The 144,179-nt window shown below is 43.7% G+C and overlaps 1 protein-coding gene across 4 annotated transcripts; it reads left to right on the top strand.

The window, feature by feature from the left end:
• Positions 1 to 25,798: 25,798 nt before the first annotated feature.
• Positions 25,799 to 141,078, top strand: GNB1 (G protein subunit beta 1). 4 transcript variants are annotated; one of them, XM_077457637.1, is made up of 11 exons: positions 25,799 to 26,240; positions 77,779 to 77,879; positions 98,440 to 98,478; positions 98,584 to 98,690; positions 101,396 to 101,459; positions 115,711 to 115,873; positions 118,649 to 118,715; positions 125,058 to 125,259; positions 125,625 to 125,841; positions 135,688 to 135,799; positions 138,515 to 141,078. In XM_077457637.1, the coding sequence occupies exons 2-10, from the start codon at positions 77,823 to 77,825 to the stop codon at positions 135,792 to 135,794; spliced, it is 1,023 nt and encodes a 340-aa protein (XP_077313763.1). In that variant the 5' UTR covers positions 25,799 to 26,240; positions 77,779 to 77,822; the 3' UTR covers positions 135,795 to 135,799; positions 138,515 to 141,078. The 4 variants fall into 4 exon arrangements, with proteins under 4 accessions (XP_077313763.1, XP_077313765.1, XP_077313764.1 ...); XM_077457639.1 differs by lacking the exon at positions 25,799 to 26,240 and adding an exon at positions 76,450 to 76,487; XM_077457638.1 differs by lacking the exon at positions 25,799 to 26,240 and adding an exon at positions 77,304 to 77,443.
• The last annotated feature ends 3,101 nt before the right edge of the window (positions 141,079 to 144,179 follow it).

Raw genomic sequence — 144,179 nt, 5'->3', positions numbered from 1 at the left:
TGGAAGTAGCCATCAGAAGATGGGTACACTGTAGTCATAAAGGAATGGGCATGGTCAGCAACAATACTCAGGTAGGCTGTGGTATTTAAACAATGCTCAATTGGAACAAAGGGACCCAAAGTGTGCCAAGAAAATATTCCTCACACCATTACACCACCCTCACCAGCCTGAACTGTTGATACAAGGCAGGATGGATTCATACTTTCGGCCCCATTCACACCTGAGAGTAGCGTTTTCAAGCAGAAAATCAAGATTTTTCTGTGTTTTTTTGCGGCGTTTTTTACCGCGATCTCACTGCGTTTTTTACAGCGTTTTGCCACGATTTTGTGCAGGGCAAAAGGTCACCAATGTAAAAAGAAGAAAATGCCCAAATCTGCTCGATTCGAGCAACAAAAAAGGGTCCGGAACTTGTTTGAGCTTCAGGCGTTCGGTTTCAGGCGACTTGGAGTGGAGATGTGAACCATCTCCATTGAGAATAATAGATTTTTTCCCCTCTAGCGTTTTGTAGCTTCAGGCTTCAAGCTACAAAACGCTCAGGTGTGAATGGGGCGTTCATGTTGTTTACACCAAATTCTGACCCTACCATCTGAATGGTGCAGCTGAAATAGAGACTCATCAGACCAGGAAACATTTTTCCAGTCTTTGAATGTTCCATTTTGGTGAGTCTGTGCGAAATGTAGCCTCATTTTCATTTTCTTATCTGACAGGAGTGGCACCTGGTGTAGTCTTCTGCTGCTGTAGCCCATCTACTTCAAGGTTCGATGTGTTGTGCATTCAGAGATGATATTCTGCATACCTTGGTTGTAACAAGTGGTTATTTGTCTGCCCATTCTCCTCTGAAATCAACAAGACATTTTCATCCACAAACTGCCTCTCACTGGATATTTTCTCTTTTTCAGACCATTCTTTGTAAACCCTAGAGATGGTTGTGCATAAAAAAAATCCCATTAGACCAGCAGTTTTTGAAATACTCAGACCAGCATGTCTCTCACCAACGACCATGCAATGTTCAAAGTTACTTAAATCGCCTTTCTTTCCCATTCTCGGTTTCAGCAAGTCGTTTTCACCACATCTAGATGCCTAAATGCACTGGGTTACTGCCATGTGATTGGCTGATTAGAGATTTGTGTTACAAAGCAATTGAATAGGTGTACCTAATAAAGTGGCCGATGAGTGTATAGTGTAATATTTTTATGCCTTTAAAACCCAATCCTAGGCCACTGATTAAAACACAGATTGAGGGACAGTTATAAATGATATAGTCATACAAATCATAGCAGTACTGCCCACTGAACATGACAGCAGGATTCATTTTTGCCAAGTTGATTCGAAGAAGGGCTGGCACCGAATATGTACACCCCCTCCACTGCCTTGGCAGCTTAAGTGGGAGCAGTTGGCTGGGGTCAGTAAAATTGCAGCTCAACTGTGGTTTTACCACCCCCAACCAGGTATAGTATAGTATAGCTCTGCTGTGAATTTGCACGGGAGCCCTGTGCATCTTTTGGTCTGTTTCAGATTCGAATTCAGCCAAAAATTCGGGCTGAAATCGGACCTGAAACAGGGAATGGAGATGCCAGGGGAAGCATTTATGATAGAAGAGATTGATAGGGTATTTTCTGTCATAAAAGCCCTCCCTGTCAGCTATTTTACCAAGAAGTCTTATATATATAGAGTTTAATACCACTTTAACCACTTAAGGACCGCCGTGTTGCCATTGTACGTCATCACAATGGCACAGGCAGGCACAAGCACGTACATGTACGTGCCTGCCTTCCAGTGGGTGGGGGGTCCGATCGGACCCCCTCCCGCTGGATACGGCGGTCCGGTTCGCTCCAGGAGCGATCCGTGATGAGGGGATGGCCGTTGGTTTCTGGCCACCCCCTCTGGATCGCTCCTGGCCAATGACGAGCTTCCTCCCACTGTGTATTGTATACACAGGAAGGAGGAAGTGATGTCATTCTCCTCGGGGCGGTTTCTTGACCGGACTACGAGGAGAAGACAAAAAGTAAGTGCACCAAAACTTTACACTAACACATAGGTACACATAGGTACACAAACCCCCCCCCAGTCACAGTGTCTCTGATTGCATTGATCATTTCTTTACTGATCACTGCATTCAGTGTCATTTGTAACAGTTAAAACTGTCAGGGCAGTTAGTGTTAGGTCCAGGGTAGCCCCCTATCACCCCCCAATAAAGATTTAACCCCCTGATTGCCCCTAGAGTTAACCCTTTCACCCCCTTTTGCCAGTGTCACTAAGCGATCATTTTTCTGATCGCTGCATTAGTGTCGCTACTGTCGCTAGGTAGCTAGTTATTTTTTAAGGTTCACCGCCTGGTTTTTATAGCGCTAGGTACCCCGATATACTACCCAATAATGGTTTTAACCCCCTGATTGCCCCTAGTTAACCCTTTCACCCCCCTTTTGCCAGTGTCACTAAGCAATCATTTTTCTGATCGCTGCATTAGTGTCGCTACTGTCGCTAGGTAGCTAGTTATTTTTTTAGGTTCACCGCCTGGTTTTTATAGTGCTAGGTCCCCCAATATACTACCCAATAATGGTTTTAACCCCCTGATTGCCCCTAGTTAACCCTTTCACCCCCCTTTTGCCAGTGTCACTAAGCGATCATTTTTCTGATCGCTGCATTAGTGTCGCTACTGTCGCTAGGTAGCTAGTTATTTTTTTAGGTTCACCGCCTGGTTTTTATAGCGCTAGGTACCCCGATATACTACCCAATAATGGTTTTAACCCCCTGATTGCATCTAGTTAACCCTTTCACCCCCTTTTGCCAGTGTCACTAAGCAATCGTTTTTCTGATCGCTGCATTAGTTTCACTAGTGTCGTTAGGTAGCTAGTTATTTTTTTAGGTTCACCGCCAGGTTTTTATAGCGTTAGGTACCCCCATATACTACCCAATAATGGTTTTAACCCCCTGATTGCCCCTAGTTAACCCTTTCACCAGCGATCACAGTATAAGTGTCACTGGTGACGCTGGTTAGCCAGTTAGTTATTTAGGTTCCCCGTCAGGTTTTTATATAGCGCCAGGGACCCCCATATACTACCTAATAAAAATTTGAACCCCCTGATTGCCCCTAGTTAACCCTTTTACCACTGATCACCGTATAAGTGTTACGGGTGACTCTGGTTAGTTTGCTTTTTATAGCATCAGGGCACCCACCATTTATTACCCAATAAAGGTTTAACCCCCTGATCACCCGGCGGGTGATATCAATTAGGTTTTAGGGTCAGGGTCTGCGTCGTCCCAGGCAGCGCTAGGTTAGTGCCAGTACCGCTAACACCCACACGCAAAGCATAAACCTCCCGTAGTGGTATAGAATCTGAACAGATCAATATCTGATCTGATCAGATCTATACTAGCGTCCCCAGCAGTTCAGGGTTCCAAAAAAACGCATTGTTAGCGGGATCAGCCCAGATACCTGTTAGCACCTGCGTTTTGCCCCTCTGCCCAGCCCACCCAAGTGCAGTATCGATCGATCACTGTCACTTACAAAACACTAAACACATAACTGCAGCGATCGCAGAGTCAGGCCTGATCCCTGCGATCGCTAACAGTTTTTTTGGTAGCATTTTATATTTAAATCCGAAAGGCAGTGCTTGGTTTTCGGGGTCCCGTACGTGGCTAGGCTCCCAAAAAGTCCCCCACATGTGGTATCCCCGTACTCGGGAGAAGCAGCAGAATGTATTTTGGGGTGTAATTTGACTTATGCCCATAGCATGTGTGAGCAATATATCATTTAGTGACAACTTTGTGCAAAAAAAAAAAAGTTTGTAATATTCCCGCAACTTGTGGCAAAATATAAAATATTCCATGGACTCAAAATGCCTCTCAGTAAATAGCTTGGGGTGTCTACTTTCCAAAATGGGGTCATTTTGGGGGGTATTGTGCTATTTTGGCATTTTATGGCCTTCGAAACTGTGATAGGTAGTGAGGAGTGAAATCAAAAATTTGCACCCTTAGAAATCCTGAAGGTGATGATTGGTTTTCGGGGTGCCGTGCGCGACTAGACTCCCAAAAAGTCCCACACATGTGGTATCCCCATACTCGGGAGAAGTAGCGGAATATATTTTGGGGTGAAATTCCACATATAACCATGGCATGTGTGAGCAATATATCATTTAGTGACAACTTTTTGTAAAAAAAATGTTTTTTATTTTTTTTTGTCATTATTCAATCCCTTGGGACAAAAAAAAATATTCAATGGTCTCAACATGGCCCTCAGCAAATAGCTTGGGGTGTCTACTTTCCAAAATGGGGTCATTTGGGGGGGTTTTGTGCCATCTTGGCATTTTATGGCCTTCAAAACTGTGATAGGTAGTGATAGGTAGTGAGGAGTAAAATAAAAAATGTATGCCCTTAGAAATCCTGAAGGCGGTGCTTGGATTTCGGGGTCCCGTACGCGGCTAGGCTCCCAAAAAGTCCCACACATGTGGTATTCCTGTACTCAGGAGAAGCAGCAGAATGTATTTTGGGGTGTCATTTCACATATGCCCATAGCATCTGTGAGCAATATATCATTTAGTGACAACTTTGTGCAAAAAAAAAAAGTTTGTAATATTCCCGCAACTTGTGGCAAAATATAAAATATTCCATGGACTCAACATGCCTCTCAGTAAATAGCTTGGGGTGTCTACTTTCCAAAATGGGGTCATTTTGGGGGGTTTTGTGCTATTTTGACATTTTATGGCCTTCGAAACTGTGATAGGTAGTGAGGAGTGAAATCAAAAATTTGCACCCTTAGAAATCCTGAAGGTGGTGATTGGTTTTCGGGGTGCCGTGCGCGACTAGACTCCCAAAAAGTCCCACACATGTGGTATCCCCATACTCGGGAGAAGTAGCGGAATATATTTTGGGGTGCAATTCCACATATAACCATGGCATGTGTGAGCAATATATCATTTAGTGACAACTTTTTGTAAAATTTTTTTTTTTTGTCATTATTCAATCCCTTAGGACAAAAAAAATAAATATTCAATGGGCTCAACATACCCATCAGCAATTTCCTTGGGGTGTCTACTTTCCAAAATGGGGTCATTTGGGGGGGTTTGTACTGCCCTGCCATTTTAGCACCTCAAGAAATGAGATAGGCAGTCATAAATTAAAAGCTGTGTAAATTCCAGAAAATGTACTCTAGTTTGTAGACGCTATAACTTTTGCGCAAACCAAAAAATATACGCTTATTGACATTTTTTTTACTAAAGACATGTGGCTGAATAAATTTTGCCCTCAATGTATGATTAAAATTTAGTTTATTCGATTTTTCTTATAACAAAAAGAAGAAAATATCTTTTTTTTTCAAAATTTTCGCTCTTTTTCCATTTATATCGCAAAAAATAAAAATCGCAGAGGCAATCAAATACCATCAAAAGAAAGCTCTATTTGTGGGAAGAAAAGGACGCAAATTTCGTTTGGGTGCAATATTGCATGACTGCGCAATTACCAGTTAAAGCAGCGCAGTGCGAAATTGGAAAAAGACCTTTGGTCCTTAAGGTGTTTATTGGTCTGGGGCTGTAGTGGTTAAAGAGGAAGTAAACCCTGATGGGTTTACTTCCTCTTTCATTCCCTGCAAAGGCAAAGCATAATGGACTACTATGCATCGCATAGTAGCCCATTATGTGTCACTTACCTGACACAGGAGCCAGCGAAGTTGTCGCTGTCCCCTGTAGTCCGCCGCATTCCATCTTGCTGGTGGCGTCTCGCAGCTCCGCCGCTGTCATTCGGCGAAGCCGCGATGACGTCACTCCCGCGCATGCGCACGGGAGTCGACACGCGCGGCAGCTCCATTCTTGGAAATGCTGCGCTCAGTGCGCCTGCGCGCCGCTGTCTACGGCGCGCGCGCCGCTGTCTACGGCGCATGCGCCGTAGACAGCGGTGCCCGTTTTCGGACAAATATCTCCTAAACCATATAGGTTTAGGAGATATTGCTTGGACCTACAGGTAAGCCTTAATCTAGGCTTACCTGTAGGTCAAAGTGGTTTGTAAGGGTTTACAACCACTTTAATGCATGCAGGTGGGAAGGTGTGCTTCTCTAAGAAAGCCGGGCCTCCCCTCCTCCACTTGAAAAATAGAAAATGCCCTATGAAGTCTCTGGGATGTATGACATCATTTTGGCCTAGGCCAGAAACCAGGAAGTAACTGAAGAAATGTAAAAAAAAAAAGATTAAAACAAGAAAATATAATATACCTTCCTATCTATGTACTAATGATAGCAGCATAAGGATTAACAATAATTAATTCTGAACGAATGAGTTTAGTTCCACTTTAATAAATATGTTAGAGATGACATTGTACTTTACGGTAACTCTAGTTTAGGGATTTTGATACAATTTCACCATAGTTTTAGCCCTTGTACACACGGTCGGACATTCCGACAACCAAATCCGTCGGATAAATTCCGACGGATTTAGTCCGGAAGTGGTCCGGAAGTGGTGTTGCATACACACGGTCGGACTAAGTTGTTGGAATTTCCGGTTGCCAAGAATGCGGTGACGTAAGCCGCGTACGACGGGACTAGAAAGGGGAAGTTCAGCACCACGTCCAGCACCCTTTGGGCTCCTTCTGCTGATCTCGTGTTTATCTCGTGATAGTAGATGTTTGGTTAGAGACGATTCGCGCTTTTCAGATTTGTGACCAGTTCTCACACATGCCTTTGCTTTCGTGAGATCCGGGAGAAAAATTCTGATGATTTCAGGAATTATCTCCAGATGACGGACCCCGTTTTTCACCGTCTGCTGGCTTTGCTGTCCCCTTATATCGGCAGGCAGGATACCTGCATGCGACAAGCCTTCACTCCGGAGCAGAGGCTCATCGCCACGTTGCGCTACTTGGCGACAGGCAGAAGACTTCAGGACCTAAAGTTCTCAACAGGCATCTCCCCTCAGGCTCTGGGAATCATTATTTCAGAGACCTGTTCTGCCATCATTCAGGTCCTGCAGAAGGACTATATGAAGGTGTTTTCTCCTTTAACATCACATTCTATGTATTTAATGTTTGCTAATGTCTTGTATTTCTTTCCTCATTCCCTAATTACCATGATTGCAATATGCTCTAATTGATATGCTGTGCCCCTTTGTCCTCATGCATGCTGGAAGCTTTTCAAGTTTCTTTTTTGTCCTTCATGCATATTTGCCTTCACTAACTTCCCCAGCATGCTCTTCTGGGGCCATAAACCTATAGTCTAGTCACTTAGCAATGTCTTTTGTCAGCTCCATAGTATTGCTTTCCCATAAACACCCCCTAAAATATGTACAAATGTTATGTGTGTGCTTAAATTCATGCAGAGTGCCTGAATTTTTTTTTGGTTGGGCCAAACTCATTAGGAACCCCCCTCCCCCCAACTGCTAGGTCAGCTGATAGCAATCCTCTATCTGCTGACTTTGCCAAACCCAATACACACTATACCTACCTTTTTTCTGGTCAGATTTGTGGATAAATTCACCAAAGCATGCAGTGCAAGGGCCTGCCTCAATACTTTCAAATGCTACAGTTTACATTTTTTTTCTCCTATTATTATCTTGATAGGTAATAGCAGAATGTCAAAATGTGCTTCCATTTGTTCCTTTTTTTTTGTATTATGACACTTCTTACCTGTCTGGTGGGCTGCCAATAGTGTAAGTAAGGAGGGGCTGGCCAAAGTATCACACATTATTTATGCATTCAGCTCTCAATGAAGTGGAGAGGGTTACCTGTCAGAAACATCTCCCCCCTAATTTTTTGCAATGGCCCATCAGATGGGGGGTGGGGGGTGATGAATCTGATAAGGGGACCTTATACTTTAGGCTTTAAATACTCATTTGCCAAAATGTTAAACTGATATTGTCCAAAAATGTTTGTGTCTAATCTGCGTGCAATGTTGATGTGCAAAATTACTCATTTTCTTTCTTGTTTGACTCCACAGTTTTCTTCAACGCCACAGGAATGGCAGACTGTGGCCTCCCACTTTGCCAGCCATTGGGACTTTCCCAATTGTGGAGTTGCAATTGATGGGAAACACGTCCGCATTGTCCCACCCCCAACTCAGGGTCCTACTATTATAATTACAAGGGGTTTAATAGTATCGTGATGTTGGCGGTGACCTATGACTTCCTGTATGTGGACGTGGGGCAAAATGGCCGGATGTCGGATGGTGGAGTGTTCGCACGGACGACTTTCTACTGGCGTCTTCAGAGTGGCAGTCTGGGCTTGCCGCCTCCAGAGGAGAATGTAGAAGAACTCCCATTCGTTTTTGGATGAGGCGTTTTCTGGCAAACCACCTGATGCGGCCTTTTCCGATGAGGACCCTCACCCCGGATCAGAGGATCTTTAATGTGCGGCTGGCCAGAGCCAGAAGAGTCGTGGAGAACACTTTCGGAATAATGGCCAGCTGGTTCCGCCTATTTTTGACGCCAATACACATGGTGGAATATAAACTAAATCACATTGTGCTTGCCTGCTGCGTTCTGCACAATTTAAAAAAAAAACATTCATCAAACTATGTGGCCCTGATGCAGACTTGCCAGAAAATGTGAACCTCACGGCCCTTGAAGCTGCTCGTCCTGGCTTGCCCTCCCAAAGCGCCTGTGAGGTCAGAAACCAATACATGGAGTACTTTGTGGGTAGGGGGACCATTGATATGCCAGACAATGTCTGAGAGGCATTTTTTTAATACATTTTTCTTTGAAACTCCAATAATCTTTGTTTTCATTTACTGCTTGGCTGTGTTTTAGGTGTCTCCTAGGTATTTTTGTTAGTTTTTTTTTTTTTGTCCTTTTTCTACAACAGTGCAAACCCAAGTTCAGAGCGAGATGAGGTGACAGTCTCTTCTTCAGATAATATTATTATGTTGTGAGTCTGCTACACACACACCACGTTTTTGTTGATAATGTATGTAGTGCATTACTGACAAAAATATTGCTAATTTTCAGCACCATAGCAGAAATATGTGGGGTCATGAAAATGGCGTGATTGGGGAAATTTAAACATCACTGTGGGTGTTATTTATTAATGGTAAATCCACTATGCACTACAAGTGCACTGCAAAAGTGCACCTGAAACTGCACTTGGAGTGCAAAGTGGAGTTGCCTTTAGTAAATAACATCCATTGCCACAGAAAAAAAAAAACTTTACTACGAATACTGCTTTTGGACATTGAAAAAGGAAGCCACGCATTGTTGATAATTTAACTTTTTACTCAAAGCACATTCACATGTGCGTTTAGAAAAGGGTTTTACAACAAACCAGCATATTTGGTGTAACATTTTTATAACTTGGCGTTTTTGTGTAAACAGGCATGTATCAAAGCATAACATACAGAACACAGGAACTTACAAAGTTCAACTTTGAAAAGTGAAGACAATATCAGACATAAGTATGTACAAACTGTGCTGATATTGCCTTCATCAGATGGGGTGTCACCCCTGGAAAAGCCAAATTTGGAAGATGCACACAAATTCAGAATAAAAAAGTGTTCCGTTTCCTCCTGATCCCATGCCTAATGTCAACATGTGCTATCTCCCATCATGGGGTATCAATGTACATGTTTTGGGGGTGCAACCCCTTCATCTTAGCCACTTTAGTAGCAAGGAAGGGGTTGCACCCACAAAACACGTACATTGATCCCCCATGATGGGAGATAGTACATGTTAACACACTGTGTGCATCTTCCAAATTTGGCTTTTTTTAAATATAAAAGTGTTTTTGAAAATTTTAAAACTATGCTTTGGGGTGTTTCAGGCTCTCCCCAAAACATCAATGACGTTCTTCATTTTTTGTTGGACATCATTGATGTTTTTCTGTATATTCTCTAAATCGTGATTGCACCCCATTATCTCCCCAATGAGGATCTGGGCACTTTCCCTGGTAAAATGTGATTCTTCTTCCACATCACCTAAAAAAAAAAAACACCATGTATTATAAATATGCAGACATACATTGATTAGCTTACCAGAAGCTGTGGTCTCCGACACTCACATATTGTGGTGACAATTTCGCCAACTTCAACAATCTCTCCTTCCTCCTCCTCCTCTGGTTCTGGTGTTGATATTTCCCCTTCTTTGGGAGGAGTGGGGTCCCTGGTGTCCTCAGACGTCCTGAGTCTTCTCTCCCCTATGAGAATGTAAAAAAGGAATACTTAGCATATAGAGGGCAGAAATGGGAATATGAAACATTGCTTGGAAGTGTCGTACAATTGTTTTTTTTGGCAGAGTTCAAAGGTGAGAACATTATTTTTGACACTTTCTAAAGCTGGAATACTTACCTGTAGTGTGAACAAATGTAGTCAAGTGCAAGTTGGCAAAGCATCGTTTTTGGAGTGGGCTAACGAACAATGTTTATTACGAACGATTGAACCCATGAACTTGAAAGTGGCCATTTTAAACTGTACAACATTAAAGTGGTTGTAAACCCTTACAACACACTTTGACCTAAGGTAAGCCTAGATTAAGGCTTACCTGTAGGTCCAAGAAATGTCTCCTAAACCTATACGGTTTAGAAGATATTTGCCCGAAGACAGGCACCGCTGTCTACGGCGCATGCACCATAGACAGAGGCGTGCAGGCGCACTGAGCGCGGCATCGTCAACGACGAAGATGGCTCCCGTGCGCATGCGCGAGAGTGACGTCATCGCGGCTTCGCCGAATGACAGCGGCGGAGCTGCGAGACCTCACCGAGAAGATGGATGCGCCGGACTACAGGGAACAACGGTGACTTCGCTGGCTCCTGTGTCAGGTAAGTGACACATAATGGACTACTATGCGATGCATAGTAGTCCATTATGCTTTGCCTTTGCTAAATTAAAGCACATGGAGCAGTATGCAAGCAATAATAATAACATGAACACACGACAACTACTTACTTTTTTGAAGAACTCGCTTGATCCTTCTGTACTGATCGTTCTCCCTCAGTTGATCCTTGGAACGTCATACCCCAAAATTCTTCTGAAGACTCTTCACAACTTTAGTCATGATCTTGGTCTTGATATTTGGGTTTGGGTAAGGTCCATACTTCCCATCATAGTCGTTCCTCTTCAATATGTCCACCATCTCCAACATCTCTCCAAAAGACATATTTGAGGCCTTAAATCTTCTCCTCCAGGATCGGGACATTTCAGGCGCCGGGCTTTCCTCGCCCTCCTCCTCATTAGTGGAACTATTAGTGCGCACCTGCTTTGTCTCCACCATGTGCTCTCCCCACTGTGCCAAAAGAGAAGGGGCGGGGAATAGTCTAGAAAGAACGTCAGGGGCGGGTGGAGTTTCATGCATGCGCACTGTATATAAAACGCAACACGCGTGTGTCGTACGTGGGATCTGTGAGCAGAGTGAGGAGCTGACGCGCCGATTGTGCAAACAAAGGTACGATTTTTAACTTGGTACATCACTAGCCTATACTGCTTCTATATAGGCCTATGTTGGGACAAGATTAGGTGAGTTTAGCATGCCATTATTATTAGGGTTTGTCTTGTGTTGTGTCTTGCAGACAAGATGGATCCCTTCAAGGAATCACATTTTATGGGGTTATTCATTGATCTGCTCAAGGAGGTACCCTGCCTGTGGCAGAAGAACAACCCCTTTTATAAGGACCTAAGAAAGAAAAAGGCAGCGCTGGAGAAACTGCTTGCTTTGGTGAAGATCATGGTCCCCATGGCAGACATGACCTATGTGAAGGGCAAAATTGGTGCCCTGAGGAGTATAATATCTCAGGGAGCGAATGAAGTACAAGAAATCCCTGAGATCAGGAGATCCAGATGACATTTATGTCCCCAGGAAGTTGTACTATGAGAGGCTGCATTTTCTGGCAGACCAGGGGGAACCCAGGCCACCACTCTACATTCTTCCTTCAAGGCTTCCTGCACCCCCAGCTGAGGCTTCCGATGTACAACCTGGGCCTTCCAGGCAGCAACATGTGGAGGGGCCCAGCTTGAGACAGGTATAGCATTGTTACAGCGTACTGCTGGGGGTGGCCTCTTACACGGTTCTGGTCTCAACACCCCTGGAAGTGGGGACAGGGAGTGTTGAGGCAGCAAAAGGGTGCAGGTTCCTGCGGATTTGAAGATGAAGGCTTGAAGACACTGGATCCTCACAGAGGAAGAGGCGTAGACCGGTCACCAGAGGGATTCAGCGGAAGCCAAGCAGGTAAACACTGCATGTCAGGAACAAGCAAGGTTGGCAACTGGCTGGCAACGAGGTACAGGAACGAAAGGCAGGTACATAGTCAAGGACGAGCAGGGGTCTGGTAACGTGCTGGCGGTGAGGTACAAAATCAGGAAGCAAGCCGAAGTAGGAAGTCCAAGCCGAGGTCAGTAATAATCCAGGAAATAGTAAGCAGGGATGATCCAAAAGAATAGTCGAGCAAGCCGGATAATCAGAAACAAGGTCACAGGTACAAACAACGATCAGGTATCTCAGGGACGGGCTGAAGATGATCCAGCACTGGTATCAGGTCAGGATCCTGTTTATATAGTGTCAGAGGTGCCAGGATTGGTGGACGTGGCCGTGCGTGCGTGAGTACACACATACGTTCGGTTGGCGTGAGTGCGTCCACGTGTTCGTATTGGCGTGCGTCCGTTTGTTCCGGAACTCGTACGCCTCTGACGGGGACACCGCGCATGGCCTTTAGAACGAAAGTAAACCGCTGCTACACGGGGAGGGACATTCACATGGTGAGTTCCCTGACACGTACATTTAATGATGTTAACTAGGTGTTATTATTGATCAGTAAGTTGTGATTTAACAAAGAGGTTTACATCTCAATAGACAGTAGTGACCAAAAATGATTGGGACAAGAATGAAAAATGCTGGGCTCAGAATGATAGTCTATTCTATTTGGTAACACTCAATTTGCAACAGTCATGAGCACAAAATTGTGTGATTGACCAAAAAACTAAAACTATGTCCCATTTTCATACACAGGAAGACCTCAGCCAGGAAGAGGCTGTGGTAAGTGGCAGCCGGGAGGTCAACCATCGCCCTCCTCCTGTAATAACTACAGGAGCCGAGCCACAGCCTGGAAGGAAGCCTGGAGGGAAGTGCCCAAGGAAGACCAGAGAGTGATGGCCTGGGTTCAGTCTGGTCTGACAGAAGATGCAGCCTCTTGTAGGACCACAGCCTGGTGACATAGATGGCATCTGCTCTTCCTGATCTCTTGGACTTCTGGACCAGACTGTTCTCCCTGAGATATGTACTCCTCAGGCCACCAATTTTGCATTTTCAAATTAGTTCATGTCTGCCCTGGGGGCCAAAGGCTTCGCCAAATTGACCAGTTTCTCCAGCGTTGCCTTCCTGTTTATTTGTTACTGACACCTAAATAAAGGTTTTTTTTTGGTTGAAGAAATACTTGCCTATGTGTTTTACTTCAAAAAGGACGGTTTATTTGTGAGTAGGCAGATACATTTCAAAAATACAAAGTCAAATGAATAACAAGGGGCACCAACACCAAACACCCTCCTGTAGATTAAAAAAGAAAACATTTAAAAAGATAATAATGGTGCTGTGGTAAGTTGACACACAAAACACACCAAAGAAAATGCAAAGATGAGCAAACTGACAAAAAAGGAGATTGTTGATTAAAAAAACCAACCACAAAATTATTTAAAAAAAAAAAAAGATTGGGGAGATGTGACGAATTAAAATATTGTATTGATGAAATGAGTAAAAACAATAAAGAAATAAGTTTGGGAGAAGTGTGTGTGAATATGAGCAGCAAAACAACTTCATTCTTGTAGCATTGTAAAGAAAAAAAGAATGCGTTGTATTAAAGAATTTTTAACATTGCAGCGTGACGAATGTGCTATATCGATTACGAGCGGTAGTTTTACCCGACCAAGCGCTTATGTCTCAGAAATTGTGAGCACGCGTGGCACCTTGTCCGTCGGACTAGGCTACACACGATCGGTACTGATGCGATCAGATCATGTTGTCGGAAAGTTTTATAGCCAAGCTCTCAAACTTGGTCCATTGGATATTCAGACGGAAACAGTCCGATGGAGCCCACACACTGTGGAATTATCCGACAACACGGTCCGATCGGACATTTTCCATCAGAATATCCAACCTTGTGTACAAGGGCTTAAAATGGAACTATGGGCTGACCCAAAAAAAATAAATGCAATCACTCACCCCTAGACATGCAGAAAATAATGCTAGTTTCATCCAGGTGGGATATAATACAGAAGTTTACTTAAAGGAGAAGTATAGCCAAAGCTTTTTTGGCTGTACTTCTCGTATGGCTCATAGGAGTGCAGTTCCATGTCGGATGACATCACAGAGCCGGGCCAGGCTCCAAAGGATCCCAACTGCATGGTCGGGATTCACTCAGATGCCTGGACCGGCAGCTGGCTCAGTCCCTCAGTGCACCACTAAGAGCCTGAGCCAGATGCTCCCACCCCCTCCACAGCCTAGTGCTCCAGAGTGCGCTGAAGGAGCAGAGAAGAGAGGCGGTGACTGACAGTCACCAGCTCTCTGTAGGCTGAAGAACAAGAGCTGAGTGATCAGTAGTGTTTGATCGGTCTTCTCAGTCTAATGCCGTGTACACATGAGCGGACTTTCTGTCAGAATAAACTCTGACGGTCTTTCCGACTGAGTTTACGACAGAGTTCCGACCGAAGGGACTTACCTACACACAACCACACCAAAGTTGGTCCGTCGGACTAGCATACAGATGAACGGTTTTCCCGATAGGAATTGATTACGTCAGAAAGATTTAAAACATGTTCTATTTCTAGATCCATCAGAATTTTTGAAAAAAAAAATCAACTGAAGCCCACACAGGATCGCAATATCCGATGAAATGATTCCATCCGACCTTTTCTGCCGGAAAGTCCGTCCCTGTGTATGCGGCATTAGAGTCGGTGGGGGACTAATGTAGCATCGGACCAATGCTGCATCCACCTAAGTGAGCACACACACACACATTATATATATGTATATGTGTATATATATATATATATATATATATATATATCCTGGCCTGAGGTGTGTGCTGCCTTAATTAATGTCTCAGGGCAGGCTGGCCTGAGGCTCCGCAACTGAAGGGTAGGCCCAGATGCTCTGAGGCCTCCTGATCCAGAGATGATCCTGTGCTATCTTGCCTGCGGGGAGAAGCCAAACAACTGGAGGATCCAGGGGAGGACTTTTCTGAGGAGGACCGAGCAATAAGGCTGGTGCCTCATGGAGAAGCCTAGAGACTCAGTTGGAGGATGCATCCTGAGTTGCTTACTGTACAGTATCGTCGGGCCGGCTGAAAGATTCAGGTACTGTGGGGAAACACTTTAATCTTTGCAACCAGCAGCTTATCGTGCCTTCCTATAGCAGAGTATTGCATGACAAGATCACTAAACTTATCAAGTCTGTGGCAGAGGATTGCATGAAAAGATCGATAAACTTATCAAGTCTGTGGCAGAGACTTTGTACGAGCATCTCGCCGGCGGCTAGGTCAGTGAGAGAGGCCTGTCCGGTGATTGCTAGATCCAGCCTGTGGAAATTGTTGTTCTCTGGATCAAGGAAATACCTATAACCCGCAAAACTATGAAGATACCTAAATCCCTCTTACCCTCTACCCCTCTATTGCAAAAGTGTGTGCTGTTGTTAAACAAACACCCAACAAAAAAAAGACTAAGTGTTGGAGCCATATTCTTTAATCCACTCTACAACGGGACCCCTAAGGCCGCGTACACACGCGGGGACTGTTCGAACAACTTTGTCTGTCAAACAGTTTCGGCAAACAGTCCGCTCAAAATTAGCATGGACGGACATGGCCACACACGACGGACGAACAGTTTGCTGAAACCGTGCGCGATGACGTGAACGGCACGTACGACGGGACGAAAAATACGACGTCCTATACACTGCATTATAACTTTCGGCGTGAAAATCCTTTCTGAGCATGCGCGCAACTTTGTTTGACGAACAAGCCTACACACGCGGGGACTGTCCGCTGAAACAAGGTTTCAGCGGACAGTTTTTCGGAATTTCTTGTTCAGCGGACTGTTCGCTGAAACTGTCCGCTGAAAGCCCACACACGAGCGGACTGTCCGCTGAAACTTGGTTTCAGCGGACAGTTTCAGCGAACAGTCCCCGCGTGTGTACGCGGCCTAAGCCCTTGTACACGTGGTCGGATATTCCGGTGGAAAATGTCCGATCGGACCGTGTTGTCGGATAATCCGACCGTGTGTGGGCTCCATCGGACTGTTTCCATTGGAATATCCGACCGACAAAGTTTTAGAGCTGGGCTATAAAATTTTCCGACATCATGATCCGATCGGACTTCGTCCGATCGTTTGTAGAGAATTCTGATCGGACAAAGTGCCACGCATGCTCAGATCAAATTACGACACCAAAGCTATTGGCTACTAGCCGCAACGTAGTCCCGTCGCAATGCACGAACGTCATCATGTTCCGAACGATCGGATTTTCCGACAACTTTGTCCGACCGTGTGTATGCAACACCACTTTCGGACAAAATCCGTCGGAACAAATCCGACGTATTTTGTTGTCCAAATTTCCGACCGTGTGTACAAGGCCTAAGACGGACACAGTGAGCATGCGAGGTAACGGCAAGCCCAATAAAAAAAACAGCAGCTCCTTCAGGGTAAGTGCTACATATATATATATATATATATATATATATATATATATATATATATATATACAGCATCTCACAAAAGTGAGCACACCCCTCACATTTTTGGAAATATTTTATTATATCTTTTCATGTGACAACACTGAAGAAATGACACTTTGCTACAATGTAAAATAGTGAGTGTACAGCTTCTATAAAAGTGTAAATTTGCTGCCCCCTTAAAATAACTCAACACACAGCCATTAATGTTTGAACCACTGGTGACAAAAGTGAGTACACCCCTAAGTGAAAATGTCCAAATTGGGCCCAATTAGTCATGTTCCCTCCCCGGTGTCATGTGACTCGTTAGTGCTACAGGGTCTCCGATGTGAATGGGGAGATAGTGGGGATTATTTACGAAAGGAAAATCCACTTTGCAGTGAAAGTGCACTTGGAAGTAAAGTCACTGTAGATCCAAGGGGGACATACAAGGAAAATAAAAAGCAGAATTTTATCTTGCACATGATTGGATGTTAAATTCATTAGAGCTTCCCCTCATTTCAGATCTTCCCCTCAGATCTTAAGCAACTGCACTTCCAAGTGCACTTGCAGTGCAAACTGGATTTGCCTTTCGTAAATAACCCCCAGTATATATATATATATATATATATATATATATATATATATATGTATATATGTTATGAATCCCATGCTTCTCTTTTAATCCACAGCCGTATTGTCTTCCTCCCCACCAGTTCCAGTAGTGATGATTGATCCCTTGGAGCCGCTCTCCTTTTGTGGTTGTGTTGTCACCACTCATGCCAATGTGGTCATGTACAATGCAGGACCAGAGGTCAATGCTGGTCTTGCATTTTACGTGATGTAAATGGAGAATCTGCCTACATTCCAGAATAAAAAAGACCGGGGCAATGGCTTAAAGGTACTGCTTTAAGTTAAGTATTAAAGCGGAGGTCCACCCTAAAGTGGACCTTCCGCTCATTGGTACAGGTATCTGCACCCACTTCCGGGATAGCTATCTGCGGAAAGGGGCGTAGATTACGCCCCTTTCCGAAAGTCACCCGCTGCCTGCTGGGAAACACACAGATCCCAGAGGCAGCGGGTCCATCCTTATTGCGCAGCGCGACTCGCGCATGCGCAGTAGGGAACTGGGAAATGAAGCCGAAGGGCTCCACTTCCTGATTCCCATACCCAAGATGGCGGCGGCAGCACCCGAGAGACGATCGAGAGATCGGCTTCGGGTGCCGACATCGCGGGCGCGCTGGACAGGTAAGTGTCGCTATTTTAAAAGTCAGCAGCTGCAGTATTTGTAGCTGCTGGCTTTTAAAAAAAAAAAATTTGTATGAAATACGAACTTTTGTTTACGAATCCCCAGGAGGAAGTCAGCACAGCACAGGGATGGTGGGAGCCCCTCATCTAACGAAAATTCGTATTTCGGATAGGAAATTCTTCAATGGAATTTCGTATTTCTGATAAAAAACAAACTTCCATCAGCATCGACTGTCATACTGAGGTATATTTTTGCCTTTAAATTCATCGTAACGAACGTTCATACAAGTTAACGAACCTAACGACAATTCATATTTCGTACGAATTGAAACAGAATTTCGGGCACGAAATACGAAGTACAAATTAATTTTAATACGAACCGTAACGGAACAGAACGAAACAAATTTATTGACGGCGCCCATGTCTACCGCGTACACACGACCGGACTTTCTGGCAGACTAGGTCCGACGGACAAGTCAATCACTTGGGCGTTAATTCATTTCATTGGCCAGAACAATAATTTACTCTGGCTAACGAAATGAAGTAACGCTCAAGAGCTAAAGGTGCCTAGTGTTAACACATATTTAGGTGCATTTAGGTTCATCATGTGCGTTTTCTGCCGAAATGCAATAGGTAAACATGCAGGGGCATTTAGAGAAAGAAAGAAAAAAATGCCAGTTACCCCCAACAGCCACATTAAAAATATCCAGATTGCATAAGGCCTAAAACTGACCATACATTGATCAAATTTCATCTGGTTCTTCAGGATTTGGATCGGTGGGTGACACTTTTAGCACCACTCCACCCAACATCCTTCAGTTGAAAATCTGAAGCTGCCAGGCGGAAAATTGTCAGATGAACTGCGCCTGCATCCAATCAGATGCAGGCACTGTTTGAGCTGGTACTGTAGGCTGTCAGAATATAGTGGCCACAGTGGGAGATTTGTCCATTTATGCTGTTTAGCATGATTAAAGGAATTTGTTAGATTTCTTTAACATCTATGTGTATAGCCAATTCAGTTCTTTCTCTCCTTGTTTATTTTCCTTTAGCCAGTCTGCGTTCTGTCCTGTGTTTACCAATGTAAGAGGTTAAATTCAAATCTGTGCTGTCACTTAAAACCTGGCTGTTCAGAATTTCCAAGAACCTGTTACAGCTGTGTTTATTAGCCACTGAAAATGTATTTGTTATAATTTGCATACTCTTCAAAATGTAAATCTTGGATACAGCTTAAGTTACATTGCATCCTATGTAAAGTCGCATGGAAATAAATGTTATCCTTATTTTGTTAAGGATTTCGACTGTTGTATTACATAGAACTACTAAGTAGTAATGCAAGAAGAACAGTTACTTTAGGCTACATGTGGATTCTGATGTGCAAAGCTCAGTGCAACTCAGTCATGGTTGACCAAGACCTGCCCAGGCAAAGGTTCCGATTCATCACGCTGCAGTGCCATTAAAGTGATACTAAACACATGCTGTTTAATTTATATTGCCCTTTTATTTCTGTATATGGATGTCGGCACTGTAATTATTTTAATAAAAAAAAGAAAACTCTAAGTACCTCTTTCCTAATCAATATACAGCTGTCACATGGCCCATATATTTCCCAGCCTGTCTGCAGAGAAACATAAGCAGGAGGAGCTTCTAATCCACTGCCGCTGGTAATATATATATATATATATATATATATATATATATATATATATATATATATATATAAACAACCTTTGGAATACAGAGTAAAAATAAAAAAATGAATATCAATAAAAATGTTTAAATTATCATACAAATATATATTTTAAATCAAATCTTTATTGTTTTTTCGCAAAAACATGCCGTGGGGGGGATTTTTGCCAGTCACAGGCTGTGTCACACACCTCCAGCCCGTGTCTTAGAATAGATGGGAGGTGAAGCCTTCATCAATCCACATGTAATACCCCATCCCAACGTCCCTATTGTGTTTAGCTGGTTAGTGGGCATAGAGGAGGCGGGAGGAAGTGGGCTGTCATTTACCACTGTGTATACAGTGCCTTGAAAAAGTATTTATACCCCTTGAAATTTTCCACATTTTGTCATGTTACAACCAAAAATGTAAATTTATTTTATTAGGATTTTATGTGATAGATCAACACAAAGGGGCACATAATTGTGAAGTGGAAGGGAAATGATAAATGGTTTTCAACGTTTTTTACAAATAAATTAGTAAAAAATGTGGTATGCATTTGTATTTAGCCCCCTTTACTCTGATACCCCTAACTAAAATCTAGTGGAACCAATTGCCTTCAGAAATCACCTAATTAGTTAATAGAGGCTGCCTGTGTGTGATTTAATATCAGTATAAATATGGTGGTTCTGTGAAGCCCTCAGAGGTTTATTAGAGAACAAACAGCATCATAAAGGCCAAGGAACACACCAAACAGGTCAGGGATAAAGTTGTGGAGAAGTTTAAAGCAGAGTTAGGTTATAAAAAAATATCCCAAGCTTTGGACATCTCACGGTTGCACTGTTCAATCCATTATCCGAAAATGGAAAGAGTATGGCACAACTACAAACCTACCAAGACATGGCCGTCCACCTAAACTGACAAGCCGGGCAAGAAGAGAATTAATCAGAGAAGTAGCATACTATTTCAAGGCACTGTACACCCACATGTGTGAATCTATAGTCACATGGACTGCTCTGATGTGATAGGGAGAAAATGCTCATCATTTAAACTCACTGAAAACTGAGCAAGTGCAGAACTACCAACAATGCTCTGCAAAATCCCTAGCTGGATTGGGGACAGATTCAGAGACAGAATGGGGAGATAGAGAACAGCGGGATCAAAACTGTTTTTTGCAGAATACAGAAAATGAATCTCATAGTGACAATTGAGTATGAACAACATGTAACACAACACTTACTGATAGTTTTCTACGATGTGGGTTTAATGACACTTTAAGTTCACACATCTGCATTGCAGTAAGGTCTCATTTACATGGGCGTACTGAAGTGTACACCCATGGGAGGGCATTTTGTCTGCATGAATGCATCCTCATGCAGGCAGTCTCACTCATGTGAATTGGGATGCAGCGGCTGTACGGGCACAGTCTCTGCTCCCAATTTTAAATCTGTGAGGATGTGTGTGCCTGAACTCATGCTGTGTGTGTTCAGGGATGCACACCCACAAAGCTTTTAAATTGGGAGCAGTGACTGTGTGCTTGCAGCTACTGCTTTACAATTCACATGGCACAGCTGATTACAGGTTGGGGTAAAGAGCCAATCACAGCTGATCACGATGTAAACACATTTGATGGTTATTGGCATTCCTTTCCTCATGCTGTCACAGCGTGAGGAAAGAAGAGAGCTGGTAACTGATTAGTGTGAAAAGTGACATCTGCACTGATAATCAGGGCACTGATCATCGGTGTCCTGATGATCAGTGCAGCCCCATCAGTGCTGCCTATCAGTGCTACAAATCAGTGCCAATCAGTGCTGTCAATCAGTGCCAATTTCTGCCGTTTATCAGTGCCGCCTATTAGTGCCCATCAGTGCCACCTATCAGTGCCACATATCAGTGCAGCTTCATCAGTGTCCACCAGTGCTACCTCATCAGTGCTGCCTCAGCAGTGCAACCTATCAGTGCCCATCGGTGAAGGAAAAAAATTACCTGTTTGCAAAATTTTATAACAGAAACTAAGAAAAAATGTTTTTTCAAAATGTTTGGACTTTTTTTGTTTGTTTAGCAAACAAAAAAAAAAAAAAACCCAGTGGTGATTAAATACCACCAACGGCAAGCTCTATTAGTATGAAAAAAGAACCCAACAAAAATGTTGTATGGGTACAGTGTTGCATGACCGCGCAATTGTCATTCAAAGTGTGAGAGTACTGAAAGCTGAAAATTGGCTTGGGCAGGAAGGAGGTAAAAGTGGCCAGTAGGCAAGTGGTTAATTATTGCCGTGGCTGAGAAGCAAGGCATTGTGGCTGTGGCATGTGTACAACACTAATCGGCTGCATGCCCTAGTTTTGATGGGCTGTCATGGGGTGGGAGGTGGTGCTGGTAAAACCACAGCTCAACTGCCTACTTTTACTGCCCTCCTATACAGTTTCTTCAGGATTTAGCATCTTTTAAACCTGCTTTTCAGATGTGAGCATTTTGTTTAGATTAATGTAAAGCAGGTTACTAGGAGGAGACTGGCTGTTAGGCATGTAAGCTGCATTTTATTCAGGCACTCCCACTGAAATCTATGGGGCCAAAAACACCAGATCCTCCCTCAAAGCAGCATCTGTAAAGCCCCATACACACTATCAGATTTTTTTTCCTTCAGATTTACCAAAACCATATAATATGAGGTCAAACCTTAGGAGTTTCAATCTGTATGCAATCAGACAGGCCCTTGCACTACATGGTTTTGGTAAATCTGAAGACAAAAATCAGCAGAAAATCTGATAGTGTGTATGGGGCTTAAAGCGGTAGTAAACCCGCTATTTTTTTTTTTTTACACCTGCAAAGCAAAAGGCATAATGCGCTAGTATGCACCGCATACTAGCTCATTATGAAATACTTACCTTAGAACGAGGCCCCGACACTTAGAACGAGGCTCCGGGTATCGCGGCTCCGGCGCTGTGAGTGGCCGGAGCCGCGATATCGTCACTCCCGCGCATGGGCACGGGAGATTTCATTCCGGCCGGACACTGCCGGATTTTCAGGCCGAGAATCCCCTTGTGCGCATGCGCTGCTGCAGTCAGCGGCGCATACCGAGGGGAATATCTCCTAAACCGTACAGGTTTAGGAGATATTTTTTTTACCTACAGGTAAGCCTTATTATAGGCTTTCCTGTAGGTAAAAGTACCAAAAATGAGTATACAACCACTTTAAGTCTCTGGTGCAACAAGTGACACCACATCGCTCAGATGTGAACAAGCTCCATAGAATATAATGGAAATATTATTGTTGATCGTTTTTGAGGGACAAATCACTCAGGCTACAGTCCCACCTGTGTGTGCAGGGAAAACGTAGAGAAAAGTGGGTTCCTGAAGAGCGTGAAAAATGCACATCGTCCTTGCAGTGCCATTGTTAAAAGCAGTGGTCATCAACCCTGTCCTCAGAGCCCACTAACAGGCCAGGTTTGCAAGATAACTGAAATACATCACAGGGGATATCATTTGATGCTCAGTGATTGCAATATTCTAGTCTGCATCTCCCCAAGATAATACATAAAACCTGGCCTGTTAGTGGGCCCTGAGGACAGGGTTGATGACCACTGGTTAAAGGAATCCCACAAGTGGCCAAAATACGTGACAAGCTCTGCTCCCAATAACTTCCAAGGCACTATTCCCAACGCACACGTTCCTGTAAAAGTGGCTGTATGTATAAGTGGGTGCTGAAGTGACCACCAGCTGGAACCGTGAACAATCAGAGCAAGAAACGTCACCAGCACACCATGGATCTCCAAAATTGGGTTCAAAGCTTTATTTGGCAATCACATCGTTACAGCAAACAGCAGCACTTTGGAGCCACATTGGACCTCTTCATCAGGCGAAGGTGACACAAATGTCTGATGAAGAGGTCTTACGTGAAACGTTTCTGTTTGCTGTAACAATGTGTATAGTTGCCAACAGTCCTGTTCTGCCCGGGACATTCATGGAATTCAGACCCATGTCCCGGTCTGAGCATGTCCCAGGCAGAATCCCGGAAAATAGGCTATGTCCCGTACAGGGGGGGACTGAGTCGGGGGTCTGCACCATAAAAAAGCTGTACCGCTCCGCCATCACCCGGTACAGCGTACGGAAGGTTGCCATGTCACCCTGACCTGCCCACATATTAAGCTGGGTAGGCTGGGAGTCGGGAGATTTTAGGATGGATCCAAAAGCAAACTGCAGCTACCTATTGTAGGGGAGGTAGCAGGAGGCAGGCTGCACCTCGTCCCAGCTAATGTCTGCGCTGTCCGGGCTTCCAGTCTTGTGGCAAGCTGCATGAGGTGAGGAAGAAGAAACTCTCTTATGCCTGGACAGTAATGGAAAGTGTCTCCCTCTTTCTTTCTCCCTCTCTCTCCATTTTTCTTTTTTTCCTCTCGCTCTCCCTCCACCCCTCTTGCTCTTTTTTCCCCTCTTTCTCTCTCCCTCCATCCATCCCTGTCTCTTGTTCGTTCTCTCTCCCTCTCTCCTTCCCTCTTTCCTGCCCCAATTTAACATAATACTCTGCCTACCAGGGGTGGACTGACCATTGGGCCACTTGGGCACTGCCCGAGGGCCCCATGCCACTAGGGGGCCCCATCAGGGTTGCCAGCCTCAGTAAAACCAGGGACAGTATGTCAAAATTTGTTTTTGTTTTTTACATGTCTCTGAAATGTCCCTTACCGACATACTTTTGGTCTAAAAATCCCGAGATTATAGCTGCCCCACCTCTCCAGTACCTTCTCAGCCAATAGAAACATGTCTGTGTATACTGTGTGTGTGTATACTGTATGTGTGTGTGTTTGTGTATACTGTGTGGCCCCATAATCTCCTATTGCCCGGGGGCCCCATGAGTTGTCAGTCCGCCCCTGCCATCTACATCAATTTTTTTTTGAGAATGTTGACAACTATGGATGTGATTACTGAATAAAGCTTTGGATCTCCATAGTGTGCTGGTGACATTTCTAGCTCTGCTCCCAATGAAGGTGGCACGTTTAACCGTTTGCTGACCAACTCACGCCGATATACGTCAGCAGAAGGGCTCATGCAGGCAGAATCATGTACCTGTACGTTGCTCTTTAAGAGGCGGCCAGTGGGCACGCACGCGCCGCCGGCAAGCTCCGTGAGTCTGGTCGTTGTGTCCCACGGACTCAATCATTGTGGGGATAACCGCGATCGCCTCACGGGGAGATGCTAATGTAAACAAGCATCTCCCGGTTCTGCCTAGTGACAGTGACACTGATCTCTGCTCCCTGTGATTGGGAGCAGAGATCAGTGACATGTCACACACAGCCACGCCCTCCAGTTAGAAACACGCCCCAGGACACACTTAAACCCTACACTGCCCCCTAGTGGTTAACCCCTTCACTGCCAGTATCATTTACACAGGAAATCAGTACATTTGTATAGCACTGATTGCTGTATAAATGACAATGGTCCCAAAAATGTGTCAAAAATGTCCGATGTGTCCGCCATAACGTCGCAGTCAAGATAAAAATCGCTGATCGCCACCATTTAAAAAAATATATATATATGAATGCCATAAAACTATCCCCTATTCTGTAGATGCTATAACTTTTGCACAAACCAATCAACAAAAGCTTATTACGATTTTTTTTTTACCAAAAATATGTAGAAGAATACGTATCGGCCTAAACTGAGGAAAAAAATGTTTTTATATGTTTTTGAGGGATATTTATTATAGCAAAACGTAAAAAGTAATGCGCTTTTTTTGTTTATTGCGCAAAAAGTAAAAACCGCAGGGGTGATCAAATACCACCAAAAGAAAGCTCTATTTGTGGGGAAAAAAGGACGTCAATTTTGTTTGGGAGACACGTCGCACGACCGCGCAATTGTCAGTTATTGCCGAATCGCAAAAAGCGCTCTGGTCGGGAAGGGGGTAAAATCTTCCGGGACTGAAGTGGTTAAACGAGTGATGTGAATGGGGCCTCAGGTGTGAACGGAGCCCGAGTTAGAGAACTACTAGAAAGGTGACAGTTTCTCTCTCCACCACAGCTACACTGTATATAAACTCAGCACCCCCTATAAGCAGTAGATATTTATTAATGTGGAAATTACTTCTTTTCACTTAGAATAGAGTCGTGTGGGCGGACATAGCGGCCTCTTCAACCACACCGAGAGGGACTCGGGCTCCGTCCCCCTCAGGAATCAGGACTAGGCCAGTCTCCACTCTCCGTCTCCCGGGGTAGCACTGGCACTTTGCGTGCTTCAGCCGAAGCGCGGCGCGCTGACGTCGTCCCCTAGGCCCCGCCCCCCACTTACCATAAGCCACGCCCGCCCGTGCGTGGGGTTTCCCGGCGCTGTCCGCAGGGTTACCGCGCCCATCTCTGCTCGATGGCTGTAGGGATCTGAGGGGACGCTGTGTGTGAGGTGCGCCGTGTGTTTGGCTCGCTCCAGTGTAGGACGCAGAGGCGGCAGTGCGGGGAGCGGACGGGACACACCGAGGAGGGGAGCCGACCGAGGAGAGAAAAAAAGAAGAGAGAGCGAATAAAAAAAGAAAAGGAAGCGGCCGCCGCCCTCCCCGTCACCGCCCAGCAGCACGTCTCCTCCTGCTCTCCCCTCATCCTCCCCGTCCCCCCCACCCCGGTCCATCCGCCCTTCACCTCCTCCGTCCACGCCGTGGGCCTTGCTGCCGGCGGATCGCAGCCCCTGGGGCCGGACTGAAGAGCAGGGCCGAGGAGGGCAGAGCCTGGACAGCCGTGGATGGTCACACATTGGGCGGACAGCAGGTAACCACGAACGGCACGGCCTAAGAGCGCCCCCTCCCCCTGTCATGGCAACCCTCGGTCATAGCACCCCCCTCCTACCATATTGACCCCCCGAATCTGGACATCTGGGATTCAGCAGACACCCCTCCCCCTGGCATGGCACCCCTCCCCCCTTCTACCATGGTGACCCCCAAAATCTGGATATCTGGGATTCAGCAGACCCCCCCCCCCGTCATGGCACCCCCTTCTACCATGGTGACCCCCCCCACCCACCAAATCTGGACATCAGGGATTCAGCAGACACCCCACCCCCTCCCCCTTCTACCATGGTGACCCCCCAAATCTGTGATTCAGCAGACATCCCTCCCCTGTCATGGTACCCCTCTTTCTACCATGGTGACCCCCCAAATCTGGACATCAGGGATTCAGCAGACACCCCTCCCCCTGACATAGTACCCCCCTCCCCCTTCTATCATGGTGACCCCCCCCACCCACCAAATCTGAACATCAGGGATTTAGCAGACACCCCCCTTCCACCATGGTGGCTCCCACCCCCAAATCTGGACATCAGGCATTCAGCAGACACCCCTCCCCCTGACCGGCAACCCTCTGTCATAGAACCCCCTTCTACCATGGTGACTCCCTAAAATCTGAACAGCAGGGATTCAGCGGTCACCCCTCCCCATCATAGCACCCCATTCTACCATGGTGAGCCCAAAATCCAGACATCAGGGATTCAGCAGACACCCCTCCCCTGGTCATAGCACCCCCTACCATGGTGACTCCCCCAAATCTGCACATCAGGGATTCAGCAGACACTCCTGTCATGGCAACCCTCAGTTATAGCACCACCCCCCCCCCAAATCTGGACATCAGGGATTTAGCAGACAACCCCTGTCATGTCAACCATCAGCCATAACACCCCCCTTCTACCATGGTGACCCCCCCCCCCCCAAATCTGGACATCAGGCATTCAGCAGACACCCCCCCAATCATGGCAACCCTTGGTTATAGCACCCCCTTCTACCATGGTGACCCATCAACCCAACTACAGCACCACCCAATCTGGACATCAGGGATTCATCAGACACCCCTCTTCCTCATACCCCTTGGTGACCCCCCAACCCACATACTGCACCCCACTCCTCTCACCCTGCCCCCCAATCTTGACTTCAGGGATTTAAGACGCCCCTTCCCTCCCAGGGTGGCCCCATACTACATGCTGCACTCTTCAGGCATAGCACTCCATTCTCCTGTCACCACATCAGGACTACATCACTCCCCTTTATTTCAGGCCCCTGGTTTTGTCCTTTCCAGGCACTCTGGCACAGCACCTCACTCCTGTCAGTAGATCAGGACTACATTGGACACCCCCTTATTTCTTCCACCCCAATGCAGGCCCCCCTTTTTTTTGTCCCTCCCAGGGACCCTCTGGCACAGCGCCCTATTCTTGTAACCCAGCCCCCCAAATCTGGAGATCAGGGGTTAATCGGACCCCCGCTCCCTCTTCCTGGTACCGCTTCTCCTGCTATAGCACCTCCATCCCACATGCTGCCCCTATTTGTTCCTCTTTGGCACATCACCCAACTCGTGATGCCACCCCCATCTCCAGATCAGCCTCCCATAGTGCAGCACTCTGTACACAGCACCCCTTTTTCCCCTTCTTTGGCACTCACCCTGGTGATGGGTGCATAATCTGACATTTTCTTTATGCCCCCTCCCCCCTATATTCTGCACAGGCCCCTTCCCTATCACATATGTATGTCTCCATGTATTACATTTTACAGTGTCACCCTCTTCCTTCATGTCACAGATGGTCAGGATGGGAGCTGCCAGCTGTTGGGGTACTACAAGGCTCATCCTATCCAGGTCAGACTGGGACTTGTAGTTCCCCCATCAGCTGGTTAATCCTTTTATGATTTTTTTTTTTTATTCCTCCTACACGACCTCCCCTCCCCCCTTCCTTAGTAGACCGCACGGAGAGGAAGCCAGCTGTTTAGGGGTGGGGGAAAGAAGGGCCGTGGATATTTCTTCTCTTGTTATGGTGGTTCAAATTTTCATGTCACATATAACCCTCGCTGTACTGGGGCTTGTGGGAAGACTGTCATCTGCTTTATACGGGGTGAGCTGGCAGCTTTCATAAACAATGCAGTAAATGGTAGCAATTGGGGGGGGGGGGGGCGGCTTGTCTCTGAAGCATGGGGTGGATGCATCACAGAGGAAACCTCTACCTCTGGCTTGTGGGCACATAATTTAGTAATCCTTCAAGGTGGGGGTTTACCGTGGAGGACACACAAGCTGGAAGGAGTGTCTTGGTGGAGACATTTTGTTAGAACGCTATAGTAAGCAGGCGTTTGCACTGTAGTGACATTTGCTTGCTATGGTAGAGCTGCGTCTTTTTTTAACTAGATAACCGAGCAGATTGGAAATCTAGCTGGCTAAGCCCATCCTGCAGTTGATAAAATAAAAAAATCTCGGCGTGTGTATGCATGGAACATGCATGACCAGTTTCCTGCGTGTCTGGGTGTTGTGCTGCATAATTTATGTGCCGGAGGAGCCGGTGGGTGCAATTTTAATGGTGGATTTTAGCCTCCAAGGCAGAGGGAAAAGGGAGGGACCTGTGAAGCAGGAATGTCAGAGTGTGCATTATGGAGGATGGGGGAACCGAGAGAAAGTGGGTTTCTTGCAGCCTGGTTTGTGGTCTGTACCTGGGATTTGTATCACACCACTGTCATTCTGCAGCAGGATAATGATCCATCTGTGATTAGGATGTTTTCCCAAGTACATTATGTGTGTGGACACATTATGCTTGCTCTGTGGCGTTTGTATTGACAGATGGAAAGGGATATTAACCCCTTTGTCTGCCCAAGTATGACAGATGAATGCAGGAATGGGCCAGCCCAGGGTTTCAGCTCTGTAAATGTACAGCCAAGGTTAATTTTTGCTTATCTTCCCTTTTGTTCTGTGTACGGCTTTGACAGGAAATGGTAAAATGGGGAAGCTGACTTCTAACCGTCAAATCCAGCCCCATACGATCGTCGGCTTTTACATGGCCCCGAAGTGTCTGATTTACCAGAGATTAAAATAATAAAAAAAAAATCTTTGAAGTCCTTTAATGTTAGTGCATTCACCATAACTCCTCACATTGTACATATTTTCAGCATATCTGTCTGAAAAGGAAAGCTGAAGGGAAAAGGGGAGTGGTTAATGTTAATGCTGGAAGGTAGCTGCTTCTAAGTGGTGAATGAATGGGAAGTGTCAGATCTAGGCCCAGTTACTGCAACAAGATGGCGTCTCAGCATTTCGTTTTTACATGTAAAACTCCTCTTCCTTGTATGACAAGGCAGCCCTGCTTCCCGTCTTGGCCTTGCATCTCCTTTTGTTACTGCTTTCCGAGTGGCAAGTTTCTGCACAACAGCAGCAGGCATTTTTGATCTGTGTGCTGCATTTTCTGATTTGTCTGTAGTCTGCCCTCTCTATACTGCACAATACTAGTGGCAGGCGTAGCCATGATTTAAGAAAAAAACTTTAGGGGGTGTTAAGTGGATACTGCTTGCTGGTGTGTCTGTAGATGTTTGTTTCCCTAACTTCTGCATTTCATGTGCAGAGTGAAGATGGCTCTAGGACAGTGCTGTGCCTGGCTGGTCACTTTCAGCTGAGTGTATGCGTTTAAAACCAGTATGATTGCAGCAGTGATTTAAATTCTGATTTTATCCATCCAGCATTGGTTTAGTGATCTATTTGCGAAACATTTTAGGTGATGCAGTCCAGCCTCTTGTGTTAATAGACCTACATGATGTCTATTTACCAGTTGTGTGATCAAACTATTTAATAGTTACAAGTTTATTTCCCCCTGTTAATCCTTCCAGTAACACACTTCCTGTCTAGTGGCAACATAATTGCTGCACTGTATGTATTAACGAGCAATGTTGTCACCACTGGCTGCTCTCCTGGTTTGAACAAATACACCTCCTCCCTATTTTTATTACATAGCAAAGGGGTGTCCTGTTCAGAGATGAGCAAAGCAGTTTTGTGAGATACTTGGTTCAGGGTACAGGAAACCACAAAGCATTCTGGCAAAATCAAAAGGGTTTTGTCTGCAGATTCAAAAAGTGTATTTGGCCTGAAGAAAAGAAAACAAATGCAGCCTCCTTGTTTAGACTCCATGCACACTAGCTTAAACTTTCCTTCTACAGGAAATTGTATTCTGCCTGTAGAAGCAGCTCAATATTATCCTATGTGTCCATGCACATTAGTGTTAAGAGGCATATTTTGAGTTTAACAGTTAGAGATGAGAAAAAAAACCTTCTGGTTTGTGTTCCTGATTGGAGCTTGGAGGCAGAAAAAACACAAAACGCTCCTAAACTCATCTAAACTTTGTACAAAAAATGCTCTATATGAGCACCTTTTTTACTGCTGAGAGAACAGATTAAGCCCAGAGTGCATGGAGCCTTAAAGATTGGTAAGCTAAAGTATATATTTTTATTCTAGCGCAAAGATGTACTTTAACCACTTGCCGCCTGCCATATAGCAACATGACATCGGTCAAAGTGGTTCTGTTAGCTTGACTGGACGTGATCAGGATAACAAGCCAGCGCACGGCGTTCTGAGGTGCAGTGTGGCAGTCTGACACCCTTATCTCCGATTGTGGTATGGAGCCTCTGACAGGGGCTTCTTACCACGTGATCAGCTGTGACCAATCGCAGCTGATCATTGTGTGAACCAGGAAGTGCCAGTAAGTGGCTTTTTTTTGGTTCACGCTGACAGGGAGAGCCGATCAGCGGCTCTCCCTGCCAGAGGGGGGAGCTGTGCTGTTGATCAGCACATTGATTATCAGTGCAGCCCCCATCAGTATTGCCCATCAGCTGCCAGCTTGTGCCCCATCAGAAATGCCTGTTGGTGCCCTTCAGATGCCTGTCAGTAGCTCCTCATCAGTATTAGTGGCCATCGTTTGCTTTTCTTTTTTTTTTTCTACATTTTTGATGGTTTTTTTTTATCTTTTTTTTTTAGTTTTCTTTAGCAAAAAATAGAAACCCCAGTGGTGATCAAATAGCACCTAAGAGCTCTATTTGTGGAAAGAAAATTATAAAAATTGTTTGGGTACAATGTTGCATAACAGTGCAATTGTCATTCAAAGTGCGTCAGCGCTGAAAGCTAAAAATTATCCTGGGCAGGAAGGGGGTGATAGTGTCTGGTATTGAAGTGGTTAAACACTATCATGGCATCCCTTGTTTTGGTTTCTGGCATTTGAGTATATGCTTAATGTGCTGCAAAATATCAAAAATAGATTTAACTTTTATTTAAGCGCAAGCTTTTTGTACAATTGGTTTACTTTGTGGTGTCTTTTTTTTTTTTTTTTTTTTAATATAAATATTGCCACATACAGCATTACAAAGTTATATGTACAAAGTGCCTTTAATTTTTTAGTTGCCTATTTGGGACATTTTCCCCACACTGTTGGGGCTGTTTCTGAAAACCTTGCATTTGGATATATTGATCTTCATCTAACATTTGATACTTGGTGCAGACCAGTGTTGTATACAGCCCTCAGTTACACCTTGGATAAACAGGCAGTCATACATAGTAGGTGAGGTTGAAAAAAGACACAAGTCCATCAAGTCCAACCTATGTGTGTGATTATGTCAGTATTACGTTGTATATCCCTGTATGTTGCGTCTTTTCATGTCCTTATCTAAAAGTATTTTGAAACTATTGATGCCCCCCACTGAGACCACCTCCTGTCAAAGGGAATTCCACATCCTTGCTGCTCTTACAGTAAAGAACCCTCTAGGTAGTTTGAGGTTAAACCTCTTTTCTTAAACCACTTGCCGACTGGCTCACACCAATATATGTTGGCAGAATGGCATGTACAGGTATATTAACATGTACGTTGCCCTTTAAGACACGGCATTGTGGGCGTGCGCCTGCCTGCTTCTTGCTCCGTGAGTGATCACGGGTCCCGCGTACTCTGTGGGGATTCCCGCGATCGTCTCATGAAGAGGGAGAATGGAGAAATGCTGATGTAAACAAGCAATTTCCCCCTTCTTCCTAATGACAGGACACTGATCACAGCTCTGTGATCGGAAGCAGAGATCAGTATTGACATGCGTAGCCCCTCCCCTCTACATTTAGAACACATCCCTAGGATGCGCTTAACCCATTCAGCGCCCCCTAGGGGTTAACCCCTTCACTGCCTGTCACATTTACAAAGTAATCAATGCATTTTTAATCGCACTGATCACTGTATAAATGTGGTCCCAAAATGGCACCAAAAGTGTCCGATCTGTCCACCATAATGTCGCAGTCATGATAAAAATCGCTGATTGCCGCCATTACTAGTAAAAAAAAAATTATTGTAAATATTGTAGATGCTATAACTTTTGTGCAAACCAATCAAACTTATTGAGATTTTTTTTTCTCTAGCAAATATATGTAGAAGAATACGTATCGGTGTAAACTGAGGGAAAATTGTTTGTTATATATTTTTTGGGGGGATATTATAGCAAAAAGTGAAGAAAAAATATTTTTTCTTTTTTTTCAAAATTAGCGCTTTTTTTTTTGTGAAAAAAAAAAATGCAGCGGTGATCAAATACCACCGAAAGGAAGATCTATTTGTGGGGAGAAGGGATGACAGTTTTGTTTGGGAGCCACGTAACATGACCGCAAAATTGTCAAAGCAACGCAGTGCCAATTGCAAAAAGTGCTCTGGTCTTTTGCCAGTGGGTACTTGCGTGTGCCCCCCCCCTCCAAAAAAGACATGCCAAATGTGACAGGAGGAGGGGGAGTACCTTAAAGCGGCATTCCACCCAAAATTTGTCACCTTTCAAGGGGGGGAGGCAGATACCCGCATAATCCAGGTATTTGCTCCCATATCCGGGCCTAGATCACCGCAGTATCCGTGGTGATCTATGCCATGCCTGGTTCTTCCTCCGCCCCCCCCCCCCCCTGTCTTCTGGGGGAGACAGGTCACAGAAGACAACAGGGACGAGTGAGATCTGCCACAAGGCTTCACTTCTTAATTACCTTACTGGAAATGCCGGTGCCTCCACCCAGGAACCGAGTGAAAGATCAGCTTCGGGTGAGGACATTGCGGGCACCCTGGGAAGGTAAATGTCCATATATTAAGTCAGCAGCTGCAGTATTTGTAGCTGCTGATTTTTTTTTTTCTTTTTTGGCGGAACGCAGCTTTAAGTGAAACTACCCTTTTGGGTGGAGTTCTGCATGAATGCATTGCCTGCATTAAGGTAAATAACTTTCCAGTATACAAAACATAGGCTTGTGTATTGTATTTTTCTTTCACGAAGTGTGGATTTCTCTGACAAAAAGTACACAAGAACATTTGAGCAAAATTGCAATCGTAAGACCTCATTCACACGAGGTGGATCCGCTCAGTGGAGTCTGCCATCTCAGCTGGAGATCTCTCCATGGAGCCGGTGGCTGACAGTACTGTCTCAGCTCACTGAGCGGGGAGGGGCCTGTCAGAACGTATCACCATATGTCTGATTTTATCGGATGTCAGTGGACATGGTCGCCATTGACATCCGTTGCTCCATAGACCTGTATGGCGCGTCTGTTCAGGTCCGCCTAAGTGTCATGACCATTTGGCAAAAGACCAGAGTTTTTTTTTCGATTTGGCACTGCATCACTTTGACAATTGCACGATGGTGCGACGTGGCTCCCAAATAAAATTGGGCTTTCTTTTGGTGGTATTTGATCACCTCTGCCATTATTTGTGCTGTAAACAAAAAATGCGACCACTTTGAAAAAAAAAACACATTTACTTTTTGCTATATTATCCCCAAAAATATAAACCTTTTTCCCTCATCCCCCTTTTTGAGGCCAATGCATATTATTCTACATATTTTTGTTTTAAAAAAAACGCAATAAGCGTTTGGTTTGCGCAAAAGTTAGTGTCTGCAAAATAGGGAATAGTTTTGTGGCATTTTTATTAGTAATGGTAGCGATCAGTGATTTTTTTATCGTGACTGCGACATGGCGAACAGATCGGACACTTATGGGACAATTCACATTTATACAGCAATCAGTTAAAAATGCATTGATTACTGTGTAACCACTAGATGGCGCTGTAGGGGTTAAATGTGTCCTAGGGAGGGATTGTAACGGTAGGGGGAGGGGCTATGTGTGATACGACACTGATCGCTGCTTCCGATTACAGGGAGCTCAGTGTCCTGTCACTAGTCAGAATGGGGAAATGCTTGTTTACATTATCTCCCCGTTAGTCCTCTTCGTGAGATAATCGTGGGACCCGCAATCACTCTCACTGAGGTTGTGGTGGGCACGCCCGCAAACCGCTTCTTAAAGGGCAACGCACAGGTATGTTAATCTGCCTGTACGTGCCCTTCTGCTGACTTATATATGGGCGAGAGCCAGTCGCCAAGTCGGCGGCTTTTTGAAGTGGAATATCATTATAGCAGCAGCTAGCTATCATTAACCCTGGTATCCTCTTCTTCAGCGGATGGTCCGCTTTCAGATAAGTGTTCTGAGCCATGGATTTGCCACAAGATCACTTATCGGTGACGGGAGAAGGTCCCCCTCCCGCCTCGCTCTGATCCTGTCCCCTGCTTGGCATGGAGCGAGGGGGAGAGAGCCCCTACCAGCTCCATACCATTGCAGGGCGGAAGCTATGTCAAAACGTCATTTCCTCCAATAGCTTTTTAGTGCAAATATGAGACTTGAGGTCTTTTTGACCCCAGATCTCATTAAGAGGTCCTGTCATGCTTTTTTTTTTTTTTTTTTTTTTTTTTTTTTTATTAGAACAGTGTAAAAGTAAAATAAGAGAAAAAAATTAGAAATGGCCAAATTTTATAAAATTTGTTATTTCGGGGAGGGCACTGGGCGTTGTAATGTAGGGACTTCATAATCATTGGATATCTTGATCTTGACATAATGGATGAGTAGATTAATTATTGAAAGTGAGGCCCAAAAAGATTCTAAATTCCTCCACTGTTGTCTCCACTCATAGGGACGGGCGTAACTTGAACCCGGGTTGTTCGATGTGAATTGTTGGGGGGTTGCACTGGGCCACGATTGAAGATAATAGGTCATCAGTAAAAGCTAAATAAAAAAAAAAAAAAATCAATGGGAATTCTGGACACCTGGTTCAGTGGTAAAAAGTGGTATGGAAGGCTAGCATGGGTCCTAACCCTTTTTGGGCTATGGGACGCTCAACGAATGGCTGGCCTTTCTTGTAGAGGCACTGCGCTAATGGTGGATGCCCCATACTTTGTGGTAGCCTGCTCCTTGCCAGAAACAAAACAGCAAAGGAAATGCCCCTAGAGATGGGGAATTACTTGGGACTTATAAATTGTTCATCATTACCCCTCCAACCCCTCCAAAGGGGTGGTCCTACATGCCAGAAAAAAGGAGAGACTAAATATATTAATGGGAAAATATCCCAAAGAAGCAGTTATAAAGTGACCCCCAGACATTTATGCAGTATCAAAATTGAATCTGTTTATTGGACACAGAATACTGCAGACAAACATCATAAAATGTAACAAACCTCCACCTGTCACCAAATAATATTTAATAGCAAAAAAGCACACACTGAGCCCATGAACTCCTCGCCTTCTCCTCTGATTCTTAGCAGACCCAATGCTTAAAACGGGTTTGTAATCGGATTCGGACACGGAGAGCTCCCTGCTGCTCTGTGAAGCTTAGAAGCTGGTATGCCTCTTCACTGGGAAAACATTTTTCACCATACTGGTGACTGGGCTGTGGTGACAAACCCCCTGAGATAGGGACAGATGGGTCCTGAAGAGGCTGTACTGCTGGGTTCTGATGAGGGAGGGTGCACTAATGTGTGCTGATGCATTGCACTAAGGCTGCACTGATAAGTTGGCACGTATGAGTATCCACTGATGGGCACTCGCTGATTTGCACAGATGTGCACTATTGGACACTGAGCACTAATAGGGTGCTGTAGCAGTACTGATAAGCAATCAAGATCTCGATTCAACCCCCCTCACTATCTTAATCTGGCATTTCCATAATTTGGTGCAGAGCTGTTCTCTGCTGACAGCTGTCATTAACTTTGCTTGCTGTCTTTTTTTTCACAACTTTGATTGGTGCTGAGATAAAACATAGTATCATTTTGGTTCTTTTAGATCAAAGGGATGAACTTTGATCTGTAAATGAGGACACTTAAAGTGTAAGCCTTTTTATGGCATTTGTTTCTTACAAGTTAAAATCAGTATTTTTTGCTGAAAAATTACTTAGAAAACCCAGACATACATATTTAGCAGAGACCCTAGAGAATAAAATGGTGGTTGTTGCAATATTTTATGTCGCACTGTATTTGAGCAGTGGACTTTCAAAGCAATTCACGTGAAATACACTTTAAAAAAAGCTTCCTGACCGTTATACTGTGGCAGGGTACGTACAGGCAGATTAATGTACCTGTACATTGCCCATTAAGAGGCGGTTGGTGCGCACACCCGCTGGAAGCTCCGAGATTGTGGGTCCCGCAGACCCGATGTCCGTGGGGATCCCCGCGATCGTGTCACGGTGAGGAAGAACGGGGAGATGCTAATCTCCCTGTTCTGCCTAGTGACAGTCACTGATCAGCTCTCCCTGTAATCGGGAGCACTGATCAGTGACGTGTCACACAAAGCCCCTCCCCCTCAGTTGGCCACTTACCGACTGGCTCATGTACATATGTCGGCAGTTTGAAGATGGATATCTCGGTCATGACAGCAGCTGCTGCCCATGACCAAGGTATCCATCTTTAGAGCCGGCGGTTCGGTTTACGATAATGGAGGTCTGTGCGGTGGATTCGCCGCAAGATCACCATTGGCAGGAGAGGGCCCCCCCCTCTCCCGCCGTCGGTAGCGGCGGAGGCGATTGGGTCCGTCGCGTTGCTGGGTATGGAGATGAGTGAGGCTAAGATGGCTCCCACCCATCTCTATACCATAGCAGGGCGGAAGCGACGTTGCCCATACTTCTTAAAGGCACATTTTTATGTTGTCATTTTTTTCAAATGACAATTTTATTTTTTATCTCTTTGCATTTAAGTCCAAATATGAGATCTGAGGACTTTTTGACCCCAGATCTCAAGAGCACCTGTCATGCATTTTTCTATTACAAGCGATGTTTACATTCCTTGTAATAGGAATAAATGTGACCCTTTTTTTTTTTTTTTTTTTTTTAAACCGTGAAAAAATAGTCAAAATAAGAAAAACTTAATTTTTATTTTTTAGCGCCCCATCCTGACTAGCTCGCGTGCAGAAGCGAGCGCATACATGAGTAGCATGAGAAAAAGGTCTTGGAGATAGAGAAGAGAGAGAGGGCAATAGAGCAGAGCATCAATTTTGGGAGTTGGCGTAAGTTAAGCTGGTAATGAGTTAGTGGTCAGTGGGGTTCCAATGTGAATGGCCCAGGTGGATTCAAATTTACCCAGTGTCTGAAAGTAAGCTGGATAACATCTCCTGTGACATTATCCAGGAGACCTTTCTAATTACCGCTGGGGAGGAGGTTTTAGTGGTTTTCCAGGCTTTTACCACAGTAAGTTTAGCTCCCAGATGAATGAAATGAATTGGCCTATGGGAAGCTTTGGGTATTTTTGGAATGTGTGCATTGAGAAGGGTGACCAGTGGGGAATACTTTTTTCCAGAATGAACGTATCCTAGTGAATTCCCACCAGATGTGGGACATCATGCCCCGGTGAGTTTACAACCTCTGAAACAGAGGCTCTGCTGCAGGAAAATTGCAGCAAGTCTGGTGTGTACTACATCTAGAGATTAATTTTAGGCTTGCTTCCATTGGTGTCATTTTCAGGATGTTTTTAAATGAGTTGACGCTTGCCTTCTGCCATACCCCCAGATCCCACTGAAATTAGAAAACTGACTCCCAGGATTCTATATATGGGGACTTGGTAGATGAGGCAAGCGATGAGTAGTCAGACCACACCATAGTTCATAATCGGTGAACTGTGGAGGAAGAGTGAGATCTGTCCAAATCTGAACTTTTCTGAGGGGAGTGGGTCTAACTTTTTGTTACAGAAAGAGGGGGGAAATAGGGCCTGTTGCTGTGAAGTATCTGATTCGGTATAGCCCCTTGTCCAACCACCACCTAAACGCCAGGATGTTTTCTCCTGAAGATGAGGCTGGATTATTGAAGATGTGGGACAACGGTTTATATGCTTATACTAAAGTGGGGTTCGACCGCAAATTGCAGAGGACATGTGTGGGAAAGGGTGGGGGCCATGATCGGAGGGCAAGTTTTTGGGGTAGACCAGAAGAGAAATGGTCAAGGGTGTATTGAGGAACTGCCTGCTTTTCTATTTGCACCCAGTCCAGTTTCTCATATCTAGAATAAATCACCGACAGTTGGGCTATTCTGGCTGCCAGGTAATATTTGTGTAGGTGGGGTGTCTTATTTTTTATTCCCAAAAAAAGTGCGCTTGTAAGACAGCTGCGCAAATAGTGTGAAAAAAAATAGATATTATTTGGGGGTTCTAAGTAATTCCTGATGTAAACACCAAAATCTCAAAACGAGGCTAGTCCTTAAGTGGTTAGAATCACTCCCTAGGGCACACTTAACCCCTAAAGTACCACCTAGTGGTTAACCCCTTCACTGCAATAACATTTTTACAGTAATCCAATTTTTTAGCATTGATCGCTGTATTAGGCCCCATTCACATCTGACCGTTTTGTAGCATGAAGCTACAAAGGAGGGGAAAAAAATCTATTCTCAATGGAGATGGTTCACATCTCCACTCACCTGAAGCTCAAACAAGTTCTGGACCCTTTTTTGTCGCTCAAACCGTGCAGATTTGGACGTTTTTCTTCTTTTTTTACATTGCTGATCTTTTGCCCTGCACAAAACTCTGCAAAATCGCGGTAAAAACCGCTTCAAAATGGCACGATTTTCTGCCTGAAAACGCTATGCTCAGGTGTGAATGGGGCCTCAATGCCAGTGGTCCCAAAAATGTGTCAAAATTGTCTGATGTTTCCACCATAATGTGTGTCAGTCACAAGAAGAAAAACGCTGATTGCTACCATTACTAGTAAAAAAAAAAAAAAAAAATCAATAAAAATGCCATACAACTATCCCCTATTTTGTAGATGTGATAACTTGCGCAAACCAATCAATAAATGCTTCTTGCGATTTTGTAAAAAAAAAAAATTGTAGAAGAATATGTATCAGCCTAATTTTTGAAAAATATTTTTGGGGGATATTTAATATAGCAAAAAGTAAAAAATGCGTTTTTTTTTTAATTGTGCAAAAAAAACCCGCAAGGGTGATTAAATACCACCAAAAAAGAGCTGATGGGGGGGGGGGCGAGGACGTACATTTTGTATGGGATCTTGTCGCACGACTGTGCAATTGTCAGTTAAAGCGATGCAGTGCCGAATCGCAAAAAGTGCTCTAGTCGGGGAGTAAATTCTTCCGGGCTGAAGTGGTTAAACAGTAAAGTTAGCCCAATTTTTTCGTATAGTGTGAAAGGCGAAGTTGCACCAAGAATCGTGATCTTTACTCCAAGCAAAAAAGTGATTCTCATTTTATCCAAAATTGTGGAGCTCTGAGTGCACTAATGAGCATTACTATAGTGGTACTGATGGCACAGGAAAAAAATTCAAACTCGCACTGCAAAGTCTCTCCTGTTGTGCTGTATAGTGGAAGAAAGAGGTGAAATGGGCATGATTTTGGTTTAACAGTGATCGCTCCATCATTGGATGAGAGCAATCACATGGTAAAGGGCCACTGTGTTTGGCCTTTACCCCAATCCATGATGCGCTGGGTCCCGCGCACACGTCCAAATGCGTGCGGGAGCCTGTCATATGATGGCCTCCCAGAATTTGCAGTTTGTCAAGTGGTTAAAACTAGTGCTTGCGCTACTTTTGGTGCGATTGAGGCCCATTTACTAGACTGATTTGCACAGGAACACGAAGCATGTTCCTGTGTAATTCCGGTATGATTCCGGCCCTTTCTTCTGATAGGCTGCTGCACAGAATGGCAAGCCTAACCAGTGTTTTTTTGTTTTTCCAAAGCGGTCTTGATCCTTTTGAGATTTTGCAATGCATAGGACATCTTGAAGCGAATACCAATAGTCTTCGATGCAGAGGTGCTCTAAAATGGATATTTGGATGTTTTCTGCTGGATTGAGTGCATTGTGCTGTAATGACTTTATTGCTGTGTTCTGGAGAACCTTGGAGTGCATAGTTTTCAAAGCAAGCTGGTGATGGCTATTTCCCTCCTGAATAGTTTCTTGTAATGCATATATACCTTAGCTGAAAGTCTGAATTTTTTTTTTTTTTCATCTTGAGGTGGGATGTGTATGACTTGACTACTTGGAAACTTTGGGAGAATTTGGACAATTTCTGGCCTGTTAAATCACATGAGGTTCCCAGAACATGGTTCTGTGTGGAGTATTTTGCACCGCAGGAAAATCCAGTGTTAAACGGAAAACATGCAGAGCTGAAAAAGCTGAGAAGTTTGAGACATAAGAATGTTGATGTAAGTTTGACCAAGCCCTGGACAATGTGTGGTTCCAGTCTGTGAATATTATTTGATGGAAAGGCTTAAATCACAGCTGCGATTTAGACAAATTTATTTTGCATGTGCTCCTCGTATCTGCTTTTTCTTAAATTTGTGTCCGATTCCTTTGTGAAAAGTTTTTTCACTAGTAGAAAATTGTCATCAAAACCTGTTCTGTGTAAGACCCTATACATACTATTAGATTTTCTGCAGATTTGTCTTCAGATTTACCAAAACCATATAAATGTGAAGTCAAACCTTTAAGAGTTTCCATTTGTATGCAATCAGTCAGGCCATTGCACTATATGGTTTTGCTAAATCTGAAGACAACCATCTGCAGAAAATCTGATAATGTGGGGCTTTAGTGGGTATGGTAATGATGCTAAAATGTTTTCTTAAAGCGATGTTCCACTGCCTAAATTCTGTTTTTGCTGCAATGACATAGATATTTAAAATTAACTCGCTTGTTCCAGTTCTTGTGTCTTTAAGATGTCTGTTTTCTGTTTAAAAAAACGTTTAAATCTTTTCGGCTGTTCTCCTCTTGCCTGTGGGCATGTGAAGCCCACAGGCATTCTCTTCCGGGATACAGTGCTGCTGATCGACCAGCATGCACTGCGCGTTGTATCTCAAAAATTTGCGCATGCGCAGTAACTTGAATTCGTATCGCTGTCAAGGGCTCAGGTTGCCATCACAACAGGCGGCGTCTGAAGTCCCGCCCCGCTGTGATGGCAAGGTAGTTGAAATCGCGTGATGACTTGCGCCAAGCCGCAGCACTGACTCCTGGGAACAATGACACAAGCTCCCAGGAGCCAGTGTGGCTATCAGGAAATTACGCGTTGGCCGCATTGAACCTGCCCATATCCGCAGAGGAATACAGGAAATTATCTCCAAAACTAAGGTACAGTGAAAAAAGTGCCATTTTTACATTAGCACATTGAGTTAACTGTCTTGGGGTAATGTAAGAAAAACGGATGGAGCTCCGCTTTAAAGCTTTTATGGGGCTGAAACTGCCTTTTTTAAAGGGTTTTTTTTTTTTTAACTATAAAAATAAACATGTTATACTTCCTCTGTTTGCAGTAGATTTGCACAAAGCAACCTGGATCCTCCTCTTCTGACCCCTCCCTCCCTGTTCAGTGCCCCCACAGCATGCAGCTTGCTATGGGGCACCTGAGCCGAGTAACAGCTCTGTTTCCATTTAGACATGGAAGTCCCCACCTGACCTCGCCCCCTCACCCCCTTGTTTGGCTAGCTGACTTTGACAGCAGCCAATGGCGCCGCTGCTATGTCTCAGCCAATCAGGAGGGGGGCTTACACTCATGGACAGAGGGGCTCCGGTACATATTAGGGAGGCTGAGGGGGCTGCTGCACACAGGCTTTTTACCTTAACCACTTGAGATCCGCACTATAGCCAAATGATGGCTACAGCGCGGATCTCCTTTTCCGGGACTACCAATGACAGCTGATCAGGTGGCATAACGGAGCCAGTAATCGGCTAGTATTCCTCCTCGCGCTGACAGCGCGAGGAGAAAAAAAAAAGCCGATCACCGGCGGCCGTGATCGGGACATCACGGCCAGCAATGCAAGCGCCCACCTGCCCCCTGCCAGTGCCCACCTGCCCCCTGCAGTGCCACCCTAATAAAAAGTAAGTGCCCCCGTCAGTGCCACCCAGCAGTGCCACCCTCAGTGCCCACAATCTGCCTCAAAGGTGCTGCACCCTAGTGCCGCCCATCAGAGCCGCCCATCAGTGCCCATCAGTCCCATCTATCAGTGGTACCTATCCGTGCCACCCATCCGTGCCATCTTATCTGTGCCCATCTTTGCCCATCAGTGCCGCCTTAACTATGCCCATCAGTGCCCATCAGTGCCGCCTAATCAGCGCACTTCAATGAAGGAGAAAAATGACCCGTTTGCAAAATTTTATAACAAACTATTAAAACATGATTGATTTATTTATTTTTGCATCTTTTTTTGGTTAGCAAAAAATAAAACTCTGAGCTGTAACTAAATACCACCAAAAGAAAGCTCTATTTGTGGGAAAAAAATTATAAAAATTTCATTTGGGTACAGTGTTGTATGCCCGCGCAATTGTCATTCAAAGTGCATCAGCGCTGAAAATTGGTCTGGGACTGAGGGGGGTTTAAGTGCTCAGTAAGCAAGTGGTTAAAGAGGGATTTCACTGAAAAAAATTATTAAAAGCCAGCAGCTACAAATAGTACAGCTGCTGACTTTTAATAAATGGACACTCGCTTGTCCCAGGGTCCAGCGATTAATGCAGCTGAGGCCAATCGATCAGCTGCTGCCGCCATTCTAGGTGGTTCCCTACTGCGCATGTGCGAGTCACGCAGCGCAATAGGAATGGTCCGTGCTGTCTCTGGGACCCGTGTGTGTCCCAGCGGACAGCGTGACGGGACAGGAAGAGGCATAAACTTCCGTGGGAGTCTATGCCCGGAAGTGGGTGCAAATACCTGTCTTAGACAGGTATCTGCACCCCCCCTCCCCCCTGAAAGGTGCCAACTGTGACACCGGAGGGGGGGGAGGGTTCCGATGAGCGAAAGTTCCACTTTAGGGTGGAACCCCGCTTTAATGTATAGAATGTATTAAGATTAAAAACCTTCTGCCTTTACAACCACTTTAGTACTACCTGATTCAGTGGTTATGGTTTTATTATTTTTTGACTTTGTAATCCTTATTCAGGCAGTCGCTGCATATTATATTGGTGGTGGTTTTCAGTAAAATGTTTTTTCTTGGTTTTTCCAGTAAGGGCAATGTAAAATATTTTTGTAGTTCCCCAAAATAGACTCGGATGAAACTAAATATAGCCGGGTACCCATGAAACCCACTGAAGGTGTTGTCTGTTTTGTTGTAGTCATCTCCCTCCCTGTCTTGATTTTCCATGTTTGCTTTAGTGTTCTAATACCTCTGGTAAAGAACTAATGTCCTATGCTTTGGAGTCCTGGTACAATGCAACAGATCACCTAGGGCTTATGTTTTTATGAGCATGCTTTTATTTTCTCATATCCGTCTTTTGAAGACTGTATGTCTTTGTTTGTTAAAGCTTTTATGAATTAAAGCCTTTCTTTTATAGATCACTATTTTCTGCAGGGCTTGTTTGTGTGCAGAGCTTTTGGGGGTAAAAGCTGTATGGTTTTATATAAAATTGTGTTGTCCACTTATGTAATGGCGTCTGTAGTTTTAAACGTCTGCTGTGTAATTGTAATGCAAACATTATGAAACCGTGGTCTTCAAATTGGACATCGATTTTATTAATTTTTTTCTTAAGCAATTTACATTTCTTGCAATTCTAGTGTTTTAATATTCACACCATTTTTAGGTTGTATTGAAATGGTTCAAAACAAGCAGCTGTTGCATATATTTGAAATCTGGCTGTATTGTCGGTGCTTATTGCTAATGTAATCGCTAAGCTTTGCTGAAAATAACAAAGGTCACTCTGAAATATGTATCCTGGCTAGTGATCAGTTACTGAATTGGATTATATTCTTACCACCCTTGGATTTTGGCTTGTCAAAGTAAAATCTTGGTAATTAATATTCTCAGTTGTACTATCCCCTTAAAACCATATGGCAAGCTGTGTTGATACACAATTCCAGGATGTCGGCGTACAGAAAGGGTAATGCTTAGTGGACAGTTGGCTAACATAAACGGGCTTATTCAGTAATGTAGGGAAAAAATGTTTTCGTGTTCAACGAGCAGCAACCTGTAGCAACCAGTCTAAAGCGCCTCAAAAGATCTGCATAGGGTAAGTTCAGATAATTTGTTGCTTTAGGTTAACATAGCTTGTACAGTAGTATTGGTTCTTACCAAATTCTCGAACACTTGGGCTAGGTACCCACCTAGCATTTTGTGAACAAATTTTTAGCTGCTTGCTGTGGGGGCACTTGACAGAAGGGCAGTGCCAGGGAGCACTGAAGAGGGACCCAAGAAGAGGAGGATCCGGGCTGCCCTTTGCAAACCATTTCACAGAGAAGTATAACATGTTTTTAAAGAAAGAGACATAAGTATCACTTTAAGTCAATCAACCTGAAACATGCATGCAGTTAATTCAGTAATCAATATTTGTATATATTTTTTCAGTCATTGAGTCAAAGGTTGAAACCTTAATAGCAGAATGACAGGCAGCAAAGCTGACCATAGACAATTTGCAGTTTCACAGATTCCTCCTGAATTGACCAAAATTTGAGCCATGGGTAGCACTGCAAACACCAGCTTGCTCAAAAGAGAAATAAACCAAGGAATTTTTGGCTACCAGTTTATTTTTGCATGTTTGTGTGTGTGTGTGTATATATGTGTTCGTTTTTCCATTTTAAGCCTGTTTTACAGTAGATTGTTGACATGCATGCGGAGTTTGGGAGTAGTATAATTTTATCAACCTAGTAAATGGTTCTGGCTACCTGTTTGATTTCCTTATGCCTGTATGTGCAAGTTAATGAAATGGCCCTTCTACCCAAATTAAAACATTCATTTTTAAATGGTTGCCATGGAAATACTATAGAGAGTACAGTGGATAGTAGAACACTATTTAGTGAGCTGAATGGCTGTAAAGTCACTAGTGCATTTGCGTGTTTTATATTATATTTATGATTTTGAAGTCTGCCGTTCCTTGTGGGCAAATGGAGATGCGGATATTCTTGGATCCCAATACAAAGGCTGTTACCAATGTGAGCTCACTTGTAAAACACAGACCGTGTATACAGTATATCCCTAGTGAGTTCATACAAATGACCTGCTGGAAGATCTGACAAACCACCCGTGGTTTCCTTTTCTCAATGCAAAAGGTGAAAAGTCTTTTTCCTCTCGTTTATCATATGACACATGTACTAATGTCCACAAAGGCATATGAATGCCCATACCTTAGGCTGCATTCACATCTGTGCAAACTGGTGCACTTTTGAAACATGTGAAAAATGTGCCTTGCGCTTGCGGTGCCATTGATTAATGGCACCCCAAACATGGCTAGCAGATCTGCAACAAAAAAGCTCAACAACCTGGTATAACCTGCATAAGGCAGCCCATTCAAATGTCAAGTGAAACCTCCCAATTGGTTATATGCATTCGCTAAAACCTAAGTTCATGTATTTAAAAAAAAAAAGTATGCTTTTGTAGGGTAAAAAAAGCAGTTGCTGCTTGTACACAGCAGCATGCAAAACATTGCACTGCAATCAGTGGGCCTCTGGTGCAATGCCAGGCTCCCGCAAACACTTAGTACAGCTGTTTGCCTGTGCCTCCATATGGGCAGACCGTTACGTGGGTACGACAGTTAGTGAGCTTATCTTTTAAGGCAGGCCATTGATGGTGTGAATTTCTTTGCTTGCAGGAAAATTTTGGACTATCCCCCCCCCCCCCCCCCCCCCCCTCAATGCAGACATTGCTGACAGGAATCCCTCCTGCTGAGCAATTGCCTATTCCCATTGGAAAGGCGAGCGGGGGAAATCATCCCTGCCAGGAGAAGGCATTCAGTCTACCCACACACAGTTTAAGGCCGGGTTCACACCACAGCGATGCGGGAACGCCGCAAATCCGCGGCGTTTTCCCGCATCGCATGCCTCCCGCCGGCAGTTCACACTGCCCTATGCGAACGGCTGGGAATGTCAATGAAATGTTAATGACACCCCCAGATCCGTCCGCATATCGCAGTGCGATCTGCACACTCGCACAGGAATCGGATCGCATGGTGTGAACACCCATGCGATCCGATTCTGCTGCGGACCAAAAAAAGGGTCCCGTGCGAGTTTGCTGCGGGAGCGATGCGAATTCAGCCATACTATATGTATGGCTGAACTCGCATCGCTACGGAGATCGGATGTGATTTGCACTGCGGTGCGAATCACATCCGGATCTCCCCCCGCAGCAGTGTGAACCCAGCCTAAATCTTGGCCGTTCCTGTTCCAATTCAAACAGTCTATGGCCAGCCTTATTGTCATAATTTTTATAACAATGAAATCCCAATCGTGATATTCTAAGCAAAAATTGGATTCTCATTTTAGCCAGTATCATGCAGCTCCTAATTAAAAAAAATATATGTTTTATATATTTTTTATATATATTATATATATATTTTTTATATATTTTATATTTTTTATATATATATTTTATACGTGTGTGTGATATATATATAATTTTTTGTATATATTTCTTAATTTTAAAAAAAAAATTATATATTTTATTTTTTTTAGTATGTGTGGTACTCCAAAAATTAGAATATCGTGCAGTTAATTTATTTCACTAATGCAGTTTAAAAGGTGAAACTAATACAAGATGGTCTCTACACGCAAAGCAAGATAGTTCAAGCTATGATTTGAAATTATTGCTTACAGCTTATGAAATCCCAAATCCACTATCTCAGTAAATTAGAATATTGTGAAAAGGTGCAATATTCTAGGCTCAGTGTCCCACGCTAATCAGCTAATTAAGCCATAACACCTGCAAAGGGTTACTGAGCCTTTAAATGGTCTGTCTGGTTCAGTAGGAATCACAATCATGGGAAAGACTGCTAACCTGACAGTTGTGCAGAAAACCATCATTGACACCCTCCATAAGGAGGGAAAGCCTCAGAAGGTAATTGCAAAAGAAGTTGGTTGTTCCCAAAGTGCTGTATCAAAGCATGTTATTAGAAAGTTATGTGGAAAGGAAAAGTATGGAAGAAAAAAGGTGCACAAGCAGAAGGGATGACAGCAGCCTGGGGAGGATTGTCAGGAAAAGTCCATTCAAAAGTGTTGGGGACTTTCACAAGGCGTGGACGGAGGCTGGAGTCGGTGCAGCAAGAGCCACCACACATAGACGGATCCTGGACATGGGCTTCAAATGTCGTATTCCTCTTCTGAACAACAAACCGTCAGTCTTACCTGGGCTAAAGAAAAACAGACCTGGTCTGTTGCTCAGTGGTCCAAAGTCCTCTTTTCTGATGAGAGAAAATTTTGCATCTCATTTGGAAACCAAGGACCCAGAGTATGGAGGAAGAGTGGAGAGGCACACACTGCTAGATGCTTGAAGTCCAGTGTGAAGTTTCTAGGGCTGAAACAACTAATCGATTCTGAAAATAGTAATCGATTTCATAATCGGCCAGTAACATAATGGGGTTAAAAAAAAAACTGAGCCCTTTATAGTACAAAAAGAGCAAGTCGCTATTGTAAATATTACATTCACTGTTCTACAGTAAAAAATAAACCCCTTTCAGTAGTGATATCCTCTGCTTTTTACCACTATAAAGGGCTTGTTTTTTGTTTTTTTTAACCCCATTATGTTAGTAAACATCTTAGACCTGGTTCACATCTATGTGTTGGTGCTTTTTGCAGAAATTCACTACAGTTCATTTACATGGTTTCCTATGGGACACGTTCATATCTGAAAGGGTCATGGACTTTGAACGCAAAATGGTTCTTTATTGGTTCAATAGACTTCAATGGCGAAGCTGCAGAAAAGCATGTAATGCATTTTTGCAGCAATTTGTGGTTTTTAATCTGGCCAAAAAAAGCAAAAATGCAAATTGCAGTAAAATCACGTGTGCAAAAATCAAAACGCACAGCAAAAAGCACTGCAGAAACAGATCAAAAGCAAACTGCATAGGTGTGTACCGAGCCTTATGCTGGCCACACAGATCAATTTTCAGATGAGAATATTGAGACGAAAAATCTTTGTACATTGCTGAATGAGAGAATTTTGCTTGAAATTTTCACTTAACATTCTTACACTTTAACATTCTGTTTTTAAAATGAATGTAATTTCTGAATGAAAACCACATACTGTCTGAAAATTCTTTTGACTAAAGTTTTCTATTTCCAAATTTTCCTGTCACTGTGGTTGAAAATGAACATCAATTTGACCCACTTTTTTTTATTTATTTTTTAAAGGTTATTAATCAAATAATTGCCCAACTAATCGATTATGAAAATAATCGTTAGTTACAGCCCTAGAAATTTACACAGTCTGTTGATGATGTGGGAAGCCATGTCATCTGCTGGTGTTGGTCCACCGTGCTTCATTAAGTCCAGGGTCAACACAGCCATCTACCAGGAGATTTTGTAGCACTTTATGCTTCCTTCTGCAGACTAGCTCTATGGGGACTTCATTTTCCAGCAGGACTTGGCACCTGCCCACACTGCCAAAGCACCAAAACCTTGTTCAATGACCGTGGGATCACTGTGCTTGATTGGCCAGCAAACTCTCCTGACCTGAACCCCATAGAGAAAGATGACATGAGACCGAACAATGCAGAAGAGCTGAAGGCTGCTATTGAATCACCCTGGTCTTCCATAACACCTCAGCAGTACCACAGGCTGATGGCTTCCATGCCATGCTGCATTGAGGCAAGAATTGCTGCAAAAGGGACCAAACCAAGTACTGAGTACATATGCATGCTTATACTTTTCAGAGGTCTGATATTCTATGTGCAAGCCTTGTTTTATTGATTACATGTGATCTAATTTTATTTGAGATTGTGGATTTGGGGTTTTCATGAGCTACAAGCCATAATCACAATTATGACAAATCACGGCTTGAACTATCTTGCTTTGCATGTAATGAATCTCGTATATTAGTTTTGCCTTTTAAGTTGAATTAGTGAAATGAACTTTTGCACAATATTCTCGCCTGTATGTGTATAAAAAAGTGTGTGTATGTATATATGTATATTGATTTTTCAACCTTACCTGAAGAGTTGGCTTTTTTTGAACTCGCTTGTACTAAAACCTGCAAGATCTGACTGGATAGGGCCTCTTCGGTGTCTGTTGGTAACCACCTACAAGTGTAGGTGAAAGTGTTCATATTTAATGCTCACTAAAGTCTACAACCTGTATGTCATTGGGCAGGCACTTGGAAACATTCAGGGAATTCACTATAATATATTATAATTTTTTTATTTTTTTTACATTATGGTGGACACATCGGACATTTTTGACACATTTTTGGTACCATTGTCATTTATACAGCAATCGGTGCTATTTAAATGCACTGATTACTGTGTAAATGACAATGGTAGTGAAGGAGTTAACCACTAGGGGGTGGGGGTTAAGTGACGTGTTTTTTTTTTTTACTGTTGGGGGCGTGGCTTGGCATGTGATGTCACTGATAGTCTGTTCCCTGTTATAGGGAAAGATGATCAGTGACAGCCACACTAGGCTTGTTTACACATACCTCTCCTTGTTCTTCAGCTCTGTGACCCGATCGGGGGACACCAGCAGCGATCGGGTGCCACGGTCACGGAGCTCGCGACCCATGGCTGGGCACTTAAAGAGCAACGTACCTGTATGTGCTTGTGCCCTGCCATTCTGCTGACGTAAATGTGCAGGAGGTGGTCCTTAAGCGGTTAATGTGACCTATCTATTAAATTCAAAATGTGAAAACTTTGATTGGGGGGGGGGGGGGGTATAAAAAATAAATATGCAAACTAATACTTTTTTTTGAAGCACCTTTTTTGATCACCTTTTTCTGTCATGCCCTTTTGCCAGAAATCGGCCAAACGGCTGCAATACACAGGGGTTACATTTGGTCGATGCTTTATTCCTGAAGTAACATTAGTTTTTGGTCACTTTCTTGGCTACCATAGTCATCCAGCTCCATGAGCGTTTTTTTTTTTTTTTAACATTACTGCACCAAACTGATAAAAGCTGGCCTTAATCCAAAATCATTAAAAACCCCTTCGTGTGCTTTACTTACAACCTCTTCAGTCTTGTAAATTTCTAGCAAAATGATTTCACCTTGAAACCAACAAATGTCAGAAAAGGGTTTAGTGTTTAAGTGGTTAAACTTTCCTCCTTTTTCACACTAAGTTTATTGCTTTGACAAATTGTTACAATGTTTACTTATGTTCCACTGCTAAATGTTGTGATTCTTGGCAGACTGCCCAGTTTTTTCCTTTCTTTTGACAGCTGTGGTTTCAGAAGAGCAGAGATTCTGTGCATAGACAGAATTGTGAAACACCTTTGTCAAAATCGCAATAACGATTCCTGACAATGATGCAGCTCTAGTTGGCACTATTCAGATGCAGAAACCAACGCAATTCCAGTGCCAGTTCCAGCATCACATCTCTACAGCAGTTCACGCTGCCATCTGCGAGCTGCTGTGGGTGTCGATACAAAGTTAATGACACCCCCAGATCAGATGGCAGTGCGAACTGTGAATTCAGACAGAAATCAGATCGCATGTGTGTGAACACCCATTCGATTCCATTGTGGGGAAAAAATGTTCCTGCACCTTTTTTTTTGTGCTAACCCAATGCGGGTTTGTTCAGTCATACAACTGGCGAGATTCGCATTGCATGTGATCGGCACAGCAATTCATATCTGTTTGCATATGTGTGAACCCAGGCTAATACCATTATTACCTTGTTAGATTTTTGCTCCAGGGAGATGAGTTTGGAAATTCTAGAGAAATGCTTAAATATTGCATTACTATTTAAAACCATTTGATTTTAGTCGACTAAAACGTACTGGAGATTTTAGTTGACTAAAATAAAACTAAAACAATTCAGATGACTAAAATATGACAAAGTAAAATGGCATTTTAGCCAAGACTGACTATAACTAAATTGGAAACTGGATGATAAAATGAACTGCTTATGTGAAATATGCAAGATGTTTTCATTTATACAGCTTACATTGGAGAAAAAAGCCTTTGCGGGTTTTTCAATATCAATTCTACATTTGTAATTTTTCTGTTTTTAGGTGGGTGAAATGTGTGAAGAAATCAGTTTAGTGTTTAGGAGGCAATTGGTCAATCTAGGAGTGGGCATGCACTTTGGGGTGTCGGTGCCACCTGCGCTTCATTTAGGCGCAGTAGATGGGCTAAATTGGGCAACAGATGTAAGGAAGGCTTATAATATTTCTAAAAAAGTAGGAAAAAGTGAAACCTTATCAAGAATGCTGGGCACAATTCACACCTTATACATGCAAGTTACATTTTTTTCATTGCGTTGTCATGTTACATTAAAGTGTTACTAAACCCAGTAATATTAAAATAGTTCATTAGCCTCCCCCAACAGTGCTCACAGTTTATAAATCTTTTTACATTAAAATACTGCCACTATATACCTTTTTTGGATGATCTGTTACACAATAAACTGCAGATTTTCCTGTGCTGAGAGATCGGGTAGATTTCTGGTTCTACTAAAACCTCTATACATGCCCACACGTGTGTTCTCAGAGCTAGCCAGGTCACATGACATTGTCAAGTAAATGTTCTCTCCAGCATAAGACACAATGGAGCATGTGCAGGCCGGCTACCCTGCCTGTTATCTGGCCTTCCCCCAGATAGATCCTTCCCCTCCTGCACTGTCTGTGTACAGGATAAAGGGGCCTTTTTACACAATGCAGAGGATTAACCTCTTAAGTGCCACGTGAGTATAACAAACATACTATGCTGCATTTACAGACTGATTTTACTGTTGTGGGTTTAGTAACACTTTTTTTTTTTTTAAGGCAATTTTATCACTTTGGATGAGCACACACACTCGCGCACACACTCGCGCACACACACCTGCAGTGTACAACATTGTGCATCTTAGTGTAATGTGAATTTTATCATGCAAAAAGGTATGGGTTCTGCTATAATGTTCAAACTGCCCTGCTGCATTTTTTGCTAAAGCGCAGCTAACCTGTGTGATTAGCTGCGCCTTCCCATAAACTTCTATGATGTCCCTATGGTTTTGATGTGGTTTCAGAAATTGTGCAAAAACTGCAGGACTTCATAGAAGTCTATGGGAAAGTGCAGCTGACCCACAGGTAAACTGGGTAAAGGCCCGTACACACAATATGGAAATTGGAAGTAAAATTTTGTCCGATCAGCCGATTTCCTGGATTGTTGGTATAGTGCTTTTGACAGCCAAAAGCTGGATGTGCAAACTAAAACATTTTTGGTGGATGTGAACACAACGTCTGATTTTTCATTTTACTTAGTGTGGTTTCATCCTGAATAAAATCGTAAAAGAGCAAGACTGCACATGCTCAGAAATGAGAGAATACATACCAAACTATTCAATGCATTACGTAACTTCTGAAGTTGAATTCTGTCGTATGAGCATTTTTTCGTATGGGCCTTAACCTCTTCACTTTCGAAATGGGACTAGCATGCAACAAAAAACAGATGAACAGTCATCTGAAAATTTGGGTGTACGAGGCTTTAGTTGTGTTTTAGCAAGTGCTCAGTGGGGCAGTGTGAAGTCACCCATTTTGTGTATAGTTTTCTCGCTGCCTCATTGAAAATAGAATCTCTGCGGTCAGCAAAGGCACTACTACCACCTTGGCACTCGTGATGTTTTGGAACTACTTTTCCCATGATGCTCGTGCACTCTGCAGTGTAGTGGAGCATCATGGGAAATGTAGTTCCAAAACATCTGGGGTGCCAAGTTTTGCCATCACTGCCCTAGATTGTGAGCGGAGGCACCTGAGCAGAGTTACAGCTCCCTATGTCCATTCAGACACACAGCCCTGGCCTGGTCCTGCCCCTTTCTCTCCTCATTGGCTCACTGACTTTGACAGCAGCGGGAGCCACTGGCGCCGCACTGCTGTCTCAGCCGGTGAGGAGAGGCGTGTCCTGGACAGCAGAGTGTTTCATGCAACCTCGCTGGATCTAGATGGACCTCGGGTAAGAATGAGGGGTGCTGCTGCACACAAGGTTTTTTTTATCTTAATGTATTGAATGCATTAAGATTAAAAAAACAAAACAAAAAAAACCCTGCATTTGAAACCACTTTCAAATCTATTGTATATATCTTGGTAGCATTGTGGTGCTGGAATTAGTCTGACGGATGTTGCTTTGACGATCCCCGTAGTTGCCGGTTTGCTTGTATTTCATACTGGCCTGCATGTGCTATGTGACTCATTTGGGTGTGGTAATAAAATGTATTGTATGCAGTGACAAAACATAAGGGACACCATGGCAGAAATGCTCCTGGTTCCTCTGCTATGTAGTGCTGATGGTTCTTAGGCTGGCCATTCATTATACAATTTTCCTATTCAATTTTCTTTAGATTTACCTTCAACTGTGTAGTGCAAAAGGGCCTTCCTGACTGCATACACATTAAAAGTGCTTAGGTTTGACCTCCATATTATATGGTTTTGGCAAATCTAAAAGAAAATTGTATAATGTATGGCCAGCCTTACATTGTAATATGTTCTATGGCAGCTTCTTTCTCCTCTTTGCTTTTTTTTTTCTGGTTGAGTTGTAAATTCTGTCATTCTCGCGATTTATAAAAATGCAGGGATGTGAAAGAATCCATTGTTTGTAGTAGTCTTCGAGCCAATGTATTGAAATGCATTGAAAATATGATTGTATGCATTTCTTGGGTGCACTGACTTGAATTTTGCCACTCACATCTGTTCAAATTTCTGACTTTGACATGATACAAATTACATTTCCTTTGTATGCACCAGAGCTCATTGTTTGTGGTGTAGTGGCATCGCCACTTGATGTGTCCTTTTTTTTTTTTTTTCCCCCTTTCCTGTATTTTAGCCCGTTGTGTTGCCTCTTGTGATATTGATGTGTATAGACATGAAAACTTTAAAGCTTTAACCCCCAAAAAACTGTTCCTTTTAAAGCATATTATACAGCAGAGTGCCTGTGCTGTGTCATTTGATCCCATCTGACTATACCCCCCCCCCCCCCTGCAAATGGACCATGATAATCATGGCTGCTGAGCCCCTGATAACGTGGTCTATTTGCATGATTCTGTCAGCCTCAGCTCTCCTATCTGTGCCCTCCCCCCCCCCCCCCCCCCCCTCCCCTTCCCTGCTCGTACCTGGTTCTGTTTCCCAAGTTTCCGTGAAATACCTGATGTAAAGTAACGCACTAAATTGTGACCTAACAAAGCTCTGATTTCAGTTGCTTATGTCAGCAGTCTTCCTGCCTTTTGCAGGTGGCAGACTTTGCACCCCAGTGGCTACTGCCCTGGGACATGTAAGGTAGTACCAGGGCACATGAGGACACAACTTTCCAGAGGACATAGGTTTATACATTTTTGCACGCCTGTGACCCATACTCAGCCAGTCCAAGATCGAGAGAGATTCCAATTTTAATGTCAGGATCCACCCAGCTGCCTTAGCTCGCTGTTAGGGGCCTGAGTCGGGCCACTCCTGCCCCCTCCATAGTCTGCTCCAGTAAGCACTGGAGGGGCAGATCACAGAGCCAGTGACTTGTCACCAGCTTACTGAGAACTGGGGAATCGGCCCTCTGATCACTCAGTTCTTGATGTAGAGGTGGTGGGTACAGATAAAGCATAAGATCAATGCTGCATCCACCTAGGCGAGTATGAATGTTTGCTTCATGCCACACTTTTAGACCTTTTCTATCTAAGCACAGAGAACATTAGCTGTAATTTGTAGGGATGGACAAATAGTATTGAATTCTGAAGCAGCTGATGGTGACATAAGATCCAGCAGGTACCTTTTGAACCAAGAAAATGCATGCTTTCATTTTCTACAATAGAAGCAGCTCAGAATTGAATGAATGAAAAATCCAGCTGGCGCTCAAACTACTGGTCTCTTGGGATTTTGCATAGTCTAATAATAAAATGCCATACATTTATGGAATATTTTAGCAATTTTATTGCGAGGTACTGAAAACAAAATGTGAGGTGCGATTGGTTGCTGTTCCTTGACAGTTTAAATACCTAAATGACCTCTAATATGTTCTGTCCTCTGATCTACTTTCATGCTGTGATCGTGAAGACTGAAGCAGTGCAAACCTGCCCAGTGTACTTGGGGGCTGGACAAATAAATAAGCGTATCCCTAAACATTTCTTATAGCACGGACCTCTCGATTGCAAGTCTGATTTCAGCTTTTTGTCAACAAAGAAAAACTATTTGAAACTTTTATATTAATGGAATTAAATGCCATGCTTGAAGGAACACCTAAGTAATCAAATTTGTGTTGTGGTTCTGACACAAAATTTCTGACACAAAATAGATGGTGCCAAGCTTGCCCATCTTGCTTTGAAGAAATACCCAATAGACGATAACTATATATTTTCAGGCAGACTGTGTGTTTACTGGTCTAATGGTAATCAACACTTTCCACATGTATGATTGTTGCCTGGGCTGCTATGTTGTATGATCAAACACTATATCTAGATAGGGATGCTGGGCAGCAGAAAAAAAACTCCCAAATACGAAGTTCATTCAGTAATTTCTACTGGTGTCCTAGATTCCTTTCTGTCCTAATCACCCCAAGGGAAGGCAGTGAACTACATTCAAGAATGTGGTTGTTTTTGTGTGTGTGTTTTTTTTTATTTTTTTTTGTTCACAAGAGTAAATTTGGCATTTGTAGAGAAACCATGCAAGTTGGTTCCTTTTTTAAAGCAGTATTAAACCCAAACACTTTATTATATTTCAGCTAATTGTTAGATGTGATGGCTGTATTGGTTTATTATTTTAGGCTTTCTTTGATTTTCATCTGGTGATTCGGCCAGCGAAGGTTTTTTCACAAGTGCAAACTCTCCAGCAGAAGCTGTCAGTTTACATGGTTGAGACAAACTACTTAACAAAGCCAGAGACTATTAAAATGATCGGCTTTTATACATGCAAAACCTTTATCCCAAAAGAGGGGGAAAAAGTTTGCTGTAAACCTTCACAGTAGATTCTCTAGTTCAACCGGATCTATACCTCCAGATCTCCTTTGCCTACTTTACAGAATCAAGGAGGAGGGCGTCCTGGTGATTCTCTGGACCAATTTGGCCCTAAAGGTTGAGATATTCACACATGCGTAAGCTCCTGACAGATGCTACACAGGCTCTTCTGGATCATCCAAGACTCCTGTAACAAGGACCAGTATGCAACAAGGACCAGTATCCTGCTTCTTGATTTAATGCTATGGCTGAGGCCACTGCACTGAGGGGCAAGGGTCTTTTGGGTTCAGTCATCCCTAGCCTCTTGAAGGCTGTGACTTCAGTCTACAATCACACCTGGAAGGCTTATTTTGCTTGGTGCGAGTTGAGCTTTCATACTACCGTAGTAAATACTCTATGGGACATATCCTGTCCCGCCTCCATTCTGGTCTGGACCAATAATTGGCAATGTTTTTTTGTTTTAGGGACAAATCTTGGCCTTAGATTGTTTTAAAGACGGTTTTGCCTCTCATTCTTTAGTCAATTCCTTTTGTTCAGGGAGTAGGTCACGTCTACCTGTCCATTCCTTTGTATTCAATTTTACTCAGTCTGGTTCTCTTGGCTTGCCAGAAGCACTGTTCTTAAAGTGGTTGTACAAACCACTTTGACCTACAGGTAAGTCTAGATTAAGGCTTACCTGTAGGTCCAAGAAATATCTCCTAAACCTACACAGTTTAGGAGATATTTACTAAGACAGGCACTGCTGTCTACGGCACATGCGACATGCCGTTAGTAGGGGCTCCCGTGTGCATGCGAGGGAAGTGACGTCATCGCTGCTCCGGCGCTGTGCATGGCCCGAGCAGCGACACCCAGAAGATGGACACTCCATACTACAGGGGGCAGCGGTGACATCGCTGGCTCCTGTGTCAGGTAAGTGATGCATAATGGGCTACTATGCGATGCAATGTAACCCATTATGCTTTACCTTTGCAGGGAGGCAATGAAGTAAACCCTCCCCAGAATGTGGTCTCTGCCTTCCACCCTAAAGTGGAGCTACACTACTAAGCACCACAAACCCAAAATGCGATTTTAATATTGAAGGCTCACCCATCCATCCATGTCTCCATGACATAATTTTGCCTAGAACTGGAAACCAGGAAGTAACTGAAGAAATGTGGAAAAAAAACAATAGTTCAGGACCCAAAAGTGGTTGGTTTGTGGGTTTTTTTTTTTGTTTGTTTTTTTTTCTGGTATACTTACTAATGCTAGCAGCACAAGGATTAAAAATTGTCAATGTTGATAGAGTAAAGCTCTGCTTTTATCAGGTGATTATTCTTCGGACCTGCATCCAAGCCTCGTAGTTGGTCTACTTTCACACTGAGGCACTATAGTGCTAAAAATTGCACCTGCAAAGCGCCCTGGAAGAACCGCTCAATTCCTCTGAGGGCTTTCGCACTGGAGCGGTGCACTTGCAAGTCGGTCAAAAGTCCTGCAAGCCGCATCTTTGCAGTGCTATAGGAGCGGTGCATTCTCCGTTCCTAAAGCACCCCCTCCCATTGAAAACAATGGGGCAGCGCTGCATCCCTGCCACTGCATCGGTGCTTTGCTGGCAGTTTTAACCCTTTTTCAGCTGCTAGCGGGCGTTAAAACCGCCCTGCTAGTGGCCGAATAGAGCCACTAAAATGACAGTAAAGCAGTGCTAAATATAGTGCCGCTTTACCGCCGGCACCTGCCCCAGTGTGAAAGTAGCCTTCAAGTTCCACACGCTGGATGTGTCACACACTGTTGTGGGTTTACGTCTCGGCTACTGCTAAGTCTGTGAAAGAGTTGAGGCCTATTTTCTGAAGGAATATAGTCCCTGTTGAAGCGCATTTTATTGGAATTATTGCTGTCGTGATTTTTAGCATCAGGTATCTGTTTCTCAGATTTCCATCACACTGGTGATTTAAAGAAGTCGGTGCACAGTACTCCAGAAAATGAATTTTACTGGCAGGTCAAATTTGAAATGGGCTCTTTAGTCTGTCTGGCTGCCTACAAGCTCATGATCTTGTCACCCAGTTGGGGCAAAAATAATTGCCGAAGGACGTCAGTTTCTGAGCTTAGATTTCCCCATACAGTGACTGCTTACTAAGAGGCCAATGCTGGAGGTAATGCCCCAATGCACAAGTGCACATTCTCCTGAAACAATTGTAGTACTTTTGGAAGATCCTTTGGCCTAGATTTTTTGGCTCAACCATTTAAAAGTTGACAGGTATATAAATGAAAGCATGGCAGGGGATTCCTGACACAAATGCCCATTTTATATGAAAGGAAGATCAGTCAATGTTGAACACTCTAAATCCAGTCTTCATAAACTCACATGTGGGGCTTGCTGCACAATGGCTGCATCTAAATTTGCGTCTTGGTGCAGTAAATGTGTATAATTCAGATGGGTTCCTGTAATTACAATTTGGGCACCTCGAATATCCAGGGAAAATGGCACTTGTTTTCATGTTTTCTATAGGAAAGAGGACTAGGAGCTGTGACCTGGCCCCTGTGACTTCTATTCCCTTTCCACACGTTGATGCAAGTGGGAATGCACAGCCTGCTGTGAAAGCATCATGACATCCTTAAGGTGTTGTCCCTAACCTCATAAAAATTCTGTGCCTGCAGTTGCTATAGAGATTTATCTGACACTGTTCACAATGCCTCACCGCTCAGGGATGTAGCTATTGTTACTGCCTGCCACATGGCATATAGAATAAAACTGTTTAGTAAGGCCCCATGTACTGCTGCTGCTAAACGAACGTTCAGAGGCAGTTGGACAGTTTTTATTTTATTTTATTTTTTTCCAACTGCCCCTGAACTCGTTCAATGTTATCGTACATGTACACAGGTTCATTTACTGTCTAGGCAGTTGTGTTATAGGCCTTAACCCATGTTTAGTTTATAGGTAGGTAGGTGTTCGTTTTTTTTTTTTTAAATGTGTGTATGTGTAATAGATTATATTTTTATTTTTATTTTTTTGCTTCTAAATGTGGCAAAGCCGAAATTTTTACGTGTCTTACTATCTGTTAAGCCGGTCAGGAGAGGTTGTAAAAGAGCCCAGAGTACATGAAGCCTAAAGCTACAGCTCAGATGTGCCACAGTCCTAGGTCAGGTTAGCTTGATAGTAAAACTGGATGGATTTTTGTACTTTATGCAGAGCACTGTACCTTTCAGTTGAGTTGAAAAAAAAATTGATAACCAGGTGCTGGTTTTCTAATTGGCAAGCTCACCCTGTGGAATAACTTGTTTGTTTGGAGTTTCTCTTGAGAATATTCATTTGACAAATAGGAATAGGTTCATGAAAACATCAGAAGGTCATGAGATGCGGAGGTCTATAGGTCTGTCAGTTAGGGCTGCAACTATTATTTTCATAATCCATTAGTTGGCCGATTGTTTTGCTTAATCAGTTAATAACATGAAAAAAAAAGTGGGTGAAATTGACGTTCATTTTCAACCACAGTGACAGGAAAATTTGGAAATAGAAAACTTCTCGGTCAAAGGACTTTTCAGACAATGTATGTGGTTTTGTTCAGAAATGATTTGAAAATTTCAAACATTCTTTCATTCAGCGAATGTACAAAGATTTTTCATCTCGATATTCTCACCTGAAAATAAATCCGTGTGGCCAGCATAAGGCTCGGTACACACCTATGCAGTTTTTGATCTGTTTCTGCAGTGCTTTTTGCTGTGCGTTTTTGATTTTTGCGCACGTGATTTTACTGCAATTTGTGTTTGCATTTTTTTGGGGGGCAGATTAAAAAAACACAAATTGCTGCAAAAACGCATTACATGCTTTTCTGCAGCTTCTCCATTGAAGTATATTGAACCAAAAAAGCACCGTTTTGTGTTAAAAGTACCTGATACTTTCTAAATACGCAGCGGCTGAAAAAAGCAGATATGAACATTTCCCATAGCAAACCATGTACATGAACTGTAGTGCATTTCTGAAAAAAGCACCAAAAACACATAGATGTGAACCAGGTCTAAGACGTTTAGTAACGTAACATGGGGGTTAAAAAGACTAAAATGAGCCCTTTATAGTACAAAAAAAAGCAGATAATCTCTACTGTAAGGGTTTTTTTATTGTAGAACAGTGAAAGTAATATTTACCAGTACAAAAATATAATCACTACTGTAAAGGGCTGATTTTAGTTTTTTAACCCCATTATGTTACTGGCCGATTAATCGATTATAAAAATAGTAATCGATTAATTTCATTATTGATTAGTTGTCGATTAATCGATTAGTTTCAGCCCTACTGTCAGTACTACAGTTTTATAAGCTTACATCTCAAACATATGCTCATTCCATCCAACTGAGAATGCTGTAAGCTTCTTTTTTTGGGGGGGGGGGGGATTTGGTCATAAGGTATTTGGTCTCTTATCAGTGTTACCAGCAGTGTGTAAAATGACTATATACAAACATAACATTGACTCGATTTGGTATTTGAGAACTTCTGTTTATTGAATCAGGAAAATGTCTGCCTTGTGCAACTAGTCGAATTTCTAAATTGTGTTTTGTAATCTTTCTATAAAATCACATCTGTAACATGAGTATAATTTCAAAAACTTTTAAATCTCTCTAGATTTTTTAATATTTTTTATTTTTCCCCCAGGAAGGCATTTCTTATTGGGAGAGGGAGTGTCATCATCCTTGTTACTCATGTGTTGTCACTGTCGCATGTGCTTCCAGTGTAGGCTATATTTTGTAGGCATCATCCATTCTGATTGAGAACCTCCATGAGCAATGGCATGCAGCCACTGCTGGAGTAAATGCAAAAAGAAAAGACAGAAGTGTCTGGAAGAGGTCGGTAACAATGTGATGCGGTTGTCATCACAAAGTTGCAGAGGATTTTAAAGGATAAGGTCACGGCACTGGTATGGGATACTGAATATCTCATAAACAGCGCAAGTTTAGGAGATACTCCTTGTACCTACAGGTAAGCTTTATTATAAGCTTACCAGTTGGGTAGAAGTGTCCATGGGGACTTTATTCCAATTTTTAAGGTTCCTTAAGTTTGGGACTACATCCCTATTGGACCTTGGCACCCACTTTTGTTCTAAGGTGTGCATGGGAGAGTTTAGAAGATTTCAGCCTCCACTTCTCTATACTAAATGCTTAACCACTTAAGCCCCGGACCATTTGGCTGGCAAAAGACCAGATTGTTTTTTGCAATTCGGCACTGCATCACTAACTGACAATTGCGCGATCGGGCAACGTGGCTCCCAAACAAATTTGACATGCTTTTTCCCCACAAATGGCTTTCTTTTGCTGGTATTTGGTCACCTCTCCAGTTTTTTTTTTTTTTTTTGCACTATAAACAAAGCAACAATTTTGAAAAATATTTTTTTTCCCTTTTTGCTATAATAAATATCCCCAAAAAATCAATTTTTTTTCCCCCTCAGTTTAGGCTGATACATATTCTACATATTTTTGGTTAAAAAAAAATCAAACATTTGGTTTGCGCAAAATAGGGGATAGTTTTATGGCATTTTTATTTTTTACTAGTAATGCCGGTGATCAGCTTTTTTTTTTTTTTTTCCATTCAAATTTACACAGGGATCAGTGCGATTAAAAATGCATTGATTACTGTATAAATATGACTGTTAGTGAAGAGGTTAACCACTAGGTGGAGCTTAAGGGGTTAAGTGTGTCCTAGGGAGTGATTCTAACTGGGGGGGAGGGGCCATGTGTGACACGACACTGATCATCGCTCCCGATTACAGAGAGCTGTGATCAGCGACAGTGTCACTAGGCAGAACAGGTAGATGCTTGTTTACATCAGCATTTCCCTGTTCTTCCTCTGAGATGATCGCAGGTCTCCCTGCGCACAGAGTCCACGGGACCCGCAATCGCACTCGAGGTCACGGCAGGCATGTACCTGCAAACTGCTTCTTGAAGGGCAACGTACAGGTATGTTAATCTGCCTGTACATGCCTTCTGCTGGGGTATATTGGCGTGAGCCGGTTGACAAGCGGTTAAACCATTCAGAATAGAAGTGTTAAGATGAACATGTTTGTAGTGTAAGGTGAAGTTTCATTTAAAGCAGGATACTTGACTTGGAACTCCAGTGTTTGTGCTTTGGGATTGCTTATCTGTCTTTTTAGGCTGGGTTGACACTTGTGTGATGACAGACATCACTTGTGATTCACACCGCATTGCTGTGCAGATCACATGCAATTTGTCTGATCCGAATTCAGCCATACGAACTGTATGGCTGAAATCGTATTCGCACCAAAATGTCACTTTGGGCTGCAGGAGAACCATTGCCTGGAGTGCTGTTTCTCAAAGCAGTTCTTCTTGTGTTACAGGACTTGGGAAGCAGCTTCTTGGCGGAAATACCCAACAGGGTACCTGGATATAAGAAGCTGCTTCCCAAATCCTGAAACACGAGACCAATGGATCTGGCTATAGTAACCCCAAGAACCAGACAACACCAGTCTTTGAGTGAACTAGAATAACTGCTTTGAGAAACGCACTGAATTTATACAGAGAACCATCAGATAAGGGCTACTCCCATTATCTCACAATGGTTATTTCAGACAGTAGAGCTAATCCTATCATGACAATGACCACCCCAGACAGTCCGGATCCCCCATAGGACTAACTTCTGCATAAGAAGCCAAATGCAATTAATGACCAGCTCTGAATAACTCGAACGAACACATTAAAACAGTTCTCTGGGCAATGGTTCTCCTGCAGCCCGATTCCTGCACCATTTGACAGTAGGCACTGTGATCTGCAAACCGATCTGGGGTGTCATTAACTTTGCAGTGACACCCCTAGCGGTTCCCAGATCAGTGTGAACCAGTGTGCGATTCAGGTGTGATGTGGGAACCGGCACTGAATCGCAGGGTTTCCCACATCGCATCATTGTGAACCGGGACTTGCTGATCTTGCCGCACGTATCCTGCAGAACCAGGATTAACTTTTTTTTTATTATTAGGAAAGTGTATATTTTGATTTCTTACACATGTACAGTATTTTTAAATGTCATTTTCATACTACCTTGGTTTTGGAAGGCTGAGACTGTAAAAACTGCATCCATTTACATCCCATTACCTTCTATCCATCATGATTTTATGTATGAAAGGTTTGTGGCTGGTTCACACCACTTTGTTGTGGCAGTGTGTGCTTGAAGAAAAGTACTGTGTGCAGTATATTTTTTCCCAGCTCAGTTACTGCACACTGGCTGATAGAACTTTTACTGAAATGTCCAAAAAAAATAGTGCCATGCACCAGGATGGGGAGCGTCAGCTCTGCCTTCACTGCAGCACACACCAGCTGCATTTGTGTTGCAATGCAGCAGCTGGTGTGAATGTATCCTGAGTGTTCTATAACTGGAATGATCATTTTCTAATAAGATTATAACCTTTAATATAAACTGATACAGAAGCATGACAGCAGTATAAGCCTATGAAAAAGCCTTTTTAGTTTGTTGCAAGCTAGTTTCCTAGAAGGCAAAAAGTTTTTTTTTAGTGAGCTTCTCAAATGTGTTATTTACTCCAGTGCAATAGTGACTAGATATGCCTGTGCTCAGATTCCAATCACCTAAGGCAGTCAGTGGGAGCAGGTACCAGCCCCAAAACCCCCCCCCTGCTCAATTTCACAAACAGGAGCCCGGGGAGGAGGCCTTAAAGCGGAACTTTCTCTTTTGGTTGGAACTCTGCTTTAAAGTGTATGTAAACCCGAACAAGCAGTACATTTTGTTCCCTTTTAGTCTAAGTAATTAAGTGTTATATTTGTGTGTTTTTTTTTTTTTCCAAAAATCTTGCAAGCTGATAACTTTCTGAGTTTTCTGCCTGTGCACAAGGAACAGATAAAGGGATGAGGAGGGGAGGAAAATGGTAGAGATCTGTCAGAAATGCAGTAATCGGGGTTGACACCATGTGCTTTGAAATTCAGAGCCAAAAATACCATACATGGTTGTTATGTCAGGAGCACGCTATATTTTCCTATACTTGCTGCATGTTTAGGGAGGATAATTTATAGAGAAATGTGCAAGTATTGCATTGGTGATTTTACAATACAGGCAGGAACAAATTGACCTACCAGCATGAGCAAACAGGAGTACCGTGCAGTACCTCTGCAGTCAGAGGACATGCAAACTTCCATGTAGATCGTGCCCTGGCTGGGATTTAAACAGAGGACCCCAGTGCTGCAAGGCAAATTGGCAAACCACTAAGCCACAGTGTATAGCCAAAACTTAAAACTCCTAAATGCTGGGAAGGTTTCCTTTTACTTCTGATCTTAGACACCGGAAGGCATTCAAAGTGTGGAGAACTCCGATCTTGTTTGTCACTGCAACTTTTGTCCCCATTATAAGATGTTGCAAGGGATGAGGGACAACTCTATAATGTACGATTTCTCACCAGGAAAAACTGGTGATTCTCTCCTGCAGTAAAAATTATACACTGAAAAAAAATCTGAGCTTCTAAAAATGCTGCTGCAGCAGCGCTATGCAGGTGGTATAGGTATGCTGCCCCATTGATTTCAATGGGCAGGACCGGTGTATACGCTGCTCCGTCATAACTCCAAAGATGCTGCTTGCAGGAGGTTTTAACGTCCTGCAAGTGCACCGCTCCAGTGTGAAAGCACTCGGGGCTTTCACACTGGAGAGACAGGAGCTGCTCTTTACAGGCACTATTTTATTTATTTTTTGCGCTGTAGCGCCTATAAAGCGCCCCAGCGTGAAAGGGGGCTAAATCAATATTAAACACTGTCACATGAACCAGGCGGAGCAGCAGTAACAGATATACGGGTGCATCTCATAAAATTAGAATACCATCAAAGTTCATTTTTATTTCAGAAATTCAATTAAACAAATAGTCCTATATTATATAGATGAGCTACACACAGTGGTGTATTTCAAGCATTTTTCTTTTACTTTTGATTTATGGCTTGCAGCTAAGGAAAACCCACATTTCAGTATCTCAGAAAATCTAAATATTACACAAGACCAATCTGTATTAAAAATCCTTTTTTATTGGTCTTATGTAAAATTTTAATTTTCTGAAATGCAGAATTTTGGGTTTAGCTGTAAGCCAAATTGAAGAGAAATGCTTGAACTATCACTCTCTAACGCCATCTATAAGCAGTATGAGTTTCACTTTTTGAATTGAGTTACTGAAATTTTAACCTTTTGATCTAATTTTGAGATGCATCTGTATATTGTGTGAGATGGATAGTCACCAGTCACTTTTAGGTACGCCTTGCTAGGACCGGGCTGGGCCATAACTCTTGGCACAGATTCAACATGTTGGAAACATTCCTCAGATTTTGGTCCGTGGTGACATGGTATCATGCAGTTGCTGCAGATTTGTCTGCTTCACATCATGCTACGAATCGCAGGCAGTGGCATTTACATGATGCTCAATTGGTACCAACGGGGCCCAAAGTGTGGCAAGAAAATATCCCCCCCCCCCCCCCAACCATCTGTGTTAATCTCTGGTACAAGGCAGGATGGATCCATGCTTTGAAGTTTATGCCAAATTCTGACCCTACCATCTGAATGTTGCAGCTGAAATCGGGACTCGTCAGACCAGGCAACGTTTTGGTGCGACTTGCCTCAGTTTCCTGTTCTTAGCTGACTGTAGTGGCACCCAGTGTGGTCTTCTGCTGTAGTACATCTGCTTCGAGGTTTGATGTGTTGTGCATTCAGAGATGGTATTCTGCATACCTTGGGTGTAACAAATGGTTATCTGGATTACTGTTGCCTTTCTATCATCTTGAAACAATCTGGCCATTCTCCTCTGACATCAGCAAGGTATTTTTGTACACGCAACAGCTGGAAATTTTCTTTTTGGCCCATTCTCTGTAAAGTGTGAACCCTAGAGATGGTTGCGCATGAAAATTCCAGTAGATCAGCTAGTTTTGAAATACTCAGACCGGCCCCATCTGGCATTAACAACCATGCCATGTTCAAGGTCACGTAAATACCCTTTCTTCCCCATTCTAAAGCTCTGTTTTAACTTTGGCAAGTTGTCTTCCCCACATCTAGATGCCTAAATGCATTGAAATGCTGCCATGTGTTTAGCTAATTAGCAATTAGTGTTACTCAAACAATTGAGCAGGTGTCCCATCCTAATTTTATAAATGTGGGTAGGCCAAAACTAGAAATGGGACCTTAAGAACCGGTTCACACAGGGGCGACTTGGGATCTGTCTTGAAGTTTCCCGACATGTCAAATTCTATGTTGGTCAATGAGACTCATCTTAATGCACACTACGGAAGTCGCTCCGACTTCAGAAAAGGTTCCTGTACTACTTCAGTCCGACTTCTAGGTGACTTGTGCCCATTGATTTCAATGGAAGTTGCCTCCAAAGTCGGCTCATGTGTTAACTGAAGCAACAATACAGGAAGAGAATTGAGAAGAGGTCGTGTCCGGGTCACCTTGCAAAGTCAGCCAGAGTTGCGTTGCCCCTGAGTGAACCGGCTCTTAGGCTGCTTTCACACTGAGGTGCTTTACAGGCGTTAGTGACTGTAAAGAGCCTCTTCAGTGTGTACTGCCGTTTTACCGCCTATGCCCCAGTGTGAAAGTAGCCTAAGGCTAAGCGTGCTGATTTGTACTGCAGGGAGGGAACACAATCTGTGTAAAAACAAGTAGAGTATAACTAAGCACAAGCCACCATAGTGTAGTAGTATTAAAAGTGCTCTGATGGGTCAAATACCTATTCACAGGGTATGTGACGCAACACATGGGGATAAGAGCAATATACAAGCCCTGGCTGATGGCATGGCTGTAAACTGGGGAAGCCTTCACTGACAGGCTATGCTCGGCGAAACCTCATTGGAATTGATCTTGTCCCAGAGCCTGGCTCTCACTCCTCGGAGCATGTGCAGTACGCTTTTTCAAGGTGGGTACCTATAAAAGAATAAATACTAGTGGTACTAGAAAGTTCTAAGGAACTGCCAGCCTAATTTTTGTGCCACTTTCTATTGCAGCAATCAGTGCATCATGATAAAAACAGCCTTTCAGTCAGATAAAAATGTTAATTTAGGACTGGTTTGTGCCACAAAAATGTACTCCAGATCCGTTCTGGATTTGTTTCTGCATGCACGTTTGACTGATCTAATGGTAAATGAAGAAAATGCAACATAATACATAAACGATGATACACAATTTTATTATTTTTTTGTGTATAATCTAATCAATATTGATAAAAAGCACCTTCAGCTTTGCAGCAATAATTATGCCACCTGTTGCATTCAGGAGGCCGTACCATTCAAGGGAAATGGGGCTGTGCTGCAACCCTGTGTAATGGTGCCTCAGGCTTTTGAGGGTTAGAACGGGCGTCCTAGAGGCAACATATCTCCAAGCCTCCTGTCAGATGTTTCTGAAAAAGCAATCCACTGCAGATTGCTTTTCAGAGTTTCAGCAATGACAGCCGTACCTATACACAAGCGTTTACACTTAAGGTTCAGGATTTAAAAAACAAATCCAAAATGTTATATTCACCTAGTCCTAGGTGGATACAGCGTTGATCCAGTGTTGCATCTGTCCCCCATCTGCTCTGCTGTGAGAAGATAAAACACAGCTGATCGCTCAGTTCTCCCCCTCCGCTCTGAGCAGAGAGCTGTGGTATACCATATGGTTGGGATATTTTCCCAGGCTAGGCCAGCTCTGACGTTGGCCGACAGCAGGCTTCAGCTGAAAACAAGTCACAGAAGTGCAGAACGACATGCACTCATGTGATCCATAGAAGTATGACCAAAATATCTTTGGTCCTACTTCCTTTACCATGTCATCTGTCATCCTTGCAGGAATCGGAAATACTCACCAAGCCCCTCTGACACATATATAGGTTTTTTGGCAAAGGAGCCAGGCTCTGTATTTCTTTTCACAGGTTTTTGCTTGGTAACGTTTTGCCATTTGCCTTGATACTGCAGTAATTGTGATTACCGGTACATGAGGAACCCACACCCAAGTCTGATTTACCACACCTTTTCCTCTTTCAACTGCTGTAAGACTAATCTTAACAGAATATCGGAGGCAAATTCATGCAAGAAAGTCACTTGAGTTTCCTGTGCTGTTGCCTTTATTGTTAGGATATAGAACCACTGGGAACTACAATGTAAAATAGTTTTGCAAACTGGTGTCTTAAACAGAGGTTGTAGTCTTAGCATTTTTTTCTACATGTATCAGTCTGTGAGTAGATGCAACACTGAGTGCCTGAGGTTTTCACCTCCCTGATAGTAAACTGAAACTAGATGCATTAAGGGACAGTACCGCTTTCTAACCAGTTTTATTACACCAGCTTGTTACCTAAAGGCATTTCACACTATTAAATGTTTTTTTTTGTTTTAACTAGATATTAGTGTGGTTATATTCCCTGTGTAGTTTATTTGCCTTGTAATGATGGGCTTTCATGTTACAGCTATAGCGTAGTAGTGTCATGGCTGATCGATTCCTTTGTTCATGATTTCAGCTTCCCCTTCTGTTTGCTAAAGACATAGGCAACTTGTTTCCAGTCACACACAGTCCAATGCATGCCTCGCCATTTCCTCTGTGTTGCATTGTAAATGTGGGAGTGCTAATGTGATAAAGCTTCCATAGTGGGCTCCCTTTAATTCCTCTATCGGTTTCAGATTACTGTGTGGTCCTCACCTGCAGAGTATTAGACTTAAGACCCAGATATTGTGGGACATATCGTTTTTCAGTGTCGGTTTATGCATTAAGCTGGGCAGTGCCATGCGGGGGATGCCCTCTGTTTTTACACGAACAGACACTTCTGATACAGGCATGTGAAGCTTTAGGCCAGCCATACTCTATACAATTTTCTTCAACTTTTCTTTAGCTTGATCACAACCATATAATATAAGCACGAACCTAAACCCTTTCAGTTTGTATGCCATCGAGCAGGCCCTTTCACTACACAGTTGAAGGTAAATCTAAAGTAAATTGAATAATTTGTATAGTGTATGCCCAGCCTTACTCTACTACACGCTGCATGTGCAGGGCAACAAATGGCTACAGGATAAATTAAAGTAAGCTTTTCTGGCAAGGAGTACTTCCGCTCCTAGTCCTACCATTTTATAGGATTTCAAAGAAACCAGCCCACCAAGGTCCAACCAGAAGCTATTTTCTTAAATGTTTAGTGTTGAAAATATTTTTATTGGTGCTTTTCAAGAAAAACAGTAAACATCATGAGATAAATGCATGCAAAGAACAGTTACAGAAAAACATTTACGGGAGGCCAGCCAGTGACAATCGTCCACAGCTGGTCCCCGTCAGTAAGCTTGGAGAACTGGAAAGAGAACCTGTTCTCTGGTCCACGGGGTCATGCCAATGAGAGATGCTCATGGGTTACTACATGAGGTAATTTGTAATGAATAACATAAAGGAGACATAAAAAGAGAGAAGAGAGGAAAGAAGAATAAAACAAAGGAACAAGGTGGTAGGGGGGTGAACAGAACAGTAGAGAGGGGGTGAGGGTTATGCACAGGGGGGTAGGGTAAAAGGGGAGCCCAGAGTGTCCCTATGTGTCCGAGATTTTGTTCAACAAAGTATCAGAGGAGGAGAAGCGGAACCAGATCGACCATTGGGTTATAAATTTGGTGTATGTGTCATTGTCCAATGCCAGCATCTCCTCCATTCTCATGGTGTCATTCATAATTGATACCCACCGTGACAATGGGGGAGTATTCTTTGTCTTCCAATAAGCGGGTATCAGTTGAGTAGCAGAGGACATGAAGAAACAAAGCAATCTTTGCCTCTGCGACTTTATAGACCCGGGCAGTATGGAGAGTAGTGCAATTTTCGGAGAGATGGGAACTGGTCTATCAGCTATAAGATTATAACATTCGAAAAAACCCGCGTCCAGAAGGGACGGATCATCTCAGTCCCACCAGACATGCATATATGTTCCGACTGAGGTTTCACAACGCCAGCAAGTGGCTGGTGCATTTCTTAAACGTTTAGACCTAATGTAAGGGGGACACTCGGGCAACCTCTTCTGAATGTTTGTTTTTTCTTGACAACTTGAAACTGGCATTTTAAAAACGTCTGTTTAGTCACGTGTTTTGGCGTTTTGCTGCATTCAAGTAAAATAGGGCACCTTTTTAAAATCACTTCTAAATGCCGGTATCGCCTTTAGGCACGTCTGGTGTCTGGACTGTCAAACATCGGCGTCTCAACCCGTTTTTTTTTTTTTTTTTTGCCTTCAAAGAAAAGCCTATAAACGCAACTGCCTAAAAACGACATTAAAAGACCCTGTGTTCATGTACACATAAGATAACATTGGATGAGTTCAGGGGCAGCTGAAAAAAGCACCCAGCTGCCTCTGAACGTCTGTTTACCATCAGCAGTGTACATGGGCCTTACAGATTGTGGTGTCCCATAGAAAGTTTATGTGAAAGGATCTCTAATACAGAAGTAAAGAGCCAGTTAAGTCTCTTAATTGGTAGCAATTGGCAAATGTTGTTTCCAAGGAGCAGTAGAAAAGGTTGGCTCCTTGCTTTTGTTTAGCCTACACATGGTAGTACTCTATTCTGCTATTAGGTTCACGCAAAGTATAATCTCACATTGTGCCAACACAGCATTTCTTTGAAGATCCTCTTTAGAAAACAGTAATCCTCATGCATGATATTCTTATGAATCTGCTCCGGCTTTCTGAGGTGCTACTAGTGGCGCTTCACTTCAATTAAATGTCTGGGACCTGTTAAATGTTTTTTGGCCTGAAATATTTCAGCTGCTTGCCTGTTATTAGTAAGTCCTAGAAATAAAGCAAGTTAACATTTGACTTCACGGATAGGCGTCATGCTGTGTAAGACTCGGATATACAAAAGTACAGACATGGCAAATGGCTTTCTGTGGTTTATCTTGGGTTGAATTTATTTTCCCCGTATAGGAGCCTCTTCTTTCATTGTCCATTCACAACACTGCATTGCAGTTCAGTGTGTATCTAGAAACGGCATCTAAATGCACCTTGCCAGCACAACCCACGTCTTGGTATACCTTGATGTGCCGCTATTAAGCATCTGTATGTTGTGGTGCACTGCGGTTAGGAAGAAAAGTACTACAGGTGCATTGTACCCTGCACCCCAGAGGATTATTAGTGTAAAGCTGGTTTTGGGTACCAATAACTATGCTGTGATCTCAAATTGTACCTAAAATAAAACTGGGCCTTGCATATAATGGTATCACAATTGGGTACTAGGTGTATGTTTCTATTTCCTGAATTTCTCCCCTAAGGGAGCCCTTGTCTTTATGAAATGCTTATCAATGTGACACTGGGAGTGAAAACTAAAGTGCAGAGGCATATATATAATTTTTTTTTTTTTTTTTTTTTATATACATTACATCCATTCTTGCAGCCAAACAGTGCATGCATTTGATGTTTTAAGTGAATTGGAGGGTCACGGTTGCAATGCACAAGTCCTTGGAGACTATAGCTCAGGTTTGTACCGGGTATTGTCTTTCAGTTACTTAGCTGGAGGAAGGATAACTAGACTGTGTGGTAATCTCTGCATGGAGAGACAGATGGAGCTTGTAGTTCATTTGTTTCAGCAACCATGTTACACCCTAAGGCCTCATAAACAGGATGTTGTGTTTTGTTGTGTTTTTTTTTTTTTTTTCCCCCCCCCTCACCTGGATGCCTTTGGTTATACACAGAAACAAAATACAACTGCTCTCCACACTCCTAGTGAGCAAAGAACATAGTCAGGCCGGCAACCGTCATCTATATATTCGAGTCTTTATTGGCTGCGTAGTAAAATGCAGCAATAAACAAGCTAACGTGCTTTGACAATATAGCCTTACTCGTACCGTGTGCATGGCTATACAGACTAATGAAAAGGTGCATTTAGAGACTGAAAAGTCAAATGCCTGTAGGGCTCCATGCACACTGAAGCTCAAAGCTTTTTCAGGATGCCGTTTTACAGCGTTAGCGTTTATGGGCATTTTTTATAAAAATACCCAGAGGACACTCCAAAAATCCCACAGTGCATTCCAAACTCCCACAATGCATTGAAAAAATAGAATGCCGAAAGCTAATCAACACCTGTTTATGAGCATTTATGCACGTTTGTCGGCGTTTGACATTTTTTGGAGGTGAAAAACGGCACTTTGAATGCGAATTTCTGGCGTTCAGAAAAAAGCCCATAAACTCCACTGCTCATTAAAGCTAAAAAACGTCCATGTACACATAGGCTAACAGAGAGTGGAGTTTATGGGCTTTTAAAAAATGCCCAAACTCCAATAAACTGCAGTTTATGAGCTCCAGTGTGCATGGAGCCTTAAAGTTCCGCTTTTTTTTATTTTTTATTTTATTTTTTTACATCCTGTGTGCGTGAGGTCTTAATATAAATATGGGTGTAGCTTGATGAAAAAGATGGAACTAACCTTTCACAGTTCCAGAAGCTAAGTATCCAGCCCTTCTAAATAAAGTAGGTGCTTCACATTTTATAGCCTGTTCTGTTGAGGCCCATGTTCCCCAGACTATCGTCTACATTTTGCGTTAAGTTTTTTGCTGCAGCTGTTTTAAAGCCCTAACCAGCTAAAATTGTCTTGGATTGACTAGGGAAGGGTTAACATTTGTCAGTTTGTATTGCCATGCGATTTGAATTTCACTGCATGAAAATGCATTTCATTTTTTCCTATGAGGCTTATTCATATCTTTGTTCTACAGTTTGCAACGCACACACAATACACTGAATTTCTCCTAAACCCAAGAACAAAAAGTGTAATATTGCAGCTTACTAGTTCTTGGATGTGGTGGTTACATTATTTTTTGCTTCCTTAGGAAAACTACAGAACACCCCCTGTTATCTTCATGGCATGGTGGGGAGGTGTCCTGTAGAACCATTCCACAGCTGAGAACTGTTCTTTTGGCTTCCTATGCTAACCACTATCAGTTCACCGGGGGTTTTGACAGGATCACCATTTTTTGGGGGTTTTCCACTACTAAAACTGTGTTCTATTTATCTGAGCAAGCAAATAAAAATATTTACATATGCTTTTCTGCCTGATGACTATCACACTGGGACAGGAAGTGGGGGGAACCCCCTCAATGAAAATACTACTGTCAAAATCTGACGGAGTCCTAAGAACAATTTCTGCCCTTCAAATGAATGATGATTTGCCTTCACTCCTGTTTTGTCTGACACCCATCATAGGGAGGGGAAAGTTATTATAATGGGACACAGGCAGTAATGCTAAACCTGGCTGTTCATGTATTGGTTTTATTCATTTAGCCTGCTGTGGTGAACGAAAAAGGGAAGCGGTTCCTTCATCCATAATAATGGATGACTTCTCACCTCCACTGCTTTTGAATGGTCAATTTTCCTACAGGCTTGTTTGACATGTCAAATGGATTGGTGCCATCAGCCCATACTACTGCTTGAAGACCAGCATTTTCCATTTAAAATGTTACTAAACCTACACCTGTAAAATCAGTTTGTACATGCAGTAAAGCTTGATATACTTACTGTGGAACCTAAGGGGTTAATCCTCTGCATTGTGTAAAAACCCTTTTCAATCCGGTCTCCTCTGATCATCTCCACTGACTCCACTTTCTTTACAGAGCCAGGAGACCAGCTGCACATGCTCTGTTTGGTGTATATTGCTATGGTTTTTTTTTTTTTTTCCTTGACTGTGCAAGTGATCAGCACAGGGCCAATTGGCACTGTCCAGACAGAGGGTCAGTTGTCCTACATTCTCATGTAACAATTGTGGGAGAATGAAAACTTCTACAAGCTTTAACAGACACTGATAGAAGTTATGACTCTTCTAATTGCTGATAAAAGGTATTTGACAGTTTATATTAAATTGCATTTCCATGTTCTGTGGGAGACTGATATAGTGAATTCAGGGTCCTGGGTTTAGTAACACTTAAACTAAAAATGTTTGGCTGGAGTTGAGCTTCAGCTGACATAAATGTGTTATCCTATAGCTACCTGCAAGTTTTAATGAACATGTTGGTTGTCAAGCGTGTTGTCCCCCCCCCCAAATCAGACACACTAACCTGTGCTTTGAAAGGCAGTGGCTCACTTAGTGCCGCTGAAGGTAGGTGTTCAGTATACGATACCTCAGCCTCCTGAATGTTTGTTTTTTGTATTGCTTTGTGCTTTTGCTTCCATTTATTATTGAGCAAATAAGCTGCAAACGCAAGGCAAGGTTTGTGGTTGCAGTGTGACCTTATTCAAGTTATACAGGTGATGCTGCGGCATGTGAACAGCTTCCAATGGCTTTGTTGTTTTACTTTAAGTGGGTGGGCAGTAAATCCTCAGCTTGGCCATTTTATCTCCGTCCCAGCCGCATGTGAGACTCGCCTTGGATATTTTTCCTTGCTTATTGCTCCAGTTTGTCCATCTTCATGTTCTTTTATATACCATAGTCTGCACTAAATTTTTATACTTTTAATTGCCTTACATTACAGATCTTGGCTAGGAAAAGATCTAGCTACAGTGATTATGGAGGCATCGACACTTCGCCCACCGAAAATTGTTTTCGGCACATTGCCGAAGGAAAAATCTTTCCGATAATGGGGGCAGGGCCTGGACGGGCCTCCCAACCCCTGTCGCCCATTGCGGGGGCATCTTCCTTGCACACCCCAGTCCTCTCTCCTTCCTCCCTCCCCACAGAGAGGCATCTGTGTGTCGCTGAGTTGATTTGCCCGGGCGGCTCCAGTAACAATGTTCCACCTCTTGTGACAGACGGCACACTGATCCAATGGCTGGACATTGAATCGGCATGATGTGATTACAGGAAGTGGGCCATTGTTACTGCAGCCGCCCGGGCAATTCAGTTCACAGCTCCAGGACACACGGAGATGCCACTCTGATCCGGACACGGGTGAGGCTGCATCCAGACACTGGCAGGGCTGCATGGATCTCTTGCATCATGTCTGCAGTCTGACTGTCTTCTACTATGTCCGCAGTCTCTGACCATCTCCTGTAGCATGTCTGCAGTCTCTGACCATCACCTGTAGCATGTCTGCAGTCTCTGACCATCTCCTGTAGCATGTCTGCAGTCTCTGACCATCTCCTGTAGCATGTCTGCAGTCTCTGACCATCTCCTGTAGCATGTCTGCAGTCTCTGACCATCTCCTGTAGCATGTCTGCAGTCTCTGACCATCTCCTGTAGCATGTCTGCAGTCTCTGACCATCTCCTGTAGCATGTCTGCAGTCTCTGACCATCTCCTGTAGCATGTCTGCAGTCTCTGACCATCTCCTGTAGCATGTCTGCAGTCTCTGACCATCTCCTGTAGCATGTCTGCAGTCTCTGACCATCTCCTGTAGCATGTCTGCAGTCTCTGACCATCTCCTGTAGCATGTCTGCAGTCTCTGACCATCTCCTGTAGCATGTCTGCAGTCTCTGACCATCTCCTGTAGCATGTCTGCAGTCTCTGACCATCTCCTGTAGCATGTCTGCAGTCTCTGACCATCTCCTGTAGCATGTCTGCAGTCTCTGACCATCTCCTGTAGCATGTCTGCAGTCTCTGACCATCTCCTGTAGCATGTCTGCAGTCTCTGACCATCTCCTGTAGCATGTCTGCAGTCTCTGACCATCTCCTGTAGCATGTCTGCAGTCTCTGACCATCTCCTGTAGCATGTCTGCAGTCTCTGACCATCTCCTGTATCAGATGGTTTGAGACTGTGGACTGAATTTTCTTGCACCAAAGGTGCCTATAATGGCCAACAAATTCATATTAATTTAAATTGATATTAAACTTGAATATAATACAATTGTATGTAAAAATATAAATATTTTTTAAAAACGGTTTAGTTTCAGTTTTCGGTCTAGTGTATTTATTTTTCATTTTCAGTATGCGTTTTGGCACCAAAAAAGCCATGCGGTGCACCCCTAACAGCAATTCTTCGGTTGCGATGCAAACTTGAACATTTACTACTTTTTTTTCCTAGAATTTGTTTTCCAAGCTTTAAACGTGCAATGCATTTTTTTTTAAAGTACATGCCTACTTTCTGAAGCCTGTATATACTGTATTTCTGTTCAGTGTACCTATTTTATTTGCATAAGCAATATTGGTGCAAAAATACATGTTAAATGTACATAAGTTAACAGCTTGTAAATGCTGCTTTAAGTAAACTGCTGCTCTGCCAAACGAAGCATTAACGGAGGAATATTTTCGTCAACAAGATTAAAGGGATTTGCTCTCAGGTGCATTTTACTAATTGGGTCTGCATTTGACATGAGTGAAGGTAACTGAACGTGGTGGGAAGGAAGCAGAGAGGTGAGCATGTTGTTGATCTGCAAATGGCCTTAAAAACAGTAGCATTAGAAGTAAATTCAGTACTGGTTTTAGTATTGATGCTGCCCTCCAATGTCGGCCTGAGATTGAAAGGGTCTTGAGATTTCCATTTTTGGTAGGACCTATAGGTACAAAACTGAATTTGTGTTTTGTCTGTTCTGATTTGCCTGTTTTTCAGTTGGGTATTAAGTTGAAGTGAATTTGAGGCAAAAGGGGTGAGGGGGGTGCAAGCTTCAAATAATTCAGACCTACACAGTAGAAGAGATTTAGTTGGTGTTTACTCTGTTTGGACACTTATCTGGCTGGTTTTAACAAGCTGCTAAGTGTATTAGCCTGAAATCAAATACAGACATCTGGCAATTTCTCACACATTTCCCATTTGGACAAGCTACATTTCCTTTTGTCTCTGGAAATGTTTCAACATGCGTCCTTTCATATCTAGAAGTATTTAAGATTTGTAAGGAGTCGGATATTTGGTAAATGACACTGCTTGTAAGTACATAGCACTGAATATGTAGCTACCTGTAGACATCCCTTTTTACTTCTATTGTTAAAAGTGATTCAAATCCCCTAATCCACATCTAATTTTATGAATATGCTAAAGCTGAAACCTACCAGGTCAAGAACTCTTTGCTTTGGGAAAACTTGTTGCGCTACACCAAGGGCAGTGCAGTTAAAATGATAACCAATGGATTAGGGTCAGAAGGATAGCGGACAGTTTAAGACTCTCAGCCGGTTTTGTGTTAACCGGATTTGAGTGAGTAACTGAGCTCTATTCGGGCTTAAAGATGACATTGTATGGAGGACAGGTGAAAGGAATGTAGCTGAAGAACACACATTTGCGCCTTCTACCAGAACTTGCCAAGACTACCATCAGTGCTGAATTTTAAGGAGAATCTGAAGAATAGTTCTCTGCTGTTATACACCTTATTGGTGAGGTAATAAGACCTATCAGTAAATCTTACACCTCCTCCAGAATGTCTCCTCCATTAATCTTTAATTTACACAATCTGTATATGGGCTTCTATAACTTATCTGCCAGGGACAAAAACTTTTTTTTTCTGTTGTGGTTATTTGTTAGGTTTTAAAGCTACAAAAAGTATGTTGAGCTTGATGGGTAATTTTCATAGAGCCTAATACTGTCTTTACTTTTATGCTGTAACTTTAATGTTTGGTGTTTACTAGTATTAAAAATTGAATGCTCGCTTTTGTGTGAAATTTGTGATTCCAGAACTAAGTTTGACCTTTTTTCCTATTTTTATTTTTTTTTCAGAATTGAGTGTTGGTGGTAGAGAAGCTTAATTTTAGTGAAGAAAAATGAGTGAACTCGATCAGCTACGCCAGGAGGCTGAGCAACTCAAGACCCAAATCAGAGTATGTACAACAATGTCTCATCCTTGTAAATGTTCAGTGTTTCATGGTTACTTTTGACCTATCAGCCCCCTTAGAGCCATCTAAAGTAAACTTTTGCAATTTAAAATGCACTGTACATTTACCCATCTCTTGTAAGCATGACTGTAGTTGGCAGAGTATCCATTCCTGTTTAAAGCTGTTCATTTTGAAGAAAAGAAATTCAAGTCCGTGGATGTTTAATGTTCCATAAATGCCATTTTACCTTCACACTTGCCTGTAGTTTTAATTTTTAAGATTATACAAGATGCCTGCTCTGTGTAACTTGGTTGTGCAGTGCTTGTGCAGACTGCGTGGCTGCCGTAATGTAAACTTGTCACATTGTTTTGTAGAACGGCCTTTTTTGCAAATTTCTTGTGGTTTAGGTTTTTATCGCATGCTGGCCGTATGGTTTTAATTTTTTTCATTAGGATAGTGATGGTGCTATAAAATCTTTAATAAACTTGTGTATCTACTTACAAAGAGATGGCTCAATAAAAAGCCTTTGTGCACAGCTGGCCCAGTGTCAGTAATTTTAGGTTAGTTTGATTTGCTCCATTTTAATATTGAATACCAATTACCCTTAGTGCCCGTTCACACAGGGGCGACGTGACTTGCAGCGCGTCTCACAGACGCGACCTGCACACGATTTCAGCGGCGACTTGCAAAATGACTTCTGTATAGAAGTCAATGCAAGTCGCCTGAAGTCACCCCGAAAATACTACAGGAACCTTTTTCTAAGTCGGAGCGACTTGAGTCGCTCCTATTAGAACGGTTCCGTAGTACAGAACGGAGCGTGACTTGTCAGGCGGCTAAGTCGCCTGACAAGTCGCGGTAATGTGAACGGGCACTTAGAATCCTCCAATTTGCAACTGAATTGTAAATACAAATTCAGTGAGGTGTTTTTTTTTTTTTTTTTTTTTTTTTTTTTTTTCCTGATCATCATCAGATACAAGACTGAATCTTCTGATATAGTCTGATTTAAAGTTTACACAATAGACTACTTGTGTACAAGCTTTACTATAGGATGATCAAGCTGGGTCTAACAGAGTGGCGGCAAATGTTATTGATCATGCATTGAAAATAAAGTTGTGCCGTGTTGTTGTGACTAGTACTTGGTGGTTGCTCAATTAAAAAAATACATTTGCAAATTCAATTCATAAAGTCCTGTTACTATGATAGTCTTGACACTGAATAGTTTGGGGCCAGATTGGGAAAATACAATCTAATGGAAGCACATATTGGGGGAGATTTACTAAAGCTGGAGCACTCAGAATCTGGTGTAGTTGTGCATGGTAGCAAATCCGCTTCCAACTTCAGCTTGTTTTAAGCTTTGTCAATAAAACCTGGAAGACCTATACTTGTGGATATTGCTGCCTTATGAAAAACTATTCATTTTTTTACATTTTTAGAATGGGGTGCCTCAAGATTGTGCACAATTTTATGGTGCCATGACTGAAAAGGTTGAGGTTCTAAAACATTCAAAATATTAGTAACTCCAATGCCCACTTTTCATCTCAACATTTATCACGGTTGCAATTACTATTAGAAGCTGCTCTTCCTAAATCACTAGGCATAATGTTGACTCTCACCACAGACAGCAGGTTCATGTGTTCTTGAATGCATTGTAGCTGTAATGTCCCTTAGTGTTCACAAACCTAATCTGTGAACTTTATAACTGAACACCTTACAGGTCTAAGCAGCCATCCTAAATGTTGACATTTCTGGATGGGCACTCTGTAGAATCCAAAGATGTTAGGTTTGACATAGGTTTTGTCATTGTATTAAAGTATCCCATTCTCCTTGCGTTGCTTCCTTTGTGTGAAGTACTTGGTGATCCTGCCAGTCCTTCTGCTTTCCTATTTCAAACTGACAACACAAGGACATGGAAGCACATCCATCCCGGCATGGTCAATCTTCATTGCATTCTAATTGGGAGTGAAAATAGGTGTGCTGTCCCTATAAATATGTCCTAAGTGAAGCACTATTTATAAATATAACACATGACTTGCCCACTAAATAAATGTGCTTGATTTATATCACAAGAGTTTGGTGAAACAAATGGTCAACTTCATGTTGTGTCCTCCTGGATCACACTTCCCCCCAATATGTCAAACTATCTCCTACTCTCTTCACTTTTAGGCAATCCCTAAAAAACCCTTCTCTTTAGAGAAGCTTATCCTGCCTCCACCCAACTGTACGCCTCTACAGTTATTCCTTTTTTTTGTATCACTTGTCCCCCTTTTAGATTGTAAACTCTATTGCGCAGGGCCCTCTGATTCCTCCTGTACTGAGTTGTTATACAACTTTGTCTGCCTTCATGTTGTGTGCTGTGCAAACTGCTGGTGCTATATAGATCCTGTATAAAAATGACAAATGCACGTCCAATGACCACTTCAGTCTACCACACCACCAAATAGACAAGCATTTTTCCAAATAGGAATGACCTCCAATCTCTGGGAGGTCTTCAATGTTTGTAGTTGTAAATATCGCAACTACACCGTTCCATAGGAAAGCTTACAATGATCAATAAATCCAGCCTCGGAGGTTTAGGCATTGATCTTGGTTCCTCCTTATACTAGCCCGAGCCCTCGTTCGATCCAGCGCTGTGCATGACTTCAACTCTTCCCCTCCATGTCTCACTGGCTTTGATGTGCCTGCAATCAAAGCCAGTGATTGACGGCACGGCCGAGTCCCTCTGTGTCGATAGATGCTGTAGCGGGGCTTGGAAGCCAGCATGCACGAGTTCCCTCATGGGCACTGGACAGAGGAGGAGCCAGGAGTGCTGGAAGGGGACGCGAGAGAGCTTCAGGGTCGATCTCCAATTCCAATGCACAGAGCAGGCAAGTATAGAGATGTTTGTTTAAAAAAAAAAAAAAAAGTAAGTCTTTACAACCACTTTAAGCATAGGGTAACAAATATAGGCTACTCTGTGTATTAAGTATGGATGCCTATACCAAGTATTTGAGAGTATCGGTACTCGCCCAAATGCCCCCGATGCTGAAACCAATACTTTGCGGAGCATATTTGCGTCAATATAAAATGGGTTCAAATTGCATTGCAAGAATCACATGCAATTTGAACAGGAGTGCGGTGCAATTGCCCTCACCACTCCTGTGTGTATAGAAAGGGATTAAAGTGCCATCTAGTGGCCAGTTTAAAAAGTTAGAACTCGTACATATCTAGTAGCAAATCAGGACCTATGTAGAGGCGGTCTGCCCCCAAGCTGACATCACTTCCGCCCTATAACCATGTGATCTCAAAACTTCTACATCCCTGTGAGAACCTCCAGCGGCCATAATTTGCTACCAGATATGTACTGTGTGTTCTAACAATTTTTTTTAAACTGCCCACTAGATGGCACTCTAGTCCCTTTCTACACGTGCGGTGGGGGAAATCGTATACAATTTGGACAGGATTATTTTTTTTGTATTGATGCAAATCTCACCGCAGGGTATTGGTACTCGCAGATGGGGGGAAAAAAAGTTTCGGTGAATTCCCAGTAATAAGGTCCTTACAATATCAAGTATAGGAGACAAACGTGAGCTTTGCCACACTGAAGCTAGCCAGCATGATATCACAGCTAGGCTCTTTCAGACTTTTGTCACAAGGGGACATCGCCAGGAGACCTATGCTCCCACCCCTATGCTTGGTTTAACTGTGGTTGGCTTTATGGATCATTGTGAGTTTCTATTGGAATGGAGAAGATGTGGTATGATCTGTGATATTTACAACTACAAATGCTGAAGACCTATAGCTTAGAGGTTACAGGAACACTGAAGTGGTCACTGGATTAAAGTACACTGCATTTGTGTCCCTTCACAAATGGAATGGACAACTTGTTTGCAGATTTTTTTGATTTTATTAAGTGCACAAGTCATATGTTAACATTAACTTGTGTGTATGTATAGTCACTTGATATTATTCTCGTCTTGAATTCAGACAGTTTGGGCTCAGTGTAAATACTATAAGAAAGCAGCACTGTGTGTGTGTGTATGTATGTATGTATGTATGTGTGTGTATATATATATATATATATATATATATATATATCTCAGGGGTTGACAAATTTGCTTGGAATCTAGGAGCCAGCTAAAAAAGTTAGGAGCCAGGTCCGTGACGACGATCTGGACCTGTCCCTGGCCTGACATGGAGACGAGTGAGGGGAAGATAGCCCCCAGCCCCCCACCTGTCTCCAAGTCATTGCCCATAGCTCTTAGAGGGAAATTTTTAAATTTCATTTTAGTGTAAATATGAGATGTGAGGTCTCTCTGACCCCAGATCTCATATATAAAAGAGGACCTGTCATGCTTTTTTCTATTACAAGGGATTTTTACATTCCTTGTAATAGGAATAAAAGTGACACACATTTTTTTTTTTTTTTAAAAGAACAGTGAAAAAAATTAAAATAAAAGTTAAAATAAGAAAAAAAAATGTTTTAAATGCGCCCTGTCTCGCCAAGCTTGCGTGCAGAAGCGAACGCATATATGAAAGCGGTGTTCAAACCACACATGTGAGGTATCGCTGCGATCGGTAGAGTAAGAGCAATAATTCTAGCCCCAGACCTCCTCTGTAACTCAAAACGTGCAACCTATAGAATTTTTTAAACGTCGCCTATGGAGATTTTAAAGGGTAAAAGTTTGTCGCCATTCCATGAGCGGGCGCAATTTTGAAGCGTGACATGTTGGGTATCGATTTACTCGGCGTAACATTATCTTTCACAATATAAAAAAGAAAAATTAGGCTAACTTTACTGTTGTCTTTTTTTTTTATTAAATAAAAATTCCCGGAGACGGGATACCCCCAGCTATGCTGCCCCAGGCGCAAGGTCGCTGATTCTAGTCGCCAATGCGACCTGGCGACCGGGTTTTGTCGCGCACTGATATATATATATATATATATATATATATATATATATATATATATATATATATATATATATATATATATATATATATTCTGCTTGTAGCACAGTCTGCCTATACTCCAGTGGACAGGCTTGTGTGGATATGCTTCCCCTTGCACTTCCCTTTACTGGGAAGCCCCCCACACCTCTAAGCCCGTTATGCAGCTGAGAGCAGAGGTAAAAAACAGAAAAAGTAGTTGGACATGTTTTACCTTAAAGGAGATGTCCAGCCTGAGCTTTTTAGGCTGGGCTTCTCCTAAGGGTCACAGGAGTGCAAATCGTTTTGCACTCCTGTGACCCGTTTTCAGCGGAGAGAGCGGTCTAAAAGCTGCTATCCGCTGACTTCTGCGTTCCGCGTCATCCCGACTTCCCATGTCTGGATCCGCCAGCAGCATTGATTGATGGCAGTCTCAGTGAGCCTCTTAGCCTATCCCTGTCCCTCCACAGCTCATCTCTCAAATGAGCGTGGAGGAGCAGACCAGGAGCCAGCATTGCTCTGCACGGGGAGGAGTGAGATCCTAGCCATCTGCGTTTTTTGGTGGCTCGGTTCACAGTACACACACGCCGGGGGACAGTTACATCATCGTTCTGATGCTCCATTTACTGAGGTAGGTATGATTAGAACCCACCCCCCCCCCCATACTTTTAATGGCAGGGAATGCATTAAGGTTAAACACTTTGACTTTAGACCTACTGTAAATGGTAGTCTCTTTTTAGGGAATGTCCTTGACCTGACTTTAGTACGATATGGGTTCTTTGGGCCTTGCTTTCATGCAGAGGTGCCAAGTCGGGCTAGACCAATTACAAGCCACAAAATGGTATGCATCCATATGTGTGCCAGAAGTCACTGGTGAAACTGCCCATGTTTGTACTGTGCAGTTTGTGTACATCAGGCTTGACAAAGGGGGCATTACTCTGAAATGCATTGACTGCCCGAACGCATAGTAGTCTGTCACGAGTCTACAGACCGGCCATAGATGCTGCTTGACAACTCTTCAAGTTTGCTCAGTGCACCAACAACCAAAAGGTACGTGGACCTAGCACATTATCCCCAAAGGGTTTATTCATGTACAAAGACAGGTAGTATACTCTCCAACATTGTCTTGGACTAATGCGTTTCGAGGGGTTCTTCTCCAGAGACTCTGAAGAAGAGTAACCTCTCGAAACGCGTTAGTCCATGCTTCTACAGGACAGTCCCATGTGATAGAGAGTTTCATGGACCTGTGTGGAGGAATACTGAGATTTGCTTTTATTCAAGTCTGTGAGTATACTAATCTTTGTACATGAATAAAACCTTTGTTTAAGGATAATACGCTAGGTCCACGCTCCTGTCTTTTACATGTTCCAATGCTTCAGATTCCCCAGTCTGTGGAGGACAGTGAGCGGTGCATTATCCAACGGTATATGTTAACTACTTCCCACCCGGCAACTGCACATAAATGGCCGGGTGGTCCTTTCCTTGTTCTGAGTGGATGTTCAGGAACGTCCCTCAGAACGAGTGCTCGCAGCGCGTCTCGATCCTTTGATCATTCTGAAAACAGTGGGGCAGTGTCATGATACCGCCAACAAAGCACCGATGCAGCGGCATTTGCGAGCGGATTTAACCCCGTTTTGGTCACTAGCGGCCAAATAGCGCCGCTTTACCGCTGACACCTGGGGCGGCTCAGTGTGGAAGGGGTCTTACTGGGTTTCCTGTATCCTGGGATCCCTTGCCCTTGTACAAATTGGACACCTGTATGAGGCTGGGTTCACACTGATACTACACCAAGGGTTGACAAATTTGCTTTGAATTTAGGAGCCAGTTAAAGTTAGGAGCCATTTTTTCTTTTTTTTTTAGAGGGGGTATGGATTGTCAGCTCCCAGGGTAAGGCCACTCATTTTCACCCCCTATCCCTAACTCACAATGGAGCACCCAGTCAATAACTCCAATAAAACGCTGTTACATTAGGGTTATGGCCTGACCAGAGAGTAAGGCTGGCAACAGATGGAACTGGCTGGGACTGGCAGGTGGCACTGGTTGCCACTGGCAGGCACGTGGTACTGCCAGGTGGCGCTGGTTGGAACTGCCGGTTGGCATTGGCGGGTTGGAATTGGCGGGTGGCACTGGTTGGAACTGCCGGTTGGCATTGGCGGGTGGCACTGGTTGGAACTGTCGGTTGGCATTGGCGGGTGGCGCTGGTTGGAACTGCTGGTTGGCATTGGCGGGTGGCGCTGGTTGGAGATGCTGGTTGGCATTGGCGGGTGGCACTGGCAGGTGGCGCTGGTTGGAGATGCTGGTTGGCATTGGCGGGTGGCACTGGCAGGTGATTGGCGGGTGGCACTGGCAGGTGGTATTGATTGGCGGGTGGTGCTGGCAGGTTTCACAGGGAGCACTCTGTTACTGAAATGTAACAGAGTAGCTGTCAGAATTGAGCTTAATGTCGGAATGGACGGGACCCAGCCGTGGTGGGCGGGGCCCTGCCGGGTGGGCGGGACTCAGCAGCTATCGAACACCAGCCAACGATTGGGCTGCTTAAAAGGGGCGGAGCCACGTACACATAGCGCCCTGCCCAGATCCCATTGACTGGTGTTTGATAGCGGCCGGGTCCCGCCCACCCCGGCCTCGAGCTGAAATATGGCAGAGCCTCCTCTCTGTTGCTTGTCAGTTTCACACACTTAGTGCGGTGCCGCTGAGTGTGGTTGAGGGAGGAGGACAGCAGTCAGTGTTCATGCGCTGCATGTCTGGGGCATCAATAGTGAGTGGGCTGGTGGCAGCTTAGGCACCAGGTTGCGATTTCTGGTCGCATTGGCGACCTGGCGCCTGGGGTTTGTCGAGCCCTGTACTACACGACAGTCATGACTGTCATCCATTTTCTCTGCGACATCAGTCCTACAGCCATCTGACTTGAATGAACAGGAAACTACTTTGATCCAACTTTCTGATTAGTCTTTGTCCTTTGACCAATTAAAGTAATCCCATTGAGATATTCATTTTACTGCTGCTGCAATCAACATTTTGGATGTCACAAGTTGGATGGTTAGGACAAGGTTCCTACTTTTATCCAACTTCAATGATGGTCACTGGGCTGAAGTAGGACCAAAGTAGTGCAGGGACCTTGTTCAAAATCGGACTGACTTGTCGGACCAGTTAAGACGGCTCTCAGAAAACCATTGATTTACACACGGCGTGCAACATGACCTCCCAAAATCTGAGTTTGTCGTACAAGTGTGAACCCAGCCTAAGCGTTGTACCCCATCGTGGACACTCCCTTTCTCAGAACAATCCTCTGTACTTGGGCCTTTTCAACTCCTCTTGGTACATGGTTCTCGTCAATATCTTCACTTTTCTGCAGGGTGAATTTGATTTAAATCGACTCTATTTAAATCATAATTTTTAAAGGTCAACTATCATCTGTGACCTGTTGTTGACTCACTGCCAGTCCCTTTCACTTTAATGGGACGATTGGTGATGCGGCAGTGACACAAGGTGAGGGACATGGCGGCAGTAGGTGAGTGGATACCACTAACAGGTGCTGCCACGATGGATCTGAAATGACAAGTGTCCTTTAAATGTAAGCACTTATTCTTGCTGATAAGACTCTTTAATATTTGCAAACAAAATTAAGGTTTCCTATTTAGAATAAGCTGTCAGTTTAACCACTTAAGCCCCGGACCAATTTGCAGCCAAAGGACCAAGCCCATTTTTGCGATTCGGCACTGCGTTGCTTTAACTGACAATTGCGCGTCCTTTTTTTCCCAAAAATAGAGCTTTCTTTTGGTGGTATTTGATCACCTCTGCGTTTTTTTTTATTTATTTATTTTTTTTTTTTGCGCTATAAACAAAAATAGAGCGACAATTTTGAAAAAAAATTCAATCTTTTTTATTATAGCAATATTTTTTACTTTTTACTATAATAGTTTCCTCAGTTTAGGCCGATACGTCGTCTTCTACATATTTTTGGTAAAAAAATTGCAATTAGCGATTGATTGGTTTGTGCAAAAGTTATAGCGTTTACAAAATAGGGGATAGTTTTATAGCATTTTTGTTAAAAAAAAATAAATAAATTTTTTTTACTAGTAATGGCGGCGATCAGCGATTTTTATTGTGACTGCGACCAATATGGCGGACACATTGGACATTTTTGACTACTAATATTGCAGCTGCTGACTTTTAATAATATCACACTTGCCTGTTCCAGCGATGTCGGCGGCAGATGACAAGCGATCGCTCGTCTCGCTGCAGCCACCGCCGCCATCCTCTGTCAGGGAATCTGGAAGTGAAGCATGAGGGCTTCACTGCCCGGTTCCCTACTGCGCATGCGCGAGTCGCGCTGCGCTTCTCTTATGGTCCCCCGCTGTGTCTCTGGGACCTGTGTGTTTCCCAGAACACAACGGGGGGGGCGGAGCGATGCGGCGGTCTGGCCGGAAGTGGGTGCAGTTACCTGGATTATTCAGGTAACTGCACCCCCCTCCCCCCTGAAAGGTGCCGATTGTGGCACCGGAGGGGGGGGGGAGGAATAATACTAGCGGAACTTCCCCTTTAGGGTGAAGAACCGCTTTAAGTGTATTATTTACACAGCAGTTCTATCCCTTTTGATCTAAGAAGGAAGCTTAGTTACAATGTTACAAGTTAAAAAAAACTTGGCAGACTGCCTGGATGTTTTCTTTTGACAGCTGAGTCCACTTCTTTTATATGAAAGAATCGCAAACTCTGCAGGAGAGCTTGTCAGAAGGGGTGAATCAAGATCATGATTTTTTTAGCGATTAATTGTGCAGCTCTAGTTGTTTAGGCGGTCTACTGCATATCATGGAAATGTTCTTCCCTGAATCCAAATGGATGCAAGTGTAGGGCTTGGGCCTTGCTGTATAGACCGGCTGGCCTTTTGTTGCAGGTCTGGTTTTGTCCGAGGTTTTCCATGAGGACCTATTTCTCTTGGGGGTTGCCCTAGTTTGGGGGGCGGGGGGTTTGTTTACTATATGTTGGGAGTCTTTCATAATGAGGTAAAGTGATTTTAAAGTCATACTTCCCTCTAATGTGCAAGAGTCTTGCACAGCCCCCCGAAGAGCTGCTTTCCATGGGTGCACTCGTGTGGGCATGCTCCCAAGTCCTGTACGGTTGTGTGCCATTTCGCCTTGGTTCGCCATGGCGCACATGCATTCGCAAGAGCACTGTGCTCAGTTTGGCCATGGCGCACGCGGCTTCGCCCCGACACATGTGCTGTAGCCTTCATCTGGGCGCATGAAGATTCGCATTGTACGTGAATAGTCACGCCCTCTCTCTGGGACCGCATACATGCATGCGCACACACGCATAGAATGTTGAGCTGTGCAGACCAAACACTTCCAGAAGGCAGCTGTGGGACACAGCATGCTCTAAACAGACACTTGCAGTGGTTTATTTTTCCTTACCCGGGTCATGTGAGTCGCCAGGTGTTGCTTGGCAGGCTGAAGGTGCTTAGCAGGATTGTTGCATAAGGGCTTGTTAAGCCCTATATTTTAAAGGGTCTCCCTTCTGAGGTTTAACTACACCCAAATACTCTTTGCAGGCATTGAATGTCTTCCAAAAAGAGGAGTAGGCCTAACATCATAGGTAGTTCCTAAAGAACCTAGTCTCACCCCTAGTGTTTTATCCCCTGAAAGACTAGAGGCTCCTGGTCAATCTTAGCCGCTGTGCTTATCTGGTATTGTGCCTACAGTCAACGCTGCTGCTTCACCCTTTATCACTAAAGAGAAACGGTCATCAGACCCCAGCTAGGTTAGAGCACTGGATTGCCTCCATCCCACAGGGTGGCAGGAAACGTGACAGATCCCCCCCCTCCCCGGAGTCTCCTAGTCTGAAGCAGGAATGGGATGGAGAAGAGCTGAATGCTCCAGGATTTGGTAGAGTACCCGGCAGTTGAGTCTGCTTCCGAGCAATCTGGACAAGAAGATATCCAGTCAATGTCTGCCTCTGTCGCAGAGACCTATGATCCTGACTCTTGACTGAAATCGTTCGTTCTGCCTTTAAGTTTCCTCTTGCAGAGGTGACTGAGCCTCCTTGGTCCTCTTTGGGATCTCTGAGACCTTTTTCAGGAAGTACATACTTTCCCGTTACACCCCCTGTTGGAACAAGGCAGTGTTTGCTGATTGGAAACATCCTGACCGAACTTTTTTGCCTCCTAAAAGGTTTTCCCTTTTGTATCCCATGGATGAAAAGTTTTAAAAAAAAATTTAGCAGGCCAACCGTAGATGCAGCAGTCTCTTCCTTAACCTAAGAACTTAACTTGTCTGGTAGATAACGCACAGGGCTTGAAAGACCCTGTTAACAAGAAATTGGAATTAAAAGCTTCCTTTTTTCTTTGGCCAAACCAGGAGGAAGATCTGCCTGAAAGTAAGACAGATATTACTCGAGCACTGTGTTTTGCTGTTGATGCTTTAAAGGATTCAATATAGCAGGTTTCTCGTCTGGCTCTCTTGTCTGTACGAATGCGCAGACTGTTATGGCTTAAGAACTGATCAGCCGAGCTTCCTTGTAAAAAGTTGACAGGTTTCCCGTTTCAGGGGGAACGTTTATTCAATGATCAGTTGGACAAATATATCCAAAAGATTTCCGGAGGGAAGAGTTCTCTTCTTCCTGTGAAGAAAAGCATCAAATGTCCTTCATTTAAAAACCCAGGGGCTGGTGCTTCCTCAAATGTCTATCAGAGCGGTTCCGCCAACAGGGCCAGAAAAACCCCTCGGTCCAAAATTCTAAACCCAGCACCAAGCCCTCCTTTTGCGGGGTAAGGCTGCTGCACTTTGCGGACATTTAGCTAACAACAATTCAGGATGAGTGGGTCATCTCGATTATATAGCTGATGTTACGGGGGTTGTCCCCTCAGAGGTTTCTAAGATCCAGAGTTCCCTCTGGTCCTCCAAAAATAAACACATTGCTTGAGGCACTCCATCTAGTGCATCAAGTAGTGATTGTAGCGGTTCCGGTACCTGAAAGGGGCACAGGGTTTTGCTCAAACTTGTTTATGGTTCAGAAACCAAACAGGAATAGGAGGCCCATTCTGGACCTAAGGTACCTGAACAAGTATCTTGATGCAATCCTTTCGGATGGAGTCTGTCCACTCAGTAATCTCACTCCAGAAGGGGGGAGACCTTTTAACCTCATCGATATAAAGGACACGCTCTTACACGTACCTATCTTTCAGTTTCATCAGATGTTGCTACATTTTGCAGTAGAGAAATGTCATTTTCAGTTTGTGGCTCTGCCCTTCTGGCTTGCTACTGCTCCCTGGGTCCTAGCACAGTGATTCTCAATCTGGTGGTTGGGACCCCCTCGGGGGTCGAATGATTATTTGCCAGGGGTCACTGAATCCTTCGCCATCCCTAAAGCCTGCACCACTTTCCCGGTCTTTTTGCAGCCGCCCAGCCGGGTCGTCCCTGGAGCCTATGGCCGCCAGACTGGGCCAGGACTGGACTGGGACAAAAATTTGGCCCTGGACTTCATCCAGACCAGCCCACTTTAATTTTGCAAACAAGCACAAAAACAGTATATAAACTATACGCAATTATGCAAAAAAATAAGTAGCATAATATAAGGAGTCCTCGCTAACCTCATTATTTCAGTTATTCTCCTCTGTATTTTTTCTCATCCTTCTCGCATCACTGCGTAAAGTTGAGGGTGAGCTGCGCAGCCATTACTTGGCAGGCTCACTGAGACCGGCCCACTGAGCCATCGGCCCACCGGGAAACTCCCTGTAGTCCCGATGACCAGTACATGCCTGGACTGGGCCACTCCTGGAGCCTGCAGCCGCCCACGCACCCTGTTCGCAGCTGCCCATTCAGGCCATGGCATGGCTGGGGGGCAGAGACTAGTGGTCAGCTGTCTGTCGAGGAATGTGAAGTGGGAGGGGCAAGAAATTGTGATAGAGAGATAAAAGGGAAAGAAAGGCGAACAAAGAGCAATACATCCTAAAATGTACCATAAGGGGTTTTAATACTGTGAGTGGAAGGGAGTGCTAAATGGCTAAGGGGTGCAAATTACTTTCCTTGCCTTGGATGCTTACAACCACGCTATAAAAATAATTTTACTGTTGGGGGGGGGGGGGGGGGATTTTTTTATAAAGTGGTAATTGCACTAGAAAGGTTGAGTAGCACTGTTCTAGCACCGGTACTGGGTCTTTTAAGGGCCCAAGGGATCCTGGTGCTCTGGTATCTGGATGACCTCCTGCTCAGAGATCACTCGGTACAGGCTCTAGAACAGAGCATAATAAACAGTGATGTGTTTGAAAAGCTTGGGCTGGGTCATTAATACTAAAAAGTCAGCCTTGAGACCAGCTCAGCCTAAAATATTTAGGTCTGATTCTAAATGCGGTCCAAGCAAGAGTATTCTTGCCTGACCCCCCCCCCCCCTGTAAGGATCTGTGTCATATAGGGGGCACCAGACAACCCTCCATTTGGCTCTGTCTTCTAGGGTGGATGGTATCCTCTGAGGGAGTGCCCTATGCCCAGTTTCATTCCAGGCCTTTACAAAAAGTCATCTTGGCTTGGATGAGAGGAAGAAAAGCCCTGGATTATCCAATGTGTGCTTATCCCCTTGGGCATGCTTAAACCTAAACTGGTGGTTGCAGGATCAGAACCTGTGAAAGGGAAAAAATTTTCTCCTGGTAACTTGTAGAGTACTGACTACAGATGCCAGTTTCTCAGGCTGGGGAACAACTAGACAGGCTCATAGCCCAGGGGAAATGGTCAGGGATAGAGCAGACCCTGCCCATCAACATTCTAGAATTACGGACAGTACGTCTGGCCCTACGATCCTGGACGGTGGAGCTTCAGGGTTCAGTCCAACAATGCCACGGCAGTGGCCTATATAAACCACCAAGGCAGTACCAGGAGTAGTTCAGCTCTGAAAGAGGTGAACTACATACTAGCCTGGGCAGAGGGACATGTGCCAATAATATCAGCAGTCTATATCCCAGGAGTAGAGAACTGGAAGGCAGATTATCACAGCCACCAGCAGATCTGCCCAGGGGAATGGTCCCTACACCCAGAGGTATTCCAGGAAATTTGCCAATGTTGGGGATGGTCAACCTACTGGCATCGAGGTTCAACAACCTACAGCAGTTTGTGTCTAGAACAAGAGATCCTCTGGCAATTGGAGCGGATGCTGTTAGTTCCATGAAGCCAGTACTCCCTGGTTTATGCTTTCCCTCCGATCCCTCTCCTTCCACATTTTGTTGCGCAGGATTCAGGGGATTCCAGTCGTTTTGGTGGCACCAGCCTGGCCCAGAAGGCCCTGGTTCCCAGAGATTGAGAGACTGACAGACGGGACATGGACGCTTCCACATCACCCCGATCTACGGTCTCAAAGTCCTATATTCCACCCCAATTTACAGTCTATTACTTTAATGGCATGGTTATTGAAGCCAGGGTGTTAAAGGACTGTGGCATCTCGGACCAGTGGTGTCTACTCTAGTGAACTAGTGAATTCTACAAAAGCTATCACTAAGACTATCATAAGGTCTGGAAGACTTTTATATTTGTGTGAAGCCAGAAAATGTCATCCTCGGAAATAGGTGATTGGGAGAATTCTTTTTCTGCAGTCAGTTGTGGAAATCAAATTGGCTTTGAGTACAATCAGAGGTCAAGTTTCTGCCCCCAGTATTCTTCCAAAGGCCTTAGGTCTCTGATCCAAACCTTTACACAGGGGGCAACATCTCTTGCTTCTCCCCAGCAGGCCACCTATGTGTCCTTGGGACTTGAATTTGGTGCTGTCTGTGTTACAGAAACAACCATTTGAACCTATTAAGGAAATTCCATTAGACTTGCTGTCACGCAAGCTAGCTTTTCTGATGGCTATCACCTTGGCTAGAAGGGTATTAGTTGGCCCTTTCATGCAGGGAACCGTAGTTGATGCTTCACCATAAGTCGTGTTACGACCTGTTCCATCCTTTTTGCCAAAAGTGGTGTCGGCCTGTCATTTAAATCAGAACATTATTTTGCCTTTTTTCTCTCAGCCTTGTTTGTTGGACTACTACTGCATTCTTTGGACGTTGTCTGGGCAGTCAGGGTTTGTCTAGATCTGCAGAGATCCAAGGATCAGATTCCCCCCCCAAAAGGACCTAAGAAGGGGCAGGCAGCTTCCATTGCCAATTGATCATTCAGTCCTACGATCTGAAACATAAACCGCCTCCTTTTTAAGGTGAGAGCTCATTCTACAAGGGGTGTAGGAACCTCCTGGACTTTTCGCCATCGTGTATCTTTGGCTCAGATTTGTAAGGTTGTGACCTGGTCTTCAGTGCATATGTTCACAAAATTTTATCAAGTGGATGCTCGAGTAGACGAGTATTTGGCTTTTGGCCTCTGTGTACTGTGGGCTGCCGTAAAGGTTCTGATGGCTATTTGGCAGGGTATCTCCCTCCCCTCAAGGCCAAAAATAGGATTTTTACATCATACTTGCCTGTAAAATCCTTTTGAGTACATTATGGGACACAGATCCTTCCCCCCTCTTTTTGAGAAAAAAAAAGATTCAGTGCTTGCTACAAAACTGAAGTGCTTCTTGTATGGGAGGGGTTATATAGGGGATCTTTTCCTGTCTGAAAACCTTTGGTCTACCAGTGTCCATTCACCTAATGATTAAGTATATTCCAGCAGGTAATGAATATTAGCCTCTGTGTCCCATGATGTACTCGAAAGGATTTTACAGGTAAGCATGACATATAAAAATCCTATTTTCTTCAGTCCTTTGTAAAATGAGGTGGTAGCTTGGATAATAGAGGCGGGCTGCTCCCATTGCGTCATGGAACATACCCTGAGCAAAAGGTGTCCATTCTAAGTTTTGGCTGTCTCTGAAATGAGCTGATCTTAAAGGTGTTTTGTTACTTTAAAAAAAAAAATATTTTTAATGCTGGTGGCACCAGGTCCAACACTAAGTTGGTAAACTGGCTTCTTACTACTACTAGAGCAGTGTTACTTCTGTACATGGTCAAATACCTCTCTTGAAATAAATCCTTGGCTGTTTGCTTTATCTTGGTACACATCAGCCTTTCTACAAGCGAACAGTTCTCCATGTCTTCATTAATTCTCCTCTCTTCTAAACAGTTATTAAAAGCTTGGCTCCAGACCGGACCAGACTTCCTGGATGTCTTTAGCTTAGTGTATCCGTTAGGAGGCCTGTTTTGTAGAGGGATGACATGCTGAAATTAGTCTTACTATTTCTACCTTTTTTTTTTTTTTTTTTTTTTAATATACACACGGCCAAAATCAAAATGTCCAAAGTCCTCTATTAATGTTTCTCTTGGCCCTAAATTCTTACATGGATCTTCAAAAAAAAAAAAAAAAAAATTACATATTGGGTATATAACCTTTTTTTTTCATTTTACTCTTCTGATACGAGTCTACAAGTTTGCGTATAATGGGGATAAATATTGTCTTGGCTGTGAAAATCTTACCAGACTTTTAGGACATGTCCACACATAAACATGCACAAAAATGCTCACAATGGATGTGCAAATTGTGGTGTGTGTGTTTTTTTATTTTTATTATTTATTTTTTTAAATGCACCTTATTCCTGACATCACATGCTTTCCTGTTTGAGAGAAGGAGCGCGGGAGAAAGACTAAGGCCTCATGCACACGAGGCGCTGTTAAACGCGTGTTCAGAGGCAGTTGGACACTCTTTTCAACTGTCCTTGAACTCATTCAATGTTATCCTATGTGTCCATGCACACAGTCTTGTTTGCCGTTTTTATGCAGTTGCGTTTAACCTCGTTTTTCCAGAAGCAAAAAATGGGTTCAGACGCAAAAATTGACACGTTTTAGCCGCGTTTGCGTTTATAAGCGTGTTTAAAGGAACCCAATTTTTTGGACCTAAAAACTCAGAAATTTGATGGAAAACCATAGAAAATAAAAAAAAGTTTAAAAAAATGTTGTAATTACTTTATATAATTCATAGAGCGTATTTACTTTGTGATACAATCCCATAAAATCTCTAGTGTTTCCAGTAGCTTTGACAATGAGGAATGCCTCCACTTCTTTGCCCCAAACCCTCATCCAATTTCTAATCTAATCAGTGACTCCACCTAGTCTGGCCAAACCATAGCATTGTCTCTTTTTTTCCCCACATAGAAAAACCTGCATACCAATGTCTAGTCAGCCCCAACCCCCCCCCCATGTTTCCATGTTGAACACCCATCCTTCATGAAACAAACTTTTTTTCCACAAGCCACCCCCCTTCCCCCAAGCTACGCTTGCCCACACCTTGGATTGTGATTAGCAAATTGATCATCTTGGAAGACACATCTCTGAAAATGACTTCCGATGTAGCCCAAAACCAATTAATTGAAGTAATTCAGATTCACATGCAATTATGGGACAAATCCCATATGGCACAAATAGTTAAAAAAAAAATGCTTTGAGAGCTTGGGGAGGGTCTACATGATATCTTTATAAACGCAAACGCGGCAAAACGGGCGTTTCAGCTTTTTTTTGAGCAGAGTTTTCACCGGCGTCTTGTGTGCATGAAGCTTAACATATTTTTGTTTTGGGAGAGGCATTGGCAAATGGCTGTGTAGCCCAACTGCCTGGATCATTGTGATTGTGCTAGCTATATTGAAGAGGAATAGGTGGAGGGTAAGGAGATGGGGGCAAGCCCAAAGGCACTATTGAGTGCATCCATTGCTGACACATGAAAGTAAAGGGCAGCTTTGGAGCTTGTACCAGGATTTACGATGTCACTCATCTTTCTACATGCTCTTCTATATTGAGGCACTGCACTCCATCTCCCTTCTAAGATGGCTGTTGTATGGGTCCTTGTAAGAGACAAATTTTGCCTTTTTTTTTTTTTTTTTTTTTTTCAATAGTAAAATATGTATACGTAGCATTTGACACAACGCACTGAACTGCACATAACAGCGTTTTGTAAATGGGACATCTAGGCATATTTGTTTTCTATGTATCCTTGTGTGGACCTGTATTCTTCAGTGCATTAAGGAAGTGATCACACCCACTGCAATGACCTGCATTTTAAAGTGGTTGTAAAGGTGTGTCTTAGTGTGGTTTTTGTCTTTTTTTGTTTCCCCCACCCCCCCCCCCCGCCCCCTTAAAGTGGTTTTGGAAAAAAAAAAAAACCTGCAAGACAAAGGCATAATGAATTAGTATGCATAGCATACTAGCTTATTATGTAATCACGTGAGATTGAAGTCCTCGCTGCCATGTCCGTACACAGCACCGGCCGGCGACATCACTCCCGGGGGGGGGGGGGGGTCACTTCCAGGTATCGGAGCTCTGGCGCTGTGATTGGCCAGATCCGCGATGACGTCACCCCCGCGTATGCACGTGGGAGCAGCCTGTAACTGCACAGTGTAACAGAAGCAGCGGCACGTATATGCTATTGCTTCAGTGCGCATGTGCCGATGACGTTGGCACATGCAAATACAGGGGATATCTCCTAAGTATGTATCCTGGGTAGCTACAGGTAAGCCGCCTTATGGGCTTACCTGTAGTAAAAAGTGGTCTGTAATGGTTTACAACCACTTTAAGGGTATATTCACACCTGATGTTGTGGGACTGCATTGCATGGCTATTCCAGTGCAGTCACACTGCTTGGACAAGGAAAAATTGTCTGGTCTCCGAAGGGCCCGGTTCATGCTACTGTGCTGGTATGGGTATAGTGTGCTGAAAGAGTACTGCATACACTATTTTCAGTGCAGAAGGCTGTCCATTGCTTCGCACCATGTTGCTGGCAGTTGAACTTTATGAGGAGGATTAGGGCTGCTCTGTGCAAAAATTGCATAGAGCGGGTAAATATAAACCTGTTTATTTAAAATTGGCCTTTACAATCACTTTAAAGCTATCCAGCAGCTTGGCCAAAGTCGGAAAGCTTACTTGGGGTACTTTTTAAAACTTTGCATTATGTAATGCCTTTCCTCTGAGCACACAGCCGTCCATAAAAGGCCAGTAGGAGTGTTCCTCCTGAAGTCTGAGCTGTGTAACTTTCTCTGCGCTTGCTGTGTCACCAATCGTTTTCAAGCTTGCTAGTCAGTTTTAACGTTCACCTCTGTGAATTTCCATTGTTCCTTTGATAGCAGACATATTTCTGTGCAGGACTGGTCCCAAGCCTTGAATTTGCCATTTAAAGCTGTAAAATGCAGGTGTATGCTGTGCTTTCCGTCATTGTGTGTTTAATTTTAATTTGGTGTGTAATATGTCCCCTAACATTTTCTGATGTCAAACCTTTGACACCATATTGTAAAGAAAATGTCTGAAGCCAAGCACATGTGGAAGGGGAAAAAATAGGCTTTTTACTACTACTATATAGCCCAGGAATCATGAACTGGCAGCTTTCGTGTTAGATTAAATTGGCATAGATTTTTATTGCTGATTAGATCTAGCATTAAAGTGGTTCTAAAGGCACAACATATTTTTACCTTAAAGCATCTCCTACATTAAGGTAAAAAAAATGTCCCTGATGTATACTTTGGAACTCTCTCGATCCAGTGCTCTGCAGTGCTTTTGGTCTCTTTACACTTGAGAGCAGCTGGAGCCATTTGCTCCTGCTGCTATTAAAATCCAGTGTTGAGGTAGCAGGGGAAGAGCTGAGCCACGCTCTGTCTATAGATGCACAGAACCTGACTCAGGAGCAAGCCCACGGGTGTGCCCCCATAGATGGTGGCGCACTGAGAATAGGAACCTAGCACCACCGGCAGGGGACACCAGACGATTAGATTCTGGGCTATGCTTTACAATACAATTTTCAGAGCAATTTAGTATAACCTTATTTTAGAAAAAAAAATTGTCTAAGTTGCTTTTGCAGGGTGAGAAGAGCATTTCTGTTTTGACACAGGTAAACAACTGTTGGAAGGCCCTAACATGTGGGTACCTTTAAGCAGGAAAGTACAGCCCATCGCTCCAGTGAGCGAAAAGGTGGCAGAGCAGAGACCTGTGACTGACAGTCATCAGCTCTCTGCTCATGGAGCTGTGAGAACTGAGCCATTGGTGGCGTTTGGACCGATGTTGCAACCACAAGTGGTTGTAGAGTCAATTTAGGTCCTTTTACCTACAGGAAAGCCTATAATAAGGCTTGCCTGTAGGTAGTAAATATCTCCTAAACTTGTACGGTTTAGGAGATATTCCCCTTGAATTGCGGCACATGCACACAGGGGGATTCTTGGCTGAAAGTCTGGCAGACACCGGACCCTGCTGGGAAGAAATCTCCGGTGCGAATGCGCGGGAGTGACTAGATCGGGGCTCCGGCCACTCACAGCGGCGGAGCCGCGATACCCGGAAGAAACACTGAGGAAACATGTCAGCTCCCTCGGTGTGGATCGGGCCGGATGTCGGGGGCCTCGTTCTAAAGTATTTCATAATGAGCTAGTATGCGGTGTACACTAGCTCATTATGCCTTTTCCTTTGCAGGTGAGTTAAAAAAAAAATAAAAAAATCTGCGGGTATACAACCACTTTAAGTGATTCTTAAATGAAATAAAAATAAAAAATAAAATAAAAAAATACTATTTTAAATGGCATAATTGGTCTCTGCCCCTTTGAAAAGACTTGCATCTTGGTAATATCTTGCAGTTATTAGATGCTGTCTTTTTTGTTTTTACAGAGGAACCAGATTTTCTGTAATCAAATGTATTGTCTTGAATTTAAATTCACTAAATTCAACCTAATTGTATGTCCTTATTTTACAGGATGCCAGGAAAGCATGTGCAGATGCCACTCTGGCTCAGGTAAACATTTCACCGTGCTTTACATTACTACTTTTCTAACAAAGGTAGTCTAAAAAAGCATTTGTTTTGGTATCTTCAACGGTTTTGTTTTTCTTTTTATTCTAGATCACAGCCAATATTGATCCAGTAGGTCGAATTCAGATGCGCACTAGACGTACCCTGAGGGGACACCTTGCTAAAATCTATGCTATGCACTGGGGCACAGATTCCAGGTGAGTGTGGCTATAGAATTTCTGTACCTGCATGTGAAGCCATTGTTGAAGCATACTCTTCAAAACTAGCTGTTGGCTGTCTTCTTACAAATTTCTGGGATTCCATACCTACTTATACAGGCATGCAAACAGATCAAGAACAGATAATGTACAAATCATGAGGCACTTGGTGATACTAAAGTGTAAATTGTACCTAAGGTAAAGATTTGCCTGACGTGCTTCACCTGTTTGAACATTCTTCTTTCCTGCTACTTCAGCCAGTCCCCCAGCTGTATCCACATTCAAGGAGTCTCTTTCCTCCAAATGATTCTATGGAGATGCCCTTGAAAGGGGGCTCCCAGCCAAGATTAGTGCTGAATGGATGTGTGTCCATTCAAACGCACAGCTCATGCAAGCCACATCTCTCTACCCCCCCCCCCCCCCCTCCAAGCTGACAGGGTGTTGGCCCTTGTGCTGTTCCCTTTGACCTGAGTGAGTGCACCCTCTTGCCCAAAAGGAAGTTGAAGGTGCTCTGAGGGTCCTGGGATTGATGGAGGTGAAACGGTAATAAGTGTTTGTGCACACACATCCACATACTTGGATAACACAGGGTCAGGTTGTCAGAGCTCACACTTTTCAGGTTTGTTTTTCCTGGTTTGGGGATGCAGGCAACCACCTCCCAGGCCAATGCCAAACCTGAGCACTGTCACCTTAGCTGGATGATGTTGGTCCTATGCAAACTTCATGTTGGTGTTCAAACAAGGTTTGGGGATTGAGATGTAATAAAATGGTTAGGCAAGTACTTTTACTGAGTGTGGTGTTAAAGTTGAGAAACAGTACTCTGACAGTGGTGATGTCAGGCCTGAGACCCCTAATCTAAATATTTTTATACGTGGGACTCAAGTGAAAAATTATTTGCACAGTTGCATGCATATTTGCTCTAGAATATGTATATTCTTACACCCAACGAGTATGTAAACACATTTGCATATACACATGCATGCACTCATACTCAGTAATTCCCACCTACATGAATGTACATGCTCAAAATGAAGCATTGCCTTTGTCCTCCTGGAAGTAGGCAAAGCAAGCAGCAGCAGTTCACGCTACGCTTTGCTGTCATCCTGCCACAGCTTTTGAGTTTTGTACACCCTACAAAATCACAAAAATGTTTTGGGACCTTGGTTAGGGAATAAAATGGTTTGCTTACCAATATTCTAGTATATAGCAAGTTGTAGGCACTCAAAGTTTGGGGAAAGCTGCATAATTTTTTCTTTAACCACTACAATACAGGGCACTTTCACCCCCTTCCTTCCCAGCCCAATTTCCATCTTTCATCGCTCTAGCGCTTTCAATTACAATTGCGCGGCCATGCTACACTGTACCCAAAGCAAATTGTTATCATTTTGTTCGCACAAATAGAGCTTTATTTTGGTATTATTTATTCACGACTCCGTTTTTTATTTTTTGCGATATAAGCGCAAAAAAGCGGAAATTTGGGAAAAAAAACATTTTCTTTTTGAAAAGAAATCCAATAAAATCAAATTTTGTCATAAATTTAAGCCAAAATGTATTCTGCTACATGTTTTTGGTAAAAAAAAAATCAGTTGAGTGTATAATAATTGGTTTGTGTGATTAGGGACATATGTACGCAAATGATCATGTACATGTGTGCAGGTGATCACGTACATATGTGTGCAGATAATCATTGGGACATGTGATTTTAGTGGGACATATGTGGGGGACATGTTTTTATTATTAGGGACATGTGTTTTTATTATTTGGGGACATATGTGGGGACTGTTTGTACTGTGTGGTGACACTAGACTGATGATCAGTGAGTAAAAAGCTGTAAAAAACAGCTCATACTCACTGATCATCAGCCGGCTGCAGCGTTCTACTCTCCTCTCCTCTCCTCTCCTCAGCAATGACTTCCGTGTGAGAAGAGAGCCGATTGCCTAGCAACCGGCTGTTTGTTTACATCACATGACGGCCGTGATTGGACACGACCGTCATGTGATCAGGAGGGCCAATCAGAGCCCTCCTGCCGATCTGAGATGTGCCGTGTCTGGGTGACACGAGCACATCGGGATCGCGCCGCTGCGCGGGCACGCGTGCGATCCAGCTACTTCTGATCAGGAGTAGACTGCTCCCACCCGGCCGTATATATGCATTGGCCGGGTGGGAAGTGGTTAAGCAGCACATATTCTGCACATCAGACCATTTAGTGGCAATGTGGATTTCAGCTATTTCATTCACAATGCTTTCCAAAGAACAGCAGATCAAAATGTAGGGTTGGCAGTCTATCAAAACAGCATCAGTACCACCAAGTGTGTTTCAGTCTTTCCTCCACTAGTTTTTCTCCTTTGAAGGCTGATTAAAATTTTTGTGTATGACAAACACGCTGTCTTTGCACAATTGTGCTCAGAGTATCAGTGGCATCTAAATTCCTATATTTTAGAAATGGGTCATATTAGTTTAGTGATCAGATCTCAGAACAAGTAATTTCTTATCGCTTGTAATGGCAACAACTTGCTCCTGTTGGAACTATGCTGCACTTGTGGTGATTCACTACTGGGAGCGTTATGTACAGCTTCACCATCAGGAGCCAATCATTTGATCTGTTTAGTGATCAGTTGCTCCGTGTTTTATAATCATTGTCATTAAAAAAAAAAGTCATTTTAACAGTGGCGTTCAACTGATGTTTTCCCAACTTTTCTCTACAGGCTGCTAGTTAGTGCCTCCCAAGATGGCAAGCTCATCATCTGGGACAGCTATACCACAAACAAGGTGCGTGATAAAACGTGAACGTTACAATAGAAACAGTGATAACTGTTTAAGGTTGCGTTACACAGCTGTTCAGGTTATGATCTCTTGGTAATTGTTTAGCGATGTTTGAAGTACATGCTGCTCCCATTTTTAGTTATTCACTGTCCAATTTAAGAATGCAAATATCCTTGGTGCCTCCAAAGCATTGAGTATGTGCCCTGTGCAATAATGAATTAAAAAATGTAAACTGTACAGACTATTCCTCTCTAATCAGCTGCCGTGCCTGATTTTCTTCTCTATGGGATTAAAATTTTGCAATGAGATCGATCAGGAGGCATTGTTGACCTAAACTTGCTAATGACTTGGCTGTCTATAGCCCCAATACTCTGTGACCAATAACAAGCAGGTAGCCAGTCAAATAAGAAATTTGCTTACTAAGGACTCAAATTTGGAAGCTTTTAAACTGGCATAGCAACCAAATAAAATGACACCAGTGGGAGCCTATTCAATATCTTTGTACAGGTTAATCAGCATTTCAGTGGTGTGAACCAGCTGAGAAATAATGTTTAGCAGGTTGCAGTAACCAATGTTTCAGTCTAATGTATACAAATTGGTGGAAAATTAAATGAATTGGGAATTGCCTTAGTGGGCAAGCCGTAAATGGTAAAAAAAAAAAAAAAGTAATGTGACTTATTTTTGTAACCAGCCTGTTTGGATTCACCCTTTCCTGCCTAAGGGTAAAACAAATGTTAATGCCCAAGCACAAATTTGCAACTTTGACATGTGTTGGTAAAACTGTACATGTCATGAAAACTACTTTGCTTTTTTTTTTTTTTTTTAATGGAGATCTTGTGATTTGAAAAAACAAAAACAAATTGGCATAAAATTAAAAAACTTGTTTCTTGCTACTTGCATAACCTACCACCAAAAAACAACCCAAAATAAATTCTCCTGCTATAGCCCAGAAACAAGAGTGCACATTTTGCTTTTTACTTTTTTTAATCCTACCTGAAACAGATACAAATTTAAAAAATGCTTTTTGTCTATGGACCTACAGAGCAGGCTTGGGAGCGAGCCCTCAGGAGTGCCCTCATAGCAAGTGACTTGCTACTGTGGACACTTGGCAAGGGAAAAGGAGCCCAGAGTCGGTGGCAGTGTAATTGTCAATTATTGTCAGTGTTAAGGTGAGTGTCTTGGGCAAGAGAACATTTTATATTTAATTTCTTTAGGTAGGACAAAAATATATATATTCTCTCATCTTGACCCTGCTACTGGTACAAAGAAAAGAAAAAATCATGCAGACGTGTGTTATTGCCATGATGGTCAAGCCAAGAGTAGGAGAATTTATTTTGCAGGTTTTTCTGGTGGTGGATCATGGTAAATTAAAAAATATAAGGCTAACTCTTTTTTTAACCTGTTAGTCATTTTGACATTGCTCTCATACATTTAAACAACATTTTTGCTAGAAAATTGGAACCACCAAACATTATGTATATTTTTTTTTTAAGCAAAGACCCTGCCGATTAAAATGGTGGCTGTTGCAATTTAATATCCTGCAATATTTTTCAATAAATGTTCAGTAGTTCTGTAATCCACAATTATTATTGAAAACCTATTTCAAAACCACTCTAAGCAAGGTAAATCAACAGTTATGACGACATAGAACCAATGTTCCTCCAACTATGAGTCTCCTCAGTATAAAGATTGTAGGTGAAGTGAAGGGTACAGGAGGCAATAACCATTATTCTGGTGAAAATAGGTTGGCTTTTTTAGAATTATTTTTCTTGCCCTGACATTAGCAGAAATGCCTTGTGTGTTTTGCAATCACAGGGGGCGGGTCACTATAACGTTTAAAAAAAATAAACTTCAAGGCACAATTCACACTGCCAAGACTTGAGTCACGTGACCTCCCATGTTGGTCAATGAGAGCTATCTTCATTTGCACTACTGGAGTCACTCCGACTTTAGAAAAGGTTCTTGTACTACATCAAGGCAACGTCTATCCGACCGTACACTTTAATGGAAGTCGCCTCCAAGTCAGATCCTAATCTATATTGATGTGATTTTGATCCGACATTACAGGGAGATTACCCAGGCATTCCATGAATGTGGCATCAAGTCGAACTCATGTCGCTAGCAAATTGCCAGGAAGTCTCAGCATAAGGCTGCTTTCACACTGGAGTGGGCGTTGATGGTAAAACGCTGGTATTTGTAGCGGCGCTTTACCCTTGTTTTTGCAGAGGTTTTCACCCACTACTGGGGCGTCTTTAACCCCCTCTACTGACTGAAAGTGCTAACTACCCACAAAGCGCCGCTGCAGCAGAGCTTTGGCGGTGCTGCCCATTCATTTCAATGGGAAGGAGCTGTGTATACACCAATCCTTCATTGCTCCGAAGATGCTGCTTGAAGGAGGTTTTTTATTATTTTTTTATTTTATTTTTTACATCACCTTAGTGTCAAAACCCTCTGGCTTTGACACTGCAGGGGAGATGTTTTACAGGTGCTATTTTAGCCCAAAAGCGCCTGAAAAATGTCTTAGTCGCATTACTTTCAGGTCATGGTAGTGTGAACCAATCCTAAACTGTGCTTTTAAGCTGGGTACACACAGCCTGCTGGATTGCACGAAAAAAACCTGACTGCACCAGTTGGAGCCGCTGTACTAACCATGTGAGGTTAGTCCAGTGATCTCCCCAGCTGAGCTGTTTTGTTCTGACAGGTGGGTGGCCCCCCCACTAGAACACTCCTATAAGCGCAATCTGCCATTGGCTGAGAGTGCTGATCAGTAGTCTCAGTCCTTGGGCCGACTGAAAGCTTTTTGTTTTTTTAACGGGCCGTGGTCTCCCGACATTCGACCTGTGTGTACGGGGCTTTTTATTCTTTTATCAACATTTTTTTGCCATCAGAAGGGATAAACAACCCTAGTTGTGATGGCATGGGGCATGACGGTTCCTCTTTATGGAGGAATCTAGGGTCTGTTGGAACCCCATATCTCTCCTCTGGCCTCCAAAGCATCTGATCAAACTGAGATTGCTGGTATTGGCTTGTTTACATGGGGCTCAAACCAGAAACGACTAAATCCTTTTCACTTCCGATTTCTGAGATCAAGCAGTGGGAGGAACATCAATTGCTCACTGTCTTTGGAAACTGATGCCACCACTTGCATCCTTGCCAGGCTCCCTGATGGGATAGGAGACACCTGGTAAGAGCCCATTCACACAGGGGCAACTCCTGATCCGACTTCAGGTCGCCCCTAGTCGCCTCAGGTCGCCTCAGGTCGGACAACATTTAAAAAGCAATGTAAGTGAATGAGAGCCGTGTTAATGCACGCTACTGAAGTCGCTCCGACTTCAAAAAAGGTTCCTGTACTACTTCTATCCGACTTGTAGGCGACCGGTACCCATTGATTTCAATGGAGGTCGCCTCCAAGTCGGATCTCCGTCTATACGGAGGCGACTTTGACAGAATTATCAGCTCTCAAGAGGGAACTCCACGGCAAATTTCTGAAAAAAAATTGGCGTGGGTTCCCCCTCCGAGAGCATACCAGGCCCTTAGGTCTGGTATGGATTCCAAGGGGAACCCCCTACGCCGAAAAAACGGCGTGGGGGTCCCCCCCAGATCCACACCAGACCCTTATCCGAGCACGCTACCCGGCCGGCCAGGAAAGGGGGTGGGGACGAGCGGGCGGCCCCCCCCCTCCTGAGCCGTACCAGGCCGCGTGCCCTCAACATGGGGGGGTGCCTTGGGGGAGGGGGGGCGTGCGGCCCCCCCCACCCCAAAGCACCTTGTCCCCATGTTGATGAGGACAAGGGCCTCTTCCCGACAACCCTGGCCGTTGGTTGTCGGGGTCTGCGGGCGGGGGGCTTATCGGAATCCGGGAGCCCCCTTTAATAAGGGGGCCCCCGGATACCGGCCCCCCACCCTATGTGAATGAGTATGGGGTACAATGTACCCCTACCCATTCACCTGTGAAATAAAGTACAATAAAACACACAACACAGAGAAAAAGTATTTTATTGCACAGCCGGGGGTCTTCCGTCTTCGGGGGTCTTCTCGCCGGACTCCTCCGCTATGTGTGTGTAGCTCTTTTGCCAGCGGAGGAGTCCGGCTTTCTTCCTCCCCGCCGCCGGCCTCTTCTCCCGACTTCGGGGGTCTTGTCCCCCTCTTCGGTTCTTCTGCCGGGCCACCGCGCCTGGTCCGGTGGCCCGGTCTTCTGTCGCCGTCTTCCGTTCTTCTGTCGCCGCCTTCGGTTCTTCTGCCGGGCCACCGCGCCTTCTTATAGCTCTTTTACAGGCGGTGGCCCGGTCTTCCGTCGCCGCCGCCGCCGCCGCCGCCTTCCGTTCTTCTCCTTCTTCTTCTCCTGGAGATGTTGACTCGACGAGCTCTCCGGCCACAATGCCAGGGACGCGCTCCGCTGCCTCTTATATAGGGACAATGGGGCGGTGTCACATGGGTTGATGTCACATGGGTTGGTCACATGGGTTGATGTCACATGGTGACCCCGCCCCCTTACCATGTGACATCAACCCATGTGACCAACCCATGTGACATCAACCCATGTGACACCGCCCCATTGTCCCTATATAAGAGGCAGCGGAGCGCGTCCCTGGCATTGTGGCCGGAGAGCTCGTCGAGTCAACATCTCCAGGAGAAGAAGGAGAAGAACGGAAGGCGGCGGCGGCGACGGAAGACCGGGCCACCGCCTGTAAAAGAGCTATAAGAAGGCGCGGTGGCCCGGCAGAAGAACCGAAGGCGGCGACAGAAGAACGGAAGACGGCGACAGAAGACCGGGCCACCGGACCAGGCGCGGTGGCCCGGCAGAAAACCGAAGAGGGGGACAAGACCCCCGAAGTCGGGAGAAGAGGCCGGCGGCGGGGAGGAAGAAAGCCGGACTCCTCCGCTGGCAAAAGAGCTACACACACATAGCGGAGGAGTCCGGCGAGAAGACCCCCGAAGACGGAAGACCCCCGGCTGTGCAATAAAATACTTTTTCTCTGTGTTGTGTGTTTTATTGTACTTTATTTCACAGGTGAATGGGTAGGGGTACATTGTACCCCATACTCATTCACATAGGGTGGGGGGCCGGTATCCGGGGGCCCCCTTATTAAAGGGGGCTCCCGGATTCCGATAAGCCCCCCGCCCGCAGACCCCGACAACCAACGGCCAGGGTTGTCGGGAAGAGGCCCTTGTCCTCATCAACATGGGGACAAGGTGCTTTGGGGTGGGGGGGCCGCACGCCCCCCCTCCCCCAAGGCATCCCCCCATGTTGAGGGCACGCGGCCTGGTACGGCTCAGGAGGGGGGGGGCCGCCCGCTCGTCCCCACCCCCTTTCCTGGCCGGCCGGGTAGCGTGCTCGGATAAGGGTCTGGTGTGGATCTGGGGGGGACCCCCACGCCGTTTTTTCGGCGTAGGGGGTTCCCCTTGGAATCCATACCAGACCTAAGGGCCTGGTATGCTCTCGGAGGGGGAACCCACGCCAATTTTTTTTCAGAAATTTGCCGTGGAGTTTCCCCTTGAGCTCATTCTCTGCTTGGCCGCGGCAAAAGTCGCCTGGCCTGGGGCGACTTGTAAGTCGTCCCAAGTCGCGCTTGAAGTCATCACAAGTCGTTTTGAAGTCGTCCCAAGTCGCCGCTGTCAAGTCGTGTCCAAGTAGCCTGATCAAGTCGCCTACAAGTCGTGTTGCCCCTGTGTGAATGGGCTCTAAAGGGGAAGACTCCATTCCACTGCCTGTATACCTGCTCTGATCACTTTTACCTAATAATCTCTAGCTAGAAAGAACAATACCAAGATCGTGACTGTAGCTGCAGTCATGATCCTGGTAAAGTCACTTTAAACCGAGACTGTTTATGCACGGCCTAAGGATGTGGAGTGCGTAACTTTTTTTTTTTTTTGGTTACAATTTGGGACTGTTTTCCTTTTTATGATGGCGTTTATCCATAAGGTTTTGGGAACACTTTACTCTTGTCCCTGTCACCGGCCATCCAACATTATCCCCCATACACATCTCCCACAGCTTAAGTGTAGTGAAGGGAGCCAAGGATATTGTAGCCCAGAAGTAATATGCCGGGTGGGTTTGTTTTGGGCACACCTGCAGAATACAGATAAAGATTGATAGTCACGACATCCAGGCCTGGCACTAATAGTTTATATTGATTGTTGTACAATGAATCCACCACATGAAGTGCTAATGACAGAATTTGATTATGCACAGAGGCATGCCTCCTTAGGAGTGGGCAGAGCTAGCCAGCGATTAGGAAATGCAGGCAGAGTTCTGCTTAATCATACTACTGCCAACTGTTCTCTTGACCGATGAAATTGTCAAAATTCGCAGAGCAAACTACTCGGGGGGAATGGGAGGACCAGTTACTCTAATGAAAATAGAATTTGCCTGCAGTGGCGTTTTTAAATGTGAAGTCCATACATCTGTACACTTTTTATATTTGAGAAATTATGAAATGGATACTGATGTCATGTGTAGCCTTCTGACAGGATTCAAGGCAGCCTGGCTTTAATCTGTTCTTCCTGCAGCACAGCTCCTGTGATTAATGGCTGAGGGATACAGGAAGCAAAGGGCGCTGTAAAGTAAACCTTTTATTATGTAAACTCTAGTGTCAAAGGTTAAAAGTATGCTTTGTCTCCTGTGAGAACAAAGTTCATATCCATGTTACCCAGATTAAGAAAAGCATTGCCCATTCTGCAAGGACTATACTGCCCATCTTTGAGACAAATCCTTGTTCGTTAGGTTGTGGATTAAATGTTCTGTAAAGTGCTTCTCAGCAGTGTTGGTTCACAATCTATAGACTGATAAAGAGCTTGCTGCAGAAAATGGTTCCTGCTGTAATCTGAAGCCTGTACTACAGCAGCTCTAATGTGGTATTTCTAGATGAGCAACTTTCCTCTCCTTCCTGGCATCAGTGATTGGGTTACTTGATGTAACAGAGTTCCTGACCTCCTTTACTTGTGGTTTGCAGCTTCTTCCTGCATCACTCGACACATTCAGGCTTTTAAGAGAGGTCCTGGGTTTGAAGTACTTGGCTTGGATTTCATGTTTGCAGTCCTTCTATGGGGCTGTTAAGGTTATGGTGAGGTAGCCCAAAAAAACAAGTCCTAAAAAGGCTGAACAGCAATGATTTAAAAAACTGAAGGTTTTTGCAAGTCCTAAAAGGATTTATTGTAATCACCTCAGCTCAGGAAGCATTGTTCGCCATTTTAAGCACAGCGCTATAATTGCGTGGTCATGCAGCCCTGTACCCAATCAAAATTTCATCTTTCTTTTGGTGGTATTACCACTGGCTTTTTACACTTTTTTTATTAAAACAAAAAATGTAAAAAGTGAATTTTTTTTTTTTCTGCTTTAAAACTTCTCAATTAAAATGTATTCTACTCCGTCTTTGGAAAAAACAAAATCCCAATTAGTGTATATTTGCATGAAAGTTATAGCGTCTAGGAACTATGGTGTGTGTGTATATTGGATTTTTATTTTTTTAATACTTCTGATGCAGTAATTAGCGACTTACAATAGTACTATGATTGTGCAGTTGGCAATCTGACACTAAGGGCTAGTTTACACTTGCTTCAAAACATGCCTTCGGACACGCTTTGTTAAAGCTTTCTGAACCCCAGTCAAAGCACCCGTCTCTAAATAAAATGGTTAGCATTCAGTCCTGTTTACACCTTGCTTTTGCCTTTGTTCTTTGGTGGAGCTTCAATGGGGCTTCAAAGTAACAAGCTTTGCCATAGACTTCTATAGAGGCTTTCAAGACACTTTGAAGCACCACCAAAGCTACATGGGGTATAATTTCTGAAGCAAGGTGTAAACAGGACTTGAAGCTAACCATTTTCTTTAGTGACATGAGCTTTGACTGGCGTTCAGAGAGCTTTAACAAAGCCTGTCCAAAGCCTTGTTTGGAAGCAAGTGTACATGAGCCCTAACTACCACTGACAGTGATGAGTGTTAACATTAAACACTGTCACGGTACCAATGACACTGGCTGGGAAGGGGGTAAATGTGTGCTTAAAGTAGTTGTAAACCTGCCATGAAATCTGAACAAAGCACATTGCATACCTTCTTAGTGTTTACTTTTCTCTCTCCAAAACTCTAAGGGCTAGTTTACACTTGCTTCAAAACATGGCTTCGGGCACGCTTTGTTAAAGCTCTCTGAATGCCAGTCAAAGCTCATGTTGCTAAATAAAATGGTTAGCTTAGTCTTGTTTACACCTGCTTTTGCTTGGGCCTTCAGTGGGGCTTCAAACGAGCGTTGCCATAGACTTCTATGGGGGCTTTGGAGCCCCACTAAAGCTACACGGGATATCATTTTTGAAGCAAAGCCAAATCGAGATGTAAACAGGGCTGTAAGCTAACCATTTTATTAATGGGTGCTTTGACTAGTGTTCAGAGAGCTTTAACAATGTGTGTCCGAAACCATGTTTTGAAACTAGTGTACACTAGCCGTTAATGTGTGGTGAAGCCGAAGCAAGTGTAAATTAGTAAATTACTCTGGTACTTTGTTCCTCTGTTATCACCATGTGTGACTTCTTAGAAGTTTTCCTGACATATGAGACACATTTGAGACGGGGAGGGAGCTCGTCTATTCACAACACAGCTCTACATCCTTCCTTTGTTCATGTGCCTTCTGTGGAGAGGGGTGTGTCTCTTTCCTCCAATCGTACAGACTAACTGCAGCTCTCCACCCCCTCCTCTGATAACAGATGTAGAAGGATTGTATCACAATTATGCACTTTTGAATGAATGTAGAAACAAGACTGAAGATAAACAAGTTTAAAATCATGTAGGAGGATTTGTTTAATATGTATCTGAGGCTGTTCACTTCACTGGGTGGTGTATGAGGGTTTATAACCACTATGGTCTCCCTGGTTATCCTCATCCATCCCTTCTATAATTAGTCAGCTGACCTGCCATATGTGCTTCCGCAATTGTCTCTGCGGACACTGTAGGTTGCGGAGAAGCAGAGCTCTCCCTTTTGGGTGGAGCTCCACTTCTCTTCTTTTTTTTTTTTTTTATCAGCATGAATCACTTCTGACAGGTTTTGCTGATACCAAGAGAGTATTTGTGGAGGGACCTCCAGCAGACTGACAGCCTCAGCTCTGTTCCAGGGGGTAGAACTCGTCCATTACGGGCGCCACCACCTCTCTCCATGCCACCCCCTATATGTAGAATATATAGATGCGTGCATAGCGGCACCCCCTATTCATGCATCCGACCCCTTTTCGGATGCTGGGCACCTAAATTACAGCAGTGGAGGTGTTTTTTTGAAGCGTCTGATTAGAGCCATAGGCTTCAAGAAAAGTGGACTCGGAGCGCAAAGTATTGTGCTTGTAGTCCGCCAATGTGCGTTAGAAATATTCATTTCCCTTTCTAACACTGAACCGCCAATCGGGAAGCACAGATCTAATGCCTGTCACCTGATTGGCTGAAGGCACAGGTGATCCCTTTGGACGCCTAGCAGAAGGGAAGAAGAGACGCACAGAAACATCTAACTTAAAATGCATGTGGTGGCACTTTAAAGATTGTAGGCGGAGACTTGCAAATCATCCTTCTGCCCCTGTAGCTTACTGTGCATCCAGAACTGCTGGTTTCTCAAACAGATCTATTCTAAATATAGCATCCTTTATTCTGCAATTCATTTGTCTAGTGCTGACACATTTTGCAAGTGTTGAACCATTGATATCCATTGCTGCCCCTAATGAGCGTAATCTTTTATTCCTGCCAGAGTCGAAACAGCCTTTCATAGATGGGAAGACTATTAGACCCCTTTCACACCAGGGCGTTTTGCAGCGCTATAGCGTTAGAAATGGCGCCTGCAATCCGCCCTAAAAAAGCTGCACCATTGTTTGTAGTGTGAAAGCCCCGAGGGCTTTCACGCTACAGCGGTGTGCTGGCAGGACGTCAGGGAAAAGTCCTGCCAGCAGCTTCTTTGGAGCGGTGTGTTAACCGCTCCTCCCCATTGAAATCAATGGTGCAGCGCTGTAGTACCGCCGGCAAAACGCCACTATTGCAGCACATTGCTGGCGGTTTTAACCCTTTCTCGGCCTCTAGCGGGGGTAAAAGCGCCCTGCTAGCGGCCGAAATGCGCTGCAAATCCGGCGGCGTTTTACCACCCAAGCCTGAAAACTTGAGGCTTCATGTACACTGCTGCTGAGGCATTTTAAACGCCAAATTCTTGTAAACGTGGTAACTCACGTTTAGCTGTGTCCTTTCACAGATGTTTTTAATCGATGTTTTTGACCAATTAAAGAGAATTTTTTGCATGTAAACGTACCAAAATTTATATTTTTAAACGTTTACTATCTGTCAAGGTAGATCATTCAGGGGAGGTTTACAATGTCCCGTGTACATGAAGCTTTGATGTTTGAGCTGTACCTAATGACCTTGCGTAGCTTTTTATAAACTGAATCTGCTGCGTGGTCTTTGGCCTAGGCAGTTTCCTGTGGCTGGTGGTCAAAACATTCCTATCCTGAATGAGATTCTTCTGCATTCAGGAGACAGTGGTTGAGGGAAGCTGAACCTAAATGCGTCGGCTCCTAAACTCTGCTAAAAGCCTATGTGTACATTGACACACAGGCTTTTCTGGAGTTGAGTTTAGGATCTTTAGCCCAAAAAAGTCAAAAGCTCCTAAACTCAAGTTAAGCAGCTAGTGTAAATTGCAACAGAATGCAAAGCTGCAGCAGGAGGTTGAGTTGAGGGAAAGCATAAACACCCAAGAACATGGGTTACTACACAGGACATGCTATTCAAATGATTGGTCTAGCATCTTGGTCCAGGCATTAGATTTGACCTTGGATACCTGAGCAAAGATGGAACTGGCCTTCTCGTAGGAAAGGCAGTGTCAAGGAGTATACAGTCATTTGATTATTGTATGAATCTGCAAAATAAGACTAAAGTACCCTGCTAACAATTGTGTGGCTTCATCTTCGCTAGGTAGCTTTATTTGCCTTATACAGTTTACCTACATTTAATCACTTAATGCTGTAAAGATTTTGTTAGTGCAACTAGACACTGTCTACAGTAACTATTTTTATTCCTTAAGTTGCTAGAATTTGGAAATATACTTTTTTTTTTTTTTTTTTTTTTTACATCAGTTGCTTTCTGGTTTCTGTCTTGGGTCAAAATGTCCTACATCTCATGAGTGTTCATGGGCATTTTTTTTTTTTCAATCTCGAGGAGGGGCTGTCTCAGCTAAGCACACCCACCTGTCTGCATGCCTGAGCTAAGTGCAGATGTATTCCAGGAAGTAAATGCTACATGAATCATCTGCCCATAAGCAAGATGGCCTCAGCTAGAAATGCTAGGGGGTGTCTTTCAAAGTGATCTCAACAAAATAAAGCATGGAGACATGGATGGATGAGTTTGCTTTGAATATTAAAAAAATTATTGGAAAAGTGTTTTCAGATAATGGTCCCCAGATTCAGTTAAGTTTCACATTAAACTGTAAAGCGAAATATTCCTGGAAATACCTGCCATTTTGGAGATATATATATATGTATGTATGTGTGTATGTGTATATATATATATATATATATATATATATATATATATATATATATATATATATATATATATATATATAATGTGTATGTATGTGTATATATATGTATGTGTGTGTGTATATATATATATATATATATATATATATATATATATATATTGTAGGATGCACCGAGGTTTATATATAGGGATGTCGTGCATGTGGCCTGATGTGTACCAGGTTACCATTATCAAAAGCAGAGCTTTCTTTATTGCCAATTCGGATCACAGCAACGTTTCCCTGCCTTTTTATCAGCTACTGATGCATACATACACACTATTTTTGTATGTCTGTAGATTTACTTATTGAATGAGCAATAAGATCCCTCAGCTGCAACCCCTGCTTTGTGTGTGTGTGTGTGTATAAGGCCCCTTTCACACATGCGGACAGTATGTCCGTATTTCATCCATCCGTCCATCCTATGGGATAGCGGGTGTCTGCGGATGAACATCTGCAGACACCCGCTATTGTCCCCCTCCACAATTGTCCGATTCCGCAGACGGAGGAAAATCCTATTTTTCTATCCGTCTGCAGAGCGGATCGGATGAACACAGACAGACGGTCCGTGCTCATCCGATCCCCCATAGAGAACGGAGAGCTGACAGGGTGCGGTCCCGGCACACTGCCGCCGGCTCAGCGGGGACAACGGAGCGATCCCCACTGAGCCAGCGGATCATTACTGATCCGTCCCGTGTGAAAGGGGCCTAATATATATCCATTTTTTGTTTTCCATTTTTCCAAATTAGTATTGTAATTCTGTCACAGCTGTGATTTCAAACCTGTAATAGTTCAGCTACTAAAATGTCATGCAGTTGTCCCATTATAGTAAGAGGTTGGTTTCCTTGGCAATGTTCCATGTCCAAAGTGTTGCATTTTTTAAATGGTTTTAAGGGTTATTTTTCTCTATATTTTCACTGTAAAAGGTGTAATCTACAACAATTAGACTGAGATTTGACTGACTTACACAATTTAAAGTGGAGGGCCACCCTGAAAAAAGAACATGCATTAAAAATTAGAAAAAAATCATTTAAAAAATAGAGAATTTTTTTTATTTTAATTTTTTATTTACCAGAAATGCCTGTTGCTATGCACATCATCCTAATCTGCCTCTTCCTCCTCCGCGGAGATCTTCTTTCTTCTCTCCTCCGTGCGGCGTCTTCTGGGTAATGGGTCGCGCTGTGTTCTGGGAACTGTGTCCCAGAACACAGCGCGTCCCATTCACAAAGCACTGCGCGACTCGCGCGTGCGCAGTAGGAAACGGGCAGTGAAGCCGCAAGGCTCCACTGCCGGTTTCCCTTACCCAAAATGGCGGTGCCGGGACCCGAGATCAAGGGACGGGTCAGCCTAGGACAGCCGACATCGCGGGCGCCCTGGACAGGTAAGTCTACTTATTAAAAGTCAGCAGCTACAGTGTTTGCAGCTGCTGACTCTTAATTTTTTTTTTTTCAAAACCGGCCCTCCTCTTTAATCATGCTTTGTAAGTGCTGGTTCACACTAGTGCAGCTTTAGGCACACAGTCATAAAACACATTATATTCAAGGGTGTCCTTTCATATAAATGTGACTCAGTATGGTGCAAATTTGGAAAAGGTTTCTGTGCTACATTGGTGCAATTTTTACAGTGTCTTTTGGCCACATATGTGCACACTACATAATTACAGTGAAAATCGCGTCAAAATTACATTGCAACAGTGTAATCCAAGCCTTCCTAGGATAATCGGAAATGGAGTCATTGCATTGTCACAAGTGTTTTTAAGCCTCTTGAAAAATTACATTTGGTTGTAAGACACTAACTCCTTGACAATTCTCCAGTTTTTTGTAAAATATTTCAGCTAGTTACAAAATCATCATACCCGATGCTATAGTATCAACCATACAACTTAAAAGTAAACCTGCATTTGGAGAAACATCTGCTACATCTACCATCTTAAAGTGCTTGATGGTCATACTGTGACTCTCTTGCCTAAAACAGTCACCAAGCCAAAACAAGCCTATTGATGAAAATGTAACTTTCCTAATCTGCATACTTGTCCAGGATCGAATGATTGACAGTGGTATCCCCATATTCCTCCAACCAAAGTCCAGCTTGAGAAGATGAAAGTCTAGTCTACCTTAACTCTTATCTTATTGGAACTGAAATTAAAGTGATTGGAAGGGGTTTTTAATTTTTTATAACAGACATGGCATACTTTCCTCCACTGTGCAGCTCGTTTTGCAGAGTGGCCCCAAACCTGGTCTTTTGGGGTCCCCCGGCGGCTCTCGCGGCTCCTCCCCACACCAGATAACCCCCTCAGGAGAGAGCTTCTCCTAGGGGGGTTATCTTGCAGGAGCACTCCTGAGTCTAGCATTTGCATCCATAGACACGAATGCTGGACTTTCCATCAATCTTTCCAATCAAGAGCAGGGACCCCGTGGCGAGAGGGAGAGCGCGTCTCCACCATAAATATGGTGATCGGGTAAGTAAATCAGGGGGGCTGGTGGGCCGTTCACTGCCAGGTGTTTTCACCTTAATGCATAGGATGCATTAAGGTGAAAAAAGTGAGGGTTTACAACTCTAAAGATTTGCGTATGTAGATTTTAGTACAATGTGCAACCTATCAATTTCTTGGGTAGGAGGGACCTGAAGAATGGCTGCCAAAAGATCTGAAGAACCGCACTGGTCACTATAGGAAACAAGACACATCTAACAGTCAAGCCTCTTATCTGACCATCTATTTCTTCTTTTCTTAGGTTCATGCAATTCCCCTGCGCTCTTCTTGGGTGATGACCTGTGCATATGCCCCATCTGGAAACTATGTGGCTTGCGGTGGTCTTGATAACATTTGTTCAATTTACAACCTGAAAACTCGTGAAGGAAATGTGCGAGTAAGCCGTGAGTTGGCTGGGCACACAGGTGAGTTTGAATCATAAAGCATAGCTAGAAAATGTTGATTTGACTGTGGGGATAGATGTGCATTTTTCAACAGCTCCTTTAATACAACCATCCTCAGATTTTGCTTCATGTTTTGCTATATCATGGCAACTGAGAAGTTCTTTCTGGTGTTGTAATATGTGTAGCCTCTGACATTTGTTCACCTTTTTTATAGCAATTGCCTTTAAAGAGTAACTGTACTTATTACATCTGTAGCTGTCATTCTACTTCATATGTTACTGGGCAGAATGGGAACATAGGATAAGGGCTAATGGGCCTTAATAAGGGGAAATAGGAGCCTTGCACCACTTCCTCCTCGGAAACCAATTCTGATGGAGAAAAATATATTCCCATAAGATCTGTACCAAATTCATCAAAATGATTCAGCTATTGAAGATATGCCAACCTTTAGTGTACCAGGTATAGCTCAAAATTAGCCCAAAATCAGATGAATCTCAAATGAGGGCTTTAGAATTCCAAGGTATAGGTAGAAGTTTCCACAAAATAAAATATAATTAAAGATATCATAATTAAGATTCACCAAGATGCTGTAACATAATGACACATCTAAGCTTACCTGCCATATATCAAGGAACACAAAGGTATACTCATGCAGCTAGAAGTCCTCCAACTGTAGATGACGACAAAGGAAATGTAAAACTAAACCCACAGAGAGCTAAGCCAGTTCCTATGATAATGGTCATTAAATATTCTCTGCATTCATGCACTATAAGGGGAGCTTGCCCAGGGAGAAATTGCTGCCAGTCACCACCACCTCCTTGCGCATGCCTAATGGTAGCAGCTGGGTGGCCTGATAATGTAATCGGACAGTTTTGGCACAACTTGACGTTGGGCTGTAGGGGTATTTAAGAGGGGCTGCGGAGGAGGTGAAATGCGGATATTTCTCCCTGGGCAGGCTCCCTTTTTATAGTGCGTTATCTACAGCTGATGGAAGACTTTATAGTTGCATGTTTTTACAGGAACACAGCTGGCCCTGTATTACTTGCTATGTTGCAAAGTCCCCGTTTGAGATTCATCTCATCTGGGCTAATTTTGCCCTACATCTGGTACACTAATCTCTAGAAGTTGGCATCTTTCTTTTGATGCCTGAATCATTTTATTTTGATGGTTTTTGTACAAGTACCCCTAATTATGGGAGTCCTTGTCCTCCTTCAATTTGTTTCTGAGGACTTGTTGCGAAGCTACCATTTGCCCTTATTGAGTGCCTAATGACCCTTATTTTATGTTCCCATTTTACCCAGTAACATAGAACGACAGATACAGATGTAATAAGATGTGTTATATACGGTTTCTACATACACATTTCAGTTCAATTGGAGACTTCCCATGGGCCCTTCTTCTGCTTGTCTTGATATCCCAGTGGCAACCCAGGGAAGTTTCATATGCACTCGCTGTTCAGATATACAAGGTGCAAATACATGATTGGTTTAAAACATCTCTGCGATAGATACAATATATTTCATTTACATATTTTATCTGCTCAGGTACTGCTTTCTTCATGTGTCTTGAAGCAGAAATGTGAAAAATTTTGTATCGTAAGCACAAATTGGTATTAATGACCTATATAGACCTTAGTGCTTTTATGTATTATGATTGTCATAATACTTTTTATTGCACTTCGTGTCCCTTGATATGCTAGTAAAGCTGACTTTTTCTCTAGATAATTCTGTTTTCTATACAAATGTGGCATTTTAAAAATATTTGCAAACATACTCCAAATTTACTTGATAGAGGGTGTGTGTAGCTGAACAGTGGGCCTGTCTTGTGATTGTACCAAGTTCACACTGGCATTAAAAACGCCCCTCAGACGACTATGCAAATTATACAATGGACAGCACAGTGCTGTTCACATTATCAAAACCTGAAGCGTAGGCGTTGTTTCCCTTCAAAATTGAAGCCTTATGTCGAGTCGGGAGGCGCTTGAAGCCTTTAAACGCCTCCCATTCAAGTCTATTGTAATGCTTTGCAAATGCCCTGGCAGGCAGTTGCGGCATGTTAAAATTAGTTCATTTGCTGCGTCACATTTGCGGAGAGGTTTTAACGTGCCTTAACGCTCATCAAATGCTTCTAAACTGCACATAGAGCATTTGGGGAATTTTTTATTTTATTTTAATGCTTGTAAATTGCCAGTCTAATGCCCACACTAAAGCTTGTTGATGTGAGTCTAACGCTATAGGAGCGTTTCTTAAGCTATAGAAATTTAGTCAAGGGTGAACAAACCCTTAAGCTTGCATACACATGGAGATTAAAAACCACCTCTTATACAGGAGTTGTGTTTTTTTTTTTTTTTTTTTGTAATGCCTGTAGAAGCATGTTAGGTTAATTGAATGTGCAATATATGTAAAGTGATGTGCAAATTAAAGCCGCTGTACAAGTACCTGTAGTACATAAATGTATTCATTGAATTGCATTTAAATATTTCTAGTGCAGGTTTTAAATGACGGAATGGCAAACCACCTTGGAATGTTTTTCTGTCAAATTTGAGTTAGTGGTTTTTAAACCCTTACATATACAATGTCTTGCAAAATTATTCACCCCCTTGCCATTTTTCATGTTTTGTTCCTTCACAACCTGAAATTAACAAGGATTGTTTGAGGATTTGCTTCATTTAATTTACAGAACATGAGCACAACTTTGAAGATGTTTGTTTTTTTAATTGTGAAGCAAACCTACAAAATTTGAGTTTTTAAATGACATGTCTATGCTGTAGTTTGACTTTGTTTTCTCTTTTTCAAGGCTATCTGTCCTGCTGTCGCTTCTTGGATGATAACCAAATCATTACCAGCTCTGGAGACACCACTTGGTAAGTAGAATTTTTCCTTCTTTGAACGGGCTATGGAATTTTTCACTAACGTTTGGGTCCAAAATACAGAAGGTTTCTCTTTTTTTTTTTTTTTTTTTTTTTTTTTATATATTGCCACATCATATAACGGCAGGAAAAGCCCAGCTCCAGGGTTGCTTTGCAAGCTTTCAGGGCTTTTGCCTTGTGCCAATGATATGCCCACCACTAGAAGAATACTAGACATTAGTTGTTACACAACACTCAGAACTCTTTAGTTCCGCCCAGCGGGCAGTCCCTTGGGCTCAACCCTCCAGCCTGCCATGCAGTCATCAGTTTTATTTTGCCTAGTGAACGAGAAGGACCTAGGAACCCTGCGGGCCCATCGGTCCCTGCCTTTTTCTGCAGGAGCTTGACTTTTTGTGCAAGATGATTGATCCTGTGATCTATCAACAGCCGGCTGGGTGACAGGCTGGATACTCTTATCCTTGTAGTCTCCCCAGTCTGGCTATCCAGCATGTGCAGGCCGCAGCTACGCGCTAGGCAGGCCACAATGAAACCTCAGCTCCAGAGGTGGTCGTGAGTTTTTATGCTCCGGGGCATACATATGACCGGGCTACTGATGTCTGCATCACAGTATCCCAGGCCAGCAGCCACCCTGTACTGATCAGTGAGTTGGTCTGTGATGGAATGTCTCCCAGCTCTTTAGGATTGGTAAGTACAGCTCTCCCTGCCTCGGCGGGGCTGAGCAGCTGGGCATTCCCTGGGAGGTCGATTCGGTGGTCCCTCACCTCCCCCTCTTCTCTCCCTGTCCCCCTCTTCTCTCCCCCCCCCCCCATCTGGCGATGCTGCTGAGCGGTGTGTGTCTATGCAGAGGCTCTCACACGGGGGGGGGGGGGGGGGGTTGCGCTCGCTAGCTGTGTTCTGGGTCCTGTTCTTCATGCCCCTGGAAGGTGTCTGTGAGGCTATGCTGATGTCCTGCGCAGCGCTGTGCTCACTGCTATTTTCTCCCTGTACCTCATGGAGCATGCTCTTCTGGGCTTCAGCGGCCATTTTCCTGGTGATTGTTCCTATACAGGACACCGGTGGCCATTTTCTTGAAACCTGAACGCTTTTTTTTTTTTTTTCTAGCGGCAGCATGTGCTCACAGCCATTTTCCCTCTGTTTTATGTCCTTGTGCTGAACGCTGGGCAGCCATTTTCTTGAAGCCTGAGCACACTTCAGAGCTGTTTTAGCACCATTTGCAGCTGCTTCCACCGACACAGCACTGTTTCCTCCGCACCTGGGAGCCAACAGGGACTACAGGCAGTACTTGCTGGATAGCGCAGAATCCTCAGGGTGGCGAGTCCGGCGGGAAAGAGCCAGGCAAATGCAACCGGTTCGCCTGCGGACTGCGCAGTGCCCATGGACACCCTGACGGCGGTCCTCAATTCATTCGTTGCCAAGATGGAGGTGGGAAAAGGGGTGCAACTAAGCGGCCCCTGACCCCCTACTCTGCGGAGAGCTCTGACATGGACTCAGGTCCTGCTGAGACTGGTGACCCATGTTCTGTCTTGTCAGATGACAAGTATTTCATTCATTCAGTGAGGATGAGTCCGGGTCCGTGCGTGACAAATCGCTTGTTGGAGCACTTATCAGAGCTGTGCGTGATACCCTAAAGATTCTGGAGCCAGCAGATCGCTCTGCTGATGTAGCGGCCCCCTTTGGGTCTCTCAAGCCAGCACGTTCACCTAAGGTGTTCCCGTATCTGACTTATTTTGACAAGTTCATTTACAAGGAATGGGGGTCGCCCGCAACTGACCTTTTTGGTCCATAAATCCTTGGCAGTGCGTTACCCCTTTGAGGAAAGCCTTCTCAAGAAGTGGTCGGCTCCTCCGGTCGTGGACCCCCCAGTATCCAGGTTAAATAAAGTAACTACGATCCTGGTAGAGGGGACTCCTGCGTTTAAGGATCCCACGGACAGGAAGGCAGTGGCTCTTTCCATGTTTACGGTTGTGGGGTCAGCCATGCGACCAGTACTGGCATCCACACTTGTGTCGCAGACACTGAATGGGCAAAATTGCTGCACCGCGAGTTGGGTAAGCAACAGGCTACTCCTGTCTGCGTGGAACTAGCAGACCAACTAGTGTAAGGCCTTATGTACGTTTGACGCGGCCCGGGATGCTCTCCCTCTGTTGTCCAGGGCTTCAGTATCAGCAGTAGTGCTGAGGCGCCTGATTTGGTTTAAATGCTGGTCTGCTGACCAGGCATCCAAAAAAAACCCTGACGGATCTTCCCTTCCTTGGCGACCGGCTCTTTGGAGCCTCTTTGGATGACATTATTACAAATGCCACTGGTGGCAAGAGTACCCTACTCCCACAGGCCATGAAGGCTAAGGAGCCACGTCGAAGGCAAGAGCCCTCTTTTTCCGCTCACAAGCGGCGCTTTCGCACGCCCCGAGCTTCGGTTAAATGTCCCCAGCCTGACAGGACGACCACGGAAGGGCAAAAACATCCCTGGAACTACAAGCCTGTGAACAAAAGTGCTAACGCATGAAGGTTTGCCCCCCACCCATGTCTCGGATGGGGGGGTCGCCTTCAGGAGTTTGCAGCCCGGTGGTCCTCTCGTCTATCTGACCAATGAGTCTGCGATCTGATTTCCTCAGGCCACAAGAAGTTTCTCTTGGCCGCCAAACAGATTCTTCCCCTCCAGCATACCCGGCTCGTCGGGAGGCCCTCTTGGGTGGTTGTACTGGTTCCGGAATCGGAATCTTTCCAAGGATTCTACTCAAATCTGTAGTTCCCAAGAAGGAAGGGGGGTATGTCCAATCTTGGGCTTAAAAACCCTCAATCACTTTGTGAAAGTGCAGAGGTTCAGAATGGAATCAGTTCGCTCAGTAGTCGCTGCACTCCGGGACTACCTGGCGTCCTTAGACATCCAGGATGTGTACCTGCCCATATGCCTTCGCCATCAAGTTTCTGCGATTTTTCAGTCTGAGAAGCCCACTACCAGTTTGTGGCTCTTCCTTTAGGTCTGGCATCAGCCCCCCAGTCTTTACCAAGGTATTGGCTCCAGTTTTGGCATTGCTGCAGCAACGTGGGATACCTAGACTGTCCTCCTGAGGGCATCTTCCGCCTCAGTTAGAGGATGTGGCGGTCACCATGGAGACCCTGCAAGAGTTTGGCTGGCTGTTGAACCTAAAGAAGTCAGTGATTGTACCGACCCAGCATCTGGAATACTTGTGCTTTCTGCTGGTCTCCGGGGAAGCGAGAGTTTTTTTTTCTCCCTTCAAATTGCAGACTCTCAGATCTGCAGTAAAACTGCTGAGGAACCACAAGTGGTCGCTCTGCTTTTGCATGCAAGTCCTGGGACTCATGGTAGCCTCCTTCGAGGCAGTACCATATGCCCATTGCCACACCGGAGTCCTGCAGAAGGAGATTTTGACAAAAGGGGACAAATCCCAGTTGTCCCTGGATCGACGTGAGTCCGTCAGATTCACCAATCTGGTGGCTGAGGTCCCCGGTGATTCAGTCCGGGAAGTCGTTCCTACCTTTTGAAGTGGACTGTGATCACAACGGATACCAGCCTATCCGGCTGGGGTGGAGTGATGGGGGTTCAGCCGACTCAGGGCCCCTGGACGGCGGAAGCATCCAAATTGCCGATCAATCTGCTCGAACTAAGAGCGTTCAGGCTGTGCCTCTTCATATGGTCGATTAGACTTCAGGGGTGTCCGATCAGGATCCAGTTAGACAAGAACACAGCGGGGGCATACGTCAATTGTCAAGGGGGAACAAGAAGCTCAGCCACCGCATGGGAGGTTGCTCACGTGCTTCGGTGGGCAGAGCGATACGTACCGGCCCTTTACATCCCGGGAGTGGCGGACTGTCTGAGTCGACAGATGCCCAGTAGAATGGGCGTTGCATCCGAAGGTATTCAAGCTACTGTGCCTGAGGTGAGGCACACCAGATGTGGATCTTCTGGCCTCCCATCTCAATCGGAAGGTGCAGAGATTCGTGTCCAGGACAAGAGATCCGTGGGCAGACGCGCTTAGTGGCTCCATGGGGTCAGTACCAGCTGATCTACGCCTTTCCTCCACTGAAACTGTTACCACGTCTGCTTCCCAGAGTGGAAGTGGAGGGGATCCCAGTAATACTGGCTGCCCCAGATTGGCCTCAGCATCCTTTGTACGCAGACCTAGTGCGCCTCCTAGCGGACCCCCATGGCAACTGCCGTTACGAGAGGACCTTCTGTCTCGTTCCGATTCTCCATCCTGCTTTACCATCGCTGCCTTTAACGGCATGGCTATTGAGAGCCAGGTGTGGAGGAACCGGGGTCTGCCGGTCTCGGTGATTCCAACGATGTTAAGGGCATGGAAATCTTCTCGGAAGATATATCATCGTGCCTGGAAGGCTTTACCATCTCCATGTGTGAGGAGAAAGGGTGGCATCCGTGCTCCAGGATCCTGCTGTTTCTTCGAGGAGTAGACCAGAAATTGGCATTAAGGGGCAAATATCAGCCTTGGCTTTTTATTTTATTTTTTTCAGCGACCCCTGGCATCTGACTCATTGGTGAGTACCTTTTTGTTTAGGGGGTGTGACATTTAGTCCCTCTGGTGCGTCCACAGTTACCCCCGTGGGATTTAAACCTGGTGTGAGCGGCGCTTAAAAAACTGCTGTTTGAAAAGATCAGGGAGATTCCCCTGTTGACTCTTTCCCAGAAAGTGATCTTTTCTAGTGGCCATCACATCGGCCAGGAGGGTTTCGGAACTGGTGGCTTTGTCTTGCAAGTCGCCTTATCTGGTTATCCACAAGGATAAGGTGGTGTTGCGTCCGCAACCGTCTTTTCTACCGAAGGTTGTCTCAGCTTTTCATATCAATGAGGACATTGTATTACCAACTTTGTGTCCTAAGCCGAAAGCACCTTAAGGAAGTGGCCCTTCATGCTCCAGACGTGGTTGGGGCTCTAAAGGTGTATTTGTCTGCCACTGCTCCCTTTCGGAAGTCTGACTCGCTGTTTATTTTGGTGGCTGGTCCAAAGAAAGGCATGGCGGTCTCGTCAGCCATCATTTCCAGGTGGATCAGACAGACCTTGAAGGGGCAGGTGCCCCCCTTTCTGGTCACGGCCCACTCCACAAGGGCAATCGGAACGTCTTGGGCCTTCTGACATCAAGCGTCGGTCGCTCAGGTGTGTAAAGCAGTGACCTGGTCGTCTGTCCACACATGTACCAAGTTCTTCAAGGTAGACGTTAGTGCATCTGCTGGTGCCTGTTTTGGCCGCAAAGTTTTGCTGGTGGCCGTATAGTTGCAATTGCAAATGCAATTTATATTATATTCCTGTTTTTTTTTTTTGTTTTTTTTTTATAAAAACTCAGTACCGTTAAGTTAATGCGCTGTTGCATTACATTCCGCAGTTTGGTGCGGTTGTGGGTAGTCGCTCCTGTTGAGGGTACCCTGGTTTTGTGGTGGATTTCTCCACGCACTGTGTTTTGGTGGATAAAGTTTCACTAGTTCCCACTTGCCATGGTGGATGAAGTTTCTATGTTGTTTTCCCACCCCTCGTTTGGCACTGCTTGGCTGAGAGGAGCTGTCGGTCGGTGAATATAAGAGAAAATAGGATTTTTTGTACTCACCGTAAAATTTTCTCTAATTCAGACTGACACAGCACCTGCCCCTCCTTTTTCTCTGTACATTATACTGCCTGTTGACGTACTGATGACTGCATGGCAGGCTGGGGGTTGTAGCCCAAGGGGCCGCCCCCCTGGGCGGAACTAAGTCCTGAGTGTTGTGTAACAACTGCCTAGTATTCTCCTAGTGGTGGGCATAACAACCCAATGGCTGAGAGGAGCTGTCAGTGAATTGCAGAGAAAAGGATTTTACGGTGAGTACAAAAAATACTATTTTGTCACCCTGGAAAAGCATACCAGTGTGAAAGGGGCCTACCTGCTGTTTGTGCATGCGCTAAAACATCATTTTTGATCAGGCCTTTCCTTTTTATGACTTGCCTCTCTGCTGTATCCTCCTGGACCCACTTATTTTTTAAATGTTTGGCTTACTTTACACAAGTAGCTCTTGTGCACAGTTATAATAGCTGGTGGAATCACCCCTAACCTTACTATCGTGCACTCATGCACAGTGCAGCTTACGACTACCTCATGAGATGCTGTGCATTCTGAGACATTTTTGTATCCCTCGTAATTATCTTAAAATAAAAAAAATCCAATAATTCAAAAAAAATTTCAAATCAAGAACAAAGGTTTGAAAATAAAATATATTGCAGCTAAATTAATAGTGACCAATGTCCAAACTGAAAAGATCACCCGCTGTGTCTGCACTTACTGGACATGTAGTTTAGCACTCTCGTTATTACGTGTTTTCTTTCTGCTTACAGCGCTCTGTGGGACATTGAAACTGGCCAGCAGACGACCACCTTCACTGGACACACTGGGGATGTCATGAGCTTGTCCCTTGCTCCAGATTCCCGGTGCTTTGTGTCTGGGGCCTGTGATGCCTCAGCCAAACTTTGGGACATCCGAGAAGGAATGTGCCGACAGACTTTCACCGGACACGAGTCTGACATAAATGCTATCTGTGTAAGTTTTGTACCTCCAAACCTTTCAGCATACGGCCTGTTGAAATAACAGTCTAGGAATACCTTTTTAGCACCCAGTATATAGACACTGATGGTTATCGGAGGATACGTTTTGGAGGAATTTGCAGTCAGTTATGTTCTAGGTTGGTAAATGACAGTTGAGATTGACTTGCCTAACCATGCTTTTTATTATGGCAGCATTCAGGCCAGGCAATTGGCTGCTAAGCCTGGCACTGCATTTGTGGAGGTGGTTACATACGCTAAGTATTAGATCTGCCCAAATCTTATGAGTTTACTATCTCTGCCTATTTTAGCACTATATGAGCAGCAGTGTGACTTTTTTTTTTTTTTTTTCCTCCTATCCAGTTCTTCCCCAATGGTAATGCTTTTGCCACTGGCTCAGATGACGCCACTTGCAGGCTATTTGACCTCCGTGCAGACCAAGAACTGATGGTCTATTCCCATGACAACATCATCTGTGGCATCACATCAGTAGCATTCTCCAAGAGTGGACGCCTCCTCTTAGCCGGATATGATGATTTTAACTGCAACGTCTGGGACACACTTAAGGCTGACAGAGCAGGTAGCTATGATAAAGGTTTATTTTTGTATGCAGCCTTTTGCTAACAGTGAAGCGATTAACCACCTCCTTATGTTTATAAGATGTGCACCTCAATGGCACACAGAAGGGGTGATGGAGTAGAGCGATGTAGATGAACTGTCTGGGTGCTGAGATACCCTTTGTCGATTGGTACGTTGGGAGCAGACCTTTAGTTGTCACGACTTCCCTGGAAATAGGCCGGATAGATGAAACCTTGGCATCCACACAAGAGGCCCAGGCCCATCTAAGATTCATTGTTATGTACAAGGGAGCAAATGGTGGTCACCGCAGCACCTAGTTGACACGCTGTAGAATGTAATTGAATGAGAGAACAGGCTAGTAGCGCTACTGACCCAGTGTCTAGAGCAGGGGGTCTTAAACTGATGGCCCTCCAGCTGTTGTGGAACTCAAAGTCCCGTCATGCTTGTAACTGTCATCCTTGCAGTGCCTCATGGAACTTGTAGTTTTGCAACAGCTGGACGACTGCCAGTTTGAGACCCCTGCTCTAGAGTGTCAGATTCAATTTTGTCTGGGACTTATCCAACCCTGGCCAAGATGCAAGCCTGCCCATAGTAATTAGATTCTTTTGTAGATGAAATAAAACTGTTGCTGCATCATCAGGTTTCCTCTTTTTAATGAGTAATCCCCATGTGTGGTGTGTTTTTTTTTTTTTTTTTTTTTTTTTTTTTTTAATACAACAGTTTAAGCAATTTTTTCCTCAAAACTGTAATAAAGCTTTTTCTAAGACCCCTTTCACACCAGGGCGTTTTGCAGGCGCTATAGCGTTAGAAATAGCACCTGCAAAACGCCCTAAAGAAGCTGCACCATTGTGTGTAGTGTGAAAGCCCTGAGGGCTTTCAGACTACAGCGGTGCGCTGGCAGGACGTCAGAAAAAGTCCTGCCAGCAGCTTCTTTGGAGCGGTGAAGGAGCGGTGTGTTTACCGCTCCTCCACCGCTGCTGCCCATTGAAATCAATGGGGCAGCGCTGTAATGCCACCGGCAAAACACCGCTATTGCCGGCAGTTTTAACCCTTTCGCGGCCACTAGCGGCGGGTAAAATCGCCCCGCTAGCGGCCGAAATGCGCCGCAAATCCGGCGGTAAAACGCTGCTAAAAATAGCGGCGTTTTACCGACGACGCAAGGTGCGGTGTGGTGTGAAAGTGGTCTAAAAGCTAGAGGAATCAATATCTCAAATGGTTGAAGTGGAGGAGAATAAGCACAGCTTGCATGACTAGCATGTGATTGTTGGTTTGCTTGGGCTGTTACTGGGGCTTTTTAATCTGGAGCTGGGTGTTGGACTGTAATCCTGACGTAACTCTGTTGCTGAGAGATGACTTTGTATACTCATGTAGTGGAGCTGAAAGGTGTTTACTCTCAGGAAGTGTAGATTGGTTAACGACAATGTGTTTTCAGTGAACAAAGCATAATGTTATCTTCTGTACATGATGAGATGAGACTTTTGCAGAGAATAAATGTGACAGCTGACCCCACGGGCCTTACTGTGTAGGTTATCAGAATTTAGACATGTTTGATACCTTTTTACATTGAGGCATGGCCATGTGATTGTATACAGTGTTCTTGACTGATTTTTTTTAAAAACTGCCCATTATGCCCTGTGTCTAAAACTACAATATCTGCAGTGCTGAAGTTCAGGCATTTTATTGTATCTGAATAAGTTGGGCCTTATTCACACCATGGTGCAGAGATGTCAGTTACTCTGCATGCGTTCTGCAAGGGCCCAAAAAAATAATTGTTCTCCATGTGCCCTGTTCACACCACAACAGCAGTATCTCATGCAGAATTTTTTCTGGAACGTGTATGTATGCACTTTTCTGTGCAGGAAAACTGTTGGGACATCAACATTGTGGTGTGAATAGGGCACATCAAAGACCATGCAAATGGATGTAAACGTGTGTGTCTGCAAGCGATATCTGCGTGGTTTTGCCCTTTTTTATTTATTTATTTTTTTCCTGTACGTATGATGTGACCAAAGCCTTAAAGTGGTGTTGCCACCAAAAAATGAAAAGTTGCTTAAAATTCGTTAAAATAAAAAAGAAATTGGCAAAAACATTTTTTACTCCTCTAAATACCTGTTGCTAGGGGGTCCCTCGTAGTCTGCCTTCTTCCTTCACCGGGCTGGTGACATCACTTCCCCTCACGTCGCACATTCACTTGGGACCTGTCACGTGTCCCAGGTGACTGCACGGCGCCCTGCACCACTCGCGCATGTGCAGTGGGTGCCCGGCGGGGAAGTCACAGCCTGGTGCCCACAGTACACATGACAGCGCCGAGAACGGGGTGGGGGGGGGCTTCGTTCCCCCGCAACGCTGGACCCTGGGACAGGTAAGTGGCCGATTATTAAGTCAGCAGCTGCAGTATTTGTAGTTGCTGACTTTTTTTTTTTTTTTTTTTTTAGGGGCACCCCACTTTAAGTCACATTGAATTGATCCCTGTGGAACCAGGCTTTTGGTAGGCTCTTGAAATCTCTCCAGGTTTAATTTAGGATCTGCCCCTTTCTGCGCTTAACCACTTCCTGACAGTCGGCTGTCAGGTACTTTGGAGGGCAGTAGAGGCTCTTGCATTTGATGGTAGAGTAAATGGTGTGAGGGAGATCGAGATTGAATGGGGCAGACCTTAAAGTGGCATTTAACCCAAAAGCAAGCATTTATTATGCAGCTTACCTATTCTTGGATGTCATGGCTGCATTCATTTTATTTTTTAACTTTCTTTTCACCCGGTGATCTGGCCAATTAGTCTATCAACAGAGCAAGCTCTTGCACATGTAGGAGTTAGTTGAGACAAACCATTTACTACTGACAGGTGCTTACACTGATTAACCTTTATGTGAAACCTTTATCCCAAAAGGAAAAATAAGACTTTACTGTAACTGCATAGGTTAGCTGGAGTTTGGCTTCAAATTGTGTCTAAATCTGTTGGTAAATCTAACACTTTAATTTTAAATTAATATGAATTTATTGTTGGCCATTATTGGCACCTTTAGTGCAAGAAAAGCTCAAGAAAAATGCAGTCTCTTGTATCATGTCCAAAGTCTCTAGCCATCTGATACAAGAAATGGTCAGACTGCGGACCTAATACAGGAGATCAATGCAGCTTCACCAGTGCCCATCAGATGCAGCCTGCCTGTGCCCAGATCAGAGGCGCGATTTCCGTGTATCATGGAGATGAGTTGCCTGGCCCGCAGTAACCATATCCCGCCTCCCTGTGATCACATCATGCTGATTCAATGTCCCACCATTGGATTGGTGTGCCATCTGTCACAGGAGGTGGGACATTTTTACTGTGGCCCACGCAATTCAGCTCCATGACACACGGAGATCACTGCTCTGTGGGAGGGAAAAGAGGAGAGAGAACTGGGGCGAGCCAGGATGACACTTCCACGACAGATAGGGCCACGCCCCATTTTTGGCCCCATGATCGGCAATATTTTGATTTCGATGGTGTCCCGAAAGCACAATTTTTGGCAGGTTTTTTTTGTTTTTACGGTCGCCGAAATTGAAGTGCATCCCTAGTTTATAGGAGCCCAGCACCCACTTGTGGTTCATGGTCTTTTATGGTGGGCTATGGCTTGCTGAGTGTTTTGGTCCAGAGTGGGGAATTTTTCCCGTGTGGTGGATCTGGAAAGTAGCTGCGCAGTGGGGGTTTCTGCCTGCACTATGGATGTGAGTGACACCCCAGATTAAGACACCTTAGTGTTTACTTTAACCATTTAAGGTCCGCCCCATAGTTTTACTGCTACAGGGCAGCACATCTGCACTGGATCACTTGTGTGTGTGTGTGTGTGTGTGTGTGTGTGTGTATATAATATATACACACACATGATGTGTAAATCCAGCTTTGCCAGATAGGGAGCACATATGTCACTGTTCAGACACCCGCTGATCATCGGGCAGAAGTCTAAGGCCCCTTTCACACGGGGAGGATCAGTAATGATCTGCCCCGTGATGATCCGCTCGCTCAGCGGGGATCGCTCCGTTGTCCCCGCTGAGCCGGCGGCAGACAGGGCGGTCTCCGCACACTGTGCGGGGACCGCGCTGTCAGCTCTCCGCTCTCCTCTATGGGGATCGGATGAGCACGGACCGTCTGTCCGTGGTCATCAGATCCACTCTGCAGACGGATAGAAAAATAGGATTTTTCCTCCGTCTGCAGAATTGGACAGTAGCGGAGGCGGACAATAGCGGGTGCCTGCGGATGTTCATCCGCAAACACCCCCTATCCCATAGGGATGAATGTGTGTCTGTATTTCATCCGCAAACGGATGGATGAAATACGGATATACTGTCAGCATGTGTGAAAGGGCCTAAGGCAGATCGCCAGTCTGACAGGAGGGAAGGCATGAAACTTGTTCTTCCCCCCTAGTAAAAGCACCTCCCACAGTTTAGAAAAACACTGGTTGTCAAACGGTTAACCCTTTGACTGCCCCCGTTAACCCCTACCCAGCCAGTGTCAGTACATTGATTTCCGCCATTACAAGTATAAAAAAAATCCCATAGTTTGTAGGAGTTATAACTTTTGTGCAAACCAATATACGCTTATTTTGATTTTTTTTTTACCAAAAATATGTAGCAGAGTACATATTGGCCTAAATTTATGAAGAAATAATATATATTATAATTTTCAAAATTGTCAGCCTTTTTTTTTGTTTTATAGCGCAAAAAATAAAAACCACCACGGTGCTCAAATGCCACCAAACAAAAGCTTTATTTGTGGGGAAAAGAGGACATGGTTTTTATTTGGGTACAGTGTCGCATAACTGTGCAATTGTCAGAGTAACGGCCTAGTCATGAAGGGGGTGATTTTCCGAAGATAAAGTGGTTAAAGCTGCTCCTTATAGTCACCGGGAAGATACACACAAGTGTGGGTAAGGTAGAGCAAGAACACCCAGAGGGCTATATTGTGAAATTAGAGGCTTTAAGAAGTATAATTGACCATGCCTCTTAACATTCATCACTGTGATGGGTAAACTTAATGATTAAAGTGGTTGTAAACCCTTACAAACCACTTTGACCTACAGGTAAGCCTAGATTAAGGCTTACCTGTAGGTCCAAGAAATCTCCTAAACCTACACAGTTTAGGAGATATTTGCCGAAAGACAGGCATGTGCCGGAGACAACGGTGATATGCCGCGAGTGGCGGCTCCAATGCGCATGCGCGGGATTGACATCATAAAGCGGAGGTCCACCCTAAAGTGGACCTTCCGCTCATTGTAATCCTCCCCCCCCCCCCCCCCCCCCCTCCGGCGCCACAATTGGCACCTTTCAGGGGGGAGGGGGGTGCAGGTACCTGTACAGTGCAGGTATCTGCGACCACTTCCGGCGTAGATTCTGCAGAAGGTACGCCCCTTTCCGCAGAATCTACGCCCCTTTCCGAAAGTCCCCCGCTGCCTGCTGGGAAACACATGGATCCCAGAGACAGCGGGGACCATCCTTATTGTGCAGCGCGACTCGCGCATGCGCAGTAGGGAAGCGGGAAATGAAGCCAAAAGGCTCCACTTCCTGATTCCCATACCCAAGATGGCGGCGGCAGCACCCGAGAGACTATCGAGATCGGCTTCGGGTGCCGACGTCGCGGGCGCGCTGGGCGGGTAAGTGTCACTATTTTAAAAGTCAGCAGCTGCAGTATTTGTAGCTGCTGGCTTAAAAAAAAAAAAAAAAAAAAGCGGACTCCCGCTTTAAAAGAATTCCCTTAACGCAGTGACAAGAGTCAAATCTAGTATAGTTCACCAATTCTTTAGCTGTGGTTGACTGTTTGTTTTACCTTCAGGCTATAAACATTTGCAGCAGGTATAAAAAAAATACCTTTTCTTGTCAGAAACATTGTGCCTTTGTCATATTCTGTCTCCTGCAGTGAAGATGATTAAATGTAGCCACCCAAGTATAGGAAGTGGTGTTCCCAGTATTACTATCACAGCCATTTTGAAGTACTAATGTGTGTGTGTGTGTATATATATATATATATATATATATATGTGTATATATATATATATATATATATATATATATATATATATATATATATATATATATATATATATATGTGTATGTATATGTATATGTATATATATATATATATATATATATATATATATATATATATATATGTGTATATATATATATATATATATATATATATATAATATATATATTATATATTTATTTTTTTTTATTATTGGAGGGCAAGCTCTACCCACTACAGCCCACTTGCAGGAAACTTCTGGAGGGGGCGAAGATGAGACCAACACCCTGCACAAGAGTTTTTTTTTTTTTTTTTTTTTTTAACAGGAAGCAAACTTTCACACTAAATTACTGCGTAGCTCAGGAAGATGTGTACAGAGCACACAAGGTGCCCTATAGCAGTAAAGCTGCTTATGGGGTGGTCAGCAAGTGGTTAAGAGGAACATGTTAAAGGGGTTGTAAACCCTCAAGGTTTTCCATCCTACTGCATTCTATGCATTAAGGTGAAAAACTCACTCGGCAGCCCCCGTTATACATACCCTGAGCCCTGTGTTTTCCACAATGGGAACAAGCACACCAGCTCCGGCCGGTGTCGCGTGTCCTTATTGAATAGATTAATAGCAGCACAGCCATTGGCTCCTGCTGCTTTCAATCAAATCCAATGATCTGTGGGTGGGAGAGAGTCCTGGTTTCTGTGTTCATAGATGCAAAATCGGGACACGCGAGCGTGCCCCGCACGAGTGTCCCAAAGTAGAGCGCTTCTCCGGGACACTTAAGAGGAGGAGCCAGGAGCGCAGCTGAAGGGATGCCCGAAGAGGAGGATCGGGGCCACTCAAACTAACTGCACAGAGAAGGGGAAGTATGACTTTTTTTTTCTTTTTTTTTTCTTTTTTTTTTTTTTTAAAACCCTGAGCTTTTACAACCCCTTTAAGGCAACCCATTGGTTTCAAATTGGCTGCCAGTGCACCAGAACAGACCTAAAAATTGGATACAGAGCATTTTTTTCTTTTTTTTTTGCCAATGCAGTATACCACCGCGTGGTGCTTTACTGTGTGTTGCAGGGCTATAGTGATACCACTTGCGAAGGCATAGCACAAAATAACAGATTCTCAACCATAGAAATGTATAAAACAAAAATATGTTGAAAATAAGGGTTTCCATTCTATGGGTCATGGTAGTTTTGTTTTTAAATGTGTCCATTCACACGAAGCACTTGCCATATGAAATTATAGCTTAACTGACCAAACAGCCTGGCACAGCAGATAGGTGGGAAGATGTGATGCTGTCATGTGATGTCATTTATGCAGTTCACAAAGTGTAACGTGTACTCGCAGCCTGTTAGTAGATGACCTGACACGGCAGCCAATCAGGAAGATCTGATACTGTCATGTGACAATTGTGGAACTATTGGCTGCAGCTTCAAAGTGTCTGGTAAAGGGCTGTTTGAACACTAAACTCTAGGGACTGTGGCTGTTTCAATTAATTTCAGCTGTCGTTTTTCACATTCCGCCAGACAAAGCTGCAGCCCAGCAGTAGGAAAGCCATGACTTTAGGCATTAAAATCAAGAACAAAATCTGACCCATGCTTTCTTAAGTTAACTGCACTTTGCCATTTCATTTCATCAGGCAAGAGACAAAAGGAACCATCGCTGGTCCATGAACTACAGAAAACTGAGGTCTCCCAGCTTTACTGTTCTTGAGGACGTGCCAGTATGGCTGGCCTAAAAGTAGAATTGCAGCTTCAATATCGCTTCACAAAACACCTTGGTTGGGCAAGGTGGAGAAATGGGCAAATGTCACAATTTCCACCTCATCCAATCAAAGGAAATTTTGTATTGATGGGGGAGAAGCTTTCTTTCATTCTTGAAGCAGATGGGAAGTTGCCCATTCTGCCAGAACAGCATACTGCAAACTAGTTAATGCTACTACAGTATATTACAGTGGCTGCATCGTTCTGTAATGTGAATAGTGTTAACCTAAAAAAAAAAAAATTCCCTTAAAGCATTTTATACAGCACAGTGCTTATGCTGTCATTTGGCCCCCTGTATCACCTGAAATACATGGCTGATCCTGCCTCGCTATACCTTCCCCTCTGTAAATTGACCACGGTTTATCATGGCTGCTGAGTCCTGACACCATGTTCAGTTTACTTGCCTCTGTCATCCGTAGCCCTGCGCAGTGCTCCTGTGTCCTCCTCGCCTGTCAGCTCATACCAGTGCCCCCCTCCCTCCTGGTATAATTTATTGTTACTACAGTCCCCTCTGTTATAATAAATGCTGTGCCCCACTTTGTGTTCTAAAAAATGTCTGGCTGTGTCTCCCAGCTGACGTCAGCAGGGGTTTCTCTGATCCACCCACTTTGCTGTTAGAACTGGAGAGGAGGTGGCTGGTCTCCTGACTGCCGCTTGGCGCTATAAACTAAGGTATTGGCGGATTTTTTTAGAAAACATACAGTGGGGCACAGAATTTATTATAACAGAGGGGATTGTAGGAACAAGTGGCTTAGCAACCACTTTAATTTGCGTGCACTTTGCCCAGCAAACTGTGTTAAGAGATTTTAAAGGAATTTTACTTTAACACACACCTGACATGTTCTAATACCGTAGGGAGAGAGGTTTTATTTTATTTTTTGACAGGTTCACTTAAGGGATGGCATACTCATCCAGGGGATGGTTTGTTCAGGCAGTAAGCTTGTGCAGTGTAATGTTAACCTGAAATGCATTTTATTCTTTCCATTGCAGCTTTAGGACCAGTACTGATGGCTCTCATCACAGAAATGTATACATTGGATAGTTTTTCCACTTCATGTTGTGATTGCACACTGTACATTGTGGGGCTGTTGCACAGTCATTTTTGGAAATGCCAACCTTTCTATGTATGGCCACCTTGTCACTTAGATTTTTCCTTTTTACAAGTAAGGTGCGCGTCCCTCTCAGTTTTTAAAGGTTTTATTAGAATCTGTCAGTGGAGTGAAGGCGTAGATATGTTTTGCGCGTGTTCTCAAAGCGCTAAAACGGGGTAGGATGCATGGAGTGTGGCCTTTTGTCTACTTAAACGTGGTGTGGAATAACTTCCAGCAGTTTGACCAGCTGCAGCAAGCCTTGTGAATTGCCATATTTATCGCCGTATAAGGGGCACTTTTTTTACCCTGGAAATGGAGGGTAAACTGCCTGCGTGTTATACGGCAATGCAGTTTTTTTTTTTTTTTTTTTTTTTTAACCACTCATTGGGAGGGTGTCATCAGGGCTGCCACCCCACCTCTCCTGGCCCTGGGACATCGCTGCCAGTAAACTTTGAAGTTCAGAAAACATTACTGCCAGCCCTTTGTCATATACTGCTCCTCTTTTGTGTCATTCTCAATCTAAAATTAAGCCTCTGAATCCCTCAATTAACGCTGCTTATTGTGGCTGCTCTCCTCTCGCTCCGCCGCCTCCTTGTGTATAGCTTTTGATTGGAAAACGGTCATGTGACCGTCAATGAAAGGGCAGTCACATGATCGTGTCCAGCGTTAATGGAGGTATTTAGAAGCTTTGATTTACAATGAGTGAGACAGGAGGTGCGGTGTATGAGAAGGGGCTGACATTGTGACGTTTTCTCAACCTTAGAGTATGCTGGTAGCGCTGTCCCAGGAGGGCCTGCCAGGTGGGCTGTGCAGTGTTTTTTTTGCTGAAATGTCCCTCTTAAAGTTAAGATGCGTATTATACGACTGTGCTTGTTCTACGCCGATAAATACCATATTTAGTCCATCAAGAATACTCATGCATTTCTAATGCTATAGAGCTCAGCAGACAATGTGTTAATGTCTTAACCTTTTCAGGCCTTGCCAAAGCTAATTTACCATCTTGTTTTCTTTCAAGGTGTCCTTGCTGGTCATGATAACCGTGTAAGTTGCTTGGGAGTGACAGATGATGGGATGGCTGTGGCGACAGGGTCATGGGACAGCTTCCTCAAGATCTGGAACTAAAGTCTGTGAGTATCGGCTACGGCCTTCCACCTCTTCGTAGTATTAATCTGCCATGACATGTTTACTTCCTTCCAACAAGTGGAGTTGAATGTTTAGTAAACAGCACACATTTCTTTAAACTTCAGATTCCTGGCAAATGTAGTTTATCATGAAACCCTTCATTGTCAGCCTTTTATAAATAGTGTAGGCTATGGAGAAGTGCCAGCATTTAACAAATGTTAATCCAGAATAGATTTGCTTATGATTTCACAATGCATACAGTATATTGAAAGCACAAACATAGTGACGGAAGCCATGACTGCTGGCCTAAGTTCCATTAGAACACAGAATGAGTTAAGACCATTACAAGCCTGTATGTGTCTGGGACTGCCTGGGCTGTATCCTTCTACCCAGGACAATCCCTTTTTGTCTATTACTTTGTAACCCCACTTCGTAGGAAGGGAGTTTTTTTTTTTTTTTTTTTTTTTTTTAAATAGACACTTTATTATTCAAACATGTTTCTATACGAACACAATCCTATTACATGTTTAGTAAAAATAATCCATACTCCACACTTGTATATTAAGTGTCGTATAGCAATAACCGGATATTGTATTGTACAGATATCCATATATTCATAAAACTGCAAAATAATACAATTAGAAAAGAAAGAAGAGAAAAGGTAAGGGATTTATGGATTGCAGATCAGCTCTGTAACACTAAGTGCTCATGCACACGGACGTTTTAAAAAACTGGCTGCAAAGCTAGCTCTGATGCCTGGAAAAATCGTCGCTAAAAACGTGATTTTTACCGCGTTTTGCATTGGCGTTTTTGCGCGTTTTTTAGCGTTAGCGTTAAGTAGCGTTTTTAAAGAAACACATCTCTTGGCTATAACACTCAAAAAACAAAGAAAATATGTTGCGCGTTTTCCCGCGTTTTCCCGCGATTCGCGTTTTTACAGCTCTAGCTCCACGCCACGGAATGCACTGGTCCTGGGTTTTTTTTACAGCTTAAAAACGCCTATGCCATTTGCAGCTCAAAAACGCCTAGGTGGGCATGAAGCCATAGACTAACATGGACAGCCGTTTTTAAGCTGCAAAAAAAGCTCAAAAAAGTGGCTGTAAAAACGTCCGTGTGCATGAGGCCTTATTCTGCCAAAAGCTCTTTATTTAGGTTCCCTGACCTATAGTGTAAAATTGCACTGCTCAACATGCATCTGTCACGGATACAAGAGGTGGGGGGAATCCTAACAATGGATGCCTATTTTATTGGCAGCTGTCTAATGGGGGTCCTCTGCTCACTTTGGGGAGCCTTCCTGTTTTAAGGACAGAAAGTAAAGGAAGGCCTCAATAGGACTCATACGGAGTTGAGAAAGGAAAAAAAACATTTTACTTGATGGTCTGAACTAGCCGGTAGCAGGTTTATGGTTGTTACAACTTGGAAATCCTTACCTTTAAAATACTTTGCAGTTTCCCTCTAAAGAGAAGCAGCCATGATGGAAACCTGCAAGCTGCCTATTGCATGCTTGAATTTTGCTTGAATTTTGAGAGCATGGTCTGGTGCTCCAGTCTTTCTTGCTTCAGTGCAAGAAACTGCTTCAGAAACTGCTTTCTTGCTTGAGTGCAAGACCTGCTTCAGAGCCAGGATGGTTTAATATACAAATCTGATGTAGACGTGGGAAACCGTTCAACAGAGGAGATCCAACGGTACTAAAATCTTTGGCCAATGCACAATTTCGTATACCATGCTTTGTCAAGATGTCCATCATTCATATATAATATTGACACCTTGTCCATATTTTTTTTTTTTCCTGGTCATTTATTCCCCATGTAGTAAAGGTAGGATATCCCTGGCACATCTTCCAAAAACAGTTTTGTAGTGGCAGCCCCCTTATATTTATCCCATGAAGCTTCCCCCCCCAGTATGAAGTGGAGTTCAATTTTGTTACACCCTGTAAATTTCACCTCAGCGTAAAAATTGATAACGTTTATTTAACCATTTCCCATGCAAAGATGGGATGTAAACCCCCCCCCCCCCGAAAGTTTCCCTTTTAAAAGGGTAGTTCAAGTCCTCAATCATTTCTGACTTGGTCTCTGCCAGAGGGCATTGGCAGAGTAAGCCATCCCAAGCATGACACTACCTTCCTGGAGTTTGCATGTTCTACCTATGCGGGTACTCCGGTTTCCTCCCACACTCCAAAGGCATGCTGATAGGTTAATTGGATCCTGTCCAAATTGAGGACCTTGAGGGTAGGGACTGATGTGAATGTAAAAGGTATATGTAAAGCGCTGCGTAAATTGATGGCGCTATAGAAGTACCTGAAATGAAGAAAAAAAAATAGTAACTACATAAGCAGTATATTGAAGGAAATCATATTACCCCCACCTTGGTAGCAGAGAATTGTGGGATTTTTTCATTTTCTTCACTACGCTAAACTTTTTTTTTTGTGTGTGTAAAGTATATATTATCAAATTAAAATGTGGTTTTCTTACAGCTGTTGTCTTACAAGTAAAGAGGTAGGATCGGCCCTTCTCCCTTCTGGCTTTGGTCTGCAAAAGCCCAAAAAAAGTGCTTTATTAGAACTCCCAACAGATTTTGGAAGCCAAGACAAATGGCCTGTCTTGGCATCTGTTGTACACAAATGTTAAAGATTGTACTTGGATATAAAACTTTTTTAAACTTGGCTATTTTGGCTTCCATTTTATAAGAATGTTTTTTTTTTTTTTTTTCCCTTCCTCTAGATACCCAGTGGACTTCTCCATGACTGGAAGAGCATTCCAACCTTCGAAATTAAATCATAGCATATCCGATCCAACCATACTAACGTGGACACCCACTTATCCCTACTCCCATACATCAAAGGGCAGAACCTCTCCTCTCATATTTTTTTTTCTGAAACCAAGAGCACAATTATTTGCTATAGGAAGAATTGATTTGTGGTTCTGAAACCAAGAATTGTGCATTCCTTTTGGGACCATTTCATTTTGTTTTTTTTTCTGTTTCTTCAACCCTTTCGTCACCTTCATTTGTCTTGAAGTAATGATACAAAACACTATGCGCAGTACGTTATAACCAAGAAATAGCTGTATTGATAAAGTCCATTTCATGATTGTTGCCTGAAGGTTCTAGAACAGTGTCTGTTTTTTTCTTTAAGTTGGATGTTGATGTTAGTTGCTGTAAAAACTGCAGCAGAACAGATTGTAAGGAAAAAAAAATCAGAACAGTTAACTTTTTTTTTTCCCCTTTTTCTTTTTTTTTTTTTTTCTTTCCCCCCTCTATGGTCCATTAAATGAAGGTGGGATGTGATAGACCTGTGTTTCAGGGCCTTTTAATGCTATAAACTGTCCTTGTCTTGTGAATCTGTTGCAGATACAGAACCATATGAACATTTAAAGAAGCGCATTTGCCATCCACAAGCCCTCCATGTAATGACCATCCTATAGTATGAGGAATAAGTCAATGCCTCACTAGGTTGCTCCAGTAATTGAGTTACTTTTGAGCACCAACTGCTCGGGGGAAATGTAGTAACCCAATGCCTGGAGTGCCTTTCGGTTACCTGTCATCTGAGAGTTATGGCTGTTGGGGAAGCAATGCAACAGATGGCACTTGGGAGCGTTGGAAGGACTTTGTTAAACCATGTACAGTTCTTTATACCACCGATGCCAGTGAACTGTCTTCTGATCTCTATGAATGCATCTACACCACGCCACCTTCTCTTCCTGCACACACAACAAATACACACCACAATATTAGAACTCCTTCAGGGATCAAGAGCATGCTAGATTGTAGAGCAATGTCCAGTTCAGCATATTGAGGGTAACCCAGAGAACTTGTTTCTTTTGTTGGGATACTGAGACAGTTTTTTTTTTTTCCCAGGGCAAAACTGGCGACATTCATATTATCCTATACACACCTATACCGGTTGGTACAGCAAGCTCCTATTTGAGTGCTATGTACTGCTAGATAGGGATCTAGTTTACTTGTTGGTGCTGTATACTGTTGCCAGTTAGGATTTTATATATATATAATTTTTTTTTTTTTGTCCTTCATTGTTCAACCCATGTCATCCTTTATTCATGTAGGCCTGAACCATTAAAACTCAAATCCCCTTGTAAGTTCAGTTAACACTGGGAAACTATTAACAATTTAAGAAAAACAAAAAAGGGTATCTTGCAAGAACACTACCCTGGTCCCATATAGATAGATTAGGAGCAGCCGTGGACAGAAGTACATGTCTGTACTCTTTGGATATACGGTCAGATGTGTATGAAATGATGTACAAATTAATGTTTTTGAAAATAATGATCTTGAACTTTCTAAGTTAAAACTTAATGAAAGCTTTTATTCTTATGTTGGCGGCGGGGTGGGGGGGGGAGGGGGGTGTTTGCCATAGGGATGGGTTTTCCTCTTAAGATTGCATGCTGTAGAGTTGCTTAATAATGTGCAAATAGAGAGTCATTAGATGTTTTTGTTTATTTTTTTTCCTTTTAATGAAAAATAACCTGTTTAAACAGAAAAAAATGAAATGACAATTGCGGTTGTGCTCAATTTTTTTTTATAATCACAGCTACTCTCTCTGTATACGTTTTCGAAAAAAAAAGTTCAGTGCAAAAAATGAGCACTTTGAAGAGTAGCTCAATTTCACTTTTTTTAACAAAAAAAAACATCCTGTTCAAACGATTGCATACAAAAACTAAAAAATCGATTTTTCAGGAAGGGTTGGGAAATGTGAAATTAAACTTTTACCCTGGTTTAAGTTGATGCTTCTCAGCCTGTTCTTGTAGAAAGAGGATCTTGCATCTGATTTTTGTTCTTCCAGGAATAGCTTCCCCTTGCTAATTTTTTTTTTTTTTTTTTTTTCCCCAGGTTTTTTTTCTCTTTGAATTAAGCATTGCCTCTTGACTTTTCTGCAGAGACCTGTACACTGATGCACAGGAACTGACCCCTCTGTTCCGCAGGTCTTTGTATTGAGAGAAGCGGACTATTAATTTTATTAGCTTCTTCCTAATTGTATATGAACGTTACTCAACCTTAGACGTAGACGCTTTTTATTTTTATTTTTTTATTTTTTTCTGTACAAAAAGTGCTGTAATTGTGCGTTAGGCCGGGAACTGGCAGAGAACGAGATGCCCCGCCCACTTCTTGCATAAATTACTCTGTAGAGCTCTCTGCACCCCCTACTCCCTTTCACCTTTTGTATTTAATTTTAAAGTCAGTGTACTACAAGAACGCTGGATGCAAGATAGATACTATATTAAAATGTACTGTTATTTAAGATGTAATAAAGCAGTTTGACATGAGTTTACTCCTTGTCATGGTGTCTCTTATTTAGTCACATGTATTTAAATTGTTTCAGGCATTACCCTTATTTGCTCACCTAACCTTTCACAAATGCATGTCCACGCACACATTTTTATTTTCTTTGCTCTGGAGCAAGAAACTTCCTTTACTACTCCCTGTAATGTCATCACAAGGCTTTCTAGGAGCTTGGTTCATATTAACAGGCACACCCCAGAACTACATCTTCCAAGAACCCATTTCCTACATAGTGTTTACAGGCTCTCGGAAGTCAAAGCAACAGCTTTGTTTTGTTGAGAAAGAAATCCATATATGCATGAGAGGGACAGAGGGGGTGAAAGATGAAGTTTTAACAGCCAGTGCTGGCGATGCTGATCTATATTTTAGCGCACCAAACAGGAATTTTGGAACACATTGGATTTCTGGCAGATCAGTGGGTATTTTCCTGTACACGCCTTTCTAATGGATTCAAACATCAGGAAATATGCACATGTTTGAAAGATGTCCTTTTTCTTCTCTTAGCACAATCTGACAGGATCCTGAAAACCTGCTTGTAACAATTATTATTTTTTATAAGCCAAACTAAGAAAAGGCATCAAACTGGTTAGTATTTGTTTTTTGTTTTTCACACGCTTTTTTTATTTGCCTGACTTCAGGTACATTTTTAAATTGGTGACGTACCTAAATTTGCCTTGGTATTTTTTACAATCCTCTGCAGAACACAGACAGATCTCATCTTAATACTTGGATCACTCCCCTAAAAAAGTCAGTTCTAAATGAAAAGCTGCATACTTTTTTTTTATTTTTTATTTTTTTGGGTCTGATTCAAACCAGAGATTAACTAGCATTTTCAGATGGGGAGGGGGGGGGGGGGTTGCAATTGAAAGTATGTCAAATTGTTATAACTGTAAAATATATTGGCGCATGAGGCATTGATTTGGGAACCTGCACTTTTAAACCATGGCTGGACAGTTTACAAACCTAACTGAAAGTGGACCTAAAGTTTTTTTTTTTTTTTTAAAAAGCGATGTAACATCCAGAAATGTTGTGCTTTTAAAGGCCCAAGTTCACCTAAAATGTGCATTTGTCTTTTTCTCCTGCAAAAGTGCATTTTTACACAAAAGTCTGCAAAGTATTGAAACCACAAACCGTGGATTATGGGTACAAGTGTTGGACTCCTGCAGACTCTCCTTCAGCTCTGTCTGTACTAGGGTACAGGCTTTCAGTTCCAGAGCTGTAGGAAGTGACTGACTACCATCCAGATTTTCATGAAGACCCTACAAAGCCACACAGCTTTCAAAAGTGATAGTCGCTGCAGGAAAGAACACGGTGCTGTTACAAGGTATGCGGTTTTAGGATGGGAGGTCCCATTTAAACTGTTACACCCTAACCTGCCGTTTTCAGGGTTATACTGTTTATGTATGGTCTCTAAGATTTTTAGTGTGCAAGACAGCAGTTTAATTTCTGTCATCAATAGCAGGCTCAATGTTTCCTATGAACATCATTTTACTAAATGCAAAAATGTTCTCTGTGATGCCAATCTTCATTTTAATATATTAACCTTTTCATCCAGAGCTCTTGTGGAAAAGCTGGATATGGCTTGAAACTAAGGTTTAACCTGAAACAATTTTGGGAGTTCAGAATTCACCAGATGCAGGCTTGCTCTTCAGATTAGTAAGGGTTTAAACCAGATGATCAGGTTTATACTTTTGTATGCACTACGTTGATGGACAACTTGGGCTGCTCATGAATTTGAAGAAAGTATAATGTTGCAAGAGAAAATAAATCCTTTGTTATTAGCCAAACGCTATTACCAGAATACAGTCATTTCGTTTTACTGGACAACAGGATCTTAAACTAGAGTTGCATTAAGCTACCATCAGGTGATTGAATACTGGCAAAATAAAAGCTACAGAGACGTCCTCTATTTAACCCCTCCCTCTCAGCTAGCATCATTTTTTTTTTTTTTTTTTTTTTTTTTTTTTGTGATGGAACATCCTTCTCATGAGGGAAATTTTTCTTCATGACCATCAAGCTTCTAGACACTGGCTTCCTCCTGCAGCTTTCTAGTTTGAATGACTAAGCCCTGGGGTACCTGAATGAGGTCTTGTAATGTTGCTTTGCGCACTGAATACTGCGTGAGTGCTCACCATGGCATATGATGCATTGTAGTGTTAGCCACAAGGGTGAGTTACGGGTCTGGCACAATAGTCTGCATGTGGTGAGCTCCTCAGAGATATGCCCATCAAGGAGGGCAAGCCCCAGCTATAGCCCTTCCCTGGGCCCAGTGTGTGCTGTGCACCAATCCCCTGGGGTCTAATGGAGCGCTGGCTGCAACACTTGGGTTGCAGCTGTTGGCAGGATGCTGGTTTGTGAGCATGTTTTATTGGAGTGTTTTTTTTTTTTTGTTGTTGTTTTTACCAGGCAGTAACTTTCAAGTTTCCACTTAGACAAAAAAAGTACATATTGCTGTGGTGGCCAAGTTTACTGAGCACTCGGCTTTCTTCTAGTCCTGGACTACAAAAGACCAGCTCAACTTTGCTCCAGCCAGTATACAAAAAAGCAATCCATCTACGGTGTCTAGCACTCATGACGTTTCTTGATATACAGAAGCTGTTGTCAGTACCCCTCTAGGGACACCATCAATGCTGCACATGGCAGATCTAAAGGGGATGGGTTAGGGCGTCTCACTGGCTTCCAATCTGTCAGTCAGGGGGGTTTTTCTCTCTCCAAATTGGCCTTGATTGTCTTGATCCTTGGCAACATCTTTGTGCACTTAACCACTTAAGGACCGCCGCGTGGCAATGTACGTCGGTACAATGGCACCGACAGGCACAAGCACGTACATCCCCTCTCGATCGCTCCTGGCGAATGAGAAGCTTCCCCCGGTGTGTATAGTAAACACAGGCAGGGAGGAAGTGATGTCATTCTCCTCGGGGCGGACTTTTTGACCGGACTACGAGGAGAATAGTTAAAGTGTGCACCAACACTACACTGACATGTAGGCACACAACCCCCCCCTCCCAGTCAGTGTCACTGATTGCAGTGATCATTTATTTACTGATCACTGCATTCAGTGTCAGTTGTGACAGTAAAAACTGTCAGGGC

This window comes from Lithobates pipiens, unplaced genomic scaffold (genome assembly GCF_037356315.1).
Source record: "Lithobates pipiens isolate NorthernLeopardFrog02 unplaced genomic scaffold, aLitPip1_a1.2 Scaffold_27, whole genome shotgun sequence".
NCBI classification, from domain to species: domain Eukaryota; kingdom Metazoa; phylum Chordata; class Amphibia; order Anura; family Ranidae; genus Lithobates; species Lithobates pipiens.
This window is presented reverse-complemented; position numbering and strand designations above follow the sequence as displayed.

Excerpts from the sequence above, each read along its gene's own strand:
- GNB1 (XM_077457637.1), top strand. The coding sequence starts at position 77,823 with ATGAGTGAACTCGATCAGCTACGCCAGGAGGCTGAGCAACTCAAGACC. Across the intron at positions 98,691-101,395 it reads CACTGGGGCACAGATTCCAG|GCTGCTAGTTAGTGCCTCCC; the intron begins GTGAGTGTGGCT and ends TTTTCTCTACAG. Across the intron at positions 115,874-118,648 it reads TGAGTTGGCTGGGCACACAG|GCTATCTGTCCTGCTGTCGC; the intron begins GTGAGTTTGAAT and ends CTCTTTTTCAAG.